Below are 144,179 nucleotides of genomic sequence, written 5' to 3'. Positions count from 1 at the left end.
TGAGATGAGGGGCCCCGGAGGCTTTCCCTCCCCTTTGTTCCCGGTCTTCCTGCCACTTACTCCAAGCTGGCCTGGAGGTGTGTCACCTTTTTGCAATGACTTTGGTGTATCCAGGTGGGTGGTTCTGCGATTTTTACAGCTGTTGGTGTTGTCAGCAGAGCCTGGTATGGTCCGTCCCACTGTGGTTTCGACCAGCACTTTCCTCTTTATGACTTTTATTAGCACCCAGGCTCCTGACTTCAGGCATTCTTCCTGTAGGGAAACAAAATCAACTGGCAGATTATTTGCACTCATGACAAATGACAATATAAAAAAATATCAATTCCAACAGACCCCTTAGCGACTTTTTTTTCCTAAAAAGCGACTAACTACAAATCTGGCAATTTTTGCTGGTGTTATTGGAGACTTGACGTGAAAGCACGTCTCCCTCTTATTCACAACAAGTAGCCGTTGTTGCCGTGGGCTCCTCACCCGTGCCAAGGCACACGCAGGCGGCAGATTTCCTCACGCAGCAGTCCCCCCAGCAGCTGTCAGAGCAGGAGATGTTAACCTCTACACGTAAAAACTGCAAAGGAGTCGCACATTAGCAAAGCCGCTGCTCCCGCCCTGACTGTAACGCAGTCAGTTCTTTTATTCTAACTTTTTGTGGATCACAAGGTTTAAAACTACTTAAAAACACACACACACAAAAATAACTCCGCTAGAGTTAAATAGAGTGACTATTTCAGGTCACTTTTGCAGGTCCCAAGCCCAGATAAAGGAGGAGAGTTGGAAATGACTGCTAAAAGAAGTTTAATTTGTAGTTCTAAATATATTCTAAATCAGGGGTCACTAACTCCAGGCTTCGAGGGCCGGTGTCCTGCAGGTATTAGATGTGTCCTTGATCCAAGAGTGATTTAAATGGCTAAATACCTCCTCAACATGTCTTGAAGTTCTCCAGAGGCCTGGTAATGAACTAATCATTTGGTTCAGGTGATGTCTAAAACCTGCAGGACACCTGATCTTGTGGCCTGGAGTTCAAGACCCCTGTTTTAAATGCATTTAGGGTGTTTTTTACTCACTTTATGTCTCTTCCACGATGTTATTTCTCTCTCCTACAACGTAGGTTAAAATTACTCAAGCATGGCCAATTATGCAAATTAGGCAATGACATCATTTAGCGACTTTTAGGACAGCCAATAGTGATTTTCCTTACTTGGGAGTTGGCAACACTGGAAGGGTCCAATTTGTCTGCAAAGACTCATTTCCTCTCTGAGCTGTAGTGAAACTTGACAAAATATGATACAAACCAGTTTGCAAGTGTTTAAAGACCAGTGAGGATCTTCTATGCAAGCTACTGTCAACCAAAACAATCACAATGAAGTTTTCAGTGTCATACACCATATACCCCTGTGCAACCACGTTTATGTGGTTTCTGTGCAAGACCAACAGTAACCGCCAAAAACTACTTGCCAACTGGTGAGGGAATATACATTTTTCCCTGAGGGAATGGTGCCAGATGGTAGACTTGTGTGAAATGGATTAATTGTATAAGCCAGTCTCTGATTTGTAATATTTAAAAAAGAAAAGAAAAAACATAAACATTTATCCAAAAACTTTTCAATCCACAGAATTTTCCTCAGGTTAAAGCCACCAAATCCTAAACCAACTGAGAATCCACAGGATGCCTCTGAACAAGCCCTCTTCAAGCGAGGGGTGGCGACACCACAGTCGTTATAGTTCACAGGTGTATAAGTATACAAAAGTATTTAGGCCATTTGATATACAATCACGCCTTTGAACACAGCTCCAGCATTACAGAGCTTCAGATCTGTCACACACGAATACTTTACTCGCTGAAGTCTCGTATATGACATCACAGAGTCGAGCTTGAAAAGAACCAAATATTAGTTCCATTCATGATCGCTAATTGCAGACGTGTCACTTAGCAACGGCAACAAAAACACAAATGCTGCATTACAAATTAGTCAGCATGATTAATTGAAAATTCATATAACAGGATATTAGGAAGGCGCGTGAGTCATCAGTGTCACGCTGCGCTGAAGAGATACAATGTACCAACACAAAGGAGCCAAATAATCAAAGAAAACCTTTCTTAACGTGCTGAAATAAGACTGAGAATATACACTGCATGCACTCACTTTACACATCTTTGCATACTATGCAGTGCCTTTACAACTCCCTGTGGATGAAATCCTTTTATTAGTGGCCAGTAGCCCGCTGGCTGGCTTCAAACCTGGCAGCGTCTGCCTTGGCCCCAGAGAGCGCGGCGAGCCATCTATAAATGTGATGATTGTTGCCCTGCGTTTTCCCTTGCTCCATGTAAAAACCAGCCAATGACCCTCCCACCTCCCGCCCTGGCACCACTCTCAGCATCCCACTGGCCCCTGAACGGCTCCCACAGCAGAGCCACGAGCTCCGGTCGCCTGCACTTAACTGTAATCTCAGCAACATTATTGGGAATTCAATAAAAATAACAGCCGCTGGATTTTTCACCCAAATTATAGGGTTGAGTGTGGGGCAGTTTCAGGAGGGGTGGTGGGCTTCACGGGGTGATCATGAGGAGTAAAAATAAGAATTGGGAGATGAGAGGAGGAGGGGTGGAGGGCTGAACCCTGAGTTACAGCCAAAAACAGGCCACTAATGGACCAAACTCACACTCCTCTATGATTTGTGAGGGGTGAAAGGTCACCCCACAATTCTCTGTCCCTGCTCTGAATCCAAGAACGTTGCAACACAGCTATATATTTTCCCCGTCCTTCAGTTGCTTCCTCTGTTCGCTAACACAGTTCTCAATATTTGCTTCACAATCCCCACAGGATCACAGGATGATTCATTGAGTGCAAAAACACAGATATTACATTCACGGCTACACAGCTGCTTGATTAATAACTTTTTCCATATGGATTTGGTGTTTACAGCCTTTAGCCTTCTTAAATGAATCAAGTTTTAAAAAGGCTCAGAATGGGACTATTACACTTGGTGTTGCAAAGTCTCAGAAGTGTGCGTTCCTTTCCATTGGTCTGATAGAGGGCCGATAGACTGACTTGATTTGAACTTTACTAGAAACCTAGAGGCAATAAGCCAGTCTCTGATTTGGATCTCACAGTAATCGTTTTGGCCGTTGTGCTGACAGCTGAGGCCTGGAAATAAGGCAATGTTGCTGCAACAACAGGAGAGGGAAAATGCCGTTCAGGTTGATAACAAGCCAGTTCAGACAGATTATCTAAATCTCTTTCTCTGGACCTCAAACAGAAAGTGAGCATGCTTGAATTACTGGCAATAATCAGTCTTCATTTCTTTATTTTTTAAATTTTCCTGGCCTCTTGCTGAGTGGCAGGCTGATAGAGCAGCTCCCATTGTTGTAGTTTGTCTGGTTTATCTATTTTCGTTCTTATTTTAAGATCACCTGATAAAGTTGCTTTTCATTTTCTCGTGTTTTCATCACGAGGTGAAATGGCTGCTTTTGTGTTTTGCAAGTCTTCCAGTGGTTTTTCTTTGTGTTATACTCTTGGCAACAGAGAGTCTTCACCACCATAACTTCTTGTGCCCGGATTTAGGCTTACAGTCTTGGTAGAGCTACGGAGACGACAGACTTTCAGAGCTGGAGCTAAGTGAAAAGCTAAGAAGAGAAACGATAAATCATCTGTTCCAGCTATCATCATGTTGATTTTGAGGTTTTTGGACAATAAGATGGACGAGCTTGGTGAACTGATTAAGACCCAGAGGGAATACAATGAGTGTAGTTTGATGTGTTTCACGGAGACGTGGCTACACTTCCCGGACCACAGTGTTACCAAGCATGGTTTCAGGACTTTTCTGGTGGACAGGGATGTTTGTCTGAGTATTAATAAAAAATGTGAACTGTTATGAATGAAAAGTGGTATAATCCCCGACATGTTACAGCAAAGGAATGTTTTTGTGGCCTAAATGTTAAACTAAAAGCTTGGAATGTGTCCATATCACTCACTGACAGAATCCTCTTCCATTATCGCTGTTTGAATTCAGACTCTTGGTTATTTTTCATGTTTTGGCTGTTTTGACACAATAATTTCCCATTTTTTTTATCTCATCTTATTTATTGTTCACCCTTTTTTCATCGTTGATGATAGTTGGTCCAGACTGCGGTTGTATATGCATGAGCTTCTAATGTATTTACCTACCCTTTTTGCTAACTTTATCCACTCATGTTGTCACTGCAGCTCACTTTCTGGTCACCACATCACTCCTGCTATGCTCCTGTGTAGACACAGTTTAAGACTTTGTCAAATACAGAAGGTTTAAGGCCTGTTATGGTTCAGGGATCCAACCGGTTGGGGGAAAACCTATCAATCAAGACAGGGTGGGGCGAGGCATGAAGCCTGTAACTCTACCTGAAAGCAGAGAGAAAGAGGGATCCATCCATCTGTCCATACAAAAATCTGCTTATCAGCATCATAGGGGGCTGGAGGCTATCCCAGCCTACGCCCCCACCAGGACTGCTGGACCCATGACACCAAACCAATGAACCTTGTTCTTAGTCTTTCTGTGAGATGACATTGCTAACATCTGTCCTACCTTTTTTGTGATTTTTCTTTCGATAAATAATGTTACAGCTTCAAACATATTTGTATTTGTTGGAAAACTTGGAAGAGGCTGACTTTAGGGTCTGGAAGTAATAATCAAATAGGCTAGTTGGTGGAAACACCCTATCATTAAAGAACAGGTCAATTTGTGTCGATTTGCTAGAACAAACAGATTGCTTTTTCATGACTAATGTTTTGCTATGAGATCAGGTTGAAAAATGAGTTGAGTTAGCATGAATAAAGACAAAATGAATGAATACCAGCCAGTAAGGGAGGTACTCATACCTCATGTGGAAACACCATAAGTCCAAAATTACAATAAAACAAAGAAAATGACTCCTTAAATCTGTGCATTCTAACATTTTGAATTGTAGTAAAATTCTTAGAGTTTCTCAACATGAAGGGAAAAGTTTAAGTGACCTCAGAGCTTGAGCTTCATCCAGAGTTGCAGTAAAACGAGTCTCTGCAGACCAGCCCAGGAAGGGTATTTAATAACTGAGTGGAGGCCTGATTTCTTGGAACAAAGGATCACCATTAGAAATAACACGCAAAATGTTGCGTAAGGGAACAGATAGTGACAAACTATGGGAGAAGAACTCATTCAGGCTGTGCAGCTCTTCAATCAGTGACACCATCACCCCTTTTTTTCCCCTGTCCCCTTTTGACAGCGACTCAGCACAACCAGCTGTTTCTTATTTTCCCCCTCACACTCACTCCCTCCCTCAGTCTTTTCTCCATCAGCACCCCCTCAATCCAAACATGCAGCCCAACTCCGCTCCTCGAGGAAGCCACAGAGCCTATACCTGATATCCACATCACATACATACGTTTATAAGGAAAGGGTGGAGGCGCTCAAAGCACATACGCGATCGTGATGGAGCTTTATTTGATCATCCAAAGTGCAAAAAAGTGGTATTCCTCCCAAACTACACATTGAACCGTTGAAAGATGAAATTGTGACTTGTGAGAAAGCATCCATTCATGATATGGTGGGTGATTCGTGGACCAAGGTGTCAGCAACTGTGCTTTTACAGTGACAGAGATAAACATACACAAACTGCTCAGTTAAATCCTGACATGAAAAACAGCTTTTTTGCTGTTTCCCTGTTGTTATGCAGCAGAGAACACAGGTTAAAAAGAGCATCGCACAGCAGCAATAAAAGGTCTCGCCTTATATCTCTCACTAGCACGTGCTCGGGACCAAAATATTTGTCTTCTAGATCTCACAGGAGATGATACAACAGTTTGTATTTCCAACCCAATCAAAATAAGTCTACGTAAAAAGGTGGGTTACCAATGGGGGAGGTGATAGTGAGATCTATGCTAATTATGTGGGTGAGTGGGAGCCTTGTTTTGGGAGAGTGTGAAAAAAGCTTCTATAGACAGCACGGTGCGTTACAGGGTATAGGCATATGTAGGTGGGTTGGGATGTTAGCTAAATCTGAAGTTTAAGCCAGCATATGATGGACTTATTTTTCAAAAAGAGTGGAAGAGTGAAGAAACTCCTAGATTGGTTTTTATTTAAAAAGTAAATAAATAAAAATGCCATTAAAACACAGCTGGTCAGCAGGTGACGCAACAGTCTTGGAAACTTGGCGTGATGCAAAAAGTGTTGAAAGAGCAAGTTCAAACTACATTGTGTAAACAGCTGATTTAATAGCTGAAGAAAGCTAGAACATTCGACTGTTTATCTGTGAATGTCAGAAAGTTTTTATCCTGAGTTATAAATGTCACTAGATTATTTAGACACAGTCTTCAAATATCATTAGCAGGGTTTGTATTTCAAATGCAACTCAAACTTTAACCACATTTTCAGAAAATCGGCAAAAGAAAACATAAATTATAGTTGGGTTTCCAGTTTACCATAACCATTATACTAAAATTATGAGTTAGCTTATTGACATTAACAGATGGTGGCACTAATTCGTAATCCAGGGAACATTATAGAAGTAGAAAGCAAGATGCTATGTTAAGCTGGAAACGTTTGAAAGAGTATGGAGATGGAGATAACTTTATGGAGATGTGCCATTTGTGTTTCATGCTTTTTTTGCTTTTGGGGTTAAACTCTGGACAGTTTGAAGGTCGAGTCAAATCTCTGAGCTTTTTGCTGTGCTTCTCGAGCTGGACTCCTTTATCGTGGGAGGTGATAGTAGTCTGCAACAAAATCTGGGTAGTACATGTAAAAGTACAGAAAATTCAAGGGATGAACCAGTGTTGTGGCTACACATAACACACATAGCACTTAAGCAGCCTGTCACAAAAAACATGTAATTTGTTTCCATTTCTTTAGCTGAATCCACAAAGATGGCATGCATAAAACTGCATTTTAGTACTAACAAGGAGACTCCCAAAGAACTTTTGCTAAAAATTAAGCATATTTTTTTTGGCCTGGTGTGCAAAATGTTCTTACAAAATTTGAGTAAACTGCACAAGTGAAGGACAAAAGAAAAAGTTGCACGCTCAAAAAAGTAATTGGAGCAGAACAACAGTCAGTGGACGTCATGTCCTTGCATTTCAGCCAACAGTGATGGGGATCTGGTCAAAAATGTCAGATTTTGATCCATTGGAAAGCATCTGATTGGTGATGGCTTTATTTTTCAGAATAACAGTGATCCCATCACACTGCCAATTCAGCAAAAGCATACCTGGATACAAAATTACACAGTGGAGCTCCAGCAGTCATGGATTGGCTTCCCCAGACCTCAACATTATTGAATCAGTGTGGGATCAGAGAACAGAACTAAAGGCAGCCAACATCCAAGGAAGAGCTCTGAATGTCCTATTTGTCCTATTTCTTTATTTCTTTAAGAATACACGTAAAGAAAAGTTCCCTAAGAGAGCTCATCAAGTACTTCACATAGCAACATAAAATGGGTGGTATACTTATGTAAAGGGCTGCAAGCGATTTTAACTGCACTGAGCTGAGTACAGACAGCAGACAAGGGTATTTTAATGGAGATACATTATAGCTTACATATGCCATTTTACCCCCCAGGTGACCTTTAAGTAAGGGTGAATGTTGTTCAAATCAATGGATCAGCTCGACGCTTATCATTATCAGCTGTGCTTATCTACTGTGTCCTAACATCTAAGACTTCAATCTGGAAAGAAAAAACGAGTGTTGTTATTGGTAATACAATGCCACAACCCAGGGCCTCATCAATGACACGAGGGTCAACCCCTTACTGTAAAACACTTCAAGGCGCACTGTAAAGAGAGTTATCAACAGTCTTTGAATGGCATGTGTGTGTGTGTGTGTGTGTGTGTGTGTGTGTGTGTGTGTGTGTGTGTGTGTGTGTGTGTGTCTGGGATTGTTAAGGGGGAGAGTTTTAAAGGGAAGAGAGTGGCTGGTGATAAGATTGAAATATCTCAGCAGTGTTTACTTTAGGAATCAGAGCTGCTGGTTGTAGTCCAGGCCAGCTGAGTGTTGTCTGCAAAATGAGGGACCGGGGAGGAGAAGTATGTGTATTCATGTGTGTTTATGTGTAATAGTTGTGAACGCCTGCCCTTGTTTGCTGGATAAAGAGGAAAATCTCCATAATGTAAATTCTAAAATGTTATAATGAAGCCTGGTTTACAGTTAGGATTAGGTCATGATAGGATGATTAGGAGACGTCCCTGGGACTTTAAAGTAATTGAAACAAGCCTGTGTTTGTGTGTCTGTGTTTATTCACAAAGTAATGTACAAAAGGAACTTGTCTAAAAAGGCGAGCGACTTGCATCACACAGAATAAAAGTAAAGTTTCTGCTGTGTTGGTCTCTTTGCATCATTGTTTTGCTTTCCCTCCATCTCTCTGCAGGGATTTAACTCTGATCACTGTGTCTTCTTGCGTCCACAGGTGCCCTGGAGTCTTTTGTTCCAATTAAGTCTGTTTGTAGTAGTAATACTACCCAAGCTAAACACACATATGCACATTGTGCACACAATGCAAAATTCCTGCACCTGTAGATGCACTGATTCTAACATTGCTTTAAAAATCATTTGTTTCCACTGTAAATTCCAACTTTAATGTTTCTATCTATGATAATGTGAGCATTTCTGAGCACAGTAGCACAGCGTCTGCATACAGGGTGGTTGTTAACTATGACACTGTTTTTCTTTTGTACGTTGTTCAATGTGTTGTTGCTGCAATGACAATAAAGATTCTGATTCTGATTTGTAGGCTGCATATCCATCATGTGTATCTCCCGCTCTACCACATCCCAGAGGGGCTCTATTGGACTGAGTGCTACATAAAATGTATGCAATGGTTTTGTTGCTTGAAAGTTTTCGTGTGCATTGTGAGTTTAACATTTTTATTAATAAAGAACAATGCAATGTTTTTTCTTTCTTTTGATTTTTAATCTTACAGTTAAACTTGAAGTATTTTGAGCCTTTCCAGGGCACAGAAAGTTCCAGCAGTCAGTCATCTTACGCTTTCAGTGGAATAAATGAATTGAAGGCAAGTCATTCAATATGGCTCTTCACACTTGGCAGCTCTGCTGGGAAGGCCTTATCCTCGTTTCATATTTCATTTTAATCCAAATGTACATGTTTGCAGGTTAGAGAAAAAAAGACTTGTCTGGAATGTCTGGAAAGCAAAAAAAAAAACAGTGATTAGATTTTGGACATTACATATAATCATATTTAGTGTCAACCACAATCATGTCGCGCTTGTGTTTAATGAGGACGGCCAGAAATATGTAAGGAAGCAGAGGGATAAGTAATAAAGTTTCTTCCCAGAATAGCGTAAATAGTTTAAACCATCCCTGTCCACATGTGGCCTACAATGAACAAACTAAAACATCTTGATTTTTTGTTTTGTTGGGTTTTTTGCACGTGGAACAAACAATTAACCCCTCACTGATTCTGGGTTCCATCCAATCGTTTAAGAAAGCAGGATGCAAAGAATTTCGCTGCGGTCCTCTTTTTATGCTCTGCTGCTTTTCATTCTCTGATGATGATTGCTGTCAGAGTCCAGTGATAGTTTGCTGGTTAATGGGGGGCGGGGGCATAATTCTTTGCACATGTGTGCCAGTGTGGCTGTGCAGTTTCCACTTATCTGTTATTAGATTTAGAAGCTGGCCTATCACACTGAGAGAGGCCTTGCTGCAGGTTTGGTCTCACCACGACAACTGCCACCCCAAAGGTATGTGCATGCGCCTGTTTGCACTACGTTCATAGATATGCTGCCCTCCTTGCAAACCAGCATTCCCTTTTCTGTCAACATGCAGGACCCAACAAGCCCGGGTTTATTAACCAAACCAATCCTTTGGAAATCCTGCATAATCCTCTACAAGCCCCCTATAGCCTCTTTATAAACACTCCAAAAAGTTTACCTCATCAAGCATCTGCATTTCCAACCACCACAGACAAAAGATGGAGAACGCCCACAACTCAATAATCAGAGACAGGAAGATTGAATCGTGAGCAGAGTCTGAGGCAACCAGTGCTTGTCCTTTGGGTCACTATGTTACCAAAGACAGCCACTGCTGTTTGTTATAAGAATGTGTTTCATGAGTGTGTTAAAATTTCTTTCTGTTTGTGTTAGCATGGCTTTGTCTTTGAGATGAATAACTAAAAAATCAATAATTGTTTTTTTAAAGTTGTCCAGTGTAACATGTGGTAGTTCTCATAGTGGTACAAACCCTGCAGTCTTGGGGTACTCTAAACTTTTCCTATAGACTGTATATAAAGGTGTATGTACTCAATGTGTTATAACCATTGGTTTCTCAGCTTTGCATTTTGAAACGTAACAGATTAATAAAATGATCGAATCTCACTCCCTAAAACTGGAGCGCAAACTTCTTTGATGGGCTCAGGGCTTATTATTTGTCAGATTACGCCCCAGTACGAACCAGCAACACAAAAAAAAGTCTAGTTCTAGTTACATTAAGAAGAGGAGGTGAGGTCTAACACACACTGATCAGCTACAGCTGCCATTGTTACCACACCTGTCAGTCAAAGGTAAACTTTAACAACATCCAAAGTTCTTATGAAGGGTAAAAACTCTCCATGACTTTTGTACCAGACTGTGAAAACGTCTGAGAACTGCTTTGTTTTAGGAGTCAACCTCAAGTGGTCACTAGAGGAAATGCAGTTTTAGGAAATCCTGTGACTTTACACAATGAACATCATCATGAACATAAAAAAGAAAAGTGCAACGGCAATCTTAAAAAGCTATTATAGATATCCTATAAAATGTAGTGAAACAGTGACAGTCGTGTTTTTGATTCTCATTTTATTCCTTTGTCACTCAGCTGGGATGCACAAAGTAAATTATGTAGAAGTGCCTTTTTTTAATCACAGTAGTGCCATCTTCTCGCCGCACACTCGTGCAGCAACATGAAAAACAAAGAGTATTACCTCTGTCCTTGGCAATGCTCCAGCTAAGTCTTCTGTAACTGTGGATTAGGTGTCTCTCACCACCTTTACCCAACCTCCAATCTCTGACTAATAAACACACACACAAGATCTGCACTGATTGCACAAGTCCAGGCTTGTTAAAACTGTTGCAATCACTGTTTACATGCTTACTCAGTAACACAGGGTCACTTAAATTCAAGTATGCTTGTGTCCACACGTACACGGATTTGCATATGTGTGAATAAAATCTTTGCATGACTAGATTACATCGGTACAAACGGTGACCATGCAGAGGTTCCACAAATGCACTCACAAATATATATGTGACTCAGCAGGGATTGGATAACTTTCCCAGAACTGAAAATTCCCCCCTCATCCTGCACAAATCAATCCCCTGGTATTAATCAAATTAATCTGGTTAGTAGCTGGTGATATTTTCTCACAAACAACAAGATGATCTTTCAGTAATCACTGAAAAAAAATCCAGATCAACTTTAGAAGTCATTTTTTCCTAAATCGGGCCGAACCCTATCTCTGATATAAAAAGTATGTTTTTAACTTTTAAAATAGCCCTTCTAATAATTAAAAAAAAACTGCAGCATGGTTTTAGCATCATAGGACCCCGAACATGAATTTAGCTATAACATCTAACAGTTTGGATGGAGTCTTCATTGAAGAGCTGTGGACTCCCTGTAAGCAGTGCTGTGTTTCATACACTCAGCAGTCATAAACCACGTAGTTTCCAGGATACCAGCCTGGCTCAAAGAGGGGTCCTAACATGGGACAGGAGCCCAACCAGTGCAGCTGATTTGTGTCAGGAAGATGGTTACTGGAACAGCACTTGGTTAAGTCATGTGCATTACTGTCTTTATTTGAAGAGGCCACGGGGAGCTTCTAATGCTGGCTCTCCAACAAAGTGCAGCAATGAGAAGCAGACTGTGGCTGGGTAGGAGGAGGAGTGAAGGTAAAGATCATGAGGGAGTAAATAGAGAATGTGTGTGAATGAATTTAATTTGTAACATATATTTTTGGGTGACATATAATACGCCATACAAGTGATATAATATCCTTATACCAAACCAAGAGCCAGATGAAGATTTTTTTTTTAAATTGCACATTTGAAAATCGAGTTCCAGTAAAAGTTTTTAAAAAGCAGAGTAGTGCAACAGACCAAAAGGGTATTAAATCAAGGTAAACTACACCCTAACTCATTTTCTTGGCTTGGTAGCCAGTTTGATAGTGCTAACTTGGAAGATGCCAGAGAACCCAGAGTTCCAGTTCTTTTCCGATGGGTGGATCAACATCCAATGGGGACACATTCATGTTCCAGTCTTACAGGCTTGACTTCCTGCTGTCCAAGCAGAATGAATGGAGTGTGAAAAGACCATCTGGAAAAATGAGAGGTGATCCAGGAGGGGAAAAAATAGGACAGAAAGGAGAGATGTAAAGTAAAAGGGAAAATGGTGGGGTTACCATTAAAGGCACAGCACAAATAGCTCTGTTACAAAATTTTGTTCTTCTAGGAGTAAATTTTACTTTTGAAGTTGTCGCAAGATCATTCAGAGAATATCAGCTAAGGTACCATTATAACTCTTGCATTATTTTTATGCATGTTTATTGTATTTAATGTTGAGAATGTGTGATTCTCTAACCTTTGGAGTTCCTCAAGGTTCAATAATGGGTCCTGTCTCTTTTTCTTTCTCTGTAAATCCTACAACTTAAAGGCACATTATCTGATAGGTTGGTTAATCTTAAGGCTACACAAAAGCAGTTTGGTAACCAATCTTCAGTTCCAATGTAGTTACATCTATTATTTATGTTCATATTGTCTATGATTTTCCATAATATAAGTAACTGCTATAGATTTCCATTGCTTGTGCTTTTTAAACCACAACAAAACTCTGAGATTCTTGTCTTTTCAACAAGTCAGAATTTTGAAATTGGATCTAAAATTGTCCTTCGTTCAACTCACAATGACCCTTTCCTTGTCTATTTGGTTATATTCAGCTAACCTCTTAACATCCACCAGTGGTTGGTTAGGGTTAGCACTGTGCAGGCTGATGTTAGCAGCTGGGTTTCCAGAAAGCTCTGTGTCACATGAACCCCAGTTGAACCAACTTTTAAAATTAGTCTTGCAATTTTCAATTATGAAAAGTATGTTATACTACTGTGTTTTCTGTTAAAACAACTAATGCCACAACCCAGCCATTGTGTTGTCTAGTTAGACTATTACTTGCTTAAACTACAAGGATATACCATGTTTATTGTTCCATTATTATAAAGAAAACCCCAGTGATACATTATCACGTGCATACATTAAACTTCACTGTAGTTGGATGAAGCTAACTAAAAGTTAGATACCAGCTAATGAACCCTACAGTAATTAAATTTTGACACCTCATAAGTGAAGTTAATCAAGAAATTTGACCAAAAGTGTTTTTTAGTGTGTCGCTTCTTGGTGCTATTGAAGTGCTATTGAAGTGCTATTGTTATAAGTAATTAGCTGATTGTAATATGAAGCTGTAAATGGTGGAAGAGAGAAACGACCAAAGAAAATTATCCTATAAATGGGAACAGGCAGAGTAACAAAGCTGTGGTCAAATAATTTTTGAGCATTTACTTTAACCTGCTTGGAGTACCAGCAGTTTAGGAGGGGTTCACACCATTAAAACAGCACAAATAGTGTTAAGTCAAGTTCCCAGTCACAGAAAAGTTCAACAAAGTGACATTCAAATACTTTAAAATGATTGACTAATAGTTCTGGCACTCATTTTATTGTTCTATGTGGCAAATCCCACCCATCTGGCACAGAAGCAGAGCCAACACAAATCATAAAAACTATCGTCAAAAATTGCTTGGCTTTGGTTTTTGGGCCCCTGGTGGGAAGAGAAGGAAGGAGAGAAAAATGGGAGAGTTATCCTCTCCTGAACGAGACTCGAGCTCCCCCAGTGGGACAGCTGAGGCGTCTCTCAGGCATTTTGTATCCGTTTGTCATGTTCTTATCTGACATCCATTAAAACATAATAGAGAGCAGATGCCTGGGAGATGGATCGCTAACCATAACACCCGCCCACACACACACACACACACACACACACGTACGCAAACTGAAACACAGAGTGAGAGACATCTGCAGCATCTATAGAAGTAGGTCTAATTACATAACACTTGCTCCAGTCACTGTGGAACACTAGCAGCCATGTCAGGTTTTCCTAAATCAGGAGACGCATGCAATGATAAGTGACACGCCGCACATATGAATATACAAAATGACAACCCAAGTGTGCACTCACAGAGGAGGGAGCACGTACAAAGGCGCCCCTTTGCAAATACACAAAGGTGATTGAACAATCAAGCAGAAAAAGAAAAATGCGCACACATAAACTTAATCAGTCACACATTCAGATGCAGTGACGTAGAGATGGGGAAATGGAACATCAATTAGCTCAACGCCTTGGGAGAGCAACGCCTTTAAACTGCTGAGGACGCAGAGTCATCGGCCGAGAATAGACCGTAAGCAAGGAAGCGAGGGGAGAGGGGAAAATGTGCAGTGTCACTGAGACCAAACCTCCATCGTGAGTCTTCACCTGCCAAGAAAAACAGGCATTGCTGAAGGAGAAAGAGGAAGAGAAATGGACAGGGAGTGATGGAAAAAGAGGAGAGGAAAAGGGCAGAGGGACACAGAAAGAGAGACAAATGGAAAACAAAAGGAAGTCAGTGTGAAATAGATATTTTGCCGTCAGCGTGGAGGTCAAGGCTAGCCGGACAACGCGATTAGACAGGCCCCTAAATGCGATGATGATTCAACTGCCTGGAGGAGAAGGGTTGACACTGGTGACAGGACCAAAGTGGCTGGCCGTTTACGTGGAAACCAACATTGTTATGAGTACAGTTTGTCCCCTGATGTCATCCTGCTGCTTCTCATGGCCGGGCCTTCAGCCATACCGCCGGCCTGCTGGGTAAAAAAACACACTGTGACACATTAAAAGAGAAAAACACACTAGACAAGAAAAGGCACACACAGATGATCACGCACTAACATAATGCATAAAACTAACGCACATGCAAAGGTGTGAAAAAGCAATAAGAGCTCATGAATACAACACCCCAGTGTCACTCACAAGTTGGACCGTCGGCAGGAATCCACACAGCGATGATGATGATGGTGAAAGAAGAGGCCTAGTGTACGGAAAAGTAGTGAAGCTGCTGAAAAGTGCTGAGAACTTTCCCCCTTCTTCCAAACAGAGACTTTAGGCTCTGAGCAGAGGGTAAGTAAGCTAGCTGTCTAACACCAGGCTCGGCCCGTGCTGACTGATTCTATCTCCTCCTGGGTTTGGCGAGCGCTGACGGATCCTGTCACCATTGGAAAAGTACTTCTCGCTAGTCTCCACCCTGCTGCCTCCTAACGCAAACAGGAATAGGGACAGATCCACAGAACAGGCTAATTCAACAGATAATTTTCAAGTGTTATACAAACATATCAATATAACAATACCTTAGCCATCAAGGCATGAGTAAATAGTCACCAAAACTCACTCACTCACTCCATCCATGCTTATCTAGTTCAGGATCATGGAGGTCTGGAGTCTACCCAGCTGGGTCATTCTGTCTCTAATCAACCAAGCCTTCTGCTCAGCTTACTCCGATTCATATAAAAATTGAATATTGGAAAATTCAAACATTTATAATGATTGCTGTGAGATTTATATATCACATATAAATCTTTTAAGATATGTCTGTACAGGTTTGCTTTTATTTAGTTCTAGTTGCTCTATTTCTACTTATATCTATGCATTCTTCTCTCTATTTTATATTACACCTTTAGCTATCAGTCGGTCAAACATGCGTCTGAATTTGTACCAAGCTTTGTACATGCTCAGACTAATAAAGCTTAAATAATGACCGTGATCTACCATGACCATCACATTTCAAAGATAGAGTAGCTGATCTGTGAGCTACAGCCTGCTTAGCCTCCTTACTGCTAAGTTTTGTCTGTTAAATGAGACGCAAGTGTGGTTCCCACCAGTGGTTTACCACTAATAATAATGTAGCTTGCATCAGAGCAGTAACATAGCTGATAACTGCAGCAGGATTTCATAGACACAAAAAACTATATAGGTTTATATATGATTTAATATAAAATGTCTTGTATCAACATACAAGACAATAGCCAGCCTGTAGTGAAACAGTCTTAGGAAATGTAGAAAAGCTATTAGAATAAAAAATGTGATGCAAGATTATCAGCATAATGATTATCAGCATGATGATTATCAGTATGATGATTATCAGCATGATGATTATAAATATGATGTCTACTTTCGAGCAATTAAACGTGTCCAACAGGCTCATCTTCTAGAAAACACCAATAAAGCAGAAAGGAAATCCCTTCTGCTTCTGAGCACCAGGCAGATTACAGAACTACTGAACTCTGCTGTAGGTGAGGCTAAACAAGACTCAGCCTGCTCCTGGCAAACATGACTAGATTTGCTCTTGTTTAATTAGACTGGTTGATCCACAAACAATCAGGGCAGGTTTACTTTGGCTAAATGTGACACCACTGGCTTCGAGTCATTCCCTGACAGATGAGGTAAGCAGGGCTCAAGCGATAATTATACGTATAGATTTAAAGTTTCCTTTGTTTTGTTAAGCGGTTTTAATATCGTCACACACATAACGAAGACGAGCCAGGACACAATTAAGTCTATTTTATATCAGACCGACTACAGAGATGTAGATCTGGACAAAGCAGTTCAGTAACTTCATTCTTATTTTGAGTAGTAGCCCGAGGGCAGCTGTAGAGTGGGGCTGTTCACATGCTCACTCCTGCTATGCTACATGAACAGTGAAAAACAGCTGCAATCTTTGGATTTAACTTTGCATCCAACAAATCTTTTTAGATTACAGCCATTATCTGTTTAAACCCCAGGTAGCTTGTATACCATTAATTAACAGGGCCTGATGGTGTCCTATGGGAAAGCCAGATAATATGACTCCTCTCATAAATTCTGAGCTGAAGTGAAATTTTTGTGGCCAGCAATCACTGACTGCTGCTCAAAGAGTCATTATTTTACTGAGTGCATGACCATGTCTTAGGGGGTAGACAGAAAGTAACTCATGCCTCTGGGACCAGGGCTATAAATCTGCATGTGTGTACGTCTGCATACCAGCTTTTGGCCTCGAGGTTCACTTGAGGCTGATGTGGAGCTTGCTCTTGCTTGCCCATCAATCAATTTGCACTTTATAACTGCAAAGACTTGCTGCAAAGAGAGAGAGATGAGGAGTCAAGTGTGTCATGTTTGACCTTAAAACATCAGTGATTGGTGGACTCTGAAATTAAAGATCTGAACTCTACTATGCCAAAGGCATTAGTAACAGGTGTCTGCCTTTCAAACAGAAACATGTCTGAATAGGTTGAGGAAGAAAACAAATGGGAAACTTCTCAATATTTAAGATGATTTTATGTGAAAATATACAATTTCATTTCATTTTCAAGGAATACAATTGCTCTACAGTGCGATCCTATGCTGATGCACTCATTTGACTGTAAATCTTTTTTTTTAAAATGGAAAAAGCAGGTGTCCTATTGTTCAGATAATATGCGGTAATATAATGTATTAAATATTATGTAACCTTAGTTGCAGGTGTGCAGGTGTGGCTGTTAGTGCTATTCTTCTCCATTCATGTGTAAAGGAATATAAGCCTGCATCCATATGGAAGATAAATCCACAGTTCTCAATGCCTTTTCACAACTAAAGCTTTTGAAGGCATTTTTTTTATCTTTGTTGGTTGATGCATGGAGAATAAATGATATTAGCTCTCCTTTAGCAATGCATCGTCTTTAGCAGTGCAGCTCTATTAATCGTGCATATCTAAAGTTGTTTCTGTGTGCATGTATTTCGTACCCAGTTGCTAGCTTGATAGCTCTTGCAGCTTGCTCTGCCTTGTTCTACCGAGCAAGCAAACACACAAACAAGAAGGGTTTTAACGTGCAATTTGATACATTTAAGATCTTCACTTCCACAAGAGACAGATTTCAACAAAGCTTGAGCAATGCTGCACACCCTCACCTCTTTTATACAACAGCATGCAGCATGTGCATAACTGTCACATCATGTGAACTCATAACTGACTTTACTGGTTACCAACTGAAGTTCTGAGACATGAACAGGCCTGCGGTTGCCCAAATGAGGGTGACTCACTTACCCACAATAACACCCTCTGCTGCGATTTGCTTAAATCAATCAAACCTCAACAACAACAGTCAGTCGTCGTTGACCTTATAAAACAGAGATTTGAGGTGAACCGGGTCTTGTTTGTTGTATAACCTGTCTGCACGAACAGTGGAGGCTTTCATGTCAAATATACAGAGGCATGTTTATTTTCTTATGCTTATTTATCTTCTTCCTATTTAATGATGCGTGCTGCACTTTGTCCAAATCACAAGGGCAGATCACTTTTTCACTCTGGTTTTTGTTTTGTTTTGTTTTTTGAAACAGTGACTTAGTTTTATCAGAGAAGCACAATTTAGGTAACGCAATCATTTTTTATAATATACTGAAGTTTCGTTTAAATGCAATGACCAATAAAATGCAATCAAAATGCAAAAATAAAATGTAAATCAGAGCATATATTCAGAATTTAATGTCTTAAATTGAATTTGTTCAACATTATTAGTCTTTTTAGTACTTAAAAATACATAATATTGACCTAATTTAACAATAATCTGTAAGGAATTCATTCTAAACGTGGGTAAAACTCAGATATTGGCAAAATATGGGACTATCCATAGGACATGAGAATGCATAGTATAGTAAGCAAATAAAGTTGGCATTTAAAAATTTTTAAATTATATATATATTTATGTCTTGTGTTTTGCACATATTTCAAGTTAATAAAAATGTTAACTTATGTTCCAGTAGTTTAGTTATTAGCAAAGGACAACATTAGCTTTACTTGTTGGTTAATTGTTGACATTAAAATCACTTTAAATAAGAAATGTTGAGGCTCTAATACCACACTCAAGACTTTAAAATGTATGCAGTGCGTTTATAACAAGGAGAGTAAGCAGTGATTTAAAGGACAGAAAGGTAAGTATTTAAAAGGAACTTTTTTCACTGTTAAGTAGTGACATATTTGAAATAAAAGAATCTTTTTTAGGCTTGTCCTGGGCAGAGATAGGTGGGATTAAGTAAGCGTGTGTCTTTTCTAGGAGAAAACAGGCCACGAGCTCCGAAACAAAACCTGTGCAAGAATGAGGGGCACATACAAACATTTGTTTAAACTTTTCAAAACATTTAATAAGAAAATAGGATTTAAAGTAACTTCACATAAAAATATGAGCTGGCATGTGCCTCTGTGGGGAAACTGTTGTCCAAAAAGGAACATATTACAGGATGGGTTGGGTTTTCTCCAAGAACGAAGTTAAACCCTAAACCTGGGTGGTCACTTCATTGGTTAACCATATTATATTGTTTGTTTATGGGTGTACAACAACAAACGTGATCCGAGGAAATGTCAGCTCAGTCTGTGGTCTTGTATTCCAGCCTCCTCTCTGCTTCTCATTGATACTATCACATCATTATTTCTCCAAATAGCATGAAGAGCCTAAATCATTGTGACGTAGGCAGAAAGCAAGGACATGAAATGAATGGCTCGGTGAAAGCCGGCGACAACAACAGCTCTCTGTGAATGTGAGATATTTGGGATCGAGGAAAAAGCATTGTGACCAACTCTGAGTTCTTATTGTTATTGTTACGATACAGCAAGACAAAAGTGAAACATTTTTCTCGTTGCAATGGAAAACCGCTCGGGTGAGTGTGCTCCAGCTGCTTCGGTTTCCTCCCTCACCCGTCTCACCCAGCAAGACGTCTTTCATGCCATTGTAGATGTGGCATGCTGGAAACACAATGAACCCGAGCTACACTTCCCCTGGCACCATTTCTGTATTGTGGGACCCGGTGGGAGGAGATGCTGGGTCAGAGCAAACTCAACTAAGGCCTAAGAGTTTATAGTTGAGAAAACCAAGACAAACGCCAGATATGTTAAAGTTCACAAGAAACTACAACTAGAAAAGTGCTAAACAAGTATGGCTTGTTTGAAAGAGCCACAAGGAGAAAGCCTCTCCTCTCTGAAAAAAATAACATGTTAATAACAGTTTATGTTAGCAAGGTTGCATCTGATCAAAAACGCAAGACTTCTGGAGTGATGTCCTCTGGACAGACGAGCTCAAAGTGGCCATAATGGAAAACACTAAATTTGGTAAAAACCAAGCATTTTTGCATATCAGCAAAAATGCTTCATATCATTAAGCACGGGGTGGAGAGGTGATGATTTGGGTTTGTTTTGTAGACGTGGGAGTCAGGAACCTTGCAATCATCGAGTCAACCACCAGCTACTCTATACACTAAAGTTTTTCAAGAGTCAAATTTGAGTCCATCTGCTGGGTCATGCACCAGGACAATGATCCCAATTACACTGAAAATTTACAACAGAATGAATGAAAAAGAAAATAATCAAAGTCCTGCATTGAACCATTAAAACTCTAGACCTCAACCTGGCTGACATGCTATGGCAGCACCTGCAAACCTCATTGAACTGAAGCAACGTTGCAAAAGCGTTGGCTCTCTTCCACAGCATGTCTTCTATCCTGTCTTCCTTCTCTCACCCCAACTGGTCGCAGCAGATGGCCCCGCCCCTCCCTGAGCCTGGTTCTGCTGGAGGTTTCTTCCTGTTAAAAGGGAGTTTTTCCTTCCCACTGTCACCAAAGTGCTCACTCATAGGAGGTCATATGACTGTTGGGTTGTTCTCTGTAAGTATTATTGTACTGTTATTGTAGGGTCTATAAAGCGCTTTGAGGCGACTGTTGTTGTGATTTGGCGCTGTATAAATAAAACTGAATTGGGCCAAAATTCCAAAAATACAGAAAACAAGCACTTCAAGTTATTGTTGCTACAAGTGCTTCTACAAGCTTCATGTAGAAGTCATTCTGTCTGTTGAAAGACGCGAATGCTACAGGTGAAAATATCACAATTTCTTCATCGTGGCACCTGTTAATGGGTAGGATATATTAGGGAGCAAGTGAACATCTTCTCCTCAAAGTTGACGTTAGAAGCATGAAAAATGGGCAAGTATAAGGATTTAAGTGAATTTGAAAAGGCCAAACTGGGATGGCTAGATTACTGTGTCAGAGCATCTCCAAAAGTGGTTCAAGGAAGGAACAGTGTTGAACCAGCAACAGAGTCATGGTCAGCCAAGGCTCACTGATGCACATGGGGAGCAAAGGCTGGCCTGTGTAGTCTGATTCAACAGGCGAGTTAAAGTCAAGATGCCCATGTTGACTCCTGTCCACGGCCAAAAGCACCAACAATGGGCCGCGCTATGAATTCTGGGATAGGTTGGGTCACGAAGGATACACCCGACCCATCCTTCAAATCTGGGGGAAAGGAGGACCCATTTGTTGGCCGCATTTAGAGGAGTCTACGAATTAGAACAGCCTTCGCCACGTCTCTGTCATGTAATCGGCCTACAAATGTGGCCTCTGAAGGATGCGGTCCCTGAGTTTGGACACAGCTACAATACCGGACACAGCAACTTCTTCTTCTTTGGCGTTTAACAGCAGCTGGCAACCTTGTAGATGCAGTGCTGCCATCTTCTGTTTCAGTCCGTTATTACACTCTTAAATCCTACTACTTATTCCTGCATCTTTTAGGATCATACGAAGCTTCAAACGGCGCGTCGACTATTAAATTAGTCATCGACAATTTTGATAGTCAACATAATCGTGACAAATCGACGCAGCCCTAGTGCCACCTTCAGGGGTCTAGTGGAGTTGATGCTTCGATGTGTCAGGGCTGTTTTGGCAGCAAACGGGGAGAAACACAACATTAGGCATGCGGTCATAATGTTATGCCTGATCAGTGCATTGCCTGGAATACATTTAAATCAAGTGATCACCCACATTTATACAAAGAAGGCAGATGTTTCTGACATTTCAAAGATTAGACTGATTTATCATGCAGGACTGAGTTGTCAAGAGGTTCAGTGGTCAGTGCTTTGGTTAAATTATAGAAACACCCCCAACCTAATCAGTAACACCCACTCAGAGCACACATCATGAGTGTACCCCACAGGGCTCACTAGGTAGCAATTACAGGCACTCCCACTTAAACCACCAACATGTCCCTAAACCTTTTTCCTGAGCATGGCCTCACTATCTACCTGCTATAACTCTTCAGCCTCCTCCCTCTCTCTTTGAGCTCTCTCAGATCAGATTACAGAGCCATCTGATAATGGTAAACACTGTGGCTGAATGCTCTACCTGTGATTTTGTGTGTATTGGTTGGCACGAAGGTAAGAGTGGTCAGTCCAAAACAAGACTCCCTCCATTCACACAGTTTGCTTGACAAGCTATGACAGACAATCATAATCCTAAAGTGGATTATAGGCTGGTTTTGTTTTCTTCTTCTCCTAAATTTAATTTCCAACCATGTGCATGTGTTTAATTCCATCAACCGTTAGGTCATGGTCTGCTCAGCCATGCACATCCAGTCTGTTCTGCCACCGCAATCATGCTGGACAATTACAGTAATCCTATTGATCCAAAACACACCTAACCTCACCATTATTTTATATCCAAGATTGACCTCAAACACCAAGGCAGTCTTGGTGAATTGTCTCTTCAAGCAGGGCTTGAAAATTATGAAAGACAACATCTCCACAGCCACCCCCCCTGGATACTTCCTCTCCTCTGAGTTCTGTTTGAACACATTGCACTGGATATGTACACATATCTAGTTCAACAAAAGGCTGGAAAAGTAAGTTGTACTAAAAAGGAACATTATAATTGGCAACAGGTCAGTAACTTGATTGGCTATATAAAGAGCACTTTAAAAAGAGTTTCTCAAAAGTAAAGCTGGGCAGATGTTCAACAATCTGCAAAAAATGTCTGTCTCCAAGTTCTGGAACAATTTCAGAATGATATTCCTCAATAGTAGTTGTGATCTTAGGGCAATCAGAAGGCTGTGCATTTAAAAACAGGCATGATTCATTCAGAAAATGCATGGCCTCAAGAATGGCAAAGACAATCCAGGACTTTTGATCAACTCGGAACTTATGTCAGACCAGACCAGGACATTTAAACCTCTTCCAACTTTTTTGAGACATGTTTCTGCCATCAAATAATAATGGCTTTTGCAATTTCTCACTTTAAACATTTAATGTGTTTTCTATGTTCTACTTTAAAGAGGTACCTATTTTTCACCCTTTTTGAAATGAAGCTAATGAGTAAGTTCAGTAAGGAAGCTCTATAGTAACACATCTTTCCGCTTCCCAGGTGCTGGCGGCTAATCTGAGCTTTAATCTAAGTTCTACTCTCCCATGCTGTCAAGTTTATTGTGACATCACTCCAATCATTTTTCTTCAGGCCAATCGGCTTTCACTCTGCGTACTTTAAATCTCAATGCCCATCTGCTATTCTCCCTTGCAGATGCCTCCATACAACCCACCTCCTCGCCATCACCACCTCTCCCTCGTCACTCAGGCTCAGTTCAAGCTTCAACCTTCATCTCCACCACCAGCATCTAGACTCCGGAAGGTCTTGCTCTGATTCCTATTACCAACCTGTTCTGCTGTGATGGGCCATCCAAATCTTAAACTGTACTTCAATAAATCACGTTCAATTCCTTCTAATGTTCTCTCCTTATTGAGATGTCATTAAAGGTTACACACATGTAATTAATAACATTAACTCTGGCCCTGTTCCATTTAGCTGGGAAGAGGCCATGGGATTATAGCTCTTCATGTGAACTGCTATGGCACTAAGTAAATCTGAACTATAATTAATTTCATTCATCACAGTCACCTATTGGATATCATAGCCTAAAAAAAAGTTTAAAGATGACATTCATGCGAAACAGGCCTTCATAAGCTTCTTGAAAGGTTTATGGTGCCAGTATAGAAATGAACCCGGGACTACAGTAATACTGTTGATGTATTCTTGCATGTTCTGCGCACTCTGCTCTATTCATCTTTGCCTCTGCTCCCTTAGTTTTATCCTCTATCTTAGTCCTGCAAGTTGAAACAGTCAGTAATGCAAAAAATATAATCAGAAATGAACTTTCACTTGCAGCATTCACGCCCCTGTGAAAGTAGTGAGTGTTATGGTAAGGACTAACTCAAGGGTTCATGCAGCACCCTCTGGTGGTTGTGCCGTGTGTATTGTATGTTGCAGTTTGGCAATAAAGGGAGTCGCCACGATAAGACAGAGCTGTCCCAGTGTCGTTTATGGCGTTGCTATTAAAGTCACGAGAGCTACCAAAACATGGTGTCAGAAGTGCTCGGGAGAGAAGAAGAACATAACGGAACACGGAAACTTCCTCACCGGAGAGAACTCGCCCTGCAAGGTTGCAATAACAGCCACAGTAAGAGCTAAGCTAACAAATTAGCAAGAAGCGCTAACTAGCATCTCGCGACTAGCAACATGGCGGCCGCACCAGCAGCCTTTCAAGTATCACCGCCGTCGAAGTTTGATTTTTCAAAGCCGGAAGAGTGGCCGAAATGGATCCGACGCTTCGACAGGTTCAGGATAGCATCCGGATTCGAGCTACAATCGGACGAAAACCAGGTTAACACTCTGATATATACAATGGGCGATGAAGCTGAAGACGTGATCACCTCGTTGAACCTGACCGAAGAGGAGGCGAGTGAGTACCACACTCTCAAAGACAAACTCGAGGCACACTTTGTAGTCAGAAGAAATGTTATCTTTGAACGTGCAAAGTTCAACCAAAGGCAGCAAGAAGCAGGAGAGACTGCAGACGGGTTTATTACATCCCTATATGCCTTGGCTGAGCATTGTGGCTACGGGGCGCTGCACAGTGAAATGATAAGAGACAGACTCGTTGTCGGAATAAGAGACAAGAGACTCTCGGAGCAACTACAAATGGATGCGGAGCTCACATTAGAAAAAGCAGTGATACGGATTCGCCAAAGTGAACTTGTTAAGAAACAACAGGATCTTCTTAAAAACAACTTCAAGCAGGAGAATCTTTGCAACGTGGACATCGTTAAAGCAAAAACGAAACACTTCAAACCACGAAAGACTGTACCACAAACCACGGAGAGGAATGTGAAAAGCCAATGCAACCGATGTGGAAAGACACCCTTTCACAGCAAACACCAGTGCCCAGCCAGAGAGGTACTCTGCAATCAGTGCAAAAAGAAAGGTCACTACGCAAGAGTATGTAGGTCTGGGGCAGTGGGAGAAATACGTGCAGCGGGTGGTAACAGAGAAGAAAGAGAAATAGCATTTCTGGGAACGGTAGCCTCAGATAGAACAGAGGATGCGTGGTTGACTAAAGTAAAAGTTAACAATGCAGACTGCTGGCTAAAAATTGATACAGGAGCGGATGTAACCGTCTTGCCTGAAAAAGAGTACAACACTCTAGCACAAAAACCGCAGCTGCAACCCACAGATCTGAAACTATATGGGGTGGGAATGTCTCCATTAACAGTTAGAGGGAAATTTACTGCTAACTTGAGCACTCCAAGCAAAGCTACAGTACAGCCTGTGTATGTAGTAGCAGACCTGACACAAGGATTACTAAGCCGCATAGCGAGCGTAGCACTCGGGTTAGTGGCTAGAATAGAAACTGTGTCACTCACTTCAGTAGAAACAGTGAAGCAGCAGTTTCCAACACTATTCAGTGGGTTAGGCCGGATGGCGGGGGAATACAAAATTGAGCTTAAAGCAGACGCCAAACCGTTTGCCCTGTCAACTCCAAGAAGAGTCCCGCTTCCCCTGTTACCCAAAGTCAAAAGAGAGCTTGCTCGGATGGAAGAGTTAGGTGTAATCTCCAGAGTAGAGCAGCCTACCGACTGGTGTGCAGGAATGGTTCCAGTACCTAAACCAAACAGAGATGAAGTGCGTGTGTGCGTGGACTTGACCAAACTAAATAATTCTGTGAAAAGAGAAAGACACACATGTTGCCATCAGTTGAGCACACCCTAGGACAGCTAGAGGGCGCAAAGTTGTTCTCAAAACTCGACGCTAACTCAGGGTTTTGGCAAATACCTTTGTCCAAACAGTCAGCTCTTCTCACAACCTTCATCACGCCATTCGGAAGGTTCTGTTTTAATAGACTTTGTTTTGGCATATCTTCGGCCCCCGAACACTTCCAAAAACGAATGTCTCAGCTTTTAGAGGGGCTGGAAGGAGTCGTCTGCCAGATGGATGACATTCTGGTTTATGCTGACACACAAATCCAGCACGACAAGAGACTGATCGCAGTCCTGGAACGGCTCACAAAAGCTGGGGTGACATTGAAAAGTGAGAAGTGTGAGTTTGCAAAGACCTCAATCAAGTTCCTCGGACAGATCATCGATGCTGCAGGAGTCAAAGCAGACCCGAAGAAAGTGAAAGCAGTCAGCAACATGGAAGCGCCCACGGATGTGGGTGGAGTGAGACGATTCCTAGGAATGGTTAATCATCTAGGCAAGTACCTTCCCCACTTAGCAGAGAAAACACAGCCGTTGACAGAACTACTCAGTACCAAAAACATGTGGTGTTGGAGTGAGGCTCAACAAACAGCATTTGACAACATTAAGGCAGAACTGAGTAAACCACCGAACTTGGCACTCTACAACCCCAAAGCACAAACAACAGTATCAGCTGATGCATCCTCCTATGGACTAGGAGCGGTGCTACTTCAGAAACAAGAGGATGACGCAACCAAACCAGTGGCCTTCGCTTCAAGAGCATTAACCCCCACGGAACAGAGGTACGCTCAAATAGAGAAGGAAGCGTTAGCCATAACCTGGGCATGCGAGCGATTCTCTGATTTTCTTATAGGCATTGAGTTCCATGTTGAGACAGATCACAAGCCTTTAGTACCACTTTTGGGCTCCAAGAACTTAGACGAACTGCCACCACGAGTACAAAGACTGAGAATGAGATTAATGCGGTACTCTTTCACCATCTCACATGTCCCAGGCAAACACATCGCAACTGCAGACGTGCTGTCCAGAGCACCAGAAAAAACTGTTTGTGACGAGACATTAAGAGACGAAATGAACCTGTATGCACATCAGGTGATTTCAGGTCTTCCTGCAACAGAGGAGAGACTACAACAAATAAGAGAGCAGCAAGACAAAGACGAAACACTAAAACAAATCAAACTCTACTGCAAGAATGGCTGGCCGGACAAACTCAAAATACCAGGTCCATGTTTCCCATACCACCAGCATGCAGGGGACCTGACTGTTGAAGATGAACTTCTCCTAAAAGGTATGCGTATAGTTATCCCAAAAATATTACAAAAAGATGTTTTGACACGACTGCACACAGGTCACCAGGGCATTGTAAAGTCCAGGGAACGAGCCAAGCAGTCGGTATGGTGGCCAGGACTGAGCTCTCAACTACAACAGCTGGTAGCAGAATGTGAGACGTGTGCAAAGGTGAGACAGCAACCCAGAGAAACACTCATGCCAACTGAGTTTCCTACACGGCCGTGGGAGTTAGTTGGTGCTGATCTTTTTGAGTGGAGTAACAGCCAGTATTTGGTTGCAGTGGACTATTTCTCACGATACATAGAAATAGCTAAGCTGTCCTCTACCACATCAGCAGCAGTGATTGACCACTTAAAGTCCATATTCGCACGCCACGGCATTCCAACAGAGTTAAGGTCGGATAACGGTCCACAATTCTCCTCAGAACATTTCCAAAAGTTTGCTTCAGGGTGGGGCTTTGCCCACACCACTTCCAGCCCGAGATTCCCTCAGAGCAATGGTGAGGCTGAAAGAGCAGTGAGAACAGTAAAGAGCCTTCTACAGAAAGAAGGAGACCCATATCTTGCTCTCATGGCATATCGCGCCACACCACTTGCCAATGGACATAGCCCTGCAGAGCTTCTGATGGGGAGGAAACTTCGTACCACAGTTCCCATACTTCCATCCTGCCTCAACCCAGGCTGGACAAACATCACTAAACTGAGAGAGAGAGAAGGGAAGGAGAGAGAAAAACAGTGGAAATGGTTCAACAACAGACACAGAGCACAAGACCTCACTGGACTACACCCAGGAGATCAAGTCTGGATAACAGACATGAAAACAAATGGAACTATATCAGGCAGAGCAGAGACGCCGCGTTCTTACCTTGTTGAGACCCCGAGAGGACTTCTACGTTGAAACAGGAGCCATCTCATCACACTAAAAGAGACCAAGACGGAACCGACAGAACAGCAAATCCCTGTCATACCAGAAGACAGCAGCAGCCCGGTTTCGAACCAGGCACAGCAATGTCTTACACCACCGAATGACCGGATTACTGAGAAAAGATATCCCACCAGAGACAGAAACCCACCGAGGTACCTTAAAGACTTTGAAGTAGGTAGTAGGTACTCTCGAGCACCTGAGTGACCAGCCAGGGGCAGAATAATCCCCTCACTCAGCGGAAGGATTGGGAAGTCTACCCCACCTTCATAGTTGGATAAGTTCACACAGTTAAATAAAATAATTGTTATAAAGTGGAAACAATAAATGTCCGTTACAGAATAAAAGTTAACGTAACAGCATTGAAATATTCAGCTGCAAGTTAAGTTGCAGTGAATGTAGTGTTGACATAAATGTGGATTAGCACAGGAAACATTATGGTTATAATGTACTCAGAAAGGGGGATGTTATGGTAAGGACTAACTCAAGGGTTCATGCAGCACCCTCTGGTGGTTGTGCCGTGTGTATTGTATGTTGCAGTTTGGCAATAAAGGGAGTCGCCACGATAAGACAGAGCTGTCCCAGTGTCGTTTATGGCGTTGCTATTAAAGTCACGAGAGCTACCAAAACAGTGAGGATTAAAGTAACAGCAATAAAAACAAGACAGTTCATTGTCACAGCAGACTGTTTTGTTAGTCTGACAAGTAGGAATAAACTTTGACAGCTCTTTAAACTCTTGTGAACTTAGATATTCACGCATTCAAACCTCTGTTAACAAAGTCCAATTTATTATACTTTAATATTGAACTTAATTAGCACACCTTGCCATGAGCCACTACATCAAAACATTCGTTTAATTCTAGCACGTTAAAGCATTTTAATCATTTTCCACGATGCATCCTGGGTGTGCAACAGGAAAGGACTAAACGTGAGACAGTGAATATTGTGTGCATTTTTCAGTTTCCAGCTTGTTAAGCTAAAATTTATAATTGTTCTATAAACACTGACAGCAGTAGGAAATATTTAATACACTAACAGGCCTCTTTAGCAACTTCTTGTGAAGTTTGTGAATTATTTTTGGAAATTAAATGGTTCCAAAACACCTACACAACCACCTCATAATGCTACAATGTGCTGCTAGTGACTGGAAAAGCAAGGCTTTACTCAGCCAAGCTAGTCAGTAGCTTCTCGTGGCTGAGTAGCTCTGACTCAGACTGCCAGAGCTACTCAGCCCAAGTAAATAAGAGGTGCGCAGTCAGCAGTCTCCTCTTTTAGCTGCTGCTTGCAAAGTTTAGCTTAAGCAAATGAAAGTTAGCTTAGTTCTTCATTTAAGAAGAATCAGCAACCATGCTAGCTAGTTTGTTGTGGCTATGCTTGGACATTCAGGAGCTACATTAGCAATCATGTTCACCAAGTTAGCAAACCAGCATGACTGCTAACATGCTTGCCAGGAGGACATCACTCTCTGACCGCTGGTGTTTCACCTAAGAAGTTGCTAATATAATGTGTTCTAAACACCCAGTGCAGCTAACTCTTGTGGAAATGCTGTTACCTTTGAGGGTTTCTTGTCACTAAAGAAAGTACTAGACCAGTTAACAGTGACAACAGTTAATGGCACCAAATAAAAATATGTAGTATTCCCAAAGTTTTTAAGATTCTGCAGGGAGTCATTTTATAACAATTTAGGAAACATCACACCTACTGAAAATTTGGTTACCACCTTTTCCAGAGTGATCTGTGTGTGAGGAGTCAACTTTTATCGACATTTGTAAGCTTTTAATACAGAGAGGATCTTTTTTTCTACCTTACAAGTTAAGTTATATTTCAATTCACAAATAATTTTTCTTATTTGTAAAGTTGTTAGATAAAAGCAGATACGTGAAGTTACATTAAAAGCAGGGACCTGTGGTCTTGCTGTTATGCTAAACGTTGACAGACAGGCCACATACCAGTGTGACAGACTGCTTTCCATAAAACAGTTAAAGGAGTCCTGTGATCACCTGTGGCAGACGGGTGGAACTCTCATCTGTTGTTACATGAGCGCTGAGAGATGAACAGATTGGAAGATGAGGAGCTGGATTCCTCGAACACAATCACACACCTGAGATCAGATCATAACCTGGAGAGATGCTCTCACACACACACACAGATATGAAACACACACACACACCCTGCAGAGGCAGACTCCACATGTACAAACCACTGAAACGAGTATAAACCACAGGGATTATACTGAGTATGCTGCACATAAAACCAGACTGGAACTGATTGAAAAGCATTGTTGGGATTTGTTTCATTTCAGTGGCCGTGTCAGGTACATGGGGACATCACACAGAAGACTATTCTAACTATTCTGGGAGCATCTAAGCTTTCCTGGTAGTCACTCCAGAGCAAATGAACTTTGAAAAGAGAGCTTTATTTTGGATGTTGCAATTCAGCCCCCTCTGCATTAGCTGCTTCAGGCTAATGTGGAAACAAACACACAAAAAGAAGTACATAAATTGCTTTTAAAGGCTCTAAATCACACACACACACAGAGAGTCAGGATGCAGGCATTTCTGTGGGCAGCTGTGGCTCTTAAGTGGTCAAGGCAGACGCAAACACAGTCAGAATGAGTGCGGCATGGCAATCTAAAGTCCTCATTAGCCCAGATGATTCAGCCCCTTTTCACAAGGCAATGCTGTGGAAGTGCACTGGGAGTGTGTGTGTGTGTGTGTGTGTGTGTGTGTGTGTGTGTGTGTGTGTGTGTGTGTGTGTGTGTGTGTGTGTGTTTAAGTGGGAGTGAGAGCACCGTCCAGCACAATGGAAGGTTGTGACCCACATATGTTCATAGAGTGAATTTGTTCCATCAGTTCCATAGTAGGAGACAGGAAATGATTATTGCACTCCTGCTACGACGGCCATGTTTTCCTCAGCTGTTCCATTCTCGTGTAATCGCTTCAACATAAACACATCTTTGAATGCAGGTTTACATGCAGCTACTGAATCGCCAGAGGTCAGAGGTCAGCAAAGGAGGTTGCAGGTGACCACAGGTGAGTGCGTGTAATCTCAGAGGTGTGTTTTACAGGAAGAAGCAGGTCAGAGGTCAAATCCAATAATGAACTGGAGACAATCACTGACTAAACGTTGTTGCGTGGAATAAAAAAGAGGAAATGACTTGCTGTCATCATGACAAGCAATTTAGTTTACTGTAAAATAGGATTGATTCCAGTGGATTATGTTTTATTGGAGTTTGAACAGACAGGAAGATGTTAATGCTTTAAAGTTGCAATCTTGAAAACATAAGAAACAGTTAAGTGCACAAAGTAAAGGCCCATTAAATTACAGATATGTTAACGTAAGGCTCAAATAAGAGTAACTCTTTTATCAACGTTTTAAAGCAACGAAAGGAAGGTTAAGATCCTGTTATAGTTCTACTTAGTATCATGACCAAAATGTTTAAAATGATTTGGTTTTGACCTTTTGAGAATCTCCTCAGGAAAGTAATTGAATAAGTTATTATAAGTCTGTAAATAAGGACTATTATGCATCACTTTATTTAGTTATGGGCCTTACAGATTAAGGTGGTGCACTTTAAAAGTTCAGCTCAATTTTTATTTACCGTATATAGCGCCGAATCACAGCAACAGTCGTCTCAGAGTGTTTTGTACTCTAAGCCCTACAATAATACAAAGTAAATCCCAACGATGAAAACAACCCCCTGTGAGCAAACACTTGGCGATCGTGGGAAGGAAAAACTCCCTTTTAACAGGAGGAAACCTCAAGCCAAAGCAGAGTGAGGGAGGGGCAGCCATCTGCCACAACTGCTTGGGGGTGACGGAAAACAAGCGTGTGCTGTATAAAAATATCTCCAGCAATAAAACTATATTAGCAATCATTTGAAGGCCTGTTTCTAAGCACTTGATGAGTGTAAGTCACTTTTAGCATTGCTTAAACTCCTGAGGTACAAATGTCACTATGGCCTAATGTCTGAAACACGTATCTACTGTGTTGACCAGCTGAAGTGGAGCTAGCACAATGCGTTTGTGTAATAAAAAATGTATACCTCAAGATGGTATAGTGAGACAACCACACAAGTCATTAAGAACACAATGATAATTGTAGAAATGGAGTTAGAGCAGGAAAGAAAAGAAAAGCAGCATGTGTCCAGAAACTTTTAAACACACCCATTAGTGAAATACTATTTAGGCCAGGGGTGGGCAATCTCAGTCCACGAGGGCCGGTGTCCCTGCAGGTTTTAGATGTGTCCTCGAACCAACACAGCTGATTTAAATGGCTAAATTAGCTCCTCAACATGTCCTGAAGTTCTCCAGAGGCCTGGTAATGAACTAATCATGTGATTCAGGTGTGTTGGCCCAAGGTGAGATCTAAAACCTGCAGGGACACCGACCCTCGTGGACTGAGATTGCCCACCCCTGATTTAGGCGGTTTTCACAGCTCGTTGCCAAGGGAAACAATGGTAATGACAGTTCTTGGATATGTGATTAAACCAAAACAGTAAAACTGCAAGGCTGTAAAAGCTTAACAATGAGTGGAAAGACGCTAAAGGGCTTTCTATAATTAGTTAATTATTCTGTGGGTTTGCCCCTGTAGCAACACCTTTCCATACTGCACGTACTCATTTGCTCCATTGTTAATGTAAAAACATTTTTTGGAGCCACTTCAAGGTGTTTTAAAAGGTTTGTCTTAGCCATTGGTAAGGCAGCCCCCCTGGTGGGATGCTGCACTGGTGTATGGATGATAGTTATGGAGAGAAACTAAAGGTAAATATGGAAGAAGAAGAAAAAGAAAATGGGGGTATGGGCAGGGTGGGCATGAACTTTTTTTGGCTTCTGATAAGAGGAGTGCTGGAAAAACTATGAGAATCACTGGCTTGGGCATTCAGAAAACCCCAATATAGCGTATCCTAATACCTTTAAGGTGATTTGGGATTTGTCAGTTATTTTAATATACTTTCCAACCATATACATGTGCATTTTGAGATGAGGCTTTGTGTTCTGCCTTTACATTATAAGCCACAAAAGCCAAATAATCTTAATAAACATCCTTGATATGACAAAGCGATCCCACAGCCAAAGCTTTGGTTACATTGTGTTACATTCCCAGCTCGAGAAGTGCTCATCTTTGTCCAGCTTCTCCTGCTCTTTCTGACCACTTTTCCATGTTAGCTTAAAAGCTAAGACCAAAAGTTTACTCTTGACCTGGGAAGTGGACTTTGTGGTGAGCCTGTTTTGTAAAGTCCTTTTTTCCATCCTTCAAACTCAATCTTTGTTTTCAGCATTGCTAAAGAGGTAGTTAAAGGGAACACTGTTTCATAGTGCTTGGAAAAAAGGTAAAATCTCGAAAAAATTAGAAGGTTATATCAAAATACTGTGTGATTATCGTATTTTCTGTTAAAACAGGACGGTGGAAAGACCCACACTGCCTCCTCCCTGCAGTTGAGAACTGAAGCTTAACTTATTGGACCTTTAATTAATGCAACCAGTGGAACGATGAAAAATAGACCCTGCTCCCTCAGGTAACCTGAAGCTACGCACACACATCCACCAGCCTGCCTGTCTGGCCACCTGAAGTATTGTGGGATATTGGAACAGCTGCCCCCCATCCTCCCCACGTCTCTTGTTCTTCTCCACCCAACCCCATTAAAAAAACTCAAGCTCCTGGAGGAAACACCCACTTCCTCTACATTCCTGAAGGATTTTCCATACAGAGAATAGTAAACAAACCTGTGAACAAAGAGCGGGAGCAGGGGGTAGGGAGGGGCACGCAGACAAGTTAATGTTATTTCCTTCGAGTAGTAAATCAAACTGCACGGCAAGCAGGAGGTGGAGAAGCAGATTTCTTTTGTGAGGCTGTGGAGGTGTTTATCATCAGCAGCGACGGTGGCAGAAACAGTCAGAGGGAACAAAAGGCCTGGGCGAAGGCCTGCGTCAACCTCTTCATCCTCCCACTCGATTTTCCCGGCTGTCTGATGCAAACATCCACACAAACACACACTGCCTGGTACTGAAGAGGGCAGAGAGAGAAAGGAGATGGCAGGAGGAGAAAGGCCTCCTTATCAGTTTTAGGCATGGGAACCTCTGCGTTGCTCACTGAGTTGTGTCAAAAATCTGAACCTGATGCACAGGAAGCACTCGAAAGTGTGCGTATGTGCGTGTGTGTGAAAGGAGAAGAGAGAAAGTGGTGAATCTGGAGAAACAGGAAGAGAAACAGTCTGGCGTTAACTGACAAAACAGCAAACCAGACGGTTAGACCAAGAAACCGACAGGCAAAGGTCAGATTTGTTAAGTGGTGTTTGTGTGGGTGCATGTGTGTGAGCATGTGCATGTGATGCCAGGTGCCCATTGGCGACATTTAGCATTTTCCCTGACAGAGCAGGTGAGTCTTTGAATTTTCCTGTAGTGAGGGGTCACGCTAGCATACAGGTGTTGACTAAAGTGCTGATTTCTACAGTTGTCAAAAGTTTCCTGCTGGAGCGCACACACACATACACACAATTTTGGCCCACGCAAACCATTGGGCGTCTAAAAAAGTCAGCTTCCTTCTTTAAAGGTCACTCCACTCATTGCTGACACTTTCAGTGGGCATGTAAAATTCAGCATCCACTGAGCATTCAGAAACAATACACACCATCCTGGTCCTATCTTCAACAATATCAGCAGGCCTCATATAACACAGGAGGCCTGTTAAAACTATGTTCCAGTATGATGGAGGCTGGCACTGGATGTGTGAATGACTCATCTTCTATCCTGCTATTTAGCAAGAGCCCACTAAATGTGAGTCCTGACAAGCTGTTTGTTCTGACGACGTCCTTTGTTTTTTCTCTTTTTTTTCTTCCTTTTTTTTTTTTTTGCTCAATCCCTCTGGCAGAGGCCAGAGTGGAGCTGCTGATCCTGCCTCGGCACGCACATAGGAATGCACTATTGAGAAAGCGCTCCACCGCAAACCCTCCCAGCCATTCCAGCCCGTAATCAGATCCAACCCGCCTCCAAGCTCTCTCTCCCCCTCTTTCTTTCTTTTTTCACCTCTCAGTCCCCCTCTCTCCATCTAAATGACATGCACACACGAAGAACACAAACACCCACATAGAGAACAAGCAGTTGGACATCCACGCATGCACGCACGCAGAATCACAGACATCAATTTGTAGACATGTAAGCTTGTGCAAACACTGTTCCAAAGTGACTAGTAAATGCATCTGGTGGGAAAAGGAGAAAAAGCCCACAAAAAGAATGAACTGATACTGTAATTAAATCAAAGTATTCCACATATTCATAGCATTTCTTTCATATTTACTTGTAATTGAGTAATGGATACTATAAAAGCCTGGTTACACCAGAAAGTATCACAACAAAATAAGTAAAGAGGCGGGAACGTGCTAGCACAGATACGCGAGAGAGACGTGGCGCTCAAGGAATCCTGAGTAGAAATCAGTGGGAGGATTTGTAAACTCTAAAGATGGCCGTTGTTCTGGTCTTGCCACAAAGAGCTCATCAAGAGGGAAAATGAGACAAGTTTTACCCAGTGATGTTGTGCTGACAAACATACACAGCAAATCTATTTGCGTCTGCAGCAGAGATGAAGGTAGTTGCATTTTTTTTTCTTGGCACTTGTAATTTGGTACATTTTCACCATTTTGGACATGATGGCAACAATCATGGCAAGAGTGGAAGGTCAAGGGAATAAGGAATAATAAAGAAAAGGGAATAAAGGAATAAGACCCCAGTCACACTGGTCTAAAAAGCAGTCTGCAACGATCTGGCAACTGCCAATCCTCAGGTAAAAAGGTCTATTCCCCGTTGATGGCAGTTACATGCTAAAGTTTCAGTCACACAGGCTTGAAGACCTGTCACTCCCTAGCAATCACCAGTTACAATTTTAAATGTGTTTACTCCTCAGTGGTTGGCAAAAACCTCTCTGTGACCTCTCAATCACTTCAACAGAGATATCAGTCTTTGGTGCTAACCACTTCTATATTTCTTTACCCTAGCTGTCTTTCTCAGCATTATTGGAATTACTAAAAACATATCTCAAATATGAGAAAGCAACAAGGTTCCTATCAGCATTTGAACATGAACATCATTTGACAACGTGTCAGTTAGCAAGCTTGCTAATGCTATTGAGGACAGACAGTTTTTTTAAAAGGCACAAATATACCACCAGCTAACTGATGTGTGAATAACAATCAACTCTGACTGCTTCCTTTACTTCTGTCTGTGAAGACACTGTGTCTAACAGATTAAAAAAACACTATGGTATCACCTATTAGCTTGTATGAGCTTCCAAGTTTTTTAGTTTGCCAACGCTAGCGTTACCTGGTTGCTTAGTTAGCAAAGTATGCTAATTTTTGGCTAGCAAAGAAACAGAAGTGAAGTACTTACCTGTCAATCTGTACAGTCACCCATGACAACAGGTCAAAACAGCTACAAATTTAATTAAACATGACATTAATAATCACTCAAAGCACTTCAGCATTTAGATTAGAAGTTTGGCTTTTTTAATGATTAGCATAAAGAGTAAGCAAGTAGGGCTACTCAAAGAAACTGTGTTATATTTATGCTATTATAGTTCACTAATAGTCCACATTCTCTCAATGTTTTAAAGGTTCATCAAACTTCTGTGTGAATATGTAACGTTATCAGTTTTTCCCGTTTTAAATCAACAGCGAAACCAGGCCTTCAGAGACAGGGTGCATCTTTTATTAGACTAGCATTCAGGTTCATGACACTCTTCATATGTTTTGAATTTCAAATATGATTCACAACTTAGTCTGAATCTGACATTTTACAAATGTTGCGGTTTACTTTCGCTACGTTTAATGTTTCATCAGTTTTCCCCTGCACATAGACTTTTGGTAACACTTAAAATGATGAATCTCTTATAATAGGAAACTAACAGGAGTAAATTTTTCAGTTTATGTGCTGTTATAGCTAATTTGGAGTCTTAGTTAGTCAATGATGAGTTTTCCTCCCTCAGTCTCTAAAGCCTAAATCTCCTCATCTCTTTCCACCTGGCTGGCTCTGATTGCTGCTGATCCTTCCCTCTCCATCTCCAGACCGCCCTCCCTCTCCTTTCTCTTTCTGTCTTTTCACTGAGGCGGGAATATTTCCTTAAGCTCCCTTTTCTCTTCTCTCAGGAAACTCTGACTGCGGGGCTGTTTTTCTGGCTTTCAATAAACTCTTGGATCCTGCACCTCTCTGAAAAAAAACCGCAGCTTCGATTACACAAAATGAAGCACCACACAACCCTGGGCAACCGAAAGGTGTTTTCAATAATTACTTATTATGTGTGTTTGGCGAATCAGAAACATCTGCGGCGAATCTGACTGAAAGAGCCCCAAAACATTCCTAAAATAGGAGTGACGCACGCAGACTCTAAGACACACATGGCCTCTCTCTCTCTCTCTCTCTCTCTCTCTCTCTCTCTCTCTCACACACACACACACACACACACACACATACACACACACACACACACACAAACACACACACACACACACACACACACACAGGAGGGCTACACTGTGCCATTGTCAGTATGGGTCTATTTGCAGGCTGTTTTTTTAGCTGGCCACAGCTGCGGAAATGAATATCAAATGTGGTTCTGCTCCCATAAATCAAAACCGTTTGCCGTGTTCTGACTTTCTTTCCCCCATTTAAAGTCAATTCACTGGGGTAGTGTGCATTACACTTACATCCCACGGCTTAACTCTTTCCTCCTGAAACAGTCAAAGAGGAGAGTGCAGGAGCTGGAGGTTAGCAAGACACAAGGAGGAAGGGGGGTAATAATAAAGCTTGTTTTGAATGTACAGTTATTTGAATGTTCACCATGTATTATTCATGGCCCCAAAAACCCTGAGAAGGTAACCTTCGAGTCTGAAAGTGTGGAAAATGAAAGGTATGAAGATTACAGAAAGAATGAGATATAGTGGCAATGACTGTGGTGCCCATTATGAATAATGTAAATCATTTGGTTTCTCTTTAGTGTTCTCTTTCTGATGTGTCTTTGTTCCTCTAAGCAAAGTTAGCCACAGCTTTTCATATGTCGCTGTGCTGTCTGGAGTGATGTGCCTTATAGGCCTGGATGGTTAAAATCAGACTTTTAGGTTAGGATCTGTTACATCTGTTAAAAGATTACTTTCCATAGGTGGATGTCTGCCATTGGTTAATGACAGCTGTTTAACCACAAACAGTCACATGACCAGGAGAACTAAAACAAGCAGAAAAAGCTAATCTACAAAACTGTATTTTCAGCAGGTGTTTACAGTGAACCAGGGATTCAGCCAAACCAGTGGGATAAGGAAGGCTGTTCCAAAGTTTAGGTGCCATATCCTAAAAAGCCTTTAGATTTAAAATAAAATAAAATGACCAAATCTGATCATCAGAGAGGCCAACTGCTCCATTAAGCAAGAGACATAAGAAGTATCCTGGCTATACAGGACTTTTGAATTAACAAAAAACTAAAAATGTGTTAAAGTCCCTTTTCCATTAGTACCTACTCCGATGGACTTGGCTCGGTTTGCCACATTTTTCACTGTTTTCCATTAAGTCATAGGACCTGGCACGAGCAGGAAGTAAAATGTGACGTTGTCAGACTGCATGCCACTGATTGGCTGGTGAGTAGCGTCACTCAATGAGTCATGAGAGCGTCTCGGTCCTGAAAATCAAAACCACCATTTTCTACTACCAGGCTTGTGGTAGAAAGTACCCTGAGTGCTGACCTATAAGAGAAAAGTACTATATAAGTACTATTTCACCGTGTTGCTGTAATAGGATGCACAAGGGCGATTGTGGCTCAAAGAGTTCGTCTTGTAACCGGAAGGTTGCCGGTTCGAGCCCCGGCTCGGACAGTCTCAGTCGTTGTGTCCTTGGGCAAGACACCTACCGCCAGAGGGGCGTCAGTCTGCAGGGCAGCTGTGGCTACAACTGTAGCTTGCCTCCAGCAGTGTGTGAATGTGAGAGTGAATGAATAGTGGAATTGTACAGTGCTTTGAGGGTCCTGAAAAGGGCTATATAAATGCAATCCATTATTATTACAAGTAGCAACAAGTCTGTTTGTGAAATCCGCCTAGATATTCCACAGTCATCTCTGAATGGTATTATAGCAAAGTGGGTATATTTAGGATTAAATTCATTTTTCACCTACACCAGTGAGAAAAATTTGCTTCAAATTCTTGCTAATGTATTAAAAATAAAAAGCAAAAATACCACATATACATCAGTATTCACATCCTTTTGCAGATACACTGTTACAGAGCAGGGTCTCTGAGTGCTGAGGCACACAGTTTGTAAACGTGTCCAACACTCTGGTAACTTAATAACTGTATAGATCCAAACGCCGTCTGGAATTAACATCAGCACAAGAACTTAGTGTTGGGAGCTTCGTGGCATGGGTTTCTATGGCCAGGTAGCTCCTCTAGATGTAATGTGTACTTTTGTCCACATAGGTTAGGTTAACAGAAAGAACTGAGCCAGCTTAGAGATGTGACATTCAAAATTAAAGTGCTGGTCAAAACTAATGAGATTCTTAGCAGATCAATATTACTAACCAGGAGACCAATCCTGACTGAATGTAGGACAGAATAAAATCATCTAATTGTCCCATTAGCAACAAACCAACAGCAACACTAACCTGAAGAGCTTCTTTTCCCAACTCTTTATTGACTGAAGTGAAGTGTTCCTGAGATCAAAGTGTGACAGATGCCTTTTGCTTTGCTACTTTCTGCAGGGACTGGACCTTTTAGGTAATGGGAGACATAACTGCCAATCTTCTGGGGCCCTCTATGGCAATCATAACATTGAATGTGTGTGTGTGTGTGTGTGTGTGTGTGTGTGTGTGTGTGTGTGTGTGTGTGTGTGTGTGTGTAGGCGAAGGAGGGCGTAGCGCTGAAAGTGCCGGAGGTCCTCCTGGACTCGGCTTTACTTCTGCTTTTCTGGGATTAGAGGGGATCCTGTTGTCAAAATCTTATCTTAACCTACCAGCCAGGCCAAACCAACACACACACTCCAGATCAAGCTGTGGGACAATAGACCTGGCCATTTGTTGGTTTAACAGGTCTGCATGCTTGCTAAAGGGGGATTGGGGATGCCTGCTCTGATGTGCAAAGGCCTGGGAGGGTGAGGGAGTGAAGCCTTGCCAAAGGGGAGTGTGTGTGATTGTACTCGCATGCGTGTGTTTAAGTAGGGCAGGGAGAAGAGGGGTCACATAAGGCCGTGTATGCGAGTGTGTATGTTTGGGACGGTGGAATGCAAGAGAGGAGAGGGGGGACATGCAGCAGGGGACATCCCATTAATACCAGACTTAATCTCCACACTGGGCACCGACTATACACACACTCACATACAGTGCAACCCAGTATCACAATAAAACGTGTGCTAGACACGCCACTCCTCCATGTCTGTTTCACACTTTGCCTCTCCAAAGCGACAAATGTGCAGAAGTTGCATTACTAGCAGGGGAGGTATTATATTTAAAGCCACAAACTCGGTACGTGTCGGAGCAAAAAAGTTATTAAGTTCATTCCTTAATCATCAGAATCGATTAAGCTAGGGGGCGAATATGTATTTACGGGTAAATGTGTAAATGATGTCTGTTTAAACGCTTTCCCGTGATTATTTCTTAATGCTGGCTTGAAACAAAATAGCTCCCTCTGTTGTTACTGCAGATTACTGCAACTTCTGCATGCGTGTACATTTCGCGTTTTGAAGAGGCAGAGCGTGAAATGGACACAGCGGACCGGCGTGTTTATTACACTCTTTGTCATGATATCAGGTTGTGCAGGGAGACTGACAGACAGCCAGAGAAACAGGTTGTTGGGGTGAAATCATTGTTTTCATTCCTAACTAAAAGGAAAGGAAGAGGAAATGTTTTTGTTCCATGTAATATAACCAAATACCTACATTAACACTGTCAGGAAGACACACTGTCATCAGCATAACATTTTACTCTCTCTGTAAGGCTGACCACTTTTTGCAGATTCACAGTGTGAAAATCTCTCATTTTCCAAAGTATATTTCCACTGAGCTAAAGGTTAGCAACCTAAATGCAAACAAACAAATTAAGCTATGTAATAATGAGTGCACTTAAATATTCCCAGTAGATGTTTTAAGATCCAAGAAGATGTTCAAAAAAAATAAATTTAGTCGATCTCCCATTCAAGGCGGCAATCTCAGGCTCTTTCAAATAAAATATTTTGGGGGGAAATGGCAAAATGTACCTCAGACATGCACTATGAAAAATGTCTGAACAATTCTGTGTTGACTATCAAGTCTGTTTAACTCTAATTTAAAACAGAAGTTGATCTAAAGTGTTTTACAGACACATGCATTTATATTGCAGGTCTCAAAATACATGAAAAGCTGTAAGATGTGCTTTATTGTGTTACCTAATTAGTAAAAGTAACGTCACAGTGGTCATTTTAGTCAGTTTAGTTGTCATTAATATACAGTCAGAATTGGCAAATTGCTAACGATTCATCTCCTAAATTATAATGCACTGCTCTCCCCTACATAAGCTGGCTTTATAGGTTAGAAGCAGTGGTGTCTGTATCAGTATCTGCAATGCAGGCTCTGTATGGACGATGGGAACAACGCCAACACGAGGATATCAGATCGTCCGGCTCTGTATTTACCTGGTATTGGATTGGAATAACTAGAGAGCGAGGCTGAGAGGAAGCTTGTCATTCCCAGACAACTCGCCACATTTGTCTATTTCATTCACTTCTTAAAAATAAAAATTAAGTTTGAAGGATTGCTGAAGCCCATCAGAGGCCCACAAGTGTAAAGTGACAGGACAGAAGTTGAGATTTGTAAATAGCAACCAGGCTGAAAAACGACAAAAGAAGATGACCTTTTCTTTTCATTTTCCTGCTTTCGTAACTTTTTACTCACTGTCGTGTCAGTGTCGTGGCACAGAACATTTGCATTGAGTTACTATTGGTTTAACACGGTTTTTAAAAAGAGTCATTTCCCAGCAGCCGTTTCCCAAACTCGAAACTTTTCAATGCATATGCAAGAGTGCATGGTCAAATAAATTCCAGATTGCACCTTTAACTCCATTCAGTGAAAATGACTGCTTCGCCCGCACTGTGCTGTCAGGCCTCATAAATTTCCCCTGAAAACATGTTCTTTGCATGCAGCCTAATGCGTTTAAGCCCCGAGTCTGGGCAACATGTGCAAGCAAGCAACTACTTGTGCTCTTCTTGGGCGTACGCTGAACCCCACCCTCAAATCCCACCCCAACCCCCTTCACTTATTAAGAAAGGCAGATTTACAGCTGATATTGATCTGTAATTGGCAGTTTCGCCAGGAGTGATAATGCAGCAGTGTCAGCCCTTTGCACTGTAATTAAACTGGAAATTGTCTTCTGGTGTGTGTGTGTGTGTGTGTGTGTGTGTGTGTGTGTGTGTGTGTGTGTGTGTGTGTGTGTGTGTGTGTGTGTGTTGGTCTTTTGTCATAATTACGTATGTGTGAGAATGCGTATGCCAGTCTCCGTCAATATGTGTTTGTGTATACGGTAGGAAAGGACAGAGCCGCTGTGATGTGAAGTTCCATAGACATGCTTGCTGTGGCTCCAGCTTCTCTAAGCCAAGAATGGCAACAATAACAACCCCCTCAGCTCTGGAAGGAGTGATGTCAGCCTCTCTTCTCCTTTCACACACAGACACGCACACTCACACGCATGCACACAAGCAAACAACTGATGCCCCCTGGATCGTTAACATCAGACGCTGGCACAGTGTAATAGCCTACCTTAGCCAGTCCTTTAAAACACACACACACACACACACACACATGCACACAGCTTCCTTCGCTTTGCTTTTGAACCCTTCCTCTGCTGAATAGCTGCATTCATAGCCGTCTGCATCGAAGCATAAAACTCTATTAATAAAACAGCAAGGGCCCGCTGAGTGACACCTGCCCAACCCTGCCAATGTACACCTAAGCCTGTTCTAGCAACAAGTGTTATCATAGTCTGCCCTAAGAACTGTGTCATTAAAAAATAGGTTAGAATAAAATTCAGGAAAAATAAAGATCCTATAGGGTCGTTTTTCATGTGAGAAGGGGGAGGATGGTTGTGCTGCAACAAGTATAACAGTATTTAAAGCCAGGTGTGAGTGCATGGCCTGCATGTTGTAAATGTCCAGCGTGGAGAGTCGGAGGTGATAGCCAGGCTGTATATAGGGCAGAGAAGAATGGTGCTACATAGAGAGCCAATGGAATAACACTAGTGGGAGCATTTTAGTGAGCCGCCACAGCGTGCAGCCAATGGAAAATGAAGCTGTGCCATGCTAGTGGATGTGCCAGAGTGAGAAAGGAGAGGAAGCAGTCGATGAATAAGATGATGATAATGATGATGATGAAGAGCAGACGTTAGGAAAAAAGGAAGCGAGGGAATGCACCGTAGGTCCCAGAGTGAATGCTACAGTGACCTGGAGTCACTGCGTCATCGCAGATTAAAGCTGGTCTTTTTGTCTCGTTCATCCCAATTAATCATCACTGTTTAACTGGTCTGCTAACATATGTGCCACTCTGAAACAGCAGGTAAAGAGCCCCTGTGCAGCACGCTGTGGTTCCACATGCAAAGCTATGGGCTGGAGAAATGACAGCAATCATTTGCCGTTTGTCTCAGTGATGCAAAATCTTTGGCCAGAAAATCAGCAAATTCCAGTTTTAGGACCTCAAAGAGTAACTTCACGCACTGTTTAAGTTTGGAAACGCCCATTTGACAAATTCAAACAAACACATTCGAAACCTGGCACACACAACTGCTCCAGTCACGCAGAATTTATAATGCTGCACTTACATATGTAACTCACACCCCAGTCGACGGTGGTGGGGCATGACTGCTTTCGGGCTTTTGAAGGGAGGCATGACAGAAAGGGTTTGACAGCTGCTAGTCCCATTTACCAGCCTGAATTCCTCTCTAAAGTCACTGATAACATTTCAATTAGAAGTTTTCACGTGTCATGCCTTTACGTCACGTTTTTTTTGCTTGTAGCAGGACCCCATTTCCAAAATTGCTGGGATGCTTCGTAAAATGTCAAGAATACAATGCAGTGATTTTCAAATCATTTAAAGCCTAGCTTTATTCTATAGAAAATAGAATAAAGCTAACTTATAAAATGCTGAAACTGAGAATTTTGATCTAAGCAACATGAGACTTTTCAAGATGGACTGTGACTTATACTGTGCTCCATTTGACATGGACTGACCACACCAACCCAGACTTCACAATGCAACATGGCAATCTTGCATCATGCCTAAACCATAAATAAATAACCAAACTTTAAATCTTTACCACCGCTGTCTGTGATTCGCTACATAAGTCATGCATCCTCCAAGTTCTGTCCACGAATGTGCTCAAGTCTCTTTCTTCAACGACTACGACTGTCAACTCAAGAGTGATGTCACTCCCAAGTTTGACATTCACCTTCCAAAGTAAAAATATCCTTCAGTGTGGCAATATCTGAAACCGTTTTTGCAAAAAATGGGAAACTGGAGCAATCCCACTTTTGGTCAGCACAAGCCAGCATCCTTCAGAGAAGGAAGGCCTTGCTTATCTCAGCAAGACAATAGCAAAGTACACATAATAATAAAACAGCATGGCTCTAAAGAAAGAGTCCAGATACTTTGCTGGGCTCTCTGTGGTCTAGATAATATTACCCATTCGAACATTTTGAAGCATATGGAATGCATTATTTAAAACATAATATATGACTAAAGAGGCCCCAAACACTTCATCAGCTGAAGAATGGGGAAATATTTTGCTTTTGAACTAGAGTGGTTGGTCTGTTCTTCTCCTAAACATTTACAGAGTACATTCTGCTTTACTTGACATTTTGTACATGACAGCTGCTTTAACAGGATTGAAGGAGGATTTTCTGTCCAACTATGAGGCCTCTGAATCGACTAGAACTCAGGCATACTCTATAATAGCGGTCCCCAACCCCCGGGCCATGGACTGGTACTGTTCTGTGAGTCGTTTGACACCAGGCTGCAAGAGTTGAGGCTCTGGTGTGAAATTTATGGTTTTCAGGGTTTTTATCGTTAGTTTTTAATCGTTTTTATCGCTAACTCGATTTCCCTGGGTCTTTTCCCATGTGTTATGAATAAATCTTCTTTTTTTTGGTACCGGTACTGGTTTTATTTTGTTGTATTTATCCGCCACACCTTAAAGGCCAGTCCATGGAAATATTGTCATACATAAACCGGTCCGTGGCGCAAAAAAGGTTGGGGACCGCTGGTCTATATGATACCTTTGCAGTGAATGCAATGAGAAAATAGCTAAAATATGAGCTTTGGTATTGCATGGGAGGAGGTCAGATGTGGGATGATAACCTGGAGCCAGAAGACATGAGTGTTCAGCCTGATTTCTAAGCTCTGCCTATGATGGGAGCATCAAGCTCTTTTTCACCAACAGACTGGCCTGTGGTATTTTCACACAACCCACGGCGCTCTGTGCCATCTCTCAGCACTTAGCTCTCATTGAGATATTGAGAGGTATTTTTTTGTTGTTTTCTTTTGACAGATTACAGATTCTGGGGTATTACAGTGCCTGAGCAGTACTATGCAGCACCTGTAAGTCCACTTGCCTTCCTGCCTGTAACCGCACTGTGGACAGGAGGGTGAGGGGTGGGGTGGGGTGGGGGGATGGCTGGAGAGTTTTCCCAGGCTCCGCCAAGGTGAATATAAAAGCTGCAGTGTTCGCTCTCCGACTGCATCTCCCTCTCGATCTCTTTGAACTGGGCGGTCGTGTCAGCAGCTCCCAGCCCCCAGCCACCATATCGCCCTTCATGTGCCCACAGGGAGTGATAGGCCGGGCGCCGACAGATCCGCACAGCGTACAGGACTAACGCAGAGACACACATGCTGGGTTGTGCCCTGTCTGCCAACAGGAGACGCTGATAGAGGCATGTGCGGAACACATGGGAAAGACAGAGACTGGAGGAATATGGGCCCTGGCTTTATCTTTGCATTTAGCAAGCACAAACTGGATTTGAGCCAAACCCTGCCTTTACAGCAATAACAATAAATGTCCTCTTCACAGCATCCCTCCGCCTGTTATATCCAAGGGAAAGCAGAGCAGTAGTTTCACTTATCTTCTGCTTATTGCTCCAGTGTACAGCAATCAACAGTCATAAGAAGAAGTGGATTCAGTCTTTATTATACTTATATTATAGTTGTGAGAGTAAAAAGTCTGCACCATCCCATTTAAAATAAAAAGCAGACAAGATGACTTGCTAGACAAACTGGAATTGTAATCATGATGAAAGACTTGGCACAACATAGTGACTGTTGCCGAAGTCATGTTATGATTGTTATACTTATGGCTGCGGGATGTTTCTTTTTTAATTGGCCACAATGGGCATAATGCTAACTTCATGTTGTAGGGGTTGCAAAAAGCGTTAAAAAAAATAGACCTACATCAGCTGGATATGTCAATAGAAGCAAAGTTTGAGACTCAGCAGCAGGAGAAGTCAGAACGCTAACCGCAACTTTAGCCCCAGCTTCACCACACAGGAAGAGCCGCTCCAGCTGTGCTCACAACCAGCAGCTGGTTGGGGAGCACTTCTGCTTATCCTTTTCAGGGTCGCAGGAGGTGCTGGAGCCTATCCCAGCTGTCATAGGGCGAGAGACGGGGTACACCCTGGACAGGTCGCCAGTCTGTCGCAGGGCTAACACACAAAGTCAGACAACCATTCGCGCTCACATTCACACCTATGGGCAATTTGGATTAATCAATTAACCTATCCCCACAAGCTGCATGTCTTTGGACGGAGGGAGGGAGCCGGAGTACCCGGAAGGAACCCACGCAAACACGGGGAGAACATGCAAACTCCACACAGAAAGACCCCGGCCTGATGTTGGAATTGAACTCAGGGCCTTCTTGCTGTGCGGCAACAGTGCTAACCACCATGTCGGCAGCAACCTTCAAGAAAATGAATAATGAACACTAATGAGTCATGTTTCAATCTGTCAATGAACAGAAGCCCATGCTTTAGTCTTTAGCTGTTGGTCTTCTTGTTAGGGAAGCCCTGAATCTGACTCTTTAGCACTTTTAGAAGACTGCCTGGTGTCATGAGTGTTGATTTCTGCATCCATACGCCATACATAGAATTTGGCATAAGCAGCATGAATGCATAGATCCATCCTGCCTTGTGTCGGTGGTTCAGGCTGTTGGTGGTGGTGGTGAAATGTGTGGGAGATATTTTCTGAACTCCACAGTCTACCTGAGTATTGTTGCTGTCCATGTCCACACCTTTATGACCATGGTATACCCATTTCTAATGGCTAGAAGGTGTTACAAGGGTCTTGAACAAGATAATGAGCCACCAGATCTCAATCCAATAAGTGCATCTGCTGGATGTGGTGGAACGGGAGAAATTCACCATTGGTGTTAAGTCGACAAATCCACAGAAACTGCATCAGGCTATCATGCCAATACTGATCCAAATCTCTGGGCAATGTTTCCAGCACCTTGTTGAATCTATGCCACCAAGAATTAAGGCAAGAGTGGATTCAACCCTGTATTAGCAAGATGTACCTAATAAAGCTTCTGGTGAGAGTTTAAAGCAGAGGCTGAAAAATGAGCCACTGTGGACAAACTGCAGTTCCTCTTCCTGCCACTTGAGGCTTGGTCCAAAAGGGAATGAATCTCCACAGGCTGCCATGCTAAATGTGCAACTTTACTGCATTTAAAAAGAGCAATAACAATTTTAGCCTAGTACAAATGAAAGTTTTGGCACTGTATGGATAGTTTCTTCCTTCGCAATAATTCTAAATGGGGTAAATTTTTCTTTTTATAACTCGTTCACTTACAGGCAGCTGGAGCCAGCCTGTGTTAGCTAGGCCTCATTCACTATTTTGAGCCATTAAACTGGACCTCTTCACTGTGTGTGTCTTTCAGAACATTTTAATGGCATTTTAACATACAAAGGCACAACCAAAACAACAGCAACTAGCAAATGCTAGACCCATAAAATGTGCATAGTGTGGTGAGATCCATGTAGGACAAACATGCAAAGCCAAAAGCTTTCTTGGGCAACAAAAAACAAGGTCCAATTAAGGTAACATGCCACAAGTCTACAACGGCTATTCCCAGTCATTTAAGAGGGAGTGCAGGGGGGCGCTGGTCGAATAACTGCACAGTAATTCTCAGGAAAAACTAAATTAGATCTCAATAATGACAAAATACCACATTCCTGTGTTATCTCATAGCAATAATGGTAAATGTGCCACAAGGTCAGCAATCATATCACCAGCATACTCTGTACTCCTGTCTTACAGAGCAGCATTTATGAAAGTTGTTGTATTCATATAATTATGTACTTTTATAGTCATGTGCAAGGGATACATTTCATGGAATAGGATTAAAGTCCTGCTGTCTGCCCCTAGTTGCACATGTGGCTCTGGGATGGCATCCATATGTCCTACAAATAACTCATTGATTTGTCTGTAATGACCCCTTAACAAAAATCCTTACATGAGCGTTTGACTCCCTCCCAGACAATCCTACCCCATTACATACTTTATACTTTGTAAAAAGAAACTTTGACATGCACTAGTGAGAACCATATGCTGTCATTGTATACACAAAACTACACATAAACATGAAAGAGCAGATTATGTAGTCAGTTGTAAAAACATGTTAAAATATGCCCAGCTATGCCAAGCGCCTTTCCCTAGCCAAACACACATACACACGAATCCCTATTCCTTCACAAATGCACTAATCAGGCATCCTTCCCTTCTTTTCCGGCCACAGTGACGTTGAGCTGGCAGCGCAGCAGGTAGAGTACACAATCGCACTGGCACACAATCAGACAGTCGGCTTCCTCTATCAAAGGTCATCATTCTTATTTATACTATCCGTATCTGACTCATGCTGTCGTTACACAGTGAGCAAAAACGGACACAATGGATGTATTATAAACGATCGGGTCCATATTAAGAATTTGCAGGACTGATGAAACGCACCTGACTCATGCGAAAATGAAGATTATGGTATTTGTTATAGCAACAAAGCAACAAACACACAAGTCATGGTGACCGGAGGGAAGTATGTGCATGCATGTTTGTGTGTGTGTGTGTGTGTGTGTGTGTGTGTGTGTGTGTGTGCTTATGTGGTAAAAGCAGATGTTTTAAGGAATTTAGAGATCTAAAGCATGGATGTGTGTGTTTATCTGCTTATGCAAACCGTTAGTGGGAAGAAAAAGAGAACAACTATCAAGGAGACAACTGTGAGGACTCACATCTCCGAACTCTCATCCCTCTTCCTGCAGTGATTTCAGATCATTCCAACCCAGAGTGCTGCTTGGCTCCAACTCTCAGGAAGGACCTTTTTAGAGATTCTGGCCTACCATCAGGTCACACACTCTTCCTCTTCCAGAGGGCTCTCTGCACGCATAAATCAAACACACCTCCTCCCCTCACCATGCATGTGACATCTATCTAGATGGGCAGGCCAGTCTTAGAGGATGTGGTCTCTCACCAGGCACCGTTAGGCCAGAATCCCAAGTCTAGGGGAGCAGGGCGGACGCTGGAATCCAAACAAACTCTCCAGCATGGATGATAATACTCCCCATGCAATTTTTTTGACAAATGAGAACTTTAAATCTTGCAGGGAACATATAGGAAGCTGCACAACTAAAGGAGGTTCGAGTTTCCTGGCAGCTATGGGAGTGAAATAGTTTCCTGGATCTAAAATGAATGCATTCATGCATCTATAACACTGATTCATACAACATGTCGCATACCTAATCCAAGAGGCCGTAAATGAGGAGCGAAATCCTGCAAATCCTTTAAATCCACTGTAATTTCCAAGAAGAATGTGTGTGTTTGTGTGTGTGTGTGTGTGTGTGTGTGTGTGTGTGTGTGTGTGTGTGTGTGTGTGTGTGTGTGTGTGTGTGTGTGTGTTAGTTTTTAACAATATATAGTATTTAAAGGAACACACTCCACTTTTTTGGAAATAGGCTCATTCTCCATCTCCCTCAGAGTTAACAATGCAGCGTCTTCTTTCTAAATCTGTAGGTTAGTAGGACTTTGGAGCGGGATCTTAAGGGATGGGGCGTGGCCAGGATTTTTGCTCGAGGCGCCATATCAGCAGGCCAAACAAATGCTTGCTGTGTGTGGACACACAGACACGCATACACGTTTACACACACAAACCATCATATAGAAGAGAGATTTCTGAATAGGGATTTTGTTTCTGTTTTTTTTTAAAGAGACATGAAAGACCTCAACTTAGGGTTAAGTGTATAAACTTGAAACATCTTTATGATGCAACCGAAAGAATCATGAATCTGAAAAGCTACTTGATTTTTCTGGATTTTATTTTTGTTGACTTATGAAGTTATATATATTGTTTTGTATATTTTTGAAATTTCTTAAGGAGAAGATTGCTGATTGGTCCTAACCAATTACTGTATAAAAGATGAACGACACGACAGCACTTCCTCCCATTGTGCAAAAATGAAGCCAAAATATCCCGCTTGTGGGAGCTGCCATGTTCCACTTTTGGAGCCAGAGTCTGCTCAGTAGTAACTCGTGGTGGAGCGTCTCTGCCCACACACCCACTGGACGTGACCGTGAACACGCCCCCTTACACTTTTTACATAGCCCGGCTGCTCTGTCTCTCATTCTGCAGGGTATGGGTAAAATTTATCATACAAAACATGCACTCTGTGCAATATGGATTAACGTTACTGCTGAAGATGTGAGGACATCTGATCTCTGAAAAAACTACTGTTAATGAAGCTGGAAAAACACACCCACATCTTGATCCTTAAAAAAGCATATTAATATATAGTAAAAGCCAATCAGAAGTAAGTAGAAGTAAAAGGCTTCAGCCTACTAATATTAGTCAATAAAATACATTCTCTGCGTCAAAAGTGATGAGTTAAGGTGCCCATGGAGGCAAGGGTGCCACCAGGGATTTGGCCCCGGGGTAGACCCAAGTCAGGCTGGAGAGATTATATCTCTTGGCTGGCCTGGAAACGCCTTGGTGTTCATATTCATATTAATATTCTTATTCTTCTATGACAAAAAAGTACAAGTGTTCATTTAAAGAAATAAACAGAGCAGTAAGAGATTTTTTTTTCTTTATTTTCCTCAGCCGAAGGCCGTATCGTTTGTTTTCTGACCTGGGAGATGGATAGTCCTGGCTCAGGGACTTTTTTGGACGCCCTGTGTCACTACTGCTTCTGGCCTCTTGTTGTCTTTTGGTGTGTTTGGTGTGTTTTCAGAGGTTTCACTCAAGGTCATATTGTTCATTTTCTTAACTAGGAGTCGGATAGTGCTTGGCGTCCAACTTTTTTGGCTGCTCTGTGTCACTGGTGCTTGTCCTGGCCTCTTGTTGTATTTCTGTGTGATTTCAGAGCTTTTGGTATCGCTCGAGGTCGTAACGTCCATTTTCTCAACTTGGTCTTGGATAGACCTTGACAAAGAACTTTTTTGGATGTTCTGTGTCACTGCTGCTTGTTCTGGCCTCTTGTTGTCTTTTGGTGTGTTTTAAGAGTTTTTGGTATCACTCAAGTTCATATTGTTCTTTTTCTGAACTTGGAGTTGGATATTCCTTGAAGAAGAACTTTTTTGGATGCTCCGAGTCACTGCTGTTTCTTTTTTCTCAGTGTCTACTCTCATCCTCTTTCTCTCTGGAGAGTAGCTCTCAGAGTTCTTTTTGCTGCCTTTGGAAATCTGACTGTATCGTCTTTTCAACACAGTTTTTTCTTCACAGATTCGTCTTTTTTTCCTTGGTGGAGAGCAGCTGTCGTCACTTCTGCAATTCTGTGCGACATAATTCGGGCCTCGCTTCCTCTTGAGTGGAAGCTGGAAATGTGTTTCATCAGAATTTGGCTCTGGATTTTGGTGGTCCATTGTAGTAAAGCCAGCGTAAGCTTGTCGGCTTTTGTGTTTACTCTGAGACATGTCAGAGTGTTGATGAAGTGACTGTCTTAAAGATTCAACTATTTTAAAATTTTTCTCAGGCGTACCTTTGAATGCTGCAATCTCGAGTGTTACAAGTAAACGGACTGACAGTTTGGGCTTCTTACCCGGATTTAAGGATTCACAGATCTAAGGCATGTTATGACATCATGATGATGTCAACGTAACAACAACATTTTTTTCTTTTTTTTTAAATTTGGTTCCATTGTCTATGAGGCTTTGGAGCTTGATGTCAAGGCAGGGGGCGTGGCCGCCGGGGCGCCATTTTAGCAGGCCAAACAAAGGGCTAGTGATGGTAAATTTGATTCTTTTTACTGAATCGAGTTTTAATGAGTCACTCACCAAAGTGAATCGAGTTTTTTAAGTCATTTGATTCACTGAGTCAGTCGACCAGAGCGTGCAAAAAATGTACATTTTCACTCAAACTTAATTTGTTTCTCTTTTCATGTAAATCCTACTGCTAAGATGAATGATTCTAAAAGAAAACAACTAAACAGCAAAAAAGAGCAAAAACATTTCTAAAATTAAGCAATTTCCTATCAAAATTGCTTAATAAACATTTATTTTATTTTATTTTTTATTTTATTAGTATTTTCCTTAAATGTGTTAAATATATATTTTCTCATCTAAATGTCCACTGAGCTGTGAGCCAGCTGTGATCATAATTCATCATCATCATATATGGAAAAAATGAAGTTCCTGAAGTCTCTAAACAAGAAAAGAACGACACAGATTCTGAGTTTGTCTCATTCAGAGAAGGCCTTCCTTTCTATGATGAACCATCACTTTAGTGTGATCTTTATTAGTTTCAGACCAAAATACATTTCTGTGTGTGTGTGTGTGTGTGCGTGCGTGCATGCGTGCGTGCGTGTGTGTGTGTGTGTGTGTGTGTGTGTGTGCGTGCGTGCGTGCGTGCGTGCGTGTGTGGCTGGAGTTGGCAAAGGAACCAGCCTGTTGGAGGGATGTTTAATTAGGTTAAGGAGGTCCAGCAGGGAAGACAGCCAACTAGCCTTACACACCCTTGTTCCCGACACACACATATACACACACTTGTTAACTCTTCACTTCTTAAGTGCATCTGGCTCGTCGGGCGCAGCACAGTGTTCAGTTCACATAAAACTTGGACTACTGTTACAAGTTTTCCAGATCCCACCTGCTGCTGGACTCACTTTTCATTATTCCTGAGTGAGAATGTGCAGCACAAATTACAGTAACTGGCGTCATCACGTTTATTTTTAGTTTCTAACAGCTTGACAAAGCTAATATAGGAGTGTAGAATAAGCAATTTTGCGCTTTGCATTCTCTTCAAACATAAAATATGTCGAGCATACTGCAGGTGCAACAACAGAAAATTCGATGAAGTGTTTACACTTTACAGAAGATAAATCTCATTATTCAATCCAGGAAGTGGTTTGATTTTAACCAGATGTTAAATATCTACCACTTCACTTGTAACTTGTTTGTGCATTAGGAGTAGCTTTACGCCTATCCCTTTGTATGGACCTTTTACCTACTTGGCATCCAAACGAAGCCTTGCAACAAGGAAACTTCAACTATAGTTGCTTAGCGTGTGGCTAAAATGCATCCCGGACTGGTTAGGAGTCCATCCATCCATTCGCTTCCGCTTATCCTTTTCAGGGTCACGGGGGGCGCTGGAGCCTATCCCAGCTGTCATAGGGCGAGAGGCGGGGTACACCCTGGACAGGTCGCCAGTCTGTCGCAGGGCCAACACACAGGGTCAGACAACCATTCGCACTCACATTCACTCACACATTCACACCTAGTGGCAATTTGGATTATCCAATTAACCTATCCCCACAAGCTGGTTAGGAGTAAAGATTAAAATACATGAATACTCCTATGACAGCTTCTGCTGGGTTTTTGATAAAGAACAGTAAAGGTTCCCTATTGATTAGTGCTGTATGAGTGGGCTCCTGTTTAGTTAGAAGATGTTAGTCTTACCACTTGTCCAGTGTGTCAAGATATAAATCAATGCAAGGAGAAAAGCAGCAGACTGTCTAAGTTCATTGTGTACAATAATACAGAAGGAGAAATGTTGCTGTCGCGCTGATGGTTTGGAAGAACTTTGACAGGCTTGCACTGTTGCCTTACAGCATGAAGGTCCTGGGTTCAAATCCACTAGCTGGGCCTTTCTGTGGGTAGTTTGCATGTTTTCCTCAGGTCTTCATAGGTTCTCTCTGGGTACTCAATCTTCCTCCCAAAGACATGCAGTTAGCAGGGTTTGTTTTACAAACTAAATTAATCTAAATTACCAGTGCTGTTAACTAGTGAAGCCTGAATTGAATAAGAGAAAGAAGATGGAAATATTATTGACAAACTCAGGTAAACTCACAAGGTTTCTTTTCACTGTATATAATAAACTGCCCAAACTTTACCACATATCCATTTTTGTACCTTTTAATTGTTGATCCTAATACCACGGTTATTTAAAACCTTACTTTTGACCATGAAGAAACATATTGTATTGGTACAAGAAGTACCAAGAAGTTTGGTACGATCATGCCGTCAGCTTTGGCTGTAATGTACTACACTTGCATACAGCCTCTTATTTTAGAAAGAGCCGTAGTATTCGCTTCTTCATCCAGTCATTTCCATGTAAGTGGCAGAAGATTAATCAGGGATTGCTAAATGTACTTTCCATAATATTCTTTCCCAGTTCCTCCTTGTTGATCCTGAATCACACCAGGACACTCTGTTGAGTCTACCTGCAGGTTTCCCATCATCAGGACATGGAAAACCCAGGCGTCATAATCACTCCAGCTGGCTCTTTTCGACATGAAAGAGTGGATCTAGTCCAAGCTTCAGCCAGACGCATGAGTCCCTCAACCTGTGTGTAAGGCTATGGAGGAAAATAATTTGGGCCACTTGTTTCCACAGTCCTGCTGTGTTGATCACACCCCACAGCTCATGACTGAGTGATATCGGCTGACAAACATCAGTCCATCTAACCATCTGGCTTTCCATTTTACCACCACTGGCAAACAAGAACTTGAGGTACTGGACCTGGGAACACCTACAATCAGCTGGGGTAAGAAAACTGGAAAACTGTGGACTGCTAGCGTCCTGTTAGCTTTAGCAGAATCTTCTGTTCAGACTGGAGAAGTCGATACTTTTGCTTCTGAGGCCACAGTTCACCTCTGGAAAGTGTTGGATTGTTCCTTTACCACTTTGTAAACTGTAAGGACAGCCCTTTGAGTGACTTTGCTATTTTACTACTTTCAATCTCCAGGTCTCTTACACAATGTCCCATATCCATCCACACACACAATCACACAGACAGGCAAACTATCAGCTGTTGAGGCAGATGATAATAATAAAGTGCTGGAGACATTCACAGTTTACCTTGGGAAAGCAGAAGTTGAAAAAATGTAAATGGCACGGCTGGGAATTCTTCACCAGATGACTCCCAACATTCACACACTTCCCCAGAAAGACCAGCCACATACATAATTGACTTCCCAGGAACAAACCATTATCTCACGTCCTCCTCAAAAACTTATTCAACCCTCCCCGGCTGCGGGTCACATCTAGCTCACACACATCTCCCCTTCTGACAAGACACACCTTTGACCTGAAGTTTCACTGGTGTGCAGCCAGGAAAAATGACATCATTTCCTTTCGGTGACTTGACAGGCACTCCATCAGTAAAGTCCCTCTGGGTTTGAGAGAGCAGTGGAAGAAAAAAAGCAAAACAAAACAATAATGATAATAATTATACCTTCACACGTAACGAAGAGCAGAGCCCACGGGCCACAATACATAACAGCTGGGCCTGGGAGCTGTCAGACGGCTAGATAGTGAGTGAGCACTCTGCTAACCAAAGACAGATGTGAATTACAGCTTGTGACACATAGCTGTGTGGTTAGTAACAGCCCGGGGGCAGTCGGGGATCTAAAGATCCTATTATACTATTGCAAGATACATTTCAAAACTGAAATGCTGCACTGAAGTTGAGGGATTTTCGTTCCATGTATATGTACATGCAACGCTTCCGGCACAAACCGTTCTTGTGGGAAGCAATCATTCTAAAGATGGCAGTCTCAACAGGTACATAAATTGCACTCGTGTAAAATGAATTTGGAATTTATTAAATAAAAGTCTCTGTGGTTAATTTGTATCATAAAAGACCACACCAGTTTCTGCTCTGATTGGTGCATGCAAGCCAGATCAGGTTAGAGATCTAAGAACAGGTCTTGCCACAACACCTACAGGCTCGCAATTATCGCGCCTTTGTATCCTGTTTATTCTCTTCGTCACACTCACCACTCTTCCTTTCCCATCAGATGTTTTCAATCACTTATTTTCTCACTGCTAAATATCAGCCATACACACGAACTCCCACAAAAGCAAAGCTTTAAATCACTGAAATGGCTCCGCTTTTACATCCCAGCAAGCCAAAGCTATGAAGTGCCTTTATGTGAAAATGCAATCAAAAGGCAAATTGTCAACATGTCAGATGACATGGAGCTTGTTTTCTGTGAATATGATACTCGTTTTGGTTTGTCCTTTGGGTGTGTTTGGGCAAAACAAGTAAGTAGGCTGGTTCACATACAGTGTTTTTCTTCTTTAAATAACTTGTGTCACTCACTTTCTGTTTACTGTCCACACTTCAATGAACACATCAGCAACTTGGCATTTAGTATCTTGCCCAAGGATACTTTGGCATGCATACTGAAACAGCAGTGATTTAAACCACCATCCCTCCAATTAGTAGATTGCCTGCTGTACCTCCTGAGCTGCAGCCACTCCAAAACAAGTTCTTAATCAACCACTTTAGCCCATAAATTTAATGACTGTGAGCCAACACTTTAAAACTATTTACATTCTAACATTTGTCTACTCTCTCCCATAGTTTATGCTTTCCTATCTATTTTGTTGGTCGTAGTCACCCTGCACTCCTCTTTTCTGTTTTCTCTAGTGGCCCCCTTATCCAGAAAACCCTGCAGTTCCCTTTCTTCTGCAGTGGAGTTCGTCCACCCCACTGGGTAACTTCTGCTTGTTGAGCTTTCTCTCTGATGCTGTAATGTCGACACAAATGCACTATGTAAATAAAATCACTGACTGCATTTAGCTTTAATGCTGCTATTTTCTTTATCTGCATTACAATTCCTCTCACATAATTATATCTCAGACTGTATGTTTTTGGCTCTTATCTTCTAACGATAACAGAAATCTACTGTTTTCTTAACCATTTTTGCTTTTCCTGCTCTGACACATTTATTCTAATATAGATAAAGCACATGCTGAGAGAATAAAGCTGGTTCTCACTGGACACCAAGTGAAGGGAGAAGGGGGTGAAAAGATAACATTGGCAGAATGAAAGGACACTCCTGCAAATGTTTGGGCAAACAGGCAAGGTGTGGTGATGATAGGCACTGCAATGAAAATGTAAAGAAAACTAACAAAGTGTGTTTGGTTGGACTGGAGGAGACACGGGTAATGTCTTGAACAGTGAAAGTCTTTCAGTAGACCTCGTATTCGACTTATCTGAGGCAAATGATTTCAGCTTTGCATCATATCATCTTGTAGCACTGCCTGTCCATTTTTATATCGTACACACGACAAATATAGTAAATCAGCTTTTTTTCCCCCTGCTCTACTCATATGTATTTTCATGTACAGCGTCACAAAGATAGACCTCAGTCATGACTTACTCCAAAAGATAGTTTCGTCAGTCTTTTAAAAATACAATAATAAAATGCAGACATCCATATGTGCAGAACGTGCAGACAGATGAGAACACACAGAGTACAGACATGTGAAGACGTTGGGGGGAAACTGTTTTTATTCAAACAGCAGAGACAGCCAGTCAGATTCAAACGTCAGGAAAAACAGCGCAGCTAATCCAAACGTTGGACAACAGCGACATCTAGTGGTACAAGGGCAAGGGGAAACGTGAAGTCACAGTTTTGGAAATCTAAGATAAGAGATAAGATAAGATAGAACTTTATTAATCCCTCGGGTGGGTTCCTCTGGGAAATTCGACTTCCAAAAAGCACAGCAACGACCGAAGTTACAGTTACAGAATTGTTATATATATATATATATATATATATATATATATATATATATATAACAATTCTGTAATATGTAATATATATATATATATATATATATATATATATATATATATATATATATATATATATATATATACACACACACACACACACACATATATAAATACAGAGACAAATATAAATAAAATATACAAAGGGGATAAATAGAATAAATAGGAATAAAAAATAAATCTACTGCATACACTTGTCGCTCAGCAGTGAATCACGTGCTTTGAAATTTGTTTTTGTATTCAAACCGTGTTATGGTGTTCATATCAGCAGCTTGAGTACAAGCTCTGTAATGGAAGCAAAAGGTTTGAAACCGCGGGGGTGGGGCACACACACGGAATGAATAAACTGTGTATATATAATAAATTCGTTGCACAAAAATGCAAAAATATTCATGTATTCATCTATTAATTTCTTAAAGTTTTTATATTTTCTAAAATATCATATAAAATATCACATCGTGCAAGACGGGGGAATACGAATTCAACATTTCACTTCCCTGTCAGAGTGAGAAGGCGCAGAGATGGAGAGTTGCTGCCTCCTGCTGGCGTTGAAGCGCAAGTGTCGCTTAAGTGTCTAATAACTACGTAGTCCTGCATTCAAATTTAAAACTGTAAGTTAGATAATTAGAACTAATAATTAAATAATTAATAATTAAAACTAATTAGATTAAAAAGTAGGCTTGTCATATTTAAATTTGTATTATCTTTAGTTTAAATGGAGCCAGCGTACAAACTTTGAGCGTCGACAATAAATTGTTTACAGTGAATTTTTAATAAGTCTATCAATCACCCTGTGATGCGCGTGACAAGCTGTCAGAGGTCGATTTACAAAAAAAGATTAAACACCGGTAACTTCAGGGCGTACTATCAAAAGGCTGCTCCAGGTGAGGCTCGAACTCACAACCTCGGCATTGCTCTACAGTGTACTGTCATATAAGTACCGCGCGCTAACCGATTGCGCCACTGGAGCTCACTGTGTTAAGCCTGCAGTTGAGCTTATAACCCTGAAACAGATGTGGTGTCACGTCACTGATGTTTACTGATTTTACACCTTTGATATAGTGATTGAATATATCGCGAGAATAATGTTTGTTTAAACGCGATGACGACCAACGGTGCATTTACTGACTTATGTTGAGAAAAGCTGCTAAGACGTGTTTAACAGCGGTAATGACAGGAGCGTCATGATTCAAGGACATTTTAACTTATGGCTAAATAACATGTCAGCTGAAGGTCTTAGTGCCTAACAAACTAACGTGTCTAAAGCTGCTTTATACGCGTAACTGTTGGGTCAATGATATGGCTGTATAACGTGACCCGGAAGTACTTGCGTGGCACGAAGAAGAAGAGCTGGCTGAATTTTGGCGCTGACTGGTGATGTGCGATACCACTGATTTCCTTTCCGATCCGTTACCAAGTAAAATTCAGGGTGGTATCAACGACACTGGTCCGATACCGATACTTTGTACAAAAATTTAATGTGTTACTGTATTTCAAATTCTTCATAATGTTTTGTTGGTCGTTTCATAATGACTACAGGTCATCAGACTATTTGTTCTTATTGTTTAATTATGAAGAATTATCATATCGAAATAAAAAACCTTAAGTTGTTTGTTAATTGACGCTATCTGAACACACATATCTTGTCATTTAACATGTATATACTTGCCTGGACATTTCACACTTTCCCACATTCACAGCTGTGCTGTGGCACACTACAAATTTTGGTATCAATCCAATATCAAGTAAATATAGGGCCAGTATTGCCGATATCAGTACGACTAATTTTAAGTTATTTAGGCAGCTAATTGGGGGAGAGTAGTGTGCTATGGCTTATAAGATATATTCTCAATTTGCAAATTCTGAACACATTTTAATCACCACTATATCACCGTGATTGTTGCTTTCCACAGTAATTAGTTAACACAAAAAAAACCCCACACCTTTCAGCTTTTCATTTGTTTTGAAACAGGGTTTTTGGAGACCTGGAATGTAAAGTTTTCTATCTCTAAAGACCACAAAAAGGTTCTGACATTTGTCATAGTGCATGTTTGAGGTTTATTTTTAAAATTAACTATGATCATTATACTATAACTCATAATCTTTCACAAGGTTAAAACTTCAAAAATACGCTGATGCAGAATGCAGAAGCAATGATAGAAGAGGAACGAAACAGTTTCAATATTTTGAATCTGCCTTCCTCTTTTTTACAATGAAAACCATGTTTGCCACAACATGGTAATTTTGATAAATGAGAAATATGTCGTCTAACAATGGCAGACGCACATACACACACGATTACATCAAATTTAAATATCACCTCTAATATCACCTGTGGAAACCAGAGAGAGCATTTCTCATTAAGGGTTTGCAGTATTATTTATGGGGGGTTTTTGTCAATTAGTATTGTCAATAAGTGTTATTGTATGAGTACTGAAAACTATTTTGTAGAGCCCGAGTGTAGAAAAGTTGCAGCATAGAGGAGCCCAATCAGATAAATTTTAAGCAGGGACATAGTCTGCCGATGACAGAGGAAGAGCTGTAAGGATGCATGGTAGTGCAGCAAGGAGAGAACATGAGAACAGAAGAAGAGTGCTCTTGTTAGGGATAGCATTAGGTTTGTGGTTGATGAAACTCTCTGCTCAAAGGGAGCAGAGTGACCGGTAGTACAGTGATTGCCTGCACTGCTTTGCTTTGTGAGAAACTGATGCTGAAGTTGAGCAAAGTATACTATATTGCCAAAAGCATCAGCCCTCCAAATCATTGAATTCATGTGTTCCAATCACTTCCTGCCACAGGTGTATAAAATCAAGCACCTAGGCATGCAGACTGCTTCTACAAACCTTTGTGAAAGATAGATCGCTTTCAGGAACTCAGAAAACTCCACTGTGATAGGATGCCACCTATGCAACAAGTCCAACTGTGAAATTTCCTCACTACTACATATTCCACAGTCAGCTGTTAGTCATATTATAACAAAGTGGAAGCAATTAGGAACAACAGCAACTCAGCCATGGAAGCAGTAGGCAAAGTAAAACCACACAGCTCAGGGATTTTAATAAGGCAAGTATGAACTCTGTATTCCCCAAAATTCCACCAACATGATAAGTATCCTACCGGGGGAGGCAGGACACTGGACCGTGTGTACATTAAAATCAAGCAGGCCTAGAGGCCTACATCCCTCCCCCACCTAGAACAACCTGACCACCTCTCTCTGCTCCTCATCCCTGCCTGCACCCCCCCCCCCCCCCCCCACCTCAAAAAACAAACCCCTCCAAGCGCCTGGGTCATTAAAACATGGCCAGATGATGCTCTTCTCCAGCTACAGGACTGTATTAATCTGAGAGACTGCTCCATTTTTGAACAGCAGGACCTGGAGACATTCACTCAGTCTGTCTTATTCTACATTAGGTGCTCTGAAGAGAATGTGGCAGTGACCAAAACCATCCAGGTTTTTCCTAACTGAAAACCTTGGATGACAAGTGAAGTACAGGTTCTGATCAAAACTGAGGAACAGTTCTCTGTACAGCACTGCCAGGGCCAACCTGAGGAGGGGGATCAAAAGTTCCTTTTCCATTAGAACCAACTCAAATCAACTTGCCACAGTTTTCAGGGTTTTCCATTAGGTCATATTACCTGGTACAGGTACTAAAATGGTACCTGCTCAGGAAGGGTTCGAAAGTGATTTGAGCAGATGCTAAAATGTGATGCCATCAGACTGCATGCCAACTGACCGGTCAGTAGCATCATTTGATGAGTCATGAGAACCGCCATTTTTTAAATGAGTCAATGAGAGAAATGGCTACAAAAACAACACCGTGATCCCTGAGTCTGACAAAAAGCAGCTATATCTTTGCCTCGACAACCAACTTTGTTGTAGCGTTCGTGTGGCATACTAATTACGTCATGCTCAGCCTCGTTGCTATGACAACAACCACGGACATTAGGTGGTAATGGAAAACCAGTTAAGCTGAATCAAGTCGTGGCTAGCTGACCCGAGTAGGTACTAACAGAAAAGGAACTATAAACAGACCAGGGAAACCTACAGGAGGAGGATAGAGGGCATCCTCGTTGAGAGCAACCCCCGCCAGGTGTGGAGAGGGATCTAACCAGGTTATTCCACCTCTCTGTGACGTATGCCACTGTTTGCACCTGTCTGAAGGCCTCCACTATCATTCCTATCCTTAAGACTGGAATAGACAGCCTCTATGACTACAGACCTATACCCCTCACGTCTGTAGTCATGAAGTGTTTTGAGCGGACACTGTCTCAGTACATCAGAGACTGTCTACCCCCCTCGACTGACTCCCACCAGTTTGCTTACAGAGCAAATCGGTCCATAGAGGATTCCATCACCATCACCCTAAGCTATCTGAAGAACAGGAAGAGCTACGTGAGGGTGCTCTTCGTGGCCTACAGCTCAGTGTTCAACACCATAATCCTAGACATGCACACTACAGCTGGGTATTGTCACTGATTTCTTCAACCGATTCACTTCCGATTCACAAGGTCCCGATTCAATCTCCGATTCGATTCAAGTTTGAATCAGTCAGTCTTATAACTACCGTCTCCCTTCTTGGAGACTCTGCAAGAAGAGAAGCTGGTCTGCATATTGTGGAGTCATGCAGCTTCTTTGTGCAGTAACAATGTCACCAGCAGTTGAAAAAACTTGTTCAGAATGAACTCTGGTCCAAGGTAAGGAAAGATACTGCTTTTCTTAGAGAGCCAAAAGAGGATATTCCCCTGCATGGTCCCTCCACCAGATCAAAGGATCCTTAGAAAGTGGAACAGGTTGAACTTCCCTGTATCGATTCACTTCTTCCTTTGCCCTTTCAGTTAGTGTTTTCTGTGACGCTGTTTTTTTTTTTGGTGAGTGGACTGGCCCAAGGAGAAACATGAATGCAGAGTCCTTTGATATCTTAGTTGGAGGGGCATAATCCATTTCAACATGACCAAGGGAGATGTCAGGGACAGTTTCCTCTACTCTGTCACCATCAGACTCTTGCTGTAGAAAAATGAAAACTTAATTGATAAAGAGAAATTAATTTGCAAAATAATTTTGAACTCTCCAGACAATTTAACATATTAATACTGGCAATGGAAGGAAATGACTATTTGTATTCAAACTTGAGTAGTGCAAAGAAACAATAAATTTTTTTTAACTAACACTTTTAAAATATTTACATTTTTGCACTATATTAATAATTTCTCATGTCATACATGCATCCCTACAGTTACACACATGCATGGCATATACACACATTTCATAAACATACTTTGACTTCAAGTTGTTTGACTTCAGTGAGAGACACTGATCCTCTTGTCCAGCAGTTGTGCGTGCAGAGGTGATGGATAGAGTTGGGGATTTTTCTTCAGCCATAACCAGTGTGGCTGCTTTCAGTGGTTTCAAAGCTTTCACTATATCTTCTCCATCAGCCTCTGTAAGAGTACAGAGATTACTGTCACTTCTCCTCACTTCAGGTGAGAGTAGAGCTGCAGAGATCGCTGGTTGTTGCTGTAGGAAGCGTTCCAGCATCTCCAACGTGCTGTTCCATCTGGTCACCCCATCAGTCACCAGCTTATGGGCAGGCAGCTTCAGTATCTTTTGCTTCTCTTTAAGCCTGCGACTTGCAATAGTGCTGCTATGAAAAAAGGATGCTATGCGTCTCACTCGGCCAAGCAGCTGAGCAACAGCTGGAACTTTCAGACCTACTTCTGAAGCCAAATTGAGTGTGTGGGCAAAACAACCAATGTGCAACCAGCCCGTTATTTCCACAGCTCACACCATATTTGTAGCATTGTCAGTTATGATGACAGAGTTTTGTTTGTAAGCTCACAATCTTCTATTGCCTTGGACATTATTTGAGATCAATTAACTGCTGTGTGGCTTGCTTCAGTTGTTCTTGTCTGTAAGACATGGGACACGGTCAGGTAATTATCTGTTGCTCTGGATGTCCAGCTGTCATAGCGACTTTCTCTGCTGCTGAAAATGTAGCGTGGATTTGGACAGATGTATGTCTTTACATATGAAAGTTTGATAAACTGGGTTATTTTTTTGAGCACGTGGAAAAGTGGATGCAAACTTCACTGCAAATGCCTTTTTGAGTGAGCTTTGCTTCATGTTGGGTATTTTTGCTAGCATATCTGGATGATGCCTTGCTAAATGATTTCTGAGATTTGTGGTATTTCCACAATGTTTTACCATATGGCTTTGCTTTTGTCCAGCTCTTCACTGTATTCACAGTTCTTGAATCCAAAGTGCTGCCAGACATCTGCCTTTAGGCTTTGGCAGCGCCCTCAGTGGAGGAGCCATGGAAAAAAAAAAAAATATATATATATATATATATATATATATATATATATATATAATATACAGTGGGGCAAAAAAGTATTTAGTCAGCCACCGATTGTGCAAGTTCCCCCACTTAAAATGATGACAGAGGTCAGTAATTTGCACCAGAGGTACACTTCAACTGTGAGAGACAGAATGTGAAAAAAAATCCATGAATCCACATGGTAGGATTTGTAAAGAATTTATTCGTAAATCAGGGTGGAAAATAAGTATTTGGTCAATAACAAAAATACAACTCAATACTTTGTAACATAACCTTTGTTGGCAATAACAGAGGTCAAACGTTTACTATAGGTCTTTACCAGGTTTGCACACACAGTAGCTGGTATTTTGGCCCATTCCTCCATGCAGATCTTCTCGAGAGCAGTGATGTTTTGGGGCTGTCGCTGAGCAACACGGACTTTCAACTCCCGCCACAGATTTTCTATGGGGTTGGGGTCTGGAGACTGGCTAGGCCACTCCAGGACTTTCAAATGCTTCTTACGGAGCCACTCCTTTGTTGCCCGGGCGGTGTGTTTTGGATCATTGTCATGTTGGAAGACCCAGCCTCGTTTCATCTTCAAAGTTCTCACTGATGGAAGGAGGTTTTGGCTCACGATACATGGCCCCATTCATTCTGTCCTTAACACGGATCAGTCGTCCTGTCCCCTTGGCAGAAAAACAGCCCCATAGCATGATGTTTCCACCCCCATGCTTCACAGTAGGTATGGTGTTCTTGGGATGCAACTCAGTATTCTTGTTCCTCCAAACACGACGAGTTGAGTTTATACCAAAAAGTTCTACTTTGGTTTCATCTGACCACATGACATTCTCCCAATCCTCTGCTGTATCATCCATGTGCTCTCTGGCAAACTTCAGACGGGCCTGGACATGCACTGGCTTCAGCAGCGGAACACGTCTGGCACTGCGGGATTTGATTCCCTGCCGTTGTAGTGTGTTACTGATGGTGACCTTTGTTACTTTGGTCCCAGCTCTCTGCAGGTCATTCACCAGGTCCCCCCGTGTGGTTCTGGGATCTTTGCTCACCGTTCTCATGATCATTTTGACCCCACGGGATGAGATCTTGCGTGGAGCCCCAGATGGAGGGAGATTATCAGTGGTCTTGTATGTCTTCCATTTTCTGATGATTGCTCCCACAGTTGATTTTTTCACACCAAGCTGCTTGCCTATTGTAGATTCACTCTTCCCAGTCTGGTGCAGGTCTACAATACTTTTCCTGGTGTCCTTCGAAAGCTCTTTGGTCTTGGCCATGGCGGAGTTTGGAGTCTGACTGTTTGAGGCTGTGGACAGGTGTCTTTTATACAGATGATGAGTTCAAACAGGTGCCATTCATACAGGTAACGAGTGGGGGACAGAAAAGCTTCTTACAGAAGACATTACAGGTCTGTGAGAGCCAGAGATTTTCCTTGTTTGAGGTGACCAAATACTTATTTTCCACCCTAATTTATGAATAAATTCTTTACAAATCCTACCATGTGAATTCATGGATTTTTTTTTTCACATTCTGTCTCTCACAGTTGAAGTGTACCTCTGGTGCAAATTACTGACCTCTGTCATCATTTTAAGTGGGGGAACTTGCACAATCGGTGGCTGACTAAATACTTTTTTGCCCCACTGTATATATATATATATGTATATATACAAAGCATTTCCATAAAGACATTGATGAGCAAGTTTGGTGTAGATGAATTTGACTGGCCTGCGAAGAGTCCCGCCCTCAACGTTTAAGTCCACCTGCATGTAGTGATGTGGGTCCTTAAGCATCACGTTCCAGGGTGTTAGTAAGCCAGATGAGTCATACTAGGCAACACAGATTTAATTAACGAACATCATTTGTTATCCAGGGCTCCATTTATTATGTTAATTAAACGTCTCTGATCAGCAGGATGCCCTTTGAGGAGTTAAATAATTAATAACAAATTATGTGGTCGGCAAATCACAGCAAGCTAAATAACTGAACTTCATGAGTTATGTATTCTTTCCTCATTTGTCTGAACAAACTTTGCTTTGTTCTTATCACATATCTGAGAAGAGAGATTCCAGCTTCTTCCCACTGTTGAAAACTTTAAATTCGTGCAGGTACATGTGAGTTTGGGGTTTGGGCCCATTCAGGATTTTCTCTACTATTGCCAAATGTCTGCTGGAAAAGATTCTTATCCCTGTCATTCTTCTGCTGAGTAAAGTGTGTGTGGTTGATGGATGGAGGTCTGGGAAAAACAGAAAAAATGAACGTTCATGTTTTACTGATTTTATTATATCCACATTGCAGGATGAACACAGGTACTTCAATGGCGATTGGAGTACCTGTGAAAGAAACAGTGCAAACATACAGCAGAACAACCTGACCTGCAAGAGGCCGTTAATCACCCGAAATCTTTAACTCGTGTCAAAAGTATTAAAATCATCGCCACACAAAATTACAAGTTGCTTCGACTGTGTGTAAAGCAGGATTGTAGGGATGTTTAACTCAGGCAATGTGTGTCTTATTTCCTGATTTCTTTATTTGAAAGACAAGATTTTCCATGCTACTCTCTAAAGAAAGCAGGCACTTTCATCTGGTTCTGTCAGAATATGTGTTCTAACATATACATTTGTGCAACAACACAGAAGCGGTGAAAAAATCTAGACTACCAGTACAAAATGCAATTTGGAAACAGCAAAAATATGCAATAGTGCACTACAGTAGCAAGATGGTGCTTTGACCAGTATCCCACCTCTACACACTTCTGCATCGTCCCATATTCTTTTATCATCTTCTTGCTACATCATTCTACACGCTTACTGCTCTTCTGGTTTCGTGGAGTGATAAACTGTTTACCAAAACATTATCCTCTATGTTGGTGAAGAAACTGTTGACTCAAGCTTGAGAAATGTGCTCTACAACAGCAATAATTGTGGCATTTATGGGCTTGGCAGGTTTTGACAGTTAGATAGGCTCTTCCACATGTGTGGACTTACAAAATGAAAAATGGAGTCACAAAGGTGTATACAACCAAACTTTGTTCAAATTGTAGACAGCTTATTCTTGCAACATTCTCCTTAATGTCAAACAGCAGTTACAAACTCCACCAAAGACTGAAAAGCGTTTCACACGCTGTTTTGACAGCTTGACAAAACAGCTTGTTTTGTCGAATGTGTGCTGTACGAATCTGAAAATACACATGGAGAAGTTAGTGGCAGTTAGTGGCTCTTGGCAAGAAACACTCTCCCCACATCAGTCACTCATCTTTAACATAGTAAGAAGGTGATTTAAGCTAGCTTTTTCTCTACTTAAATTTTCTCCACTGATGTTTTATCTAACAAGCGTTAGCTAGTTTATAAACTTGTCTATTTCAGCTAAGCAGAAGGTAGTTTGGGGGATGCCGTTATATAAAGTTTGCCTAACATTGTTTTTTTTAGTCAGTAACAATATATGAACCAAACAGTTCATGGACTCCTCACTCGTTACTCACAGAAGTCTTCAGAGTCTTTAGCATCTTGCACACATGCTGCTTCCAGTCTTCCATTGAAGCAGACATTCATTGTATTTCAAAATCTTTGCCTTTCAGCTGTTGGGGACTCTCGTGCTAACCGGTCTGAAGATCTTCTTGAAGCAGATGGAGGTCTTGAGGGCATCACGAAACATGGAGCTGGAGAAAGCGTAGACGATGGGGTCCAAAGCGCTGTTGAGGTAGGTTAACACGATGCATATCATGAAAACCTGGGTTACATTAGTGTAGGACTCGCAGTCATGGGGGTGGTTTCCCTTGATGTAGGCCGCCGCTAGGCCTGTGATGACGCTTGGCATGAAGCACAAGGTAAACACCAGAATGATCACCATGACCGCTCTGATGGCCTTCCGTCCCTTCAGCTTCCTGCCTACTCGCCGTTGGCAAAGCCGGCAGACTATCTTTGCTGAGCAGAAGAGCAGCAAGAACCAGGGCAGGAGGAACTCTGCAACAAAGGCAATGTAATGCAGCTTAATCGGCACAGGGTCTTCTTCATAGGAGTTGAAGCTACGGCACTTGCCACTCGCCTGGTGGAAAAGGTTAGCGGTCAGCAGCGGAATCCCGCGGACCACCACAGCAGCCCAGATCAAGCCCGCGAGCCAGCCCGCCTTTGCTGAAGTCATTTGGCTGATGCAGTGATGTGGGTGGACCACCTTAAAGTAGCGATCAAGTGCCACCGCTGTCATGAATCCAATACTAGCAGAGCGATTGACAGTCAGCATGAAAAGGCTGATTCTGCACCAGACCCATCCAAACACCCACTTCCCTCGCAGGTGGGTGTCGATGCGGAAAGGCACGTTGATGAGGACCAAGAAGTCAGCAAGAACCAGATTGAAGAGGAAGAGGGTGTGAGGTTTCCATGACTTCATGCAACAGCAGAAAATCCACAAAGATACTATTGTTCCCGGCAGGCCCAGTATCTCAATTATCAAGCCTATTTCCATGAACATATTTTCTTTATTATTTTTCATGTGCCCGCTGCAGTGCAGTGAAGAATTATTTACTGCCTTCATTTCAGTTACGTGCCTTCTGAGCTCTTTGGTTTATCCGTACTTCCTTATTTTCAGCAGGTCATGTGTTCTGTCATAAAAGAGAGAAGTGCAAAGAAAATAATTTTTTCCTTTTATTGAACATTTTGTGAAATACTAGCACACACACCTGAAACTTTACACATCCTTCTGTTCTACCTTATTCGTCTGTTTCCCTTTAGATGAAAGCATCTATCAGTAAGATATATATCTGAAGCCAAACTTGAATACAGTAACTAGTTTATTGTTAGAAGCTTTCGTCTAACTTTTTGGAAGAAAATAAAGAAGCTCATTTAATGATTTCCATTTATGCATACCATGTAGTTATTTGTTTTTTAAACTTCAGTGCGAATCTCCCATGCAGTCTAACAAAGCAGTTTGCAAACTGTGTAAGTTATGAAAATGATTTCATAAAAGATACATTTTCCTTTCTATGTAGCGTAGGATTAACCATTAAAAAACACCAGGATTCATGTTAGACTAACAACTTTTGTTTTTAAAAGTTGCCATGGCAGCATTTATGTGCACACCGTGGATAACAAATAATCATAATTTATGCCCTGCATTCTAAACAGATATAAAGTAGAAAGTTTCATACTCACCAGCAGTCAACACTGACTCTTTGCTTTCCGCATGAGAAGACGGCGATGTATCTTCAGCTTGTGCAGTGAAAGTGATGTGATGTGATAAGATCCTTGGCAGTTTATAACTGCTGTCTTTGTCTGAGGGCTTGTTAGAACTTGTGGGTTATGAGTGCTCCAGAGAAGTGGCTCTGCAGCTGAACCACTTCTGCTATTATAGACGGTGACGTGTAATAAGCACCTTTATGACATTTTTCTTGACATTTTATGACACACAATATGTCAGGAAATTGTGTAATAATTAATATTTTGAGAGAATCGTAAATTATGACATATGACATTATGGGGAGATGATACCTTTCTTTTTGTTTGCTTAGTGGGGGGAATGTGGGAAAGACTATCCAGGGCCCTAACAGTAGGAGGGGCCACGGCAAGCTTGGAATGCAAAACATTTGTTTTTATTTTTCATTTTTTTTCTACACAGTTAGTATGTGACTTAAATTGCTATAAATTGCCTCCCTACAAATGGCAGAAAATGTGTTTAGTCCACTCTACACCTGGTCTCTCCTTTAAAGTACAGCTAATTTACTCTATCAAGGTGACTGTTGCTATGTCATCTCAAGGAAACAGTTTCAGACTATAAAACTAACAAGAAGACAAAAGAAAGGAGATTTCTTTCAAAACAAGAGTGACCATGTTGACTAGTGTAACTGTGAGCAGTTATTAAAGATAGGGAGCCAATGTAGCTGTGCCACTACCAAAATAACCCAGCACAAAACCATGACGAAACGACTTTCATTTTATAAACAGCCAGCGGAGCAGCAGCAGATCCCTCTCCAAACAATGTGACATAAGGTGAGCTCATATAGTGGCAACTTAACGTTAGTCCAAGCAGTCGTTTGTACACTTAGATTTTCAGCAGTAAGCTTAGCAAGACTTCCACAAAGTAGCTTTAAATGTTATTTTAATAGTTCTCAGCCGGTGTGCCATGAGGTAAGCAGAGGATTTTGAGGAAGCCAGTGCATTTCAGCGTGATGAAATGGCATTTTAAAATACCTCAATGACACTGCTTTTTAATATATTAAAAAAAAGATAGGTAGCGTCCAGAGGGCATCCCTGTCAGATGCCTGAACCATCTCAACTGGCTCCTTTTGATGTGGAGGACCAGCGGCTCTACTCTGAGCCCCTCCCAGACGGCCAAACTCCTCACACTATCATTAAGGGAGAGGTCAGCCACCCTTCTAAGAAAGCTCATTTCTGTCGCTTGTATCCTCGATCTCGTTCTGTCAGTCACTACCCACAGCTCGTGACCATAAGAGAGGGTAAGGACGTAGATCAACCAGTAAACTGAGAGGTTCGCTTATAAGATAAGATAAGATAAGATAAGATAACCTTTATTATACACTCAGGTCTCTCTTCACCACGACGGCCCGGTAGAGCATCTGCATCACTGCAGCACCAGTCTGTCTGTCAATCGCTCACTCCCCTCTCCCCTCACTCGTGCACAAGACCCCAAGATGCTTAAATTACTCTTGGGGCAGGAACTGACCCGGAGTGGACACTCCACCCTTTCCGGCTGAGGATGTGGAGGTGCTGATCCTCTTTCCCAACGCTTCACACTGGCCTGTAAACTGCTCCAGTCGGAGCTGGAGGCCGAATCCAACATAACCACATCATCTGCAAAAAGCAGATGTGAGATTCTGAGACCACCCAAGTGGACCCCTCCCACCACTTGGCTGCGCCTTGAAATTCTGTCCATAAAAACTATGAACAGAATCCGTGACAAAGGGCAGCCCTGGAAGAGTCCATGACTCACCAGCAGTGTTGTTTAGTGTTCTCCCTCCTGTGCTCTGTTCGTGTCCCTGAGTTAGTGTTGTAGAACAGTTTGTGAATTTCCTGTTTTACTTTGAAGGTCTGTGTCTCGTCGTGTCTAATTAGGTTCAGCTGTGTTCCCCTCTGGTGTGTCATTCCCTCATTACCTTGTGTGTATATATAGTGTGTGCCTGCCTGTGTTCCTTCTCGGTTCGTCTGTGTTATTCAGCGTTTCTCCGCGTCTCTGCTCTGCTTTCTCCGTGTCATCTCTGTGTATCATCCTGTGTCCTTATGCTTTCAGGTTTGTTTATTCGTTTTTTCCCAGTCTAGGCTTTAGTAGCTCCCTGTTCCTTATTTCCTGTTTTGTACTTCACCCTCACTGTAAATAAACACCCACTGGCACCCCAGCCAGTACCTGCATTTTGGGTTCTTTTCTCGTAACACCACACCACTGCCGCCCCAGCCTTGATAGTAACTGAGTTACAAGTAACTAATTACTAGGAAAAGTAACTATTGTGTTATTTTGAAAAAAATGTTTATCCCTCTGGGCTCCAGGGTATAGTTGGCTGTTTCTGACTACTTTTGATTTTACTTCTACATTTCACCTTTAAAAATATTTACCTTCCCTTGTTTGGTATCATTCTTTTCAGCAAAACCTCACATGTCTGAATTTACAGTTATTTTATCATTTTGACATACTGTATTAACACAATTGATCCAAAATCAGACACAAAAATCTTTAAATCCAAGTAGAAAAAAGTTGTAATTTTTACTATAATAACCACAAACGTGTTTAACGAATCATTAACTTGAAATGCAAATATAAATTGTAAATTTTCTAAATCTATGCACAAGTTTTGCAAACAACAGTTATATGCAGCTACTTACCTAAAAATGCAGCCAAGGCATTTTTTTTAACTATTTCAAACTATTTACATTACACTCAGGCGTTCTGCATCAAATAAGATGCCACACAAATTATTTGTACCACTCCAACAACTCATTTCTGTCCACTGTAAAATAAAGGAGAACATCACAAGCCTGATACCTGCAGGCATGAAAGCAGGAAGTGTATCACTCCTGTTTTCCACCTACAGACGGCGTCTGGCTTTGGTGGCTTTTTGGCAGCACCCGTGACATTCAGCAGACACACAAAACAAAACTATCCACTACACTACACACTAAATATACAACACAATACACTAACAACACACTGCAAACACGCTAAACATCACAAATCTCTCAGTTCTCAAAACTCGCTCTCTCTCTCTCACCGCCATCACTCCTGAAATTTCCTCCTCTTCCTAAACAACCAAATGCCATGTTGCTATTTCATTTTTTTAATGGTCAACATGGTACATTTTTCCACCAGTAGGAAAGAGTGGAGATGTATTCAGGAAAAAACATTGCTTATATTTTTTATCATAACTCTGGTTTTCCATGGCCTATCAGCACAATTTTAAAAACTGGTATTGTGGTGGACACTAGAGGGCTCCACTCACACCCAGTGTATAGGAGGTGTGGTCCTGTGTTTTGTGGCGCGATATGCGCAGTTGATGTTGGAGACGAATAAAGAAGGAGTGAGAACTGAGAGCTCCGAGTCGTCTGCAGCTTTTTCTGACCGCCAGTGCCAGCCTCGCTCCCGGGCTGGGTTGCCCTCTGTCAGTTCCCCACCCCCCCCAGTTCAGCCGTTCCGGCCGTTTGCTTAAGCCCCGGGTCCTGGACTAGTTCTGCTGGGTGTTCGGGGGGGGCATGTGTGGTGGACCACTAGAGGGCTCCACTCACACCCAGTGTATAGGAAGTGTGTTCCTGTGTTTTGTGGTGCGATATGCGCAGTTGATGTTGGAGACGAATAAAGAAGGAGTGAGAACTGAGAGCTGTGTCGTTGATGCTTACCTCCACAGTATAAAGTTTGAAGTCCACACTTTTAACACAAACATGGAGAATCAGGGTTGCCTTGGGTTGACATAGCATCTTGTTGGTATGTCATCTGATTGGTTTACCATGACTACTTTATTCTTCCTCAGCCAATCAGCAGCACTTGTGTGATTGTTTCGCCCCGCTAGGTCCCAGTAAGATAAAGCAGACAGCTTCAACCGTCTGTGTGTTGAAAAAGTAACACATCCGCAACGCATTTTCTTGTTAGTAACTGTAACGGCGTTGTAATGATAGAAATAGTAATCCATTAGAGTTAAGTAACACCATTACTAACAGTGCTATTCCCGGAAACAAGTCCGACTCTTGATTTCATCACTTAAGGAATATTCACAAATTCCCATTGTGTCGTACTGAGAACTGGAAATTGTTGTTCATACATTTATTTCATCACGTCTGGATTGCAGTCTTTGTTTATTTGTCTTAAGCAAAACTTCCTGGGAATCAGGTTGTTCAGAATGCTGCGGTGACGTCGTCTAAGTTTTCCAATTACTCACAGCATGCAGTGACTCAGTTACATAGACAGCATTTTAAGATTCTGCCTTCTAGAGCTCTCCATGGACAAGAACCAGCATTGGGGAACACTGTACATCCCGAGCAGGTCTCTCTTCCTTTGAGTTTAAGATCTGGGAAATCAGTGGTCTCTTTTGCTTAACATTTGGTTTTATCTTCTGGCATTTGAAAGGTTGAAAGCATATGGCCAATAAAATGTTACTTACTTACTTTTAACTTATCTTTTTGGGTATCACAATCAGGTTGAAAACGGAAACAGGCTGTAAGAAGATAGACTGATATCAGTCCTCGCGTTAATAAAGGTCTGCCTGTGTACCAAATAGTGAGCAAGAAGACGATAGTAAGTAAAAAGAGAGAGAAATTTGTCCTGAAGGTAATGGGGATAATGAAGCGAGGACAGATCATATTAGAAGTGCTACAAAAATAAAATTGTATTTTTAAGGTTTTTTTATATAACATTTCATAAATCATATTATACTCATATCACACTCAATCATCCTTAAATAAAGAAAATCGTGTACTCTTAAGCTTGATACTCCAAGCAAAACTCTACAATAAAGTAAACTATAATATGAAGTGAGGCTGAAATGTGAAGAGATTTCAAACTGTTCAAACATGGATGCATCGTAGATTTTTCTTATATGTGTCATATGATTTCCTGATTACTGGCAATTCTAGTTACCACTACAGATTGTTGTGTATAGTTGTTAAATCAATTATTTGTTTGAAAAGACAAAAACATCTAAAGATACATGAGAGATATACAGGGTGGGCCATTTATATGGATACACCGTAATAACATGGGAATGGTTGGTGATATTAAAGTCCTGTTTGTGGCACATTAGTATATGTGAGGGGGCAAACTCCTCAAGATGGGCCGTGACCATGGTGGCCATTTAGAAGTCGGCCATCTTGGATACAACTTTTGTTTTTTCAATAGGCAGAGGGCCATGTGACACATCAAACTTATTGCTAATGTCACAAGAAAAACAATGGTGTGCTTGGTTTCAACGTAACTTTATTCTTTCATGCGTTATTTACAAGTTTCTCTTTGTTCACAGCCATTGACATGTCGAAGAGGTTAACCCGTGGGGAGCGGATCGAAATTGTGTTGATATCTGGTGAACGCAGTAACCGGGTCATTGCAGCAGATTTCAATGCAAGACACCCTACGAGACCACCCATCTCCCACGCTACAGTTCAGTGTTGAATTGGTCAAAATGTGGACTCAAGAAAACTGTTACTAATGAAGAAACATCAGTGGCTGTCCTAGCTTCATTCAGCAAGAGCCCACAGCGTATCACTCGCCGCATGTCACTGGAGAGTGGCATTAGTCGAACATCCCTTAGACAGATATTAGCTAAATGGCACCCTTACAAACTCCAGCTACTGCAGCATCTCACCGAGGATGACCCAGATCGGCGCACAGAATTTGCAGAATGGGCAAAACAAAAATTGGAACAGGACCCTCAGTTCACGCAGAAGATTTTGTTCAGTGATGAGGCAAACTTTTATGTGAATGGTGAAGTTAACAAACAAAACCACCGCTATTGGTCTGACACTAACCCACATTGCATGGATCCCTCCAAGACTGTTGGAACAACAAAAGTGATGGTTTGGTGTGGTGTGTGGGGTACAACCATAGTGGGTCCATTCTTCATCAATGGAAACCTCGAGGCCACTGGATATTTGAAATTGCTACATGATGATGTGTTTCCCTCTTTATGCACTGAAGCTGGCACGTTCCCTGAGTTTTTCCAGCAAGATGGTGCACCACCACATTATGGGTGCCAGGTCCGAGCATTCCCAGATGAACAGTTTCCTGGAAAGTGGATTGGTCGTCGTGAGCCACTTGAATGGCCCCCAGGGTCTCCCGATCTGACCCCCTTAGGCTACGTCCACACGTACACGGGTATTTTTGAAAACGGAGATTTTTCATTTTCGTTTTAAAAAAATAATCCCGTCCACACATAAAGGCAGAAATGAAGGAAAACGCTGCTATGAACATGCCAAAGCAGCAGGTGGCGCTAGATTCCTAACCGTGCCGAAATGTTGGCCAATCAGAAGTCTAGAAGCCTTGGTGGGAAAAAGTAAACAAAGCTGGGGCATAGAAGCAGAACCGAGTCGTCTGTGTGGAGGGACAGTAACTGTGTGTATATGTAAGCATTTAAACACTGCAGAGAGTAGAATTAACAGTATTGTAGAAATTCATTTCACCGAAACAATAGCGTGGCGCACAGTGTGACGTTAAAAAATGCGCACACCTTTGACGCTGCATTTTCTCCATTTTTCTAGTCCACACGTAAATGCAAAAACAGAGTTTTCAAAAATATCCACCCTGGCCAGAGTTTTTAAAAATCTTCGTTTTCAGTGACCAAAAACGCCGTTTACGTGTGGACGAAAGGTGCAAACGCATAGAAAAATCTGCGTTTTCAAAAATACCTGGGTACGTGTGGACGTAGCCTTAGACTTTTATCTTTGGGGTCATCTGAAGGCAATTGTCTATGGTGTGAAGATACGAGATGTGCAGCACCTGAAACTACGGATACTGGATGCCTGTGCTGGCATTTCTCCTGCGGTGTTGCTATCAGTGTGTGAAGAGTGGGAGAAGAGGGTTGCATTGACAATCCAACACAATGGGCACATTGAACACATTTTATAAGTGGTCAGAAACTTGTAAATAACTCATGAAAGAATAAAGTTACGTTGATTGTATAGAAGTCTATGAGAAAGCAACCCTTCTCCTCCTTTTCACTTTCAAGCCTTACTTACTGACTGACATTATTACCCTCATTAAGGACCACAATACAGATGATAAAATGGGCTATACTATAGGCCGGGGCTGCCCTAGGGAGTTTATGATTGACAGGTTCTGGTGTTATGAGCATACAGTGTCCCTTTCACTCAGATCTGTTCCTTTTTATCAACTCTGGTTTCAAAGCACTAAAATAGTAACGGCCAACATGCTTATCAATGGATAATATCACAATGACTGCATCTTTTACATCTAGTAATGGACAAAAATTAATTCCAGAGACCATAAAAAACGAATCTTCTTTTTTGCATTTTTCTTTGTAACCTCGATACCTTTTGGCCCAATCAATCTTAGGGTTTTGGGGGGGTTTTTTACAATCCCATAAGATGGTATTGTTTACCATCTTATGAAACTGTCTCTGTGTCAACATGGCAAAAAGTAGTCTTGAAGGCATGCTCTCTATTTGGAACTATGACAAAAGTGTTTTTGAAAACTTTGGCAACAGATTTTGGTAACATGTTAGTTTCTCAACTTTCATGTTACCACAGTTTAAGATACAACGTGCGTATCTGAGATCAAATGATGGTGGGGTTTGGCAATGAATAGGGTCTGACTCATGAGATCACTAATGTAATGAAGCCTTTGAGCTTGAGCCATTCTGTCCCATTGTTTCTCATCCTGATTTATGTCATTGCATCCCATTTGATCGCTCTGTTGGATCTTATTTAAACATCATTTCCCCTTACTGGAACTTGTCCTGATGCATGCTTAGTCATCCAGGTAAGGAGATCTGAGACGTTGATTCTGTTCATCTGAACGTAGCGTTTTCAGTGGGAGAAACATTTCATCAATCATCCAAGTGACTTCTTTTTTTTTTTTTTTTTTTTTTTTTTTTTTGGCCTGTCCCGTTTGGCTCTTTTGCCATCAGAATTGTTGTCTAAAGGCAAAGAAAGATGCCCAACGGATTTACTTTACCAAACTGACCATCCCAGCCTTGCCGTAATGGTCCATTTGAATCACCTTTTATTGTTTATTTTATTTTCACTTACTGAATACGGGACAGACTTGACTGGGGGAAAGAAGGGGAGAAAGAAAGAGGGAAAGAGAAACAGCTGAGAAGAGGGACAGGGGAGAAGGGCAAAAAACAAAAACCAACAGAACGGGCAGAGAAAAAAAATGCATATATCAATCACCTGGATCACCTGCTGAGAAAGAAAAAAGAAAGCAAGCAGAAGAGAACAAGAGTAATAGAATAAACAACATCACAATGATATATGGGAATATGACAGTAAATACTAAATGTTAAACATTATTGTGCAGCACATAAGATCAACAGAACACAGTGTGCTTTGAGGTAGGAGCCAAAAAGGGTGTAGTTTCTGGGTGTGATCACCCGTGTGTACACCTGTGAGCATGGACGCGCTTGTTTTTTGTTTTTTTAAAAGGTTCCTTCATGTAATAATCTGCTAGAGGGTGTGGGGGGGCCACAGCCCCGTCCTCCAGGGCGTGAAGCAGGTGTGGAGGAGATCAAAACTCCAGACATCCAGAGGCCCCCAGAACACAAGAGACCAAGGAAGACCAACAGAGGGGCAGCTGCGCCACTGTCCCGGAAAGAGCTGAGGAGAGTCCCAGATGAGGGCTCACTCAGCAGCCGCGGAGCAGAAGCCAGGGGGAGTTGCAGTGACGCGCCCGTGAGCTCCGCCGGCAGCCAGCTGCGCCTGAGTGACCGAGCCCCAGGCCGAGAGGCCGGGGGCACCCCACCTCCGAAGTGGCCCGAGCGAGCCCCAGGCTCCAGGCCCCGATAAGCGGCCGCCAAGGAGTGAGCCGGTGTGTACCTGGACGCCCATCCCCGGACACAAAGAACCACCAACGCACCGATGTCTGAGGGGGTCCGCCACTGGCAGGGGAAGTGGTGGTGGGTGGAGATAGGCCTCCAAACCTTGGAGGGCCTGAGATGTCCCCAGAGAGGTGGCGCCTGACACCCAACCTGACATATAGACACAGACATACAGGCACACACAGATACAAACATCCATTCCCACCCTCATGCTCTCATATGCACTTACTCCACACTCAACCAACGTGGAGACAGACATAAAGAGACGCTGTACACACGATCACACTCCCCAAGCGTACTCTACAAACCGGGTCTAGGTGCCCCCGCCCCTGGAGGGGGGAACTGCACCCAGACCCAGGTGGTGTTTCCCTTTTCCCTGCGGTGGGGGGAGGCAGACCGCCCCGACTCCGCAGCAGCAGGAAGGCTCCACACTCCAGACCGCAGTCGGACGGCCAACTCCTCCTCCTAGTCCTAGCCCCCCTGCTCCAGCAGGTCGCAGAGAACGGGGGTGAGAGAAGACTCCGAACCTCCCTCCACCCGCTCATTGTAATGTTGATGCATGTGTGTTCTAAGGTGCATTTAAAACCCAGGAGGGCTTGGAGCTACCTGCCAGAGAGCAGCAGGTAAGCGCATGGTCCCTCCTGCTAGCCCTCAATGTCTACGTGTATTTAAAATTGAGAGGTGGGCAACGATGCCAGGGGTGGGGTGTACACCCTGATGGTACTTTGGACTCCGTGTATCGTGCCCACCCCCAAGATCCTATATGTATGTGTAATGAGAGTGTGAGTAATGTGAATGTCTAAGTTGTGGGATAAAATTGAGGCAGAGGCAGCCAGAAGGGGACAGGGGGGGGGTAGCCTCCTCTGCACCCTGGTGACATACCCCTACTCCAAGGCCCTGCATGTGTGGGTGGTTGTGGTGGAGCGGGAAGAGGGAGGCAGCTGGAGATGGGGAGGGAAGGAAGGGAGGGGCAGGTGACCCCTCCCTGGGGCCAGCTCCCCCGCTGACCCCAGTAAGCACCCCCATACTCCGCGACCCGCCAGGGAAAGGGGGCCCAGGCCCATCCAGACCGGGCCCAGTGCAGCAGCGCCGCCCGGCCCCACAGAGCCCGGGACAGTCCACCCAACCCCACCACAGAGAAAACTGCACCCACCCCACCATCCACTCATCTTCCAGACTACATAAGACAATAAACACCCAGGCTGAGATCTTCCTCCACCTCTCCTGTATCTCCCCCTCCTGCAGAGGCAGCTCCTGAGGAGAGGAAAGCTCCTGCAAGATGTGACAATCTCCCCCACCAGTTGAAGAGCCCCCCAGGTGGCTCGACGCACCGGTGGCACCCTGCTCCAGGGCTGGGCCCCCATGCACCCACCCGCCCACAACCCCGGCAACACACCAACCAGGACCCAAGCCCCCGAGGCCCGGTCCGGGTCCCAGCCCAGAGACGGAGCGCCCCCAGAACCTCACGCCCATCCCGGACCCACCCAGGGGCAGCCAGGCTACCAGGTCAGTAACCCACGTCCGTCAGCACAGACCCTCCCCTAGCCCCGCTGCACGCAGCCACGAGGAAACAGTCACCGGAGAGCCAACAGAGCCCCTAACCGGACATGACCGCTACCCCGGGTTGAGCCCCCCAAGGAAGATGCCTCCGGGGAACCCCCCCGACGCCCTAAGCCTGTCCCTACCCCCCACACCAATCACAACAGTGAAGGCGGGACCAAACTATGACCCCCCCAATTGTCTATGGTGTGAAGATACGAGATGTGCAGCACCTGAAACTACGGATACTGGATGCCTGTGCTGGCATTTCTCCTGCGGTGTTGCTATCAGTGTGTGAAGAGTGGGAGAAGAGGGTTGCGTTGACAATCCAACACAATGGGCACATTGAACACATTTTATAAGTGGTCAGAAACTTGTAAATAACTCATGAAAGAATAAAGTTACGTTGATTGTATAGAAGTCTATGAGAAAGCAACCCTTCTCCTCCTTTTCACTTTCAAGCCTTACTTACTGACTGACATTATTACCCTCTTTAAGGACCACAATACAGATGATAAAATGGGCTATACTATAGGCCGGGGCTGCCCTAGGGAGTTTATGATTGACAGGTTCTGGTGTTATGAGCATACAGTGTCCCTTTCACTCAGATCTGTTCCTTTTTATCAACTCTGGTTTCAAAGCACTAAAATAGTAACGGCCAACATGCTTATCAATGGATAATATCACAATGACTGCATCTTTTACATCTAGTAATGGACAAAAATTAATTCCAGAGACCATAAAAAACGAATCTTCTTTTTTGCATTTTTCTTTGTAACCTCGATACCTTTTGGCCCAATCAATCTTAGGGTTTTGGGGGGGTTTTTTACAATCCCATAAGATGGTATTGTTTACCATCTTATGAAACTGTCTCTGTGTCAACATGGCAAAAAGTAGTCTTGAAGGCATGCTCTCTATTTGGAACTATGACAAAAGTGTTTTTGAAAACTTTGGCAACAGATTTTGGTAACATGTTAGTTTCTCAACTTTCATGTTACCACAGTTTAAGATACAACGTGCGTATCTGAGATCAAATGATGGTGGGGTTTGGCAATGAATAGGGTCTGACTCATGAGATCACTAATGTAATGAAGCCTTTGAGCTTGAGCCATTCTGTCCCATTGTTTCTCATCCTGATTTATGTCATTGCATCCCATTTGATCGCTCTGTTGGATCTTATTTAAACATCATTTCCCCTTACTGGAACTTGTCCTGATGCATGCTTAGTCATCCAGGTAAGGAGATCTGAGACGTTGATTCTGTTCATCTGAACGTAGCGTTTTCAGTGGGAGAAACATTTCATCAATCATCCAAGTGACTTCTTCAGTCTCAGCTGACTGCAGGTTTCCCCAACCTAATGTAGCCAGATGGGTTACTCTGCCTTCTCCACCTCTCTCTCTCTCTCTCTGGCTGCTGTTCGGGTTGGGTTGAGTGGAAACACACCTGCACTCTAATTGCAGGGTGGCGACTGTCGGTATAAGGCCATGCAGGCTTCATTTCCCTATTAATTACTTCTTTGCCTTTTGTGAGTGCAGTATCAGGCACCAATGCACTTATTTTCTTGGGATAATCAGGCAGTTTCGATCAGGCTCTACAACAGTTACAGGTAGGCCGTATGTGTATCCTCCTATCCACTTTAAAGGTTAAATAAGTGGTATAGTGGCGTATTGCTGTCCTGTTTACAGATTGGCCGACTTACTTATTTCCAGCCGTTGTGGAGAGGGCCGCCGCTGCACTACTACTAGCAACTGATATAGCGTCCTTAATTCTGGGGTAAGTAGCATTTGGCATTATTTTGCTACTGACTATAAATTAGAATAAAACATAGCTGGGCTTGAGTTAGAGCTGGGCGATATATCGAGTTTTTAAAAAATATCGATATATTTTTATACGAGATATAAGATGTGACAATATCCTTTATATCGATATAGTCTATGTTACGTTATAATTATACTTGTGGAGCCGCAAGTTTGCCTCTCTTTCGTCCACTTTCGTCTTTACGCAACGTTACTCGGCCTCGCCTCTCCTTCACTGAACACAACTCCCCCTCCTCCCCCATCGCTTCACCTACAGGAAGCGACAAGATGGACACGGCAAATCTCCGTTAACGAGTTACTGCGCATCGCCCCGTGCGTGGGGCTGGACGGCGTCAACGTGTTAGCTAGCTAACCACGCTAACGAGCTAACCACGCTAACGCCATGCAGCCCAGACTAAAATCCTTTCATTTTCTCAAAAGTTGACAGCGCGCCTTATGTATGAATTCTGATGTGCTTGATGGCCGCGAACCGATTTTATGTGGAACACGGCGCTCAGCAATCTGTCAAAAAATGTTTTAATATGACTTTGCTAAGCTACGGAGCTGCACCGCTTGATGGATTGTCGGAGCATTACGGCTGAGCCTCGCGGAGTGATACGTACTGTGCTTCAACGTAATATTACCCTACTGTGTATAAGGACCATAAATGGCACCTGTTGAGAGACGTGGTTGCGAAGCGGATTTCAAACTCCAGGCTGTCAGTCACGCAGTACAAGTTGGGAACAGAGCAGCTGTGAAATCTGTCTTTGTTATTGTGCTCAGCGTCTTTTAGTTTACATTTTGACTGCACAATTGTGAGCTTTTTGTTATGCACAAAAACAACATTGTTTTCTTTTATTTATGGAGCATTATTATTTAATAAATGCTCATAATTTATTTTTGAGTAAATTTGATGTACATCTGCTCTATGTTAATAAAAGTGCCTGTGTGACATCTGGGACACAGCTTTGACTAAGAACTCTCTTTTTGTTCTTACTTTATGGCTTTAAAAAAAAATATCGAGATATATATCTTATATCGCCATCCAGCTAAAAAATATCGAGATATGAATTTTGGGTCATATCGCCCAGCCCTAGCTTGAGTGATCTCTTGCCCGTTTATTTTGCTGGTGTTTACTTACATCTGATATTTGTACTTGCACGTTTGACTTGCTCCAGTCGCCACAGAGAGCGCCTTTTTGGAGTGTTTGCTAGGATCAAATGTCATAACGACCATCATCGGTGCAGGCAACTGTTTGCCTGTGGAGTGTAAATTCCTAGGCTTGTGTACTTTACTTTCTTTGTTTTAAAAGAGTGTGCGTCTTTTATTATTGTGTGCTTGGAGTAGATTTTTTTTAGTTTGACTGTGAGCAATGAACCTGGTGCTAAAGCTCCTTTTCCATTAGTAACTACTCGAATCGACTCACTATGGCTCGCCCCGACTCAACTCAGGTTGACTGGTTTTCCATTACAATGCAGTACTACCTAAGGCCATGTCTCCGCTTTGGCCTTCCGTCCACACTGAGACAGCGTTTTTAGTCAAGGAAAACTGAACTCTTTGAAAAAACTCTCCAAAGTGGATACATTTGAAAACGCCGTTTTCACGTCACAGTGTGGACTGCGAAAACGCAGTCAGCCCATTTAAAAAGCTCGGTGCTTTTCCTCGACATTTAGCAGCAACATTTCAAATATAAATGGCAGATAGAAATAACGCAGGTCGAATTGTCTTACATTTCACGCATGTGCAATACAGGAACAGTTTCAGTCATTTCAGTGTGGATGAACAACTGTTCGTAAACGATTACAAACGATAGTGTGAAAGCAGAGAGTTTTTAGACAAAAACGCTGTTTTCAAATTTATCCGGATTAGTGTAGATGTAGCCTGATGTGTGTGGTCTCTCTCCCCACTTGGTGGCATGCAGTCTGACGACGTCACATTTTAGTACCTGCTCACTTGGAACCCCGGGTGGGGAGGTGCTAAAATAGTACTTGGTAGCAGGTATTATGACCACAATGGAAAACCCTTAAAACCGTAGTAAACCGTGCCAAGTCGATCCAAGTAGGTACTAATGGAAAAGGGGCTTAAGTGTCCTATTAGATTTTTGAGACTTTTTTTTTTAACTTTTATTTAACTTTTTTCCCCAACAAATATAAGACTGGTTCACATCCAAAATAATAACACTACACAGCACTAGAATATTACAACATTATGTCCATAATTGTTGTCCACTAGGATCCAGTTTACAGGTTACTCCCAGTGCTTCCAGTGGTTTCTTCCATTTGTCCACAAAAATTCGGGAGCTCCCATCAATATAGTGTCCCAGCCTGATCAGAGTCTTAACTTCAATGATGAGCGACTTCCATAGAGAAATGGAGGGAGGCTCAGCCCCCACCCATCTCAACATAATGCTTTTCCTGGCCAACATTAACAGTGACTGAATTACATGCTCATGTTGTACCAGTGAGACAGGAATATATCCCAATATACACATTATTTGGTTTTCTGTCACCTGATGACCAATGGCTGTACTAATATTGGCGCAGACCTCTTTCCAAAATGACTGGATAATAGCACACTCCCACAAGCAGTGGAATCTAGTGCCCACTCTGACCTTACACTTGAGACAGTTTGGAGATGTTCCCATATTATACTTACTATAAATATACGGAGAAATATACACATTGTGCAAAATTTTGTGCTGCAGTTCTTTAAATCGGTTACAAACAGAGATTTTAGATGGAAGGAGCAGGATTTTGTCCCATGCCTGTATATCTATTTCACATTTAAGCAGCGTCCCCCAAGATTTTCTCAACCATGCCAGTTTATCCACAATTAGGGCATAAATCTCGGAATAAAACTTTGATACAAAATGTTTATGCTCCCTATTATCCAGAAAAAATTTCTCCAACCGAAAAGAGGCAGTTGAGATTTGTAATGATTTAGCATTTTTTAACACATAATTTCTCAATTGCAAATACTTATAAAACTCAGTCTTTGACATAGAATACTGGGATTCTATGTCTTGTCTTCAAGGATTCAAATGATTTAAACTCACCATGTTTAAAGAGGTCATAAAACCTCTTTACACCTACTTTATGCCATCCCACAAAGCTTGACCCTACGTTCTGCGGCAGAAGGTCAGGATTATTTATAAACGTTGACAAGATATTAAACGGAAGACTACCGTTAAAAGATTTTCTCAGTTTTCCCCACGTCCACATAGCATTATATATCAGTGGGTTATGCTTTATTACATAAGGTAAGTCATTTAGACTTTAGATTTTTGGGACTTTTAATGTTCTTTTTTGTTTTTTACTGAGGTGAACCGAGGATAAGCCAGTAGCTGTGGAACCTTTGGTGGTGGGTTGTTTCCACTTTTGTTGTACAGCAAAGTTGGTTGGTTGGTGTGTCTGTGTGATTTTTCTCTCTCATGGTCCTCAGCTTCTGGTAAGTCCAGGTTGTTTTATCTTTGATCAATGGTTGCTAATCAATGATACATCCAGATTAACAGAGTCACCTTTATGGACTGAATCTTGTCTTTTCTTCAGATGAGCCAGGGCCACTGCTGTCAAAGAATGATTTTTATCTCTATCTGCAGGAATTCATATTTAGTGGCATTGCTCTGATCTGGGTGCTTCCCTTCCACATGCATACAAGGGAAGTGTAAGGCAAGGACAGCAGCAGCAAGACCCCAGCACAGAGCACAACAGGCAACATTGAAAACAAGGGTATAGGTGGGTTGCAATGTAGCTTGCAGATGCACAGCAAACACAGTCAGGCTGAAGCGGCTTAAATAGTGTGACCTCTTTTTGACGCATAGAAGAATAATCAAGCCATCAACTGATGTGGGCTGACACTGAGACCAGTTGATCTTCCTGGATTACACCATACTTGACTTCATGATCTACCAGAATTCACTCGTCCCGTCCGCTGTCATGCCGTACTATAAAATGTCAGCTGTGTGTTTGCCAGAATCACTGGACTCTGATCTGGACGGCTGCCATTCATTCAACTGTTTTATTAGCGTACACATAAAACAAACACACACAAGCAAGCAGCGCCACCACGTCAGGACTGACATCTGCTCTCAGACCCACTTTATGGTTGCAGTGTATACTATGCATGTGTGAAACCAGGCTGTTAAGAGCTCGCTTCCATATTTGTACCATATGTTTTTATTTGTATATTGGCATCTTTGTGTACATGTCAGTTGGTGTCAGTGATTAATGAGCGTAATCCACTTCCTTATTTCTATAATAAGAAAAGAAAACATGATAACATCATATAAATTTCTCCCCTGTACCTGAGCCATTCAGCTCCCTAAATAAACTAAGAAATGCATAAACTAGCTACAGAGAGGACGGTGAAAGGTTTTTATGCACACCAAATAAATACAATACATTTGAATATGATGTAACTATGAAAATATTGAAAGCTATTTGAATGTAGGCTGTACTTGGACCAAACGTATTAGTCTGTACTGGGTGTCTGGTGTATTGTTTTTTCTGTTCACTTTCTAAATTTGTGTTATTGCACTAATCTTTACTAATCATTTTAAAGGTAAATGCCCAGTTAATATGTCCTAAATAATGACTGAACAATGAAATTTCTGGATTTCACGGCAATCTGCTTCAGACTTGTTGAAGTGTCTTAGGTGGGGAAAAGTGGTGGACTGGCCAACCAAAGTGCCATTCTTTAATTTACCTGATTATATAATGTAAATATTAAACTGATCTATTAATATGATTTCTGACTCGCTTCTCTGACACACCTAGGTACTGTAGTTCACTGATAACCGCCAATCTGACCCACTGCATGACTCAGATACAGCATTATATGGCGCTTCCGTGTCTGCCCTTTGAAAACACTCATCGATACAATTCTTCGCTCACTTATTGTATGCTTAAAACATTCAAACAGCCACTGTGGGATCAATACTAGGATTTGCACACAACACACACACAGTTACTGCTCAGGTGGTCCAGGTTTGCTTCCCGAGTTTTCCCTCAGTTCACAGCTTCAGCCTGTGACAGGGACATCACTGTCTCACTCTGATAACATGGAGCAGCTTAATGTTTAGCCCAAGACCCATGCACATGCACACACACACACACACACACACACTAGAGAGCTAAGAGATTACAAAGGCACAGAGACCCATATGCCGACAAGCAATGGAGACGAGTAAACTCAATGTGAGGCGAATGCGAGGTAACGATCAAGGTGAGTTATAACTGCTAATAGCATTTTAAAATGTGTAATGACTGAAGAAGAAAAAACTTGAGGTGGTGCTACCTGCCACTGCATCTTTATTTCTTCTGCACTGAGTGAAGAAGCAAAGTGATGGAGTTCAATTCTGTACAGATGGTAAATTATTACTGATTGGATTGACTGGGGAAAATAATTGACCGTGAAAGTCGCCTAGCTGATATTTATAGCAAAGTGAAAACTTGTTGAAGTCAGTCTGAGCCTTTAATTTGCTAAGTAGGGCTATTAGCCTGTTAATCCACACGAGAGGCTGTCAGCTGTGCTGCATGGCCTGAGAATGAGCGAGTGAATTCATTTTGAACTTGTAATAATGTAAAGAACAAAATTCAACAAACTTTTCTTTCTCTTAAAATTTTATGATTTTTTTTTTTATCTGGACAGGAAAATGCTGGCAAGAGAGATTAATGTTAAACACGCTGTTTAATATATTAATAGACTTAACAGCCTTCGACACCCGTTCAAGAAATTATGAAAACAGGATTTATTGCTCAGACTTTACAATTTCATGAAAGAGAGCGTTGAATAATGTAATTAAAAGGAAGGGAAATGTCTTTAAAACAGACTTTTATCCGTAAATAATCTGATTACTTTTCAGAGCAGGAAGCTATTTCCATCTATGGTTGAAGTAATTTATCGTTTCATTTTTTTCTGATTTTGATCATCTTACTTTACATCCATGAAAAACAAAAGAGTGAGAGACATAACCCATAATCCAGAGACATTATGAGAAAAAAACGTGGCACAGAATAGTTTGTTGAAATCAGTAAACTTCTTAAGTTTGGCTTTTAATAGTTGTATTAACATTTACAAATGTAAATCATCTCGATAAAATTTATAATACAAAAGCTTGAACCTTCCACAAAAAATGAGAAAATAGGAAGTGAAAACTAAACTATAGTCTTTGAACGTTGGTTAATTAAGGCTAGCTGTTACCCCCAGCTAATGTTAATATTTTGTAAATATTGTTTTCTGATGTTTACTTCGACATATTTTACATTTAATCTGTTTCACAACCTAAATATTAATTTTCAGTGATATTTCTGACCAGGCAGCATCTTCCTTTAAAACCTCATTTCAGTCCATGTAGCACATACGTGTGTGTGTGTGTGTGTGTGTGTGTGTGTGTGTGTGTGTGTGTGTGTACATATATATTCGTATTTGTATGTGTAAATGCAAGTATGTGTACGTGTACATAGTGGTTTGCTCTATATGTCTGAAATAAAGATACAATAACAATATATGTAATACTGTACATTCAACCTACAGGCTGACTGAACATTGTAGAACAGCTGGAGACGGGGGGGGGGGGAGTTAGTCTGACACAACCCAAAACTAACGTAAAGCAATTATTATAATTTTTATTTTTATTCTGTACAAATTATTTCAAATAAAAACACTTTATGGCCAATTGGCTGTCAAAGTCTTGTCTGTGCACAGTAAACATTAGAAGTGAACTGAATTTATTAGGCTGACAGGTAGACAGACAACTCTAAGAAAAGGGTGCCCCAGGCAAAGAAATAGTCTGACGGCTTTTTTAATATTTGAACTGTTGAACAAATGAAACAAATAGAAGTTCATACCTCTGACAGCACTAGTGCCGAATTCAATTAAATGTTTCTGTCAAATCACAACAACAGGCACCTCTAGTTACTTTGCATTATAACGTGAAACCCTGCAAAAACAGAGAGAAATCAGTTGAACAGTCTTACTGCTAAGCTGAGCTAAATATCTGGATGCCCTTAATATTTACAGCAAAGAAATGAGAGCACTCATCTAATTTATTCTCATCATTTATTAGCCCAGGCTTAATCTGTTTACTCTAAACTATTAAAAATCTTTGAAAAGTTATTTAGAAAACTACACATATTAAATAGTTTAAGAAAAGACGAAAACGCCTCGTCTGGGGATCCTCAGCCCTTCCCATGAAGGTGGCACGGATGCCCCTCCGGTGGTCCTCGTTGGGCTCTCGCACTCTGAGGCCTCTGGATGCCTGGAGCCTGGATCTCCTCCATGCCTGCTTCATGCCCTGGGGGACGGGGCTATGGCTCCCTACATCCTCTTGCAGACCATTACATGTGGAAACCATTTGAATACAAGCGCGCTGATCCACACAGGTGTGCACACGCGTGATCACTGTTCGTAGACTTAAATTACACCTTTCTTGGCTGCTACTTCAAAGCACATTGTGCGCTGTCTGCCCTGTGTGCTGCACAACAAAATTGAATATTTAGTATTTACTGCTGTTTACACTTAGCTAGATTAATGCGATGGTGTTGTGTTTAGTATGTTGCTTTGGGTTTTTTTGCTTGTTTTCTATTCTTTCTCTCTCAACAGGTGATCCAGGAGATTTTTTTCCCTTTCTCACGGTCCCTCTCCCCTTCTGTTCTTCTTTTCTTTCCTCTTTCTTTCTCCCTTTCCTATCCCTCACTCATGTCTGTCCCGTCTGTAACAACTGAAAATAAGAAAAGAAAAAAAAAAGAAAAGACGAAAACATCCAGTAATTTCTGTCTCTTTTTGACAGGGATTGTTGAAAATGACTCCCCAGCAGAACCACATGGCAGCAGCTCTGCTCGACCTGTTTCTGCTCTTGTTCGTCTCTACGTGTATGCGCTGCATGGCTGCCTCTGCGAGGTGGCCTTCACTGCTGTGTGGGACTGGTGCAGCACCCAGGACAGGAGGCTGGCAGGCCACAGCAGTCTGTGGGCGCTGCCCATGTATGCCATAGCAATCTATCTCATGGAGAGGCTGAGGGCCCTGATGCTCGCTCAGAATCACCCACTGACTGTGCGGCTCGTGCTCTACACTGTTTTCATCTACCTGTGGGAGTTCAGCTGGGGTGTGGGGCTTAGTTTGTTGGGAGCCTGTCCATGGGACTACTCAGGCCATAGGTACAACCTGAGAGGACTGATAACTCTGGACTATGCACTTCCCTGGGCTGTGGCTGCATATATAGCAGAACAGCATGTGATCAGGCACACTTTAAGAATAAGACTGCATAACTGAACCGCTGTTGTGACGATCTGGACTCATGTGCTTCCAAAACACTTGATTAATTAATTTCATATTAATTATATTAAAAGTAACTATTCTGTTGTTTTTAGCAGTATAATAAGCCTGACTGGGAAAGTACATTAAAGGAGTAGTCTTGATTTTGGAAAATAAGATAACAAAAAGTCTCTACACAAAGCCACAGATATGAATTAGCCTGGACACTTGGAAAAATAAAATATTATGAAGAAACAGCAGGTGTAGTTTTATAGTAAAGTGAATAAAAACAGAAAGAATGATCAACAATGAGCTTTGAACTATTGAGAAAGTGAAGCCAGCTTTCTTAAATCCTTTGATCTTTTCCCAAAGGATTATTCACACTAAGCTAAAAGAATCCAATCGCTTAATACAGTCAACACTCACCTTTTTATATCTTTGCTTTAAGAAGCAGTTTTACTTTAAACGTTTAGCCTCATTGAAAGTAGAAGAAACTCCAGCAATCTATTCTCTCAATGCAACATAAATACTCTTCTCTTTGTAGCTTCAAGGCCAAATTCATGCACGTAAGCGTACAAGGAACTCTCCAATATTTCATCCTTTAAAAAGATTGTTTAAAACAGCTTGTACCGATTTGCAATGAGGAAGTTAGTGTATGTATTTTTTTTTAAAAAACCTGAACAATAACAGCACACGTGGTTCAGCACTTTTATGCACATTACACAAAGGCAAACATAGATTTACGCTCTGTCTATGCAAGACAAGACACAAGCCTATTTAAGTCTCCACAGATAACGTGTCCTGCAAAGTAGTAGATGGGAGCAAAAATTAAACAAACAGTGAGAATAAAAAACAGGAAATGTCCACAAATGTAGCTAAATGCTGAAAAGTAAGTGTCAGACCAGAAACCAGTTAGTCAAAAACACAAACACGTACCTTGCGTTGTGCGTTTAGCCCTGTACATTTGGCTGTGCTGTGATTGGTGCCTTCCTGGTAACATTTTTTGCTGGTGCATCTAAAGCAGTAAAATTCTGAATTCAAACAAGCTCAAATTTCAGCACTGGGGGTAAATAAAATAGAAGACAAAACCTAATAAGTGGGCTTTAAATTATCTTCATATATGACAATAACATCATTAAGCTTACGCACTGCCACCCCCAAAGTATCTGGAACAATTCAAATCTTTATTGAAAGGCTCTTTCAGACTGTCGACCGAAGGCTAATTACACTGCTGATTTATAAAGTGTCACCAGTTCTTAAATGTCAGCTTTGTAAGAGACTACATGACAAATGTAGGTGGTTGAAAAGCAGAAGACAAGTACTCAACCAATCAGAAATGTCCAGCGCAGCAAGCTCCACACCCATAGTTCCCATTACTTATTAATAAATATTGTCCCACCTAGCTGGAACGTTTTATTGCAGGGCAACGTTCCTGGATCTTAATTTATAGCTTACGCGTCCATGGGAAAAGTGTAGTGAAAACAATTCAGAAAATGTTCATTAAAAAAATATTTGTATTTGTTTTTTTAGTCTGGGTGCCATCGATAATTATGACTGGCATCTCACAGCCAAATATGCTTTGAACTCATTTACAGTCATTTGTGCATTACTGGGGGAAATCCCGTACTCCATTAAACAGTGGTGATTAAATAGGAACCTGGCAGTTGGCACCTAACAGCAGTGTCATCTGACAACAAGGCTGCGTTCCTGATACTCGTTGAAACTTGTGTTTTTAAGTCCTTTGAGCCACTGGGACTGAAGTTTATGAGTGACAGTCATCTTGCAAGGAAAGCACATAATGTTATTTCTGTAGATATTTATTTATTTTTCTCTCAGCACTCACATACAATTACATCTGATGGGAGAGTACAGCTTTCACGTTCTTTAATCACTTTTATTGCAGGGTTTACATCCTTTAGTCTTTATGTGTTAGTCCATGAAATGCTTCTCAGTGAGCAGGACAGCGGTTTCTAATACAGATGTGACTTAGAGTTCATGCTTGGATTGAGGAGTATTTAATGATTGAGGGTATCGATTAATACAGCTACAAGTAAGAAAAGTAAAAAGAAAAGTATCCATAAATAATTTTTACATGAAGATTTACTCACTTTTCAGAGCAAGAAGTTATATTCATTTATGGTTGTAATACTTTAAAATGTAATTAATTTTCTCATTTTAATCATCCTCTGCTATCCGGGGGGAAGGAAACAAAAGAAAAGAGAGTGAGACAACACAAAAATCAGAGACATTTTAAGAAATGAAGGTGGTTGAAATCTATAGGAAAACCTCACAGCAGCAATGAGGGTAACAGAAGGAAAAGGCTTTGCTAAGACTTTATTTTAGACCTAAAAACACTTGCTGTTGTGTCTTTCTTAATATCAAATTTTCCTTGTAAATTTCTCCATACTGTTTTGGTGACCAGGGAAATGGTATGACATAGAGGTTACTTATATTACAAATATATGTAAATTTTGGGGTGTGATGCTTAAATTAATTTGTTTTTACATCTATTTTTGTATAAAATAGGTTTTTCATGAACACAGCAATGTAATGCCTCACAGTACTAAATTGAGAAATCACATCATCATTATGTCTTCCTGCAATCTTCTACATGACGAGAGGAAAGAAAAATATGAAACATGGTTTTGTGTTTAGCCTGCAGTTGCGTTACAGTTGCACTGGACGTAGCGCAGTAGCATTTACCATCAGGTGTGCAGTTGTACTAAGATGTGCAGGGAATAGACAGGGCGGAGCAGTCTACAACGGAGGAGTGGAAATACCAACATTACTTTTATTTTCATTGCATAAAAACACAGGAGGGTGATGGTAAAGTACAAATTGTGTCCAGGACAGAAACAGCCACACTGTACTGCTAACACAACATCAGGTCTTTGCAGACATCTACACAAACAACGTGCCAGCACAGAGCCAGCGGAGACACATCTTATTTACCACCATGTAACAAAGTGAGTGATGAGTAGTCAAGCTTAGAGCGCTGTAGCATTCATTTTAGAATCACAGTGGCAACACTTTGAAGTCTATGTGGTGGTTTTCCACTTTGTTTTGTGTTCAAATGTAACCTTAAAAGAAAAACTGCTCTTTTTAAGAAAAGGATTTATCTTATTATCTGGGACTGTAGCCGAAGGTTCATACTGGTAACTGGTAATTATGTCACAGTGTATTTCAGGACATGCTACTGAGCAACATGAAAGAAATATAAAAACAAAAAGCAGCATAACAAATTACTTTTTACTGGGAAGTAATCAAATTCATTTCTTTTAAGTAATTGTAAAAGAAACACTAGATATGACCGTAATCTTATTAAACTGAATTAATTTGGTTACAAAAATCCAAACAAAGCATTGGGTTTGGCTCCGAAACTGTCAGACTGCTGGTTGACGTGAACAGACAGCCTGCTAAGGAGTCAAATTCCTGTTAGCTCGCTGTATCAGTTCACCTCCATGCACCTCCATCTAAAAGGTTTTTGAAACAGCAGCAGGTTCTACATGTCAGTTTTGTAAGAAACTACGCAAAACATGTAGGTGGCTATGAAGCAGTTCATTGGAAAAGTTCATCTGACAACAGTGTTATGTTCCCGATACCTGTTGAAACTTGTGTTTTTAAGTCATTAGAGCCACTAGAAATGCAGTTTATGAGTAACAGCCAACTTACAAGGAAAAGACAAATGCTCAGACATGAGGATGTTTTTATTTATGCATTTTACTCACATAAAATTACATGTAGTGATTGATGAATGCGAGAATATAGCATCATTTTGTAATTGTTTATTAATACTGTTTACCCTTACTAAATGGTCTATGCTACTTACTGTATTTGTTTTATACATAAAACACTTTCAGTTGTTCGAGCTCATTTAAAGAATTCGTGCTCCCCTCCCAGCATATGTTTCAATGCAGGTGTGATTTGACGGTTGATGCTTAAGGTCTCTTCCTCTCTGGGTTTTGGATCACAACCAAGGCGACAGTCCCCTCAGCTCTCTGCCACTGGTATCTACGACAGAGAAAGTCACTGCATGCAAAACCACACTGGAAACCCTGGAGAGTTCACTTTCAACACTTTTGATCCAATAATTTGTACACTCAGTGAAAGAGTTTGTGATTTACTGACAACTTGATATTGACTTACTGGCTCTGCTCGGGAATGAGCAAACTGTCTCCTGCAGGAAGACTGAACTCCTGCTCGTTCATAGTCACTGTGGAAGATCCCTCCTAAGAAAGAGATGTAGAAGAGGAAGGGAGATTTACATGTGCGTCCAGGGACAGACTGTTGGGACAGACTCTGCATACATACCAACTGCCAAACCCACACATCAGTTTGGGGTGTTGTCATCTCTGTGAGTCCAGGTCCGAATACCATCGCCTGTTGGGGAGGCAGTAAAAAGAGTCTTGTTTATCACTATCATTACCTACAACACGTCTAGTCTCCTGTTATTTCAACAATAATTATACCTTTGACTTGTACTTTTAGTATCAAAACATCCTTTCTGCCGGATAGACCGTACTATACAGTTGTGGTCAGAAGTTTACAGACACTCATCATGGGCATGTAACTTTGTCATAGTAATTTTGTTCCAGTAGTTTCCAGGTCAGGGTAGGCTTGTGCCTTTGTGGCCCCTGGATTGTCCCTGAAAGTCCGAGCCAATACCCTCTCATGTGAGGGAGACAATTTGTGTCTTCTTGTGGTGGCACACACATTAAACCTGTACTTACAAATATTTATTTAAGGTGTGATCTTGCAACCTACAGTTACTTAGTGCTTTCAAACAAATCTTGTTTATACTGGCAAATAGAAACAACCATTGCCAGCAGTCAACCACGATCTCTGACAAGAAGCTGGTCTTCAAGGACACTGCAGAACCTTCAGGATTGCTTATTAAAAGAAATAAGTGAACGTATGTTTATATTTGAGTGTGTTTGTACACGTTTGACCCTGCATGGATTTAAGAAACCAAAATTGTAACTATATATGAGTGCAGGCCTAAATGAAATGTTTTACTGAAAATGGCTGAAAAAAACCCTGATCAACCATCTCATATATGATCATTACCTGACACTAGGTTTCTTACCTCAGTCTCAAACTGAGCTCCGAACATGTCGATGGGCCTGCCATTCCCCAAAGACGGCCTCTGTTTTTCCAGCCAGTCTTTGAAGGAGAAGGGCGTCATCACGTTCATGGTGTTCAGCTGGAAAGGAGGTTCCCTGAAGACTTCATCTATCCATCCAATAATAAACATTGACACCAGCTCAAAGTTTACAGGGACTTACAATTTCTTCTGAACAACTCACTTGGATCAGGTTTTCCTGTTTTGCACTGCTTGGATGCCATGAACCTGAAAGTAAAATACAGTCAAGTCAACATACTTAAAAGAAAGAGCATGATCTGAGTATGACTTGTAAAGATGAAAAGATGCCTTACTCCTTGATTATTGGCACCAGCTGGGTTCCTAGATCCTGACAGTAGAACCATTTTTCAAATAGGATGTCAGTGGTGTTGTCTACATGGTACCTGAGAGCACAAATACATGCTAACATAAAAATCTGTTTACAGGACAAATGTGTTTCACTAAGATCTAAGACTCAATTCAATAACATTGTTATTTATCTATTGTAGGACCCTACAATAAAACTGAACAAAGTAGCTGCTGATGAAGATAGCCACTTAATTAAATCCAAGGCATCACTTAACATTTATCATTTATATATAAAAAATGTAGCCAGTGGTGTAAATACATATCATTAAAGGTTTATTTGTTCAAATAATTAATCATTAAGCAAAATGTGCTGGGTATAATCTGAAGTATACCAGTCCCATAAATTTTATTTGACCAGATTCAATAAAGTTAGACATTTTACATTGTACTTATTTTTGTTCTTGCTTGTACTTGAAAATTGATTAATTAATTAAAGTAGTTTAAGTCATACATTTTTATGAGTGTAGTTTTAAGTCTTACTTAATACAGCATGCTGTCTATTTAGTAAATGATGGTCCTGTATAGAGAAAAACAGACAGTAAGGAGAGTATTTGTAGAGCAGGGGTGTCCAAGTCCAGCCCTCCAGAGCTACTATCCTGCAGCTTTTAGATGCAACCCTACTCCAACACAGCTGAATCAAATGATTGGATTACCTCCTCAGCATGGCATCAAGGTTGGCAAAGGCCTGATAACAAGCCATTCATTTGATTCTGGTGTGTCGGAACAAGGATGCATCTAAAAGCTGCAGGACAGTAGCTCTGGAGTGGTAGTAGGACTGGAGTTGGACACCCCTGCTTTAGAGTATAGCCGGGTTGTGATTTATGGAGGGTCAGGAGTGCCAGAATGAATTAATTAGCAATACCATTAAATTATTAATTAAATGTTTACTAAATTAATTAAATTTGGAATTTATTAATTACATAAATAATTAATTTACTGCCTATTCATTTTATTCAAAACATGTAATAATTTATTTATTTATTTCCTATTCTAATTAATTAATGACATGTTTAATTAATGAAATTATATATTTAATAGGGGTGCAACGATACTCGTATCGATGTTGAACCGTTCGATACAGTGCTTTCGGTTTGGTACGCATATGTATCGAACAATACAAAATTTTTAATTTATTTTATCAACTTTTCTTTTGACGATGCTGTCTGTGTTGAGCGCTCAGTCGATCTGCGCTCGACAGTGCGGAGTAGTCAAACACAGATTCACTGAGAGCAGCGCAAGCTAGCAGGCAGAAGTTAAGCTCACCTTGCAACATGGCAAATTGAACCTCCCCCACCCTCATTCAGATCTGGCGTTTGGAATTATTTTGGTTTTCATGTGACGTATGACCCTGAAGGTAAGCGCGTCATGGACTAAAGTAAAACAGTATGTTGGATGTGCCATGCAATGCTCAATTACATGGGTGGGAACTAGTGGTTAGCGCAGTTAGCTTGTTAACGTGTTGACGCCGTCCAGCCCCACGCACGGGGCGGTAGCTCGTTAACAGAGATTTGCCGTGTTGTGACGTTAACGTCATTTCAGATTAACGCTGACAGCACTAGTGGGAACAAAATGAATATGACTGCACATTTACTCCGACATCATCCTAGTGCAAAGACAAGTGGAAGCAGACAAAAACAACAAGCACGCATGCTACAAACTTTACCCGAGTCATTTAGACAGCCGTTAGCACATGATTCTCCTTATGGGGACCTGATATGTTTAATATGCTGCTGAGAATATAGCCCAGAAGAAGCGTATAGTATAGCTTTTATTTTGGAAAGAGACATTTCTCTGTAATAAACTCTCTTTTCCAAAGATGAGTGATTTCTCGATCAGATACTTATTTTTTTCTTACTTTGTTGTTTCAGCAACATTAAATTTAAAAACTGTACTTTTGAGTTAAAATATATATTTATAATTTTAATAAATGACAAATTAAAAAAGCATGAACATTTTTTTTGTATCGAAAAAATATCGAACCGTGACACCAAAGTATCGAACCGAACCGTGTGTATTGTTGCACCCCTAATATTTAATTGTGTATTTATTTAATGATTTTGGCACTCCTGGCCCTCCAATTGACATGGGGACTGTTAAATCCCCAAAATGCTGCTGCTGTAATTTGATTATGTTGTCAGATTTGAATTTGATTTTATTTGTTGTAAAAATGTAAATTTGTTACATACTTACAAGGTAAACATTCAAGTTTACATCGAATCTGGTCAAATAAAATATATTTAACTGGTTTACAGTTTATACCACACGTTTCATTACTGATCTTTGAAAAACCTCTTTTTATGTCAGCTGAGTTTTAATTAAACTTATTGCCTCGTGTTTATGAGGGCAAAGAATCTTTTCTTTTTAAGTGTCCTGTCATGTTTATGACCATTCATCATTTTTCTGTTGTCAACAACTCTCTAAGAAAAAATGCAGAAAATCGAAACTGCCACAGCAGTGAACCTCAGGCAGTCGGTTTCAGTGAGCAGTCTTCTCCTTTCCATCACCAAGCCCACGGTGTTAGCCTGCCTCTGGGGGGAGTGAGGGATCCGAGCTGGCAGCAGAAACATCTAGAATTTGAGACAAAAAGTAGTGGAATGCACAGTGAAGCAGATTCACCTGAGATAAAGCTTATTGCACAAGCTTGCTGTGCTTCCTTATTTCTAATCAGCAGAGAGCGATGGGAACTGGAGCAGAAAAATAGTTTCCAGGAGGGTTTAGTGCAGTTGTCTATCTCAACCAGCATTTCACTATTATGTATAAAAAAAATTTATTCCTGTTTTGAAAGATGACCAAATAATTTCTATGTTCTCTGTTAAATAAGTATCTTACTACAAATTTAGAGCTAACACACTACATTGTGGGGGGCCTAAGAGACCTGGGCCCATCCCGACTGGCTGTGAGAAGAATTTTCTTAGGTCTTATCTTCAGTTACTAAATGTGGTTTTGTTTGTTTGTTTGTTTTTTTAGTAGACGGCTTTTATGACATTATCACTGACAAATTCTGACTATTCACTACAGCCTGTTTCACATTTACAATTACCTGTTAAATCTGAGCAGCACAGCGCGGTTCAGCACAATGTGAAGAAACGTTCCTCTACTTTATTTGGGCGCTGCTGTAGACGGCTCAGGTTGTGACATGGGTTACTGAACTTGTATGACTTCCTTATGTCTAAAAGATATTTACACCAGTCTCATCGGGAAAAACCCAATTGTTAACAAATTGGTTTTCGCAGGTTTTCTTCCTCCTTTTCACAGGAGGAGTATACTTCAGGGTCTGTCAGTGTAAAATGGGAGGAAGGGGCTACAGCATGCAAGTCAATGCATCAAATATATTTTCTTTTGAAAGTATAAAAAATGTGGAGAATAAATGGTTGTTCGAGCTGAAAGTTTCAGTAAAGTTCAGTGGCTCTGCAGCACTCACTCTTTCTCACTCATCTGATATTTAATTACAATCTCTTTGTTTAAGTGAATAGACGGCCTGTCTCAGTCTTCACAATTAATAATGATGGATTGGGAATTGTTTTCTTAATCTTTTCACACATGTGTAGCAGAAGTATTAAAAATAATAATCTGTGCAATTAAAAGGCCCAGACCAATTTACTCTGGACCCACCCAGAGGTAGAATCCTGCAGCTGCTCTTGCATAAACAGCTTAATTAATGCTTTTTAAAAAAGTGTTCTTTATGTTTTATGCAATTGTACAGTTAAATTCCATCTGAATGAATGAATGTGTATTTGTGCACAGCAAAGTACGAAGCAGAAACATAAAAGTTTAGAGCTTACCTCTCCCTCTTTGATGTGTACATCCTTGTGTTTACCATTTTCAATCACCTTCAGACACATGTCCCCCTTCACCTGGTAGAATAACTACTTAAAACAGAGAGAGAAAGACAAACGAAGAATGGCAGTGGGTTAAATACATGTTATAAATATTTATTTGCAGGCATCAGCAGATACTTCAGTTGTGGAAAAACGGTTAGTCACAATTAACATAAAGACATCTCAGACCAACCAGTCAAGGCTCAGTCTGGATAATGTAGTACATCAATACTGAAAGAACCAAGAGGGAGCTATAACACAGAGGGTCCCAAATGCAAGGAATCAAATGTCAATATTATGTTTAGCTTCTTGATATTTCTTAAAGGGCAGTGAATCCTTTCAGCTACTTTAGCCAAAAGTATTTCCATTGGCAGAAATGTAGACACTCTGTGCTTCGTGTTAGGAACAAAAAGATCCTACACTGATTGATCAAAATCAAAACAGTCTCCAGGATGTAGGCACACGTTTCTCTCTCAGTCACTGAACAAGAAATGTATGGATAATCAAATAATCAGCCTCAATTAAAATCAAAAGAAGAAAACCCATAGAAATAATAATAATAATAATAACATTCATGAGCCAAACCAGAAGCTTATCTTCCTGTGTTATGGCATAAATATTTATGACAGTCAGATTCCTCAGACTGGCTCAGGCATTTAGTGGGTTTGGTTTTTCTTTTTTCCCACAATCTGCCAAGCGCATCAAAACTTACTGGATGGCATTTCTAATCTAATCTTTCTTCCTTTCTATTTTTAAACACAAACTCTGTTACAAGAACTGTAGTTTCCATATAATTATGTTATATTAAGAGAGTCATAGTTACTCCCGCCATTGACTGCACTTCATTGAATTTCTTCACTTTAACATTCAGAGCATTGGGCAGAAATCACATTGCGTCAACACCCACCGTGGGCCTTCGTGATGCTTTGTTTTAATTAATATGAACCAACTTAAATTAATTAAAGCCAACAACTTTGTTTTAAAGCTTAAAATTAAATGTGCAGAAACTTGCAGCTTTCACAAAAAATCATGAGTAACTGTCAAAAAAGACAGAAAAGATCTGTATTTTTAGACCATGTCAGAAATTACCACAACACTAAAAAGGGTATCCTGAGTCATGATTCAGTATCAGTGAATGTTTAAAGTTGTGAAAGTGGCTGTCAGCTGACACACTTTATACTTTGACACAGAAGCAAAAAAACCCAGTAGCAGCAGCTGGCCAAATAGCCTAACCAAGCACTGCAACACGTGGGTGGAACTGGCCCTAAAAGGACAAATGAAGCAACTTTGCGAAAAACTGTAAGAAGCTAACTAATGTTGTCTTTTGTATTAAATTGTAGGTTCTTCTGCTTCCATGGTCCATGTTTGTTGCTGGAATGAGGGAAAAAAAGAGACTAGTCCAACTCTCACCTCCTCCCCTTCCTCTATGTGATAATCCTTCCTGGTGTTAGGGCCTCCGACAAACATGACAAGCAGCTGGGAGAAGTGCCTGAGACAAAGAGGAATTAAAATCATGTCAGTGCATGCACTGCGTGTCCTCACAGTTCAACTGACTGAATTCCAAGTGTTCAAACTGCCACATAAATTACACATTGCTCAATAATTACAAAACTCAATTCACATTTGCAAAGAATAAAGAGTGAGAGTGTAGCTAAGAGTAAATGTGTTACTTACATGAGTTTGTTGCACACTGGGGGCAGGAAAGCATTCTGATTTTCTGCAATCCAGTGTTCCACATTGACCTGAAGAGTACTGCTGTTCATTTTGATGTGATTTGTGCTGCAGAATGTAGCCTCTGGGACTCTCTGTCAGCTGTTATGACTGCTTTAAGCAAGAGGACACATAAAGTCCAAAATGCAGAAGTGGGAGTAAGCAAATCGGGGTGGAGCACAAGGGTTAAAGGTTGTTGTTTAATAAGTAACATAATGCTGTCCTGCAGACCAAATGGAATCCTTTGCAACGTGCACAACGCCACGATGGGAGCAGTTTTTACCCAGCCTACGCTGTACAAAGGGTATTTGAGGTCTAGTTGAGGTAAAAAATTATTCTCACTCAGTTTTCTGCTTCATTGGTGGTTGTATATTTTGGTTGGGTTTCAATCAACTTGTAATTAAAGTCCGTTCCTTTAATTTTCTATTTTTATTTAAGTGAAAGCACACAAGTTACACTTATTGTGCATTTTGTGTAATCTAAAACTGTTGGGTTAATCTGACTTTAAAACAAACACAAAAAACTTGCTTAAATCATGCTACCAATTCATGTAATAAAATTAAGTTCTCTGTTCTTTCAGTGGTGTTTTTTTTTTTGGGGGGGGGGGGGGGGGGGGTTGTGTATAACATGTAAAATATTTAGCATCTTCTTAAAATTCAATATAGCATAAAGGTTAAAAATCCGACCTGTATGCTCATTTCGAACCAGAAAACTGTCCTGGGGTCAGTCAGACCAATCAAACTTTTTATTTTATTTCTGGATGGATGGATGGATGGATGGATTTGTGGATGCTGCATCCTCCAGCCTGAAGAGGAGAGGGACCAGAGGCCATTCTGGCTCATTATCAGCACACACTTCAAAAGCTACAAAACACATGGGTGTACAAACATGGTGAACAAAAAACATTGATCTAGTCAAAGTCAAAGTCAACTTTATTTGTCGATTCTGCCACATGTACAGGACATACAGAGAATAGAAATTGCGTTACTCTCAATCCCTAGATAAATAGCAAATCTACTTGGATTTTCCAACACAACCATCTATGAAGTTTACAAAGAATGGTCCAAATAAGAGAAAGCAACACTTTTCTGGGGGAAAATGCCTTGTGTGTGCCAGAGGTCAGGGGAGAAAAACCAGGCTGCTTTGTGCTGGTAGAAAGGAAACAGTAACTGAATAATCATTACAACCAAGGCATGCGGAAGAGCTCTGAACCTGACCCCAACAGGTCGCAGCAGATGACATTCTAAAGGGTTTACTAACTTTTGAGAATCAACGATGAATGAAGATGAAAGTCTGTGTGAGATATTTGGTCATGGGCAAACAATACACTGACCAATAAAAAGAGTCAGGTTTAGTCAGCCAAGTTTACATAAAGCCACAAAAACATCCACCACAAAGAAAACTGAAGTGAAAATGGTAATTTAATCTGTTCAGTATCATATCTGCTGTACAAAGTGTGCTTAGAGTTAAGACATTTAATCAACTGGTAATCACTTAACCTTCAGTATGAAAACAAAACAATTAACTATACTATTGACAATGTTTTTGATGCAAGCTCTGTCGTGTTTTCAGTGTTTTCTTGCCAAGATATGTTGAGCAAGATTCATCACAAGAGCAGTTGCTTCTTCCTTATCGTATTATATTGTGTGACTAATATATTCTTTGCTGAAGAATTATGTGACCAGTGAGCAGCAAGTACATCAGAAATTTGAAGTTCAGTGGAATATGAACAAAGAAGTCCTTCAAGTGCTGTTCAGAGATATTTAGTAAGTAAAAACCTGCCTCCTAGTGGGCCCACTTGAAATGACAGTTTTACAAGTAGCTCACATTTTTTAAACATATGCAGCAAAAAAGTATATGCTGTAAGTTATCGAGAGCATAAACAGATTTTGCTGTTTAAACGAAATTTTAGGTAACTTATCAAACTGTACATAAATGAAGACGTGTAAGTGCACACAGCCATGTGGAATGTTTTAGACAGTTAAAGTGTATTTTGTCCCAAAAAAGAGCTTGGGAACATGGTTATACTACTTCTGTTAACCCCATTCAATAAAAAGCTGCGTCTACACTTAAGGCACATTTTTTTTATCCTTTCAAATCCATCGTGCTGGTGTGCAGAGGTGTACAAAGTTAAACTACCACTGTCCAAAAACATATTAAACTCGCTGTAGATGCTTTTAAAGGAATTTCCGCCAGTTTATTCAAAGAGTGAAAGTCTGAGTTAACTCTATGCCATAAACAAAATAAGAAAAAAGAAAGAAAATACTTTTATCTATCTAGTTATTGTAACTAAAGCTATATTTTGTTGCATCTGTTATTTATTGTTTTTTTCTGTGAGACGGTCCCCCCCTCGTGGTCACAAAGGTAATAAAATATCATCCCAATACAACAGTTACGAAGTATTTATTTTGTAGACAGACTGTACATAAAGTCAGAACGCGTCTATCAATTACAATTCAATTAATATTTTTAATGTACTTTTAATTTTATGAAAACTGTTTAAGCGGGGTCATTCAATGAAGGGATAAAGACTTAATTGGTTCTCTTCCTGTGTGTTCCTTTTAACCCATCACAACCAACATTAGCTTGTGTACACTCAAATTAGTAACGTGACCTCTAATCAACGTATTATATATTTTTATACTTAGTCGTTTTGAAGCTTATTATTTATTTAAGTATTGATTATAGTTTATATGTTATTCCTGATACACTTTTTTAAAGAGAAAATTGGATGTTAGCGCTACCTGCATCCGCTCGTGTTTTGTTGGGCTCATCAGGTTCAAGCTAGGCCTCGGTGGTCACGTGATTTGTGGCCTCACTGAGGCGGTGCCTTCTGCTCAGCGTGCTGCACGCAGTTGTCTCAGTAAAACCGTCACATTTGTAATTTGGGGTTCAAAAAATTCCATATAACATTTGGACGTGTGTTTAGCTGATAGAAACCGAAACGTCCTTGCTTTTTGCGGATTAATTAGATATAAATATTCTTTCAGAGACACGAACCGATATGTTCACACATAAGAACTAATTCCGGTTCACTGGGAAGCTTTGAACTGCTTTCTGGAAAGTGACCATTGTTGTAATCAGGTCGAGGCTGTTATCATTTCCACTTGCTGACTTTCTTTGTGTTTTTTACGGATTTGCAGCAGAAAAACAGCGCAAGCTTTTTAGAGTGTCATGAAAGAAATGTCAAGGTAAGTTATGCATGTGACACATTTTTTCCTCATGAATGATTTTGCCCGCGTTTAAGACTATTCTGAAGAATAGGCTAAAGGCTAACGTTAGCAAACTGTCACAACAAGGCCTGCAGCCTTCGGTTGCTGGCTGTCCCGCTTTGTCGCTGGTGGGAAACTGCAGAGTAAATGTGTCAAAATACCCGCATAGTTTCCACTTGTTGGTTTTATTTGGGAAAATGACAACTTTTAAAATGTCTTTCTGTCGAGTCGTTACTTAAACCAATTCTTCCGTAGCATCCGGCTAACGTTTTGCCAACTTGCTAAATTAGCCAAATTGTTAGCTTCCCGTCGTGTTTGTAGCATCTCTGCTAACGCTCGCACGCTGTAAGGAGAGGTTGAATAGTGGCACTTTTTAAATTTGCTGTCTTGGTCAACTCGCTTTCCAAGTTCGACATTGCACACAACTATGGATTTAAAGCTTGCTGTGTGTGGGAGATGTGATTTAATCAGGTTGCTGTCTGTGGAGTGTTTACACAGTATAGTGTTCGCGGCAACAGAACAAGCTAACTGCAAAACCCGACTGGTGTTTATTAAAGTCTTGTTAACGCGTTGGGGAATGGTTCATGTCTTGTTCTTACTGAGCTTGAAACTTAAAAAAAGTGTGCTAAGTGGTGGTGTAGTATCTGCTTTTTGATCTGTTGTACCACGTTTATCGCAGCACCATGCCTAGTGGGCAGCAGCCTCAGAAACACTATGGCATCACCTCTGCGATTAGCCTCGCGCCCCCACGAGAAATAGACCACCACTACACCAAGAAGCTCTGCGATGCAATGAAACCTTTTGGAGTGTTTGAAGATGAAGAAGAACTCAACCATAGGTGAGGAATGCATGTTCTCTCTCCCTCTTTCTTTGTTAATAATATACCAATCACCACAATACAGTTTTTGAATATGTTGATTACAAACCTATGATTTGAAGAGCTATAAGCATTTAAACTAAGCCTCTCTGATATCTATTGTCTGCATTTTATTTGATGTGCACATTAACTAAGTGAATGTACATGGGCATGTAAACTCTTAGGACAGGTGACCTTGTGAAAATCATTTTCACTCTCTCAATGAATTTGTGGAAATGAAGGATTGTGAAAGAAGTGTCAGCTAAAAAGTCTTTCTTTTCAGACTTGCAGTTCTTGGGAAGCTGAATAACTTTGTTAAAGAATGGATTGCAGAGATCAGTGAGTTAAAGGTAGGTTCTGCTTGGGAAGCTGAATGATTTCTAACCCTATTACCAGTTTCCACCCCCAGAGTTCATTTTATGGTCATGCTGAACTGAGATTTACGGTCCCAAAAATTTGTCTGCCTGTTTGCGCATCTCTGTTTGGGGGTTGTTCACCCACCCCAAACCTACTGTCCTAAATCATATTTGCTTCCACACACTCCTCCAAAGTCCTGATTGCCTGTCGCTGGAAGTGGGTGATGTGTCATCCTACTCTTGATTAGTTGACAAGTGGGCCAGAATAGAGAAGGGAGCAACAGTGGAGTTCGCTGGGAACGGGTGAACTGTGGAAAAAGAATTCGAAGATAAAAAGAAAAAAAATACAGCATGAAATACACAGACCCTAGCTACTGTAGGCACTACTTTTTTTCTTTTCTTTTTTTTTAACATTTGGTTTCACTTCAGCTCTTTGTGCATCAGAAGTTTGATCTTCTCTGTTTCTGGAGGAACAACAATCTTACAAGCAAGAGTGGCCCACAGATCAATTCTACCACATACTCTGTACACTACCTCCACTACGCTGATGACAAACCTGTCTGCAGGCCTGGAGTGGACAGTGACCGCACCACCACCACTGGGCCATAAATCCCATTTAAGACTAGGGCTGTTCTACTGTCTAATGCTTGTTTTTGTTTTTTGTTTTTTTAACTGTTTATTGAGTTAGGCAAAATTTTTGCAGTTTTACAGAATTTCCCACTCTCTATAGTTGTGTGACATTAATTATTGGATTAACAGGGGAAAGCGCTCAATTGAAATGAGCTTTATCAACAATGCATGAGTATCACTGCAGATGTCCACGTGTTTAGCACTTTATTTGTGACCCCACAGAAACACTGTGCTACAGACACACCAACTACGCAAGCACCCTTTAAAGAATAAATAACAGGTGTCTATTGAACCAGCAGAGTATAATCTTTGCTTTAAAGTTTCCTCGTCCACGAATATGCAGAGCCATATGACGACATCCACATGCCTGCCAATTTTTGTGACTACTCAGCTGCACTACAAAATAATAAATACCTGTGCAGTAAAGCACAAATGGTCTTTGGTGTCTGCATCTCTCTACGTTTCCAACCAAGTGTATTCCCCGTCTTGTGTGAAGATGATGGGGCTTAGTGCTTTATGAAGTGTTTAATCTTAAACTGTCTAATCAGACACTAAAGTGACACTAACACTTTCTTCTGTTTTTTTAAAAGTCATACTGACTTCAGTTTCTTATCTCTGCTCTACAGAACCTTCCACCATCAGCTATTAGCTGTGTTGGGGGCAAGATATTTACATTTGGTTCATACCGACTTGGAGTGCACACAAAAGGTATGTGTATCTGTTACTCTAATAATTTAACATCTTGTCAACGTGAAACCTGTAGTGTATGATGATTGGCTGGTTCTTTTGGCACAAAAAGAGCGTGTTAGCTGAGCATTATTACCACCTATTGCAGAACCCTGTACAAGCAGGTGTGCAACATTGTTTTTGAAAAGCTCAGCTCTCCCTGACGGCACTGAAACACAAGGCTGTCGCTGTCATTGTCATGTTCCTGTGCTATTGAGTGGTTTTGAAAAGGCTAGTTTTGGGGTCAAAAAACTGGGTAAACAAACACTGGTGTGAATGTGGTTTGAGTCTGCCATTGTTTTAAACAGCTGGCCAGTGTGACAAAAGGGTAAAATCTTTATTTAAATACAAGAGTATAATAGTGATTTGCACTCTTCTCATTTTTTAAAGTTACCTGGTTAGCATGTAAACTTTGCAGTATTTTATATTTCAACCTTTTGCTTTCTCGGACAGAATATATTATATATTGATATATTATTGTAATTGTAAATATTTTTCTTAGTAATGAGCAATCAGATATTGCAAAACTGCAAATGAAGTTCTTTGTCTTTCATTTCAGTAATTTTAGTTGCTGCGGAATGAAAATGTAGTGCAAACATGCTGTCATTAAAAACCTGCGATGTCACGTATGACAGCCTGATCTGTATTACAGTTTAGTCCAACTTAATGCAATCACGTGTGAACTACTGTTATGCATTGGTGTTTTAATGTGAGACAGCAGTTACCAGTCCTGTGTGAGATAATGAGCTGTTATGGTCACAAACATTGCAGCATCGCGTACCCAAGTTCCACCATCCTGAGCAAATTTGGAGATAGTTCTGTTAAGCTAAGGGTGCACAGTGTGTTTGATTTTGTTTTGGTTTTGTTTGTTTTTCCATCTTGGGATCTTCGTAGAATTCTATTGTAGATTTCTTCTATTTTACTGCCATATGACACTTTCAAATCATGTGTCACATCAATCTCATGTCTCACTCTTATAAAAGTGTTACAAAAATGTTTTCCCAACTTCCTTCCACACACCTACAGTTGCCTCTGCTGACTTTACTAGAAAAAAAACCAATAGCACCATCAAGTAGACTGAGAAAGCAACGGATTTTATTATTGTAGTGCTAAAATTCAATTTATATTTGAAATTTGTGTAATAAACAGAGGAAGGGCATTGCTGTTCGACAAACTGATGCGACAGTTTCTGTTATGCTGGCCACAAATTGTCTCTTAAGTGATTCAAAAATTCCAACTGTTTATCAAAACATTTTCATCAACATGGTCAATATTTAAACTCCTTTGTTAAAAATCTGCTCAGGTTTGAATGTTCCCTGTGTGTTCTTCCTTTCTAGTCCCCTTGGCAGGTTTTTTTTCCCCTCATGTAAATGTTCAGTAATTTAGTCACCTTGAACATTGCTACTTCCTCTAAACCCATAACATTTTCTACACTAAACATGAGCAGTCATTAGGCCTGTTGTGCTCAATAGTTGCAGAACTTCTTTGGATGTTTACATACCTAGTTTAAACCATAACGTTTTATCATGTAATCTTGACTGAATCAACTTTACTATCATTTGATTCATCAACCCTTTATCCTGCTGATCAATCCAGATGACACTGATCAAAGTAACTCCTCCTTACAGGAGCTGATATTGATGCCTTATGTGTGGCTCCACGGCATGTAGAAAGAACAGACTTTTTCCAGTCTTTCTTTGAGAAATTGAAACAGCATGAAGAGATTAAAGATCTCAGGGTAAGTCTTGTTGACACAGCGGGGGGCAGACTGACCTACAGTGTCCTCAGATGTCCTTTGTTGTTGATGAGGCCTCTTGTTTGTTCTCTACTCCCTCAAGGCTGTTGAGGATGCTTTTGTACCAGTGATAAAATTCAAATTTGATGGAATTGAGGTGAGTTTCATTGTCACCCAAATGATAATCATGATTACATCAGTGCATGCATACTGATTAAAGTAAACTAATTACACTACTGTGTTGGTAACATGCTTGCTGCAGGGTACTTTGTGCCATGTTGCTTTGGTCATGTTTCCCATTTCAACAAGTATGAAGGGTTAATCCCATGACGCAAACATTTTTATCTCTAATGTTTTATGTCTCTGTGTGAGCAGATTGACCTGCTTTTTGCCAGATTGGCCTTACAATCCATTCCAGACAACCTGGACCTGAGGGGAGACTCCATCTTGAGAAACTTGGACATTCGATGTATCCGCAGCCTTAATGGTGCGCTCAGTGGTCACTGCTGATCTGAGGCTTTAAGTTAAAACTGACACATCTCCAAAGTTTTCCTAATGGTAATTTCCACAACTGTAACACTGCCTTTTTTTTTTCTTACAGGTTGTCGAGTAACTGATGAAATTTTGTACCTGGTGCCGAACAAAGAGAACTTCAGACTGACACTGAGAGCCATCAAACTCTGGGCAAAACGTATGTGTGCTTGCACTTTCTATGTGTTTGCCGTTGTTTGCGTTTATTGTATTTATTTGCACTTGGGTTGTGTATCCTGTATAGAGGTTTAGGACGTGGCGTCATGCACACATCGCTTGAGAGCTGCCATATTGGCCATAATAAGCGTTAGCAATCATGTCTAATTACTCAAGTAGTTTAAATAGAAATTGGATACAGGCATCAAATAAACAGTATAATGGCGTAACAAATATAAGTTACTTGAATTTTTAAAATCACCAGTGTTTGTTTGAAACAATATTTGACTATTTAAAATTTTTACATGTATTATCTCGTTTTGTTTTTTTTTTAATTTATTTTATTATTATTATCTTCATCTGCCTTCTTCACCACTACACTCAGCTTCTCACCCTCCTCATCTTAAGCTTCACTCCTGAGTTGAAGTTAAATGGTAAATGGCCTGTATTTATATAGCGCTTTACTTAGTCCCTAAGGAGCCCAGAGCGCTTTACACTACATTCAGTCATCCACCCATTCACACACTGGTGATGGCAGCTACATTGTAGCCACAGCCACCCTGGGGCGCACTGACAGAGGCGAGGCTGCCGGACACTGGCGCCACCGGGCCCTCTGACCACCACCAGTAGGCAACGGGTGAAGTGTCTTGCCCAAGGACACAACGACCGAGACTGTCAGAGCCGGGGCTCGAACTGGCAACCTTCCGATTACAAGACTAACTGCCAACGATCGCCCCAAGTTAGGGTTATAACATGAGTAATCCTATGTGAACAAACTTAGTTTAATCTCTATATTGTTGCAATTGGTTAACGGTACCAGATCAGACATGTGACCCTCCCGTTTCTGGACAGCTGACAAGAGATGGCTAAACAACAATATAACATCACAAGCTAACATCATGCCAGCTAACATTAGACTCTAGCGTCCAAAGACTTTTAACTGCTTTCCCTCTGATCAAAACTTTGATTACATTCTCAAATCACCAGAGTTTATGTTCTAAGTTCGAATCTGCCCACATAAGATCCAAAGTTTCAGGAACAACCATAAATGGCAGCAAACAGGAAATAACAGCAGCACTTACTGACGGAAAATTACAGATATCCTCAACAATTCATCTCAGTGTGACTGTCGTTAATCAGAAATGAGCTACGTTGACCCATTGATAATGTAAGGGATAATGCACAGAGAGGTGCCAATATCAATATCGTGGTCCACTTGATCCAGTGACTACAGTCCAGTAACTAGAGTTTGTTACCCATCTTGACACAAAATACTGATATACAAGTCGACAAAAGTTTGAATGTTTATCTCGTTCAATATAATGTTTGATATAAATCGTGTGGTGTGATGTTGGGGAGAACGCCAGGAGAGGGGAAGTTAACATCCATCTTCAGCTCTTCGCTGCCACGTTTCTCCACATAACGAGCAAGATGCTTGTCACAAAGTGTTTCACTTCCTCTGAGAGAGTATATACACTTGTTTGTTTATTCATAGCTGCTATAGTGTGTCTCATCTATATGTGGTGTAGGTTTTTCACTATGTTTCAGGCTTATTACATGTCCGAAATGGCCGATAAGTTAATGCCACGTGGTAAGCGGTCACATGTCTGCAAATCCTTTATGTAAACATTTGTGTTTACTATCACATAAGGCCAGAGGGGCCGATGGCGCGATATGGCAGCCTGGCTTCTGTCAGTCTGCCCAGGGCAGCTGTGGCTAGGGCTGAACGATATATCGCATTTGCGATAATATCGTTCAGCCCTAGCTGTGGCTACAACTGTAGCTGCCTCCACCAGTGTGTGAATGTGAGAGTGAATGAATAGTGGCATTGTAAAGCGCTTTGGGTGCCTTGAAAAGCGCTATATAGATCCAATTTTTTATTATTATTACTACAAAAGCGCTCCTCCTGTTTTTCTCACATGTCAGTGTATAACTCAGAGTGGTTAGTGATGCTCTTCTCAATAACCTGTAACATTTCCTGTGGCTGCAGGTCGAGGAATCTACTCCAACATGCTGGGCTTTCTGGGTGGAGTGTCATGGGCTATGTTGGTAGCCAGGACCTGCCAGCTCTACCCCAACGCTGTTGCTGCCACACTTGTCCATAAGTTCTTCTTGGTTTTCTCTAAATGGTGAGATTCTGCAACTTATCGTCTTCTGCTTTTTGGCAGCGTCTCACAGCCCAAATATATTTATTTACTGCATTCATTACCTTCCTTTTGTAGGGAGTGGCCGAATCCGGTGCTTTTGAAACAGCCTGAGGATAGTAATTTAAATTTGCCTGTGTGGGACCCGAGAGTGAGTATTACACCAGTGTTTTACCTTCTTATGGTATTGTTATGCCCTCTGTTTTGCACATGTATTGCTGTGTAGACACTGGTAAAGCTATCTGGATGGAGATGTGATAAGTTTGTTGGTGTGTTTTTTAAATTTGGCTCGACAGCTAGTGTGTAGGTACATTTCACATCTCTTATTTCATGTCTCCTCATCCCTATGTCCTCACGTGACCACGACATTGATTGGGTCCCACTCATGAGCTCCAGTGCTCTTAACTCTGCTCGGAGGAGGCCTCCCAGAGCAGAGCAGTTTGGAGGAAGGAAGACTTCCCACATGGACGTCTTGTCAGATAACACACCCCTACAATAGAAAGTGCATTAGATACAGAATAGAGCTGAAATCTTTTTTTATGGGAGTCTCATTTATTTTGGAGACTAAGCCCTTCGTACCTTCTAGCGCTAGTATACATATGGTAACCGTACCATAAGTGGTAGGGCTGAGTGGGGCAATGGTGTGTGTACAGAATATTTCAGGACATATTGAGACTTTTTTTTTTTGCAAATGTAACTCTGTTCTATCTTGTCAACCTCACAGAGCCATGGGAAATTACTTAAACTGAAGAAGACATTGAAGCTATTAATAAATGACTTGGATCTGTGTAAAAATAAAGAACATTTAATCAAACTTTCTCGGGATTTGAAAAAAATCTTTTCGTCTGAACATTTGTTGTTCCTGTGATAGTTTAGGTGGTTTTTAATGAACAGTATTTGGTGGTTTGGTGGCTTTTAAATGAACGTGGCCTCCTAATTTTGCGTTTTGATGTAAAAAAACAAATTGTTTTTGAATGTAAAATGACTGTAGGTGATCGCATCCTTACACCAGGGGGTGCTGCAGAGTTGATGAGAGGGGGTATTGAGCCTGTTCTCTTACAGTCAGAGCAGGAGCAGCTCGTCTCTTTCAGTCTTTTCCTTTTCCAGCTGTCATATGTTTGTTTTTATAACTTTGCTTATAAATCTCTTTTCAAACTAAATGCTTTTTGCCTTAATTGAAAACACTCAAGCCCTTTGTAACTACTGTGTCATGTTTATTGTGTGCCTTCAGCAATAAACACTTTTTAATTGCATATTGGTGTCCTTTCCGTTCAGTCACTTGGCGACTGCTGAGCTGTAGGCTGAAAATACCATTTAGATTTTATTCATGCCACATGTTTGTTTTACGCTGAGACATTCATCACAGTGTGGACTGTTAAAAGCACAAACTGTTTATTTCCTGGTGGTAAGTTGGCATTTGGCCGTAGGCCCTCCCCTCTCTCTTAAATACAGAAAAGCAAGTATCCAGTGTAAAACCAATCATATGCAGGATACTTAAGAATGTGTCCCACTTTTGTGACAGGCTAAATCCAGATTTGGTGATGCTTATCATGCAGCTGGTGTTAAGGCTCATTGTGCACATAAAATTTCAAGTGTTTTGTAATGCTGGCAAACATGAATAGCTCTCATTTGATGTTAAAGATTAGTTATGGCTCATAGCCTTTTTTTTTTTTTTTCCATTTTATTTTATTTATTTTTTGTTTTTTTAGAAATAGTTTCTTTAATTCCGCCATCCTCACATTGCCTGAGGGGAAAAAATGCAAATGAGGGAAATTTAAGGCAAGCAGAGTGAATTGGGATGTACTGTGTGGGTGGGTGGGATGTGTGTACCTTTAGCTTTATGTTGCTTTTGTGCGTGTGGGTGTGGGTTGTGGTGAAATTGATCTTCTCATTCAGCTCGGTGGGTGGAGTGCACTGACGCAACAGCTCCCTGATCTGCAGAGAACCCAACAAGAGTCCCCTGTGCTGCGTCTTTCCTTAATTAATCGACCTTTTTAAATTCTAGGTGAACCCAGCTGACAGATATCACCTGATGCCCATCATCACACCTGCCTATCCCCAGCAGAACTCCACATACAACGTCTCCACGTCTACACGTACCATCATGAGCGAGGAGTTCAAATACGGTAAAGAGTGAATCAGCAACGTAGCACTGCGAAGTCACTTCATCAGTGTTTTCCAATTTACACTGGGTGTACACGAGGGCTGAGTCATCAAATCCATCTTCGTTCTATCATGAACAGGTCTCAGCGTCACAGATGAGATTCTTCAGGGCAAAGCAGAGTGGTCCAAACTGTTTGAGCCGCCCAACTTTTTCCAAAAATACAAGTGAGTGCTCTGTCTGTGCTTTTGAAACCGCCTGAGGATAGCAATGTAAGTGTACCTGTGTGGGACACCCCTCCCCTTTGCTTTTTGCTTGTTCTACATTTTGAATTTGCCAGGTGCATATTTAAAAAAACACAAATGCTTTATGCAGCTGAAACAAACTAGTGCAACTTGCCCTACCCCCCCCCCCCCCCCCCCAAGCAAGTTATTGTTTCTGTGGTGTGGGCAAATTTGAGTCATTCTGTGGTCACTTAGGGTGACTCACTTTGTTTATGAATGTTCCTCCCACACGCAGTTTCTGCTGGCTTTCTGTTGGTGCTGCTCTGTTACTGGAGCTACAATGGTCACCTGAGCAGTGGTGGGACTGTCGATGCCCAAAAACTGTGGATTTTGCTCCTCGGTGTGGTATTGAGGATTGGTACAAGATCATTAAGACTGCACAGTAGTGCATCAGCAGACCAACACCAGTCTCTGTGAAAGCCTGAGGTCTTTCGGGACCTCTGGATTTATTATTTGCATAACTTCCATCCATTCTCTTCCGCTTATCCTTTTTAGGGTCGAGGGGGGGTGGAGTCTATCCCAGCTGTCTCAGGGCGAGAAGCAGGGTAAACTCTGACCATAACTTGTCTAACTTTATTTATTTTCTTCTTTTTTTGTGGCAGACATTACATTGTTCTCACTGCCAGTGCATCGACAGAAGAAAACCACTTGGAATGGTGAGTGTCAAAGATCAAGATTTCTAGTAGCTCAGGAGCTCTAAATCTGTAAATCACCATCAGCCATCATTGTCTTTGATATTAATTGATACATTTGAGCCTGCCAGTTTGCATGCCAGCTTAGTTTCATCTGTATTTACAGTCATGGTACAGGATCATCTATGTAAAGTGTGTATGAAAAAGGTGAATGTAGCTTCGGTGTGTGACTTTTGTTCTTTTTAAAACAAAAGTGAAATTGTTTAGATGTATAGGTCTTCATCTAGAACCTCAGTAAACTCTTTCCTGATGAGTTTAGTCTCAGCAACTAGTGTCAGGTCTTATCGAAGACAGTATAATGATCATTTTTGTCCGATTAAGTCCAAAACAAGGATTTAGCAGGCCTAACTTGTGATTGTGAGCCCCATCCGGTTTCCTTAGGTTTCTCTGAGATTTGCGGCAAGAGCCAAAACACTCAGCTTGAAGCTTCAAAAACAGGCCTTCACTTAATGGGTGATGTTACAGTGACTATATCCAGCCATCGTATACAGTTTGTCCTGCACATCAGTTGGAAAACTGTACCAAGTGCACTGTAACTGGGCGATTTGCTTCATAGTGTAGTCGTCCTATTTCCCCCTGTTGCATTGCCACTGGGTGCCTGAGAAGTCTACCATTATGATTATGCTGCCGTTCACCATTCATAACGTACAATACGTCTCATACATGCACACAAAGGGGAAAAAAGCGTAGCAGCTGCAGCAAGAGTCACATTTATAACACACAGAAAAGTTTGTATGTTGACATGCAAACTTGTCATTAGTAGTATAACACTACTACTATAACACCTTTAACTGTGACCATCATCGATCGATGACATCATTGCCTGTCAGCACAGCCTTGTGGTGTACCCTCCCTGACCACGTCTTAATGTTGTTGTTTTTTTTTGTTTGTTTTTTTTCCCCAGGATCGGCCTGGTGGAGTCAAAGATCCGTGTTCTGGTGGGAAACCTGGAGAGGAACGAGTACATTACCCTGGCTCATGTAAACCCCCAGTCATTCCCGGGATCTAAAGAGAACCGGAACGAGTGAGTCCAGCTTCATCCACAGACGCTCAACCAGAACATCGAGACATATTCTAAGGGAGCGTGCTCTTTTTGTGTTTTTCTCCAACAGGAACGATTTTGTGTCGATGTGGTTTATTGGGATCATCTTTAAGAAGGTGGAGAATGCAGAGAGTGTGAACATAGACTTGACATATGACATCCAGTCTTTCACAGACACTGGTAGGTCTAACCTCACTCTGCGTTTTAAATGAGCTGAAGGAAAAATTGCTGCTAAATCTTTTCGAACATTCTAGGAAAAAGGACAATGGCTTGTTTTGTTTTTTTCAGCATTAACATGTGCTCTACTTTAGTGTATATATCAGGGAAAACAGGTGAGTTTATAAATGAACTGAATGGAACTGCTGCAGAAAATACCTTTCCAAACATTTTAGCTCCTTTTTCCAAAGGTTTAGTTCAGATGTTTGTTGTTGAGGGTTTTTTTTAAAGGGATCCTATGAGATGTCCGTGTTGTGCTTAGTCTTTATAGTCTTTTCTATGTCCGCAGTTTGCAAAAGCTGAAGAGAGTAATGGTACCGAAGCGAAGGCAAAAAATGTTTTTACTGCTGCACCATATCTTACGGCAGTCCTTCCCAACAGAGCATACACACACTCTCTCCATCCTATCCACACAGAAACAGTCGTTTTATTTCCAGAATACACAAGTAGATTGTTTTTTGTTTGTTTTTTTTAGCTAGGCTTTTGAGTCCTACTACTCAGATTCACACAGTGTGATGAATCATTCGTGCGGCTGTGTAACATACAGCTCTGAAACGTAAAGTTTCTGTATGAGTCAAACAAATCTGGTGGCTTTCAAAAGCGCAGGTGATGAGTTCAGTTCTCCACTGAAAATGGGCTGACGGCAAAGTAAAGTGGGGGGAGATGTTTTTGGGTTTGTTTGGTTTTTTATGGTTATTAAAAATTTTTTAAAAAACACTAGTTTTTGCAACTTTAACAATCAATCATTTACTGTGGTTTATAGTGGTGTGTAGGTTGTGTGCTTCTGCTGCTGTAGTTATGTTGTTATGTTTAGTGTAAATGGAGTTTTAACATTAAAAAAAGGACACAAACATACCACAGATACATCTCGGGTGTTTCACTGAGTCAATTGGCAGAAATGACCGGAGCTTATTTGTATGATTTTTATATGTTTAACAAACATTTATATACACCTGTAGAGGTTGTCTGTCCTGTCAATGTTAACGTGACATTGTGCACATCAGTGTACAGACAAGCCAACAACATCAACATGCTGAAGGATGGGATGAAGATTGAAGCAACACATGTGAAGAAGAAGCAGCTCCATCAGTACCTGCCTCCTGAAGTGGTGCAGAAGAAAAAGAGAGTAAGATGTTGCTCTGCGATGCTTGTCTTGTTTTTAGGTTTGTTCTCCTCCTTAACAAATCTGTCCTCCCGCAGAGCATAGCAGAGTTGAACCGTAGTTCTAATGGTGGCAGCTCTAAGCGGCTCTCCCTCGACAGCAGTCACCTGGACAGCTCCAGAGACACAGACTCAGGGACTCCCTTTAACTCCCCGCCCAGCAAACCCTCCAAGCCTACATCTGACACAGACGACAGGTATGATGCACTACTTGTGTGTAATTTTTACTGTTAGTGTTGTCCTTTTTTTCCTAATCCCCTTTTACCTCATGAATACAGTTGTCTTCAAATTGTTGTCATGTTTTCTGCTCTTCATTTTGCAGCGTCAGTCCTCCTAAGCAGCTTTTTGTGGAGGGTTCTCCAGCACCTGTTGCAGCTGCTCCTCCTGCTGCTGCTCCTCCTGCTGCTGTTGCTGCTCCTCTTCCTGCTCCTGTTGCTGCTGCAGCTAAAGACCAGGGCATGTCCATCCCTGTTATTGGTACAAGTGAGTTAAAATAAAATCACACAGGGACTGTGTATAATGCATGTTTTACTTTGCTTCCTAACAGAAATGTCGATTTAAACTGCAATACTTTAATTAAGGAAATGCAGAAAGTGTTACTGTGCACTTGTTAAGTTGGTCTCTAACATGTCCTCTTTTGATTTCCCAACTCCATCACCTCCTCATCCTGAAGAACCTCCTCTTAAAGCAAAGCCTCCTTCCCCACCAGCCAGCAGCTCCATCACCAGCAGCACAAAGCCTACCGCCACCAGCAGCCCCAAAGAGGAGCCCAACGGCCTGGAGGACTCAGTCAACGGAGCTCCTTCCAAGAGACCGCACTCGCCCACACAAGAGGACCCGGCCAAGAGGCCAAAAAACACAGACGTAAGCATTTGGACAACTTATTGACATATTTAAAAGAATGGACCAGATGCTGACACTGTTGTGTTTTGCTGCTGCAGGTGGTGTCAAATGATGACGCTGCCTTCAAAGAACCATATCCACCCTCGTCTGACCCCCAAACACACGGAGAAGCATCCAGCATTGTAGGTGTTACTGCTGCTGTGTCTGCCTCTGTTAACTGTTAATAATAAAGGATTTTCTCAGTAATGTAAAGCAATAAAAACAAATTACATTTTCTCTTCGTTAGACTTCTCTTGCTGGATCAAAGGCAAAGCCCATTCCAACCATCGATACCTCAAGAACACAAGCAAGTTCTTTATCTTTACTTGTTAAATCACTTATTAAAAGACTTGAGGTGATTTCTAACACTGCTGTTGTTCTTCCTCCCTCAGAGACTTCCCAGCATGGAGCTGCCTGATGCCTCCTCGCCTCTCCCTGCCAGTAACAGCTGTCGTGTTGTGAAAAATTCCATTAAACTGGCCCTCAACCGCCACAAGTGAGTTTCATCAGTTATTTGTATGTATGGAGTTTTTCTCCCATCACATTTAGTAGTTGAAAGTGCTGCTTTCACTGATGCAATTCTGATGTGCTGTATGTGTTGTCCTGCTTGTTTTTCAACGTGTCTGTGCAGTATCACACCTCCCAAGCCGCCCGTGTTTGAGGACGCCCTCACCACAGACGCTCCTGCTGCCAGCGAGGAAAAGGGCATGTCCATTCCTGTGATTGGCTCAAGTGAGTATTTGTTTCAATAGCTTCTTTTCATAAAACTGCACATCATTAATTAGAAATCAAATAAATTACAAGCAACAAACAAACGGCAGCGATGTCCATAAGATTTTATTTTATTTTTTTTTAATAAACCTGAAGTAAAGTCACTGCTGCGTCCTGTCAGTTATCAGAGACTATATTTACCTTTCTTGTTTACTTTAAAAGGACAAGAGATTAATCACCCTGCGATCTGGTCATTTACAGGTCGGCAGAACAATCCGACACCTGTTTGAAAAACACTCATGGCATACTGCTGCCTGTGGAATATCAAAGAATTAATAGGGTCATATATCATCAATTGCATCAAATCATTTAATCAAGCTTCTGTAATCAAATTCTCCTGTGCTTTTATTTATTTATTTATTTATTTATTTATTTATTTATTTTAAAGAGCTAAATAACCCAGATGTGTGTTATCAGGGTTAGCAACCCTGGTTCTTGGATCAAAGACATGCCCTAAAGTAAAATGAACAACTCCTTTAAAAAGATCAACCTTTTTAATCAGATAAAAAAATGAGGTTAGGCAACTTCAACCAATTCTTTTATTTTTCAGCTCGCAGTAGCATTGGATTAAAGATTTTTCGACAAAATACTTATGAACCAGCATGTAATGGCTGGAGCAAACGCAGTAACAAACCCCAAAGCCGCACTACAGCACAGCATTTGTTTGAAATGGTAACCATCACCTCAGCCTACATTACCAGCAGCTGTCCTAGAATTAATTGTGACCTCCAGAACGGTGATCTTGCACTCATTTCTGAGTGATGCACACTACATTAGTTCAGATGTTTTTTCCATCGCGCCGCTCAGCTGTCGACTTTGGTGACGCGTCAGTGCTGCTAATCGCAAACCACACTCGTGCATCTGCAGTGCTGCTCACTACAGGTGTTCTTTAGCGACCTGCTGCGTTTCTGATTTGCCCCACTAAACACCACATTTTCCATATCATTTTAAAGTAAAAGCAGAGCTTTGTTTTGCTTTCCTTTACGATGTTGAGTTGGTCAAGTAAGATTTTACTCTTTGTGATCTATTAGATTGTATTGTGTGTATATAAGAAAGTGATTTTTTTTTTTATCTTATCCATTAATGAAGATCCAAATGTATTGCATAATTTCTCCATTAGTTTGTTAGCACATGCTAAGCTAAGATACAATACAAAGGCTAGTGGAAAAACTCACCATTTCTGTCCCAATCTTTCTCTCTGTAGAACATGTGACATCCAAACATGTGGTGCCTCCCATCGGCAGCTCCATCCCCACGCTAGTGAGTCGAGTAGTCGACCCTCTGAACGGAGCAGCCTCCAAGAGACCCCACTCCCCATCGTCGGAGGAACAGGCCAAAAGGCTGAAAGAAACAGAAAAGGCCAGAATCCATATAGCTTGAACTGCCAACAAAGACTGGATTCACACAGATAACCGAGGTGAGGGGCTTTAAGTCAAGTCAAACACCGAGGACGTGACTTCACACAGGGACAGGCGGCGGCGTTCAGGTCAGTCAGTCTGAAGCGTGAAGCAGCACAGACACCTCACCTCAGACTTGGAGATTACAGTCTTGCCAGTGGATAGGGGATTCGGCCATTGCTGTCACACACTCACAGCCAGAGGGGAGTTTAACCCCCCTCCCGCAGTCTCGGAGATATGACACGAGAACTAAAGCAGCAGGTTTTTGTTCTTTTCTTTTCTTCTTCTTAACTCTGTGTTTAGAAATCTACACATTACAAGAGGAAAACATGCTGTCCTTCTATTTCATCGTCTCCTTTTTTCCAGTTTAAAAAAAAAAAAAAAAAGAAAAAAAAAAAAGGCCCTGATCATTTATCAGCACTTGCTACACACATTTCTGGTGTATGCTGATTTTCTTTTACTCCTTCATTTTCTTTTGTCCTCAACAGAAACCTGTACAGTAAATGTTGATGTACATAACTTTTTTTTGTCTTAAAAAGGAGCAAAAGATCACCGTTAAAACTTTTGACCATTCTATTGTAGTTTTATCTAAAAATGGGGAAAAAAAGTATATTAAAAAAAATGTAATTTTTCTTTGTTTTCTCTACTGCTTGTCCAAAAACAAACTGTCCAGTGCCCTGGATATCTTCAGTAGATACTGCATAGGTTGCAGGGAGGGTTTAATGAGGGTGTGCTTGGATGTGACTGGATACTAAAACCACAGCTCATTGGACCAGCATGGACTCCAGGTGTAGGCGCGCAAATGATCTTGGGCAACACAAGAGCTTCTCAGGGGCTGGTAAGGGCAAGAAAATGTTGTCATGACAACAGGAACGGTCACCAGAACCATATCAAAGTGCCACAGACGCTTATAGTTCTATTTGTCTGAGCTTCAGTGTCACACCCGTCCGTCTCTGATTGGACAAGAAGGCTGACTTTTTCTGCTCACGTTCGTTCAATCCCTAGATGTCAGAAAAGTGTCCCGACACAAAAAAGTGAGCGTTGAACGGTTTAGACACCGCCCCCCCCTCCCCCGAAGTGCTTTCTATGTCTGTGATTGGCTGATTGTCTGACACGTAGTAATTTCGCTCTAGTCCATCAGGAGGACTAAACAAAATGTTTGGAAATACTGCTTGACCCCCTCCCAAACACACACACACCCCTCCACCTGTTCACTGTGGTCTGGTTTTGCTTGTGAAGTGTGATCCTTATAAAAACCAGGTCCCGGTTGTGAGTGCATTTCATGTCCTTTTGGGAAGTTTGTGGTGCTTTGTGACAAGAAAAAAAAAACCCAACAAAACAAAAAAAGATGGTTCGAAGCTTTTTGAAGAGTTGTGAGTGTATGCATGCATATCTGGTTGACTGTGTGTGAGCGTGCATGCATAGATGGCTGTGTTTATGTGTTGGAGAGAGACAAAATTCCCTTCTATATGGGTGTTAACCCTCTGCGCCTCCTGTGGAGGTTCTTAAAAGGCATCTCCTGGGGCCACTAGTGGCAGTGGTGGTGGTGAGGAGAGGGGTCGGGAGATAACTACTTTCTTGCCTTGCCTTGCCCAACCCTCCATCTTGAAGCTGGGTGTCTTTGCATTTGATTTCAGTACAGAGGATATATAAATATAAACATAGTAAAGTGTAAAGCGATGCTAATGGGGCGCCCTCTTCATTGGAGCAGGTTGACAGTTGGGACATAGGCTTTCTAGCATCAGTTTCCCCAACTAAATGTACAGAGAACAGTTTTTTTTCCAAAAGGCATATTCTTCATTATTTGGGGGTTTTCTTATCACTTTATTTATATTTGCATATTTGTACCATGTGATTTTTTTTCTTTTTGATTTTTTTCTTATTTTTTAAATAGCATTCATAGCAGGTAGGTCTTTTGAATCTGCACCACTCTGTTTCAGACAACTCATGTTTTACTGTTCAGAAACATTTAACAAAACAGGTCGTTTAGATGTTTGTTTCTAAAAATGTATTGAAAGGGTATTTTTGTATGTGTTTATCACTTCCTTTAAACAACTGTACACCTATTAAACCCCTAAAAACAATGTGCTGTCTGTGGTTTGGTTTGTTTTTTCCTCAATTTTATAATTACACCTATGACAACGCCGTAATGGGAGCGATGGGATTGGATGATAACTGATGTGCCGTGTTTGATTTCCTGGAAATGTTTATCGTTGAAGTAAAAAATGTCTTCTAAGAATTAATAAATGAGAGCCAGTAACTATACAATCCAGTCTGTTTGTGTGCAATGGGGAAGAAAGCCAAAGCAGGTCAGGGAGCAGATGAGCTGAAGGGGCCAAGGTTACAGTAGTTAACTAAAAAAATCATTAGATTGGGGGGGGGAGACACAATTTCCTAAATCTTTCCTCTGGCAACTACCCCATACGATTGTTGTTATTATTATTATTTTTTACATCTAATATAACAACTGAACTGGATTGTCAAAAATGAAATCAAAACTAATTAGAAAATATGAAACTATAATAACAAAGCCTGGTATAAGATGCAAAACTGCTCTAGCGGAGTCCAAGAACTGAAATATAGATCTGGGAATGAACAAAGCAGATCCTGTCTTAGTGAGAAGCAGTGTAATGCTGACATTACTATATTAAAATGAGGTATAGCATCTTTACCCAAGTTAGCTGCTGACCTCATCCTTCACCTTGTGTTTCCCATTATCATTTTGATTCCTCAACATAATATATTTGTAATCTTTAAAAAACCTTGAATCTCACTAAGACTTTCTCACAAATGTACTGTTTTTCTAATCATCTAGAAGAAATATAAAATCAATTTGAATTTCATGCTTGCACAGAGCGTTCAGCTTGTCATAAAGGTTGCAAATGTGACTTAGTGCGGCAGCTTAACCTGAGAACTTGCATACTGGCAACTCTAAAGCTAAAAAAGTCATGAACAAATACCAGATGTTTTTCTGAGCTGCAGATTCAATAAAGAATAGCCAATTGCCTACACTATCAACTACAAAACAGCAGAGAAAACACTGGAGCTGGGCTGATTAAAGTATTAATACCAATGCTGGTAGTGGTATCGGATTGATACTGGTACTACAACAATAATAACTTTGCTTTGATCCTCTAAGTTCAGTATGTAACCCACTAAATTGTTTTATACGATTTTTTTTTTTTTTTCCTCCCCCAGAAATTAAGAAAATACACCTCAAACATATGGCATAGGGTCCAGAATCGGCTGGTAAAGAATTCAATCTGGCCTACTGGATGATTTTGGAAAATGTGAAGGAATAAAGAAATTTTTGACTTCTACCTGTATTTTCATAAGTTTTTTTTTCTGTGTTCCCATTTATGCCACACCAAAGTAAGTTACAGAGTCATAAAATTTTGCACATTTACTTAACTTTAAACCAATATATTTTTACTGATAGACTTATTTCTGTTGAAATATATGTTAAAACTTAAAATTTTAACATATAGGATATCTCAGAGATGCTTAGTTAAGCCCAGAAAGGACAGGTTCACAGCAGAAGCCAACAAAAAGTGCTTTAGAGACGAGCGCATTTACAACATACATGAAAAGCTGAGCTGTGTGTTTTGTTGTATTAACTACTGTGTAAAGTAAAGAATCACAGTGACTTGGTGGTCATTCAAATGTGTTCAGAATTTTGCAAATTCATCTCGTAAATCATGACATACTTGCTCTCCCCTACCGCCGTTATATGTTAAAAGTATTGGTAGTGACAGCACTGTTCCTGTGTTTACTTGGTATCGCTCAGTACTCATATCTGCTGTATATGTTATATATACGGCTGCTGTGTATAACAGTGTGTATATGTAAACACACAGTGGCTGTGCGTGTGGTGCTCCCTAATTGATATCTATTATCTCTAATTTTTCGTGTTCTTTATTTGCGGCTGCTGTTGCGTGGCTCTTCTTTACGTATGAGCCCACCCTCATTCTCGCACTTCCGCCACCCACTTTAACCTCCAGCCCTGAAGGACCGACCCCCGTGGACCGCGCCGTGCATTTCCTCGAGCGACCGGGCAGGGAGGAGGCATAGTTGAGAGTGAATCGTCTGGACCCCGCCCCTTTTTTTCACGGAAGCTTCTCATTGGCTAGATCAGATGTGACGGACGGGAATTCCCCCGCTAGTGTCTTGACAAAAAATAGTTTTCTGCCCGCTGTCACTCATTCAGCCCGAGGTTCTCCAAGACACAATAACCCGTGACAGAGTGAAAGAGTGTTTGCATCATGGACGGTGAGTAGCAACACCTTTTATTTCCTGTGTAATAACAGCGATAAACGTGTAGAGTGAGCGGGTAGGAAACAAACGGTAATAACCACACCTGTGTACCTGTGTCAGTCAAAAAGTCGAAAATGTAGTACTGGCTATAGGTCATCGTGCTGTACAGTATCACCACGAACTGGAGTACTTACTCTTGACTTTGATAGTATTCGACACTGGTTGTGTGTACTGTCACTGCTGAATGCTGTGAACTTCCTCGTTGTTGCATGACTAGCAGTGTTATTGGTTGGGCAGCTTTAGCTAAACTGATTGGGCTTACAAGACCAGTTTTAGCAATAGCGCCATTACTGCCACAGAACAACTCCTCTGTGTGTGATTTGGATATCTATTTGCCTAAATTTTTTCTGTGTCACATTTTCCTCCCCAGTTCTTATGTCCTCCGTGCTGCGGGACGAAGCACACCTACGTAAGTCAATTTCATTTGTGCTCCTGACAAAAATAGTCTTCACAGGTTAAAACTTAAAAGTGCAGAAATGTGTGTGTTGGGGGGGGGGTGATGGTTCACTGAACAGTGTCTTTTCACTTCCTCTTTTTTGTTTTATTGGTAAGCATTGTATTTTCAGACTTATGTTGTAAGGATGTGAGAGAGCCTGAGGTTCTTGTAATCTTTGTCTTTACCGGTCTGTGTGTTTATATAGTGTGTAGTGAGTGCGCTTGAGCCTCATGATCTTTCAGTTACTGAAAAGTGATCAGGGCAAAACTTGACTGGGCCACTTTTCTTTCTTTTCTTTTCCTTTTTTTTTCTCTTAATCATTTCAAAAATGTTACTTGACTTGTTTCATACTGGCCTGCCGGAATAACAAGCAGCACTCTGATCTGTGTGCTTGCTGTCATGTCCAAAAATAACCACGTTTTGTGTTGTTACTTCAGTGGAAACAGTGTACAGCAAAAACTGAAACGCTTCCCGGATCAGTTTTAGTTCCTCTCTTGCACGGGCATCATGTGGAGTCGGTTTTATTTCCTCCCAGAAAAAAAAAAAAAAAGGTTGAGGAAACAAATTTCATGCCTTGTCATTATGCCGAACGGCTGAAATGTGCTTTTCTGAGTTAACACTTGTGTTAAGATTTGCAGTCACGTCCTATCAGCATTAAGTTGTTTGAAAGCTGAAAGATTTCTACACATCTGGGTTGAATTCAATAGGTCTGTTCATGCAGCAATCTTTAGTATGTAGAAATCACTTTCTAACAGACCTGCTAATTTCCATATTTTTAGTCTCAGATTCTACTGAAATAGCTTAACATGATTTGATTCTCAAAATAATGCCTCTTAATATCACACTGGTGCAGGCCCTTTGTTTTAGGCCCTTTTCGTGTAAAGAGACATTTGCTGCCCCTCAGAAAGGGAACAGCAGTAGGTGCGCACAGCCAGAACTGTTTGCATGAGATGACCATATTAGGGATAGATGCTCTCAGTGACATCACACAGAGCCAAGATGAACTTTCTAAAATGGAGCCTTAAAAGCAGTCTGAAGTAAAAATTTACACATGTGCTGATGTAAATCACTAGATTTAATATGAAGGTTCACAATTGTTAGAGTATATAAAATAAAAAAAGGAAATGGCCTAATAGGTTCCTTTTAAGGTTCATAGACCAGTACTTAAAGATTAGTATTAAACCATAATAAACCTTTTTCACAGCAGGCTCGACATAGTGGGAAAGGTTCAGGTGTCACTAAAATCATGGTTCCCAAGAAGGCAATGACTGTATCTGAAACTGAGGCAGCTAAATGGAAAGCAGCCAGCAATTTTTTTTATCCTGTACAGCTGCATTTTTACTGCTGCGACATGTCGAAATGTTTGCTGAGAAAAAGAAATTTGAGTGTTAGATGTAGGTTTTGAGCCCCCTGCCTCCCAGCACCAAACCACTCATGTGGCAGCCCAAACAGGAAAAAACTAAAGCAGATAACTGTGTCAGATTCACACTCGGGTTTTCTTTTGTCGTCTTATCAAATCTGTTTATCGTCTGCTTGTTGTCACCCCCTCCTTAGTGCCTGAGCCAGGGATTCAGATCTTCGAGCAGCCCAAGCAGAGAGGAATGCGCTTCAGGTACAAGTGTGAGGGTCGCTCAGCCGGAAGCATCCCGGGAGAGAAGAGCTCTGACAACAACAGGACGTACCCCAGCCTGCAGGTTCGACCCCAATCCTCCTGTGTAACCTGTGTATTTGTGCGTAGAAGCACCTAAGCATGTGTCTTTCTACATGCGTCTGAACGCACACCATTCCTCCTTCTCCTCAGATCCTGAATTACTGCGGGAAGGGAAAGGTGCGCGTTTACCTGGTGACGAAGAACGAGCCGTACCGACCACATCCGCACGACTTGGTGGGAAAGGACTGCAAAGATGGATTCTACGAGGCCGAGTTTGGCCCGGACCGCAGAGTGATCGCGTGAGTGCTCCTCCCACGGTCGCCTCCACCTGTCCAAACTCGCTCTTTATCAGCGTCTGCTTACTTCGCTGCCAGTTGTTATCGTTGAGAGCCCTAGTCTCAATCTTAATCAGCACACTTTCACCGAAATAAGTAACCACTCTCTCTGTGACGCACTCACAGAGCCACTCACTGCACAACCGAATTGCTCTCTATTAACAGTATTTCGTCTTTCGCTTGATGGTTTCGGGAGGCATCATGTGTAAACTGATGTCCTCTCAGACACAGCTGAAGAAACTCTTACAGCACACTGCACACACACACACATACACACACACACAAAGCATATTTGTCGACCCATGTCTGTGAGGATGGCAATATGGGAATTCCCCAAGTGACATCACCCATATTTACTGTGTGTTAGAGAGAGAAAACAAAATTTTGCGCGTGTGTGAGTGCTGGAGCATGTGTGTGAGTGTGTGAATGAGTCAGTATCTTTTGGTGTGTATAATTTGCAAATCCCAAACAGACTTCTGTAGTAAATACAGAATCATTTTGAATTTCAGGCCTTCTGGGTAAACAAACAGAATGAATCCAGTAGATTCATTACTGAATGTTTTCTTTACTACTGAAAAATGTGCCGGTCTGACTGGATAGGTGAGAGTAATTGCGTCATTACTTTGACCTTTAAGCACAACAAAATCATTGAGTTCATTTACAGTTTTAGAGATCCCTTCACTCAGGATTTATTCAGCATGTTTGAGTGCTGTCATTTTCCTCATGACATTTTTTTTAAAATTTCTTACAGTTTCCAGAATTTGGGTATCCAGTGTGTGAGGAGGAGAGAAGTGAAAGAGGCCATCATACAGAGGATCACCAGAGGAATCAACCCTTTCAATGGTGAGTGCTCTGAATTTTTATACGGTGGCTCTATAACTACATCAAGGGTCAGTGTTATTTATGTTTGAGAGAAAAAAACATGTTTTTAGACAAAAATGAAAAAAAAAACTGAATAAAAAAAATTGGTAGATATGTTATATTTACTTATTTACATATTTACATATTTATTATTGAAACCCAAATGTGTATTAAGCCGCAGTTGAAAATACTCACCCAAACCGTACAATTTCCCCCAAATAGAATCATTTAAGTTAAATTGACAGCCTTCATATTTGTATGTTACCTTTATTTGTAAAAGCTGGAAAATAAGTTGACTTTATTGCCTTAATGGGCCTAAATTCAGGCACCTTGCAGCCATGAAAATGAGCTAATCCAAATTAGCCGTGTAAAGTTAAGCTAATCTCAGTTCTGAGTGTACAGCAATGCTAGCGGCTCTGTGAAACTATATGTCAATCTTTGCAGGCTTGCAAACCATAAATGATTGCAAATGTTTTTGGTTTTTTTAATTTAATAGTAGCCCATCGAGCAGAATTTGAAATGAGTTATTCATATAATCCCTCTTTTCAATCCCAAGGGACTAATCTAAAAGAACATGTAGTAGTTAACAGGCTAATAACCTTCTAGCTCCTAATAAAGTATCAAACAAGTCAGCGGAGTTGGAAATTAACAGAGCTTTACAGGACTTGGTAAAAAGTAATTACAGAATGTCTTGGAGTCTTTTACACTCTTTCTTAGCAAAAAGTAAATTACTAAGCAGTGTGTTAGTACTCCAGAGGATAAGGCTAGCATTTGTTGTGCCGCCAATATGTAAATTAAAACAAGACTGTTACCTTTCAAAGAAACCTGTCCAGCATTATGTCCAGTAACACATCCAGCTAACTTCAGTGGTATTTCTGCTTCAGAGTTATTGTGTATAACCAGACATTTGCAGCAGGTAATATTCACTAATGTACATACAGAGATTCTTTGCTAGCTTTATGATTCTTATGTGTAGCTACAGCTAAAGTGTAATAAAAGTGCAAACGCTTGTGTGATTGAAATAATAGATAAATAACTAGAGTTTTGCTGGTATAATATCCAGCCTGATGTTAGCTGATATTGTCATCTCCCCAGTGGATGATCCACGCTAAAGTCAGCAGTTGACAAAACAGCAAATGGAATTGTATGTGGGTAAAATATAAATATCAATCCTGTTGCTGCTGCTTTTCCTGATCTTGTTACTGTTAAGCAGCTTCAAAAACAATTCACAAGAATTGTTTTCTAATGTTGGTTGACCTAGTTCTCAGGCAGTTTAGCAGATTTTCCTAACATCAAGTCACAAATCCGCTCTCTTGCCACCGCGCTATCTACAGCAATGCCATTTCCTCTCTGTGCTTTCATTCTGCGGTCCTCCAGAGCAGACAGACACTTCTCGTGTACAAACAGGCGTTGAGCTACTTCCCCATTCTTTGTTACAGTTGCTCAATTCAGCACAGTGCAGAGATGCCACGTGAGAGCTGGGAATGCAGGATTCATTAAAAGGGGGAGGGGGTGGACCGAGGGGGTTCCCCAGCCCTGAGAGATGATGATAAAAGTAGAATAGGGTGCTTTACAGGTCTGTAAAACTGTGGAGGGAGTGTGCTTTTAGCTTTTGTTTAGATCTCAGCTCTCACAGTTGTTATAGAAAAGAAACCGTGTAAGTGCACTGAGTACATTTGCATGGTAGCAAGTGGCAATAAAGAGCAATTTGAATTGCCTTTAATTACTAAAACCGGGCCTGCTGTAAAGTGCACATCTTTTACTTGTTTGTAGTCTTTTTACCTGATAATTGTCTTAGCCTGAGCGCTCTCGCAGACCAAAATATGCAAGTGACACAGATGTGTCCTGCACGATATGAAAAGTAAGCCTGGCTGACATTTTTAGCACCTGTCACCACTGACTCAGATATGATCATATCTCTGTTTCTTACCCCTGTTAATAGCCACTTGGCCCTTAAAAGACTTGAGCTACTTGTTGTGTCAGGCCATATAGAAGCCCCACTATAAGCACTTGTGTTAAAATGTCCTTAGCTGCAGAAACTCGGCGTATTTATTGCCACAGACGTGTGCGATGGACAGCTTGATGTCTCTTTTTTTTCACATGGCTCAAACCTTCCCTTCTCTTAAGTTCACTTCTGCTCTGAAACTCAGCTGCTTCCTGTGTTAGGATGGGGTGTGGTGGAGTGGGTAGGGGGGGTTGGAGGCACTTTCCCCTCCCTGTCTGTGAATACATGCATCTGCACTTTCAAAAGACTCTCTGTGAGCACTGTCCGTTCTTGGCCCAAAGCTCCCCTCACCTGCACGAGTGATGACAAACAGCCATCCTGAGTAGGGCGTAGTAGATTTTTCTGTAGTACCGCTCCGTCACATTCTAACATTGTGGTTGCACACCTGGCAAGTGTTTGTTTATTTCACACGGGACATAAATCTGCCGTAAGACGACGTCCATATTAATTCAAAGAAATACATGTGGCTATAACCGCACTGACAACCAAAGAAAATGCACAGCGGGGCTTCAGATAAGTGCCTGTACAATTCTGCTGAAGCCTGTGGTTTTGAAATATCTTCTGCAAACAAGTGGAAAACTACTCAATTAAACATCCTTTGATTTTTTTGTTTGTGAAGTTACCGGCGTTGAATTTTACCATTCTTCTCGCAAACTGAAAATCTCACAGATCCTGCTTTTATCCCAACTCTATCGGATTCAGCCACAGCACGATCACAATTTCTTGCAGATTTAATTGTGAAATTATGTCTGAATATCAGTGGACATGTACACATTTGCCAGTGCACTGCAGACAGTAGTTTTCTATTAGAAATAAGCTGTTTAAAAATGAACATTTTACCGAAGAGGATTAAGGTGCAGTGATTGTCCTTTAAACTAACTTCCATCATGTTCGGCTCCAAACGGTCCGCTTTTATTTTTGTTCCCTAACGAAACTTCCTCATGTGCTGTAAATGCACACACGTTCATATAATGTTATATGATGCAACAGCAGACTTCTCATGTAGCGACTGCCTCAGCCTCAGCCAGACACAAAAGCTCCACGTCCTAAAACGTGGTGAAATTGTGAGTCATGCAGTGGAGACATTGTTTGTGGTGAGACTTGGCACCTGCCTCCCCGTCTTTCTCACTTTTACACTCTGCTCTCACAGTCATAATAACCACTTACCCTGAACACCCCCCCTTCGGAGCCACATACCACCCCCACCACCTGCAACCCCCCCCTCCGCTGTCACTGAACATGACCCACCCCCCCCCCTCCCTTGCAGCCCAGTGTATCTTATGACCCTGGGCCCAGTTTCTTTCCACCACACACTCTCAAACATCAACCACCATTGCTACCTACAACCCACTTTCCTGCACCTGTCCGTCCAAGCTTCTCCCTCTGTCAGCGACACTCCACCAACACTCACGCAGACCAACACAGCATGTTCCATCAATATTTATTCTGACGGTTTCGTCTTCACTTCTCCCTCCTTCAGTTTCTCCACTCACTGCGTGTCTCTGCCACCTACAGTAGGCAAACCTGATGACCCAACAGAAAGCTGCACAACAGAGCAGTGCTCCACACCGCAGAACAGAGTATTTGAGACCAATTAGACGTCCAAAGCTAGCAGGATTTGTCGTGCATTCTCAATGAGGAGACCTACGCTACCTCCTTCTAGAGGCTCTCTTGTAATAATGTTTTGTTACGTTGATAGAGTACACTGGCACCAGACCAGAAAGAAGCATTATAGGGAATTTGCTTTTTTTTAATCTGATGAAGTTTTGTTTTTTTTTAAACTAACAGTAAATCCCTCATCGGGTAAATGCTTCGTATTAATTATGCCACATAAATACAAAATTCTTGAATGGTAGTCATGCACACAGGCGAAAAGGTGCGGAAAAGCAAGTCAATTAGCACAGACTCTTGCGTTAAAACTTCAACAATGACAATAACATTACTACGGGCTGCAGTCATGGTGTCCATAAAACAATTCTTTATGTGTTTAGCTAATTTACCTCTTCATAGCAACCTGGTGTGAGCCCACTTCTGGCTCAGAAAAACCCAAACAAACAAACACATCAAGGCACATGTCATGTTCTTCCCTGCTTGTTGCTTCTACTGCTATTCTACTGCTCACAGCATGAATCTGATTACTTCTGACTAAACACAAGCAGACTGTGAACCTAGAGAAGATTAATGTCCGGTGCCAGCAGCACATGCAGAGACAGAGCAGGAGAGCTAGCTGGCTCACTATTGGCACTCAGCATGCCCACAACTTTCCCTACACAGCTAATGTGTGACTGCAGTTGTATTGTTTGGGTTTTGCACATATAATTGCCACCTTATATGCCTAAAATAACAAAAAAATGATCACGCTTGAGTATACAGAGTAAGACGCTACTAAAGAATCAAAACTAAAAAGCTTATAAGATATTTTCTCATGTCACACCACTTTCACATACGTCAGGAGGCTCCCTGGTCACTCGTGCAGGAGAGTCTCATCTCTTTACTTATGTGCGGTGTAGACACTCAAACACACATACACAGAGGCGCATACTTGTTTCCACTCTGAGGTGACGTGTGGAGCGTCACAGTGGCGACACTTTGTAGGTGGGGATGGCCTCATGAGCACGGAAGATAGAAAGTAGGTAGATGTGAAAGCCTGCTCTGTGCATGCGTGCGTGTGTCGGCACGTGGGCGTCTCTCAGTATAGAGTGTGTGTTATGTGTGTGTGTGTTTGCGTGTTGCTTCTGAAGGCGGGTGATGCAGATGAGCATGTAGGCTGAGGACGTTTGAAAAAGCTTATCTGTGACGTTTTTATGTTGATCCAAAGGTGAGGTTTTGTGGACAGCCTACAGATGTGACTGCATAACTACACTGTCTGCCTGTTTCTCAAAGCAGGAGCGTATTTTTATAGCATGCCTTTGTTATTGCTGTAATAACGTCTGTTCAACAATGGTGTGCACTTGAAATGCAAGTATTTAGTTGTGCTGATGGTTTGAAATATGTCGGTACTTCAGTGTGCAGCTAGGTAACCTATATCAGTGAGCCAATAGCAGATGACATTTACTAGTCACAATGACCGATGTTTATCCAGTTTGCAGGTTTTAGCTTTTTTTTTATAATGAAATATTGTTTCACTGAAACAAAAAAGAAAAGACATAATGACTGGCATTTATTTTTATCCCCATGCTAAATAGGCAAAGTCAGAGAAACTAGAACATGTTACGTTTCAATTTATGTGTCATCCATCCTTAAGAGCTGTGCTCCACACAAATATAAATTATATTTAAAAAAAAGAAAAGGCTGGACATTAAACAAACTGCAACTCTAAATGTTGCTGGTTTGCCAGTAACCTGGTAGGTGCTAAGGGTGCTAACAGTCTCTACAAATTAGGTCCACAGTAACCACCAGGTAATACTTGCACTGGCCCTTTAAAGGGAAAGTCTGGTGTAAATGTTTCTTAGTTTATATTTCTGAATGTTTGCTTTATTACCAGCTTCATCTAACTGATGTGTGTTTTATCGTAGTGCCACGGGAGCAGCTGTTGCAGACAGAGGAGTACGACCTGAATGTGGTTCGCCTGTGCATTCAGGTTTTCCTGCAGGATGAGAACGGCCACTACACCCGAGCGCTTAACCCCATCGTCACCAACCCCATCTACGACAACAGTGAGTGACCGAGCGCCGTCTGTGTCAAATACACTGACGTCACATCATGCAATTGCATGAGAACATAATGAAATAGCCGTATAGTTGCCCTGACAAGTACACGGGCTCCCCAAGGTCAGCTTTGTACACCTGTAGAGGTCAGATAACAGCAGACTTCAAGAAGTGATTATATAAGATTAAGTACATACTTAATTCCCTTTCCTGTGTGAGTATAACAGTACTGTGTAAGTACTGAGAAGTGACACATGTAGTCGTGTTTGTACATACAGTGTGTACCAGCAGCTGCAGCATATGTGAATGCAAGTGCTTTTTGCAAGACCTGTATACGTGTGTCCACTAGTGTTTCAAGTGTTGCAGTTGGTGAACTAGTTCACTGTTCCACACATACACAAACACACAGAAAGGGGAAGTTCTTTATACACACCAACCTTCAAACAACACTGTTACCATGGAGCACTTCCTCTTCTCGCTCCAGGCATGTGACATGTGACTCAACCTGCTGAAGCTTTAGCTGTAAACTGAATGAGGATTGTTCTTCAAAACCAAGGCAGCTTTTTAAGCTAGGCCCACCGTGTCAACAAAAGCAGATCCTGGTTATATTGTTTTTGTACTGAGCAACTTGTAACTTGTAGTATTTGTTGCGTTGTGTGTTTAGAACTTGTTTTTTGTATTACCAGGGGCCCCAAACACTGCAGAGCTGAGGATCTGCCGGGTCAACAGAAATAGCGGAAGTGTCAGAGGAGGAGACGAAATCTTCCTACTGTGTGACAAAGTACAAAAAGGTACATCAAAATGTTCTGCACTATAGACCTTTGCATTTTTGCACACTGTACTAAATTTATTTGCATCTGTTTTCTCTTTCTTCATCTTTATTCAGTCCACTGATTTAGTTTACCTCCCACACCCATAGTGCCTGTCTCTTTGCATGCTGATGTACTTTTCTGTTCCTGTATTGCTCCAGATGACATTGAGGTGCGGTTCTTCTCCCCTGATGGCTGGGAGGCCAAAGGCTCCTTTTCTCAGGCTGATGTTCATCGCCAAGTTGCCATCGTGTTCAAGACTCCGCCCTACCACAACACGTCCATAACGGACTCGGTGACCGTGCACATGCAGCTACGCCGGCCCTCTGATCAGGAAGTCAGTGAACCAATGGATTTCCGGTATCTGCCTGATGACAAAGGTGAGCAGCAATCGCTTTATTTCTGCGGGGGCTTACTAGTGGCACCTAGTTCTCGGTTAGACTCACGTAGTGTTAATATTGTTGTTTTTCCATCAGATCCTTATGGATACAATGAGAAAAAGCGCAGAAGAGAGCACTTGATGAAGATATCGGGATTGTCAGGTAAGCAATGTGGCAATTTATATATAGTACACCTCATGTGATATCATTACTTGTGATTGCGAAGTTTGCATCGCAGCTAAGGTTTCCCGTCTCTTTTTAGGTGGTCCTTTTAGCGGTCTGACAATGAATAGGCCCAAGGCAGTACCACAGAGTACCATGAGTCACCTGAAAAGAGGTAACTACGTTTGAAGTCATCATAAAAAGGAGGATGGCGATATACTTCATTGCTGTGAAACTAAAACTCTTTTCTTTTTTACAGACATGGGCAATGCATACCCAAGACAACAACAGCAACCTTCTATGTTCACCCAAGCCTATCAACAGGCTCCTCAGAATCTAATGGCACCCAATCTACAATTAAGCCATGCATGGGCGAATTCCAATCCAACGCTCTCTATGGACACAGTCACCATAAACCCAGGTGCCAGCAATCTGCCACGTCCTGTTAGCAGGCAACAGCCACCGAACCGCAGCTACCAACACCGTGTGGACCACAACAGCTGTGAGAACAATGCCCTCCCTCAGCTCTCCATGCGGGACCTGCAGTGCTTGGATACAGGTTCTCAAGCCCCTGTAATGAGAGAACCAGAGCAGCTCTTCCACCAGCAGAATCAAAGGGAGGAGCTCCGATCAGAAACTCCAAACCAAGCTCAGAACCATCTGGTCAGCCAGAACCAAGGTATTCAGTGGTCCAATTTTACTACCATGGGTTCAGTTCCGAACCCCTTTAATGGATCTGGAGGTGGAGGGGGATCACAGGGGGTAGGGTCGTTCCCTTTCTTAGAGGGAATAGAAGAGAATGATTTTCTGAAGAACATGGCGGGAGCACCTCAGCCGTGCTTCCAGTTGAAACAGGAGTCCCAGATCTCAGTGGGACAAGAGAGCCATACTCCCCTCATGCAGTCCCCAAGTCAAGGAAATACGTATACTAACCTGCTGCCCCGTCCAATGAGCAATTGCACCAACAGAGATCCAATGCGGCCAGACGGTACTGCCATCAAAAATCTCCATAGTCCTTACGTAAACAACGGCACGACTGCAGAAGCCCACTATGCAACTTTGGAGGACTGGATGAATCAAAATGACTGAAAGCTGCTCAAATTCTTCTTTTTAAACAGTAGCAGCTCAAAGGAGAGCAGAAATTTCTTTACTCACGCTGGCCCTGCTATGCTCAGTAGGCCTTTGCTTGGGTTGTTACCTCAGTGGGACCAAAACGATTGACAGTCAGTCAGCCTTAGGCAATGTTTCGCAGAGATACAACTGGTTACTGATCACTTGATTGGTTAGCAAGAGTACTTCCTGATTCTGATTCTAACAACATGGTACCTTGTGGTTGGTCTTTACTTCCAGTTAGTCATCAACATTATCAGGTAAATTTAGTTTCTTGAAAAACTGGAGACAAGCTATTCCCAGTGCTTGTCCTATTTAAATTGGTGATGCATTGTTTCATAATTCTGTACAGTGGGATTCTGTAAAGTTCAGCCCCAACATGTAACCTGTGATTTGTTGTTGCTTGTCTAACAAGCCTTTTATTTGTGGGGGTTCAGCTTTCAGCTGCTGGTGTTCACCATACTAGTCAGTTGAAGTGATTCATCTGGTCTCTTTAGGGGGTAGGATCTTTAAGTGGACGATCCATGTTTTTAATGACTATAAAAGAAAAAAACAGTAGCGTTGGCTTCCAAGCCAAAGTTATGCCTTTGAGGAAGTGAATGTACTACTTTCTTTCTTGAATATTTTTTTGTAAAGTTAGAATTACTACCAATATACTGTAACATAAATGATTTGTTTGAGGTTTCTTGGATCTTGAGAAAACAAAGGAGTAAATTTATTGTTTTTGTATGTCATAAAGTGGAATGGACAAAGTTTAACTTGGTATTTTTATTTTCTTGCATGTAGTGATGTGTTTTATTCTTTGATATTTTTTTTAGCGCGTAGTGTTTTATTTTGTTGGGTTTTTGCATGCTTTTGTTTTGTTATGTGATTTGTTCTGGGAGGATGCCCATTCCACCGCCCCTCCTGATCATTAACCTGGCACACCTGGGGTTGGCAACAGCTATTTAATAAGAGAGAGCGTGAGAGAGAGAAGGGGAGAGACATGGTGTGGTAACCAGTGTGGGCGACGGCCGCGCAGAGCGGCACAGAGGCCCAAGGCGTGCGGCAAAGGAGAACGAGACCGAAGATTGCGGATGACCGCGCACTGGAGAGAGTGATCGGGGCTGAGCAGAGAGGTCCGTGTTGGTGTTGACGGAAGGTAGTTCCTCGCCGAGAGGCCCACGGCAGGGGATTGAGAGGCAGCGGGGTGGTGCCTTATGTCCCCGGGACGCCGAGATTATGGCTACGCGTGTGAAGCACAACACTGTGGCGGCCGGAGTTAGGAGCTCTGCCCATCCCCGGGCTAAGTCCCGATCCATCCCGTCTAAAACGAACCTCCAGTGGAATCTAAAAATGGTGACTGCCGCTGGCCCTCTCTCCTTTCTTAGTTGGCACCAGAATGAAGAGGCAGACAGGACTGTTGGTTTCTGCACCGTTTGGACTTACCACCCGTGAATCCACCTATTACATGTGTAATGCTGGAATATATTGCTTATTGTTTTACTATTGATCTCTTTGTAAAATTTTCATGCATATGAATTATAGTACAATACTTTTTTGTTGATTTTTGTTTTCTTTTTTTTATTTGGTACCAAAGCATTTACTGTTAAGTGCACTCTGTACATACATGTTAGCCATAGTTGAGAGTTACAGCAATACCAATGCCGAAACACTCAAGAAATGGCAAGGTACTGAAATTTCCATTGAGGAAGTGGGAGGAAACACATTCAGCTGTGTCTTTCCTCTGTAATGACTATGTCATACCAGAGATTGCATGTATTCAGAGTTCTCAGAGCATTTCTAACAGATGTTTTATAGATAAAGATGTCAGTTTTATTGTTTTATGTATTCAGCCGATGTTCTCTGAAACATCACTGAAAGTATCTTGTTAAAGCATTGACGGCACAAAGCTGATGTTAGACAAACTTTGTAGGCCTTCCAAAAGCTTTATGGTCTAAAATATAAACGTATATTCTGATGACTACTTTGTAAGATTTGCTATTTTTTATTTGTTTTGATTTTTTCTATGAGATCAATTCTTAATAAACAAAGTCGGTCATTTCTAAATATTTTTGTCATTGTTTATTATTTATTTATAATATTGTAAATGGTAAAATGTTATAGCTCATTGCAAACATTATGCATTGTCATGGGCATATTATTTCATAGATGGTCGTGATATTGTGTGAAGGCATAGATGTGACTGGACATGACAGAAAGAAATACATTTTAAATCCACCAGTGCTACCTTAATGTGATAATGTGATAAATAAAAACCTTAATATAGTTTAAATAACCCAATTTGAATAGCTGTGTTAAAGCTAAATTCCCAGATTAAACATCAGTTAATAGTGTAGATATAAAAATTTAATGAACAGGGTGTGGCACTGTGATTTTTCTTGAGACAATAATGAGGGGTCGATAGCCTGTCAGAGGATGTTTTCCTGAATAATTAGTGTCTCAACAACAAAACAATAAGTAGACTGAAGCACATGACTCTTAACTTTCAATTTAGACCGAGTCCATCCTCATGTTGATATTTAGTAGTGATGGGATTTCCGGCTCTTTTTAGAGAACCGGCTCTTTTGGCTCGGCTCACTAAAAAGATCCAGCTCTTTCGGCTCTGAACCGACTCTTTAGGTTGTTTTGCTTTAATTAATTTATTATTAACAACAATATAAAAGGAATTACTAATGTAAAAAAAAAAGTGGTTTTATTTATATATGTTTATATATAAATATATGCGGTGGCCCCTAGAGACAAAGCACGTACAAACTCCAAAAAGCACGTACAAAATACAAAACACATTTCTAGCGTTAACTGAACTTCCAAAACAGAGCTACCCAGATCATTTAAATTAAATTTTTTGTGTATTTATACACATGCACTCATTTATATTCAAATAATTAAAAAAAAAAATGTTCATTTACCTGTTACTAACACACACCAAATCCGGTCGCTGGTACTTGAATGGCTTTTGTAGCCAGTAGGTAACAAAAGCTCAACACTGCGCCTAGCATCCTGGAGCACTTCTGTTGTCTTTTGTACGTGTTTTGGAGTTTTTTACGTGCTTCTGAGTTTTTACGTGTTTTGGAGTTTATACGTGCTCCGGAGTTTTTATCTGCTTCGGATTTTGTAGGTGCTTTGTCTCTAGGGGCAACGTAAATATACTTTTATTTATTCACTCCACATAAAATTTAATAAATAAATCATATAATACAAAAAACAAATATTCACATTTCAACTTTTAACTATTTAAATTTTTCCTTTTAAACAAATTTAAAGTGAAACAACACAAAACACTGCAAACCACAACACAATTAAATATAAATTAAAATATGAAAACAAAAAGAAGATGTACATTCTCTGTCATATGAGCCTGCATGAATAAACTTTCTGAATCCTTTATCATCCTCAACTAAAAATAGTTGTGGATGATTACTATACCTTTCTAATGTGACATTGTTGTCCCTGGCTCTCTTTCTCTCTCTTTCCCTCCCGCTCTGTTCCTGTGCTACTGTGAGTGTAACTACTGCCCCTCCCCCCTCTTCCCAGCGCAAAGCACAAGGCTCGCATGCGGAGTGAAGTGGAAAAAAAGTGCGAGCCTAGCTTAGCTTAGCATAAAAGCTAACAAGAGTGAATGGTTTAGGAGAATTTCTCAGCTTAACAGTAGTGTGGCATATTATCACATAAATGTTAAAATGAATGTTATACTTAAATGATCTCCCCTATTTGGGCAAAGTCTCATTTTTTCTGTCGAAGACATTTATTTTTATTTAACCGTTAAGATTGGTTTAGCTAGTTTAGCTTAACTTAAAAGACTCGAATCAGACATGGTTCATGTCTAAAGATAACAACATTTTTGCAGACTTGTAGAGATTGTATTTTTAGTTGTGGTGGTGTTTTGTCACATTTTGACAAAACCAGGCTAACAATCTTCCCCATTTTCCATCCCTGTTCTATGCTAAGTTCAAGCTTGGCTGCGTTGCCTTAACACTGTCACTGCTGAACAAAGAAAAACAACTTTTATTCAGTATTCCTGTAGGTCAGGTTTCTGCACATGATATGGACAAAATCAGGACTGACCAGTTGCACAACAGGGGAAATGTAGTGACTTGAATATTGTTGAGCAACGTAGGTTGAGTAAGTGGCCACGGTGTTTGTCCCAAACACTTTGGAATAGTGCAGTAGTTTGTTATTGATTACTTACAATTTCTGAGTAAAAAAGGTACATAGAACCATCCTGCAGAAAGTCTTTTACATGTATTATACCAAATCATAAATCATTTTGTTCCCTTTAATCTATATGTTTGATATTTGTGTGGTTTCAATGATTCTCCAGGTGATCTTTTCCAAGTAAAGGCTTAACCACTCTCAAGAGAAGCTTAGTTTAGTTTCACTATAGCTAAATACATTGTCATAAGGCAATTTACTTGAAATCTGTTAATTTGATTTCTTATCAGTATGACATTTCCTCACCACCAAAAACAGATTATCATCCGTTTTTGGTCAATGGTAAAGTCACTATGTCATCTCCTGACATATTTCTGCCTATTCAACGTATGACGTACAGTTCTGACACATGTGAAACTGAATTATCTCAAGGTGTCAATAAGCTGGCGGCAAGAAAGTAAAGTTTTTGCTGAATATTTTAAATCTTTCAAAACAGAGTGGTTCTTGCAATTTTCGGCCTTTTGCTCAGTAGCACTTCATACAAACATAAGAAATAACCTACAGTTTCTAAAAGGAGTCAGATGGTGCACACTGAAAAATCCATATCAGTGTGCTCTGTGCTACTCAAAAAAACTCTCCAAAAGCTGCAAGAAGAACTAAGAATGGAGAATTAATATAGTACAGTGCAAATGTCATAAGCCAATTTGACAAATTGCTCATCACCACTGGCTAAAATGCAGGCCCAAAATGACAGAGCCTACAGATAGTTATGGACGCTGTTGTTTCTATGAGGTTAACACGTCACATCAGGAGAAAGGCTTTGGCATACAGCTTAACCTTTAACTCACTTAGACAATACTGAAGCCATTATGACGAAAGAAACATCAAACAAGTGCAGCTAAAGGGAATTCACGAATTTCATATTTACATCAGTACCATTCACATTTTCATCACAAATAAGAGATTTTGATGTCGATAGGTGACAAATCAACAGCTGATTATCATCTTTTCCTGTAAAATTCAGTTTTTCACTGCCAACAAGGTAGTTTACAATCAGTGTGTCCTGAAGCGTCATTACCAAGGAACCCAGGATGTACTACAGGGGAGACGTTTGTTTTCTCTCGTATCAGGAGGCTGAGAAGAAATGCTCTGTGTAGCTTCCTTCCTGTCGCGTTGAACGGAACCACAGCGAACCCTAATTTAACCTCAGTGCACAGGATACTGTAAACAATCCACTCACAGGTTATATTGGTTTTGGTTTATTCCCCCAAAACTTATTGGTAGACACAAAGCATATTCTTATTGGAATCTCAAGTTTACACCTCATCTGGTGTTTATTACGTCTTCTAATAGAAAAAGTTTTCTAGTTCTGTTCTCCACCAGCTAGTTGCTGCTAATTTTATTAAGGAAAGCAAAATAGGTCAGTTTCAAGTGACAACACCAAAACAATGAGCTCAAAGAGGCTAAAACAACCCCCAGAGATGACTGCATCAGCAGTAATTTGTGACAGCTAAATAAATGGCGAATTTACCATTACACTTAAGAATGCATATTTAATTTGCTTTAATCCATATTCATTAACCTGACAAGACAAAAAAAAACTGTAAAAAAAATCAGATTTTGTGCTTTTCTAAGTTTTTGAAACATACCACAAGACAGTGTTGGATTTTATTTAAAAGAAAAAAGAGTAACCACAAGTAAGTAACATGTTCTTTATTGCTTTTTTAAATCTGCAGCTGAAAGATGTAAGATGTTGGTTCCTGTAATGGTGCTGTTGTACTGACATTCAGACTGAACATTCATAATAACATACTCGAACTGGGCTGACATCATTCCTTTTGATGTTTATTTAGATGCAACTCCATATGTTGTGGAGGCCACAGAGAAGCAAACCATTTATATAGACTCTGAAAGCTCTGAATTGGATGAAAACCAACATATGGTGCTCTGTGATTACTAGATCTTCATTAACTTTGAATCCCAAACACCAGCAATGTCACAACCACCATATCCAGTACAGTTTTCTCAAACTTTCAGACCGCAACTCTGGTCTTCTAAGATTGTTGTTCTTCTACTATCATTAACTTCCAGTCTTTTAATCCAGCACTTAATTAATGACTCAATAAAAACAAGTGGAAACAGGTTAAGCTAGAACTGTCCTATATTGCAACATCATATCCTGTTTATTGGTAAATAATTACAGGACAGAATGTCCTCACGTTGACAAAATAATGGAGTAACTCATCAGGACATTTCACCTCTGCAAGGATCTGCATGGAGATAGGCACACGGTCCTCACAACATCAGCACTGAATGAGAGTTTAGCTGCACACAGATTCCACATGCATGTGTTTGGATCTCTGTGTGATAGACACAGCTTGTCCCAGGTACTCACTGCACCGTATGTCTTTGAGTATTTCTTAACCATGTCCTGGAAAAGGCGAGCTAGACCTGTTTAGCCACCTATTTCCCGTAATGCCCCTCCTCTGCTGCTGTCTCCTCCCATTTCCCTCAGGTCCCCTCCTCCCCCTTCTCTCCCCCTCTTTCTCTTTCTCCCTTCACACTGTAAATAGTTGCTGACTACACCAGCTCCACCTGAATGAATTTGCTATCAACTCACAAAATTAGACAGAAATTACTACAGGGTAGTCCTTTCCTCATTGCATTTATTATAAACAGGAGGTTTCTTTTAATGGCATTTATACACTTCCCTTATTTACTTACATACTTCTCGATTACATAAGTTATGGGAATTTATCAGATTGCAATATATTACTAAATATAGAAACAAAAACTGGATATTTTTGTCCTACCCTGTGCACAAATAAGAAATTTAGACTAAAGCTGACTTCACACTATAAAGCTCTGTGTTTTTCAGTTACCTCAGTTTTGCATGGGGATTTAAAGAGTCCGTTCACTTTTGTGACTAATATTGATCTGAATTAACAGATCAATAACAATGCCAGGATCAAAACTAGCTCTCTTTCCCACTGATTTGTCTATGAAGTTTGGAGCATGCCTTTACTTCCATTCTCTGATCCTACAATTTCCAAACTTCCTGCTGCACATTTTAATGATAGGTATTGTACAGTATGTGTTGCTAGAACAGCTCCTTATGCAAGACCCAACTCATGTTCAGAGCAGGGAAAATCCCATGTAGCTGTTGCTGTGAATGTTTGACTAGAAACAGTATATACCTGTCTGTTGATGAGTGTTCAGCAGACATGTGTGGCCTCATTGTTTTCACTGATTATTTTTCATGTGAGGCACACACACACAAACATCCACCCAATCCAACCCAAATCAGGAAGTGTATTAGCCACTGCTGAAAATACTTTTAAAGTAGCAGTAAGTACAAATTTGCACACAAAGGAGTTGACTTTTGTACTTCAGTGTTACCCAATGAAAATTGGTACCAAATGTATAGCATTCAAAAACATGATTTAAAACGAGCAGGAACCAAACAAAGACGGACTGAACTCCATCATGATCAAGTGTATAGTTTGTCTGTGTGACTTGTCTTTTCAAATCACCACATTTAGTTTTTTCTAATCAGAGACCATAGCTGAATGACCTACAGCTATTTGGCTAGCTAGTTTGTTTAGCAATTACAAAGGATGCTAAATTTGGCTAGTCAAAAACTGGCTTAAAATGAACCTGCTTGAAAAAACAAAACAGCCACACTGTTACACTGCTACAGCTTTAACTTTAAGCCTTGTTAATCCAATAGAACAAGCAGTAAAATGTAAACAGAAAGGACAGTATTTAAGCTAGCTTATTCAGTCCAGACATAACTGAACTGAATAAGCTAGCTTATACCGGACCTAAGTTTAATTTGCTAATTTTCCAATAGACAGGTTTAAGTTTAAGCTTATTGTACTAAAGCTTATTCTGGAAACTAAAAATACAATTTAAATAGAATATGCTATAAAAATATATTATAGAAAAAACAAACAAACAAAAATGCAGCACTAAGAGCTTACTAGTTTAGTCCTTTAAAACAGAGTACAAAGTTCTTGAAGCAAGCCAAAACTGCCATCATTCATTACTAGAATGATTGCAGCTTACTGACCATGGCCTGATATATTTTTTGCGATAGGTTATTTACTTTACTACAGCTGCTTTTTGAGTATTGTGGTTTCATTTCTAGCTCTTTCCAGAGTTCCCAAATCATGTCTCACCACTGAAAAAAATGTCATGCTGATTCAATTTATCAATATGGTTAGTCAAGAAAATCCTAAGTGCACTTGTGATAAGGAGATATGCCTGCTCCCACTGAAACTATTGCAGCTCTTTACTAGCCTACTGCATCAACATGGAACTGCAAATGGCTGGTGCACTGATACTGGTTCAGCTGTTGAT

The 144,179-nt window shown here is 41.2% G+C and overlaps 5 protein-coding genes, 1 long non-coding RNA gene, 1 other non-coding gene and 1 pseudogene across 9 annotated transcripts; 3 read left to right on the top strand and 5 right to left on the bottom strand.

Annotated features, from left to right (window-relative positions):
- Nucleotides 1–11,813: 11,813 nt before the first annotated feature.
- LOC147315499 (uncharacterized) lies at nt 11,814–36,535 on the bottom strand. Its single transcript, XR_015124309.1, has 4 exons — nt 36,498–36,535; nt 17,076–17,168; nt 15,033–15,313; nt 11,814–14,863 (listed from the first exon to the last, which is right to left on the bottom strand). It is a non-coding gene; the product is annotated as an uncharacterized LOC147315499 (long non-coding RNA).
- Nucleotides 36,536–51,227: 14,692 nt separating this feature from the next.
- LOC147315498 (uncharacterized) lies at nt 51,228–52,043 on the bottom strand (annotated as a pseudogene).
- A 6,985-nt stretch (nt 52,044–59,028) lies between these two features.
- Nucleotides 59,029–59,122, bottom strand: trnai-uau (transfer RNA isoleucine (anticodon UAU)). The gene is made up of 2 exons: nt 59,085–59,122; nt 59,029–59,064 (listed from the first exon to the last, which is right to left on the bottom strand). It is a non-coding gene; the product is annotated as a tRNA-Ile (tRNA).
- Nucleotides 59,123–66,736: 7,614 nt separating this feature from the next.
- Nucleotides 66,737–69,759, bottom strand: hcar1-3 (hydroxycarboxylic acid receptor 1-3). Its single transcript, XM_086258000.1, has 2 exons — nt 69,623–69,759; nt 66,737–69,072 (listed from the first exon to the last, which is right to left on the bottom strand). Exon 2 carries the CDS (start codon nt 69,003–69,005, stop codon nt 68,049–68,051), a length of 957 nt encoding a protein of 318 aa, XP_086114126.1. The 5' UTR covers nt 69,006–69,072; nt 69,623–69,759; the 3' UTR covers nt 66,737–68,048.
- Nucleotides 69,760–86,857: 17,098 nt separating this feature from the next.
- LOC147315495 (transmembrane protein 229B-like) lies at nt 86,858–95,901 on the top strand. 2 transcript variants are annotated; one of them, XM_086258350.1, is made up of 2 exons: nt 86,858–87,011; nt 89,578–95,901. In XM_086258350.1, the coding sequence occupies exons 1-2, from the start codon at nt 86,963–86,965 to the stop codon at nt 90,057–90,059; spliced, it is 531 nt and encodes a 176-aa protein (XP_086114476.1). In that variant the 5' UTR covers nt 86,858–86,962; the 3' UTR covers nt 90,060–95,901. The 2 variants fall into 2 exon arrangements, with proteins under 2 accessions (XP_086114476.1, XP_086114477.1); XM_086258351.1 differs by having other exon boundaries at nt 86,888–89,170.
- haao (3-hydroxyanthranilate 3,4-dioxygenase) lies at nt 93,731–101,771 on the bottom strand. Of its 2 annotated transcripts, XM_086258347.1 has the most exons (11): nt 101,747–101,771; nt 101,025–101,171; nt 100,761–100,839; nt 99,315–99,398; nt 97,993–98,099; nt 95,478–95,567; nt 95,348–95,391; nt 95,128–95,273; nt 94,353–94,421; nt 94,188–94,270; nt 93,731–94,052 (listed from the first exon to the last, which is right to left on the bottom strand). In XM_086258347.1, the coding sequence occupies exons 2-11, from the start codon at nt 101,111–101,113 to the stop codon at nt 93,980–93,982; spliced, it is 864 nt and encodes a 287-aa protein (XP_086114473.1). In that variant the 5' UTR covers nt 101,114–101,171; nt 101,747–101,771; the 3' UTR covers nt 93,731–93,979. The 2 variants fall into 2 exon arrangements, with proteins under 2 accessions (XP_086114473.1, XP_086114474.1); XM_086258348.1 differs by lacking the exon at nt 101,747–101,771 and having other exon boundaries at nt 101,025–101,174.
- Nucleotides 101,772–103,879: 2,108 nt separating this feature from the next.
- papolg (poly(A) polymerase gamma) lies at nt 103,880–122,036 on the top strand. Its single transcript, XM_086258346.1, has 24 exons — nt 103,880–104,251; nt 104,952–105,110; nt 105,412–105,478; nt 106,741–106,822; nt 108,469–108,578; nt 108,679–108,732; nt 108,951–109,062; nt 109,177–109,266; nt 111,253–111,391; nt 111,485–111,557; nt 113,412–113,532; nt 113,650–113,734; nt 114,394–114,447; nt 115,388–115,507; nt 115,596–115,705; nt 116,746–116,867; nt 116,942–117,099; nt 117,225–117,385; nt 117,576–117,766; nt 117,844–117,927; nt 118,032–118,091; nt 118,177–118,280; nt 118,416–118,516; nt 119,760–122,036. Exons 1-24 carry the CDS (start codon nt 104,235–104,237, stop codon nt 119,933–119,935), a joined length of 2,550 nt encoding a protein of 849 aa, XP_086114472.1. The 5' UTR covers nt 103,880–104,234; the 3' UTR covers nt 119,936–122,036.
- Nucleotides 122,037–123,891: 1,855 nt separating this feature from the next.
- rel (REL proto-oncogene, NF-kB subunit) lies at nt 123,892–137,883 on the top strand. The gene is made up of 11 exons (XM_086258345.1): nt 123,892–124,221; nt 124,637–124,675; nt 126,257–126,396; nt 126,504–126,652; nt 127,440–127,531; nt 133,070–133,210; nt 133,888–133,992; nt 134,172–134,390; nt 134,487–134,552; nt 134,653–134,727; nt 134,812–137,883. The coding sequence occupies exons 1-11, from the start codon at nt 124,215–124,217 to the stop codon at nt 135,639–135,641; spliced, it is 1,863 nt and encodes a 620-aa protein (XP_086114471.1). The 5' UTR covers nt 123,892–124,214; the 3' UTR covers nt 135,642–137,883.
- Nucleotides 137,884–144,179: the final 6,296 nt, after the last annotated feature.

The sequence above is a fragment of the Aulonocara sp. 'chitande type north' Nkhata Bay genome, linkage group LG13, assembly GCF_057382095.1.
Source record: "Aulonocara sp. 'chitande type north' Nkhata Bay isolate Kocher_YH1m ecotype deep benthic linkage group LG13, A_spYH_male_GT1.1, whole genome shotgun sequence".
NCBI lineage: Eukaryota > Metazoa > Chordata > Actinopteri > Cichliformes > Cichlidae > Aulonocara > Aulonocara sp. 'chitande type north' Nkhata Bay.
The sequence above is the reverse complement of the archived record's forward strand: the minus strand, read 5'-3'. Positions and strand labels throughout refer to the sequence as shown.

Excerpts from the sequence above, each read along its gene's own strand:
- hcar1-3 (XM_086258000.1), bottom strand. The coding sequence starts at position 69,005 with ATGAAGGCAGTAAATAATTCTTCACTGCACTGCAGCGGGCACATGAAA.
- LOC147315495 (XM_086258351.1), top strand. The coding sequence starts at position 89,098 with ATGGCTCCCTACATCCTCTTGCAGACCATTACATGTGGAAACCATTTG. Across the intron at positions 89,171-89,577 it reads AAGCGCGCTGATCCACACAG|GGATTGTTGAAAATGACTCC; the intron begins GTGTGCACACGC and ends TCTTTTTGACAG.
- haao (XM_086258347.1), bottom strand. The coding sequence starts at position 101,113 with ATGAACAGCAGTACTCTTCAGGTCAATGTGGAACACTGGATTGCAGAA. Across the intron at positions 95,568-97,992 it reads ACTGAAACCGACTGCCTGAG|GTACCATGTAGACAACACCA; the intron begins GTTCACTGCTGT and ends TTGTGCTCTCAG. Across the intron at positions 94,271-94,352 it reads ATGTGTGGGTTTGGCAGTTG|GAGGGATCTTCCACAGTGAC; the intron begins GTATGTATGCAG and ends TCTCTTTCTTAG.
- papolg (XM_086258346.1), top strand. Across the intron at positions 105,111-105,411 it reads GAAGAAGAACTCAACCATAG|ACTTGCAGTTCTTGGGAAGC; the intron begins GTGAGGAATGCA and ends CTTTCTTTTCAG. Across the intron at positions 108,579-108,678 it reads AAGAGATTAAAGATCTCAGG|GCTGTTGAGGATGCTTTTGT; the intron begins GTAAGTCTTGTT and ends TACTCCCTCAAG.
- rel (XM_086258345.1), top strand. Across the intron at positions 126,653-127,439 it reads CCGGACCGCAGAGTGATCGC|TTTCCAGAATTTGGGTATCC; the intron begins GTGAGTGCTCCT and ends AATTTCTTACAG. Across the intron at positions 134,391-134,486 it reads GTATCTGCCTGATGACAAAG|ATCCTTATGGATACAATGAG; the intron begins GTGAGCAGCAAT and ends TTTTTCCATCAG.